At 45.1% G+C, this 144179-nt stretch overlaps 1 protein-coding gene across 1 annotated transcript; it reads right to left on the bottom strand.

Moving 5' to 3' along the window:
• Window positions 1–60589: 60589 nt before the first annotated feature.
• Window positions 60590–129377, bottom strand: KCNK3 (potassium two pore domain channel subfamily K member 3). Its single transcript, XM_044291951.1, has 2 exons — window positions 129025–129377; window positions 60590–61713 (listed from the first exon to the last, which is right to left on the bottom strand). The coding sequence occupies exons 1-2, from the start codon at window positions 129305–129307 to the stop codon at window positions 60860–60862; spliced, it is 1137 nt and encodes a 378-aa protein (XP_044147886.1). The 5' UTR covers window positions 129308–129377; the 3' UTR covers window positions 60590–60859.
• Between the last annotated feature and the right edge of the window lie 14802 nt (window positions 129378–144179).

The raw sequence follows: 144179 nt of genomic DNA, 5'->3' as shown, positions 1-144179 counted from the left end.
CTTCTGCTGCTGCCGCCTCGGCCTATTCTGCTGCTGCCGCCTCGGCCTCTTCCTCCGCCTCTGGAGGAACGTTGGCACCTGCCGCCCAGCAAACAGGGGATGTACCACCAACACCACCACCACCACCTCCGTCACCAAGCGTCTCAACCATGTCACACGCCAGCGTTCAGCTCTCCATCTCACAAACATTTGATAGAAAGCGTAAATTCCCACCTAGCCACCCTCGATCCCTGGCCCTGAATGCCAGCATTTCTAAACTACTGGCCTATGAAATGCTGTCATTTAGGCTGGTGGACACAGACAGCTTCAAACAGCTCATGTCGCTTGCTGTCCCACAGTATGTTGTTCCCAGCCGGCACTACTTCTCCAAGAGAGCCGTGCCTTCCCTGCACAACCAAGTATCCGATAAAATCAAGTGTGCACTGCGCAACGCCATCTGTAGCAAGGTCCACCTAACCACAGATACGTGGACCAGTAAGCACGGCCAGGGACGCTATATCTCCCTAACTGCACACTGGGTAAATGTAGTGGCAGCTGGGCCCCAGGCGGAGAGCTGTTTGGCGCACGTCCTGCCGCCGCCAAGGATCGCAGGGCAACATTCTTTGCCTCCTGTTGCCACCTCCTCCTTCTCGGCTTCCTCCTCCTCTTCTTCCACCTGCTCATCCAGTCAGCCACACACCTTCACCACCAACTTCAGCACAGCCCGGGGTAAACGTCAGCAGGCCATTCTGAAACTCATATGTTTGGGGGACAGGCCCCACACCGCACAGGAGTTGTGGCGGGGTATTGAACAACAGACCGACGAGTGGTTGCTGCCGGTGAGCCTCAAGCCCGGCCTGGTGGTGTGTGATAATGGGCGAAATCTCGTTGCAGCTCTGGGACTAGCCAATTTGACGCACATCCCTTGCTTGGCGCATGTGCTGAATTTGGTGGTGCAGAAGTTCATTCACAACTACCCCGACATGTCAGAGCTGCTGCATAAAGTGCGGGCCGTCTGTTCGCGCTTCCGGCGTTCACATCCTGCCGCTGCTCGCCTGTCTGCGCTACAGCGTAACTTCGGCCTTCCCGCTCACCGCCTCATATGCGACGTGCCCACCAGGTGGAACTCCACCTTGCACATGCTGGACAGACTGTGCGAGCAGCAGCAGGCCATAGTGGAGTTTCAGCTGCAGCACGCACGGGTCAGTCGCACTACAGAACAGCACCACTTCACCACCAATGACTGGGCCTCCATGCGAGACCTGTGTGCCCTGTTGCGCTGTTTCGAGTACTCCACCAACATGGCCAGTGGCGATGACACCGTTATCAGCGTTACAATACCACTTCTATGTCTCCTTGAGAAAACACTTAGGGCGATGATGGAACAGGAGGTGGCCCAGGAGGAGGAGGAGGAGGATGAGGAAGAGGGGTCATTTTTAGCACTTTCAGGCCAGTCTCTTCGAAGTGACTCAGAGGGAGGTTTTTTGCAACAGCAGAGGCCAGGTACAAATGTGGCCAGCCAGGGCCCACTACTGGAGGACGAGGAGGACGAGGATGAGGAGGAGGTGGAGGAGGATGAGGATGAAGCATGGTCACAGCGGGGTGGCACCCAACGCAGCTCGGGTCCATCACTGGTGCGTGGCTGGGGGGAAAGGCAGGACGATGACGATACGCCTCCCACAGAGGACAGCTTGTCCTTACCCCTGGGCAGCCTGGCACACATGAGCGACTACATGCTGCAGTGCCTGCGCAACGACAGCAGAGTTGCCCACATTTTAACCTGTGTGGACTACTGGGTTGCCACCCTGCTGGATCCACGCTACAAAGACAATGTGCCCACCTTACTTCCTGCACTGGAGCGTGATAGGAAGATGCGCGAGTACAAGCGCACGTTGGTAGACGCGCTACTGAGAGCATTCCCAAATGTCACAGGGGAACAAGTGGAAGCCCAAGGCCAAGGCAGAGGAGCAAGAGGTCGCCAAGGCAGCTGTGTCACGGCCAGCTCCTCTGAGGGCAGGGTTAGCATGGCAGAGATGTGGAAAACTTTTGTCAACACGCCACAGCTAACTGCACCACCACCTGATACGCAACGTGTTAGCAGGAGGCAACATTTCACTAACATGGTGGAACAGTACGTGTGCACACCCCTCCACGTACTGACTGATGGTTCGGCCCCATTCAACTTCTGGGTCTCTAAATTGTCCACGTGGCCAGAGCTAGCCTTTTATGCCTTGGAGGTGCTGGCCTGCCCGGCAGCCAGCGTTTTGTCTGAACGTGTATTCAGCACGGCAGGGGGCGTCATTACAGACAAACGCAGCCGCCTGTCTACAGCCAATGTGGACAAGCTGACGTTCATAAAAATGAACCAGGCATGGATCCCACAGGACCTGTCCGTCCCTTGTCCAGATTAGACATTAACTACCTCCCCATAACCATATATTATTGGACTCCAGGGCACTTCCTCATTCAATCCTATTTTTATTTTCATTTTACCATTATATTGCGAGGCTACCCAAAGTTGAATGAACCTCTCCTCTGCCTGTGTGCTAGGCCTAAATATATGCCAATGGACTGTTGCAGTGGTGGCTGACATGAAGCCTGATTCTCTGCTATGACATGCAGACTAATTCTCTGCTGACATGAAGCCAGATTGTCTGTTACGGGACCTCTCTCCTCTGCCTGGGTGCTGGGCCTAAATTTATGACAATGGACTGTTGCAGTGGTGGCTGACGTGAAGCCTCATTCTCTGCTATGACATGCAGACTGATTCTCTGCTGACATGAAGCCAGATTGTCTGTTACGGGACCTCTCTGCTCTGCCTGTGTGCTAGGCCTAAATATATGCCAATGGACTGTTGCAGTGGTGGCTGACGTGAAGCCTCATTCTCTGCTATGACATGCAGACTGATTCTCTGCTGACATGAAGACAGATTCTCTGTTACGGGACCTCCCTCCTCTGCCTGGGTGCTGGGCCTAAATATATGCCAATGGACTGTTGCAGTGGTGGCTGACATGAAGCCTGATTCTCTGCTATGACATGCAGACTAATTCTCTGCTGACATGAAGCCAGATTGTCTGTTACGGGACCTCTCTCCTCTGCCTGGGTGCTGGGCCTAAATTTATGACAATGGACTGTTGCAGTGGTGGCCGACGTGAAGCCTGATTCTCTGCTATGACATGCAGACTGATTCTCTGCTGACATGAAGCCAGATTGTCTGTTACGGGACCTCTCTGCTCTGCCTGTGTGCTAGGCCTAAATATATGCCAATGGACTGTTGCAGTGGTGGGTGACGTGAAGCCTCATTCTCTGCTATGACATGCAGACTGATTCTCTGCTGACATGAAGCCAGATCGTCTGTTACGGGACCTCTCTGCTCTGCCTGTGTGCTAGGCCTAAATATATGCCAATGGACTGTTGCAGTGGTGGGTGACGTGAAGCCTCATTCTCTGCTATGACATGCAGACTGATTCTCTGCTGACATGAAGCCAGATTGTCTGTTACGGGACCTCTCTCCTCTGCCTGGGTGCTGGGCCTAAATTTATGACAATGGACTGTTGCAGTGGTGGCTGACGTGAAGCCTGATTCTCTGCTATGACATGCAGACTGATTCTCTGCTGACATGAAGCCAGATTCTCTGTTACTGGACCTCTCTCCTCTGCCTGTGTGTGTGCTGGGCCTAAATATATGCCAATGGACTGTTGCAGTGGTGGCTGACGTGAAGCCTCATTCTCTGCTATGACATGCAGACTGATTCTCTGCTGACATGAAGCCAGATTGTCTGTTACGGGACCTCTCTCCTCTGCCTGGGTGCTGGGTAGTGTTGAGCGCGAATATTCGAAAAGCAGATTTTTTTCGCGAATATCGCAACTTCGCGATTTCGCGAATATTTCGAATATAGTGCTATATATTCGTAAAAACGAATATTCGTTTTTTGTTTTTCCCCCCCCCCCACAAAATTACAGTACACATATAATTGATTGTTTCCCAAAGGTCCAACAGCTCAGATCTTACTCACATTGCCTAGAAAGTGATTGAGGCGCGAATCTTCGTAAGGCGATTTTATTAGCGCACATGCGAATATCGGCACGTCCCAGAACAGAGGCAAAGGGCTTTGCATTCATACATTAGTGAATTGAGTTGCGAATCTTCGTAAGGCGATTTTATTAGCGCACATGCGAATATCTACACTTGTCCCAGAACAGAGGCAAAGGGCTTTGCATTCATACATTAGTGATTGAATTGAGCTGCGAATCTTCGTAAGGCGATTTTATTAACGCAAATGCAAATATCTACACTTGTCCCCAGAACAGAGAGGCAAAGGCCTGTGCATTCATATAGTATAGCACCATATTCGCGAATACGTAGAACTTCGTAAAATTCGATTTACGAATATTCGTATTTTTTATTTTACTTTCCACCTTACAGATTACATTGATCTGTACTCTGTCAACTACTGTCATCACCCCCCACTGTATCTCGATTGATTCCCAAAAGTCTCACATTCCCTAGAAAGTGATTGAGGTGCGAATCTTCGTAAGGCGATTTTATTAGCGCACATGCGAATATCTACACTTGTCCCAGAACAGAGGCAAAGGGCATTGCATTCATACATTAGTGATTGAATTGAGTTGCGAATCTTCGTAAGGCGATTTCATTAGCGCACATGTGAATTTTGCATAGCATATGTATTATGCGATGCGAAAATTCGAATTATCGCATATGCGAAATAATAACGAATTTGAATAATCGCGAATATTTTACGAATATTCTTTCGAATATTCACAAAATTTCGCGAATTCGAATATGGGACATGCCGCTCAACACTAGTGCTGGGCCTAAATTTATGACAATGGACTGTTGCAGTGGTGGGTGACGTGAAGCCTGATTCTCTGCTATGACATGCAGACTGATTCTCTGCTGACATGAAGCCAGATTCTCTGTTACGGGACCTCTCTCCTCTGCCTGTGTGTGTGCTGGGCCTAAATATATGCCAATGGACTGTTGCAGTGGTGGCTGACGTGAAGCCTCATTCTCTGCTATGACATGCAGACTAATTCTCTGCTGACATGAAGACAGATTCTCTGTTACGGGACCTCCCTCCTCTGCCTGGGTGCTGGGCCTAAATATATGCCAATGGACTGTTGCAGTGGTGGCTGACGTGAAGCCTCATTCTCTGCTATGACATGCAGACTAATTCTCTGCTGACATGAAGACAGATTCTCTGTTACGGGACCTCTCTCCTCTGCCTGGGTGCCGGGGCCTAAATATCTGAGAATGGACTGTTCCAGTGGTGGGTGACGGGAAGCCAGATTCTCTGCTATGGAACCTCTCTCCAATTGATTTTGGTTAATTTTTATTTATTTAATTTTTATTTTAATTCATTTCCCTATCCACATTTGTTTGCAGGGGATTTACCTACATGTTGCTGCCTTTTGCAGCCCTCTAGCTCTTTCCTGGGCTGTTTTACAGCCTTTTTAGTGCCGAAAAGTTCGGGTCCCCATTGACTTCAATGGGGTTCGGGTTCGGGACGAAGTTCGGATCGGGTTCGGATCCCGAACCCGAACATTTCCGGGATGTTCGGCCGAACTTCTCGAACCCGAACATCCAGGTGTTCGCTCAACTCTATTAATCACCCCAAACGGCGCATCAGCAGCGGGAGACCGGGGCTCGCATCTGACGAGCCGCGAGGTGTTAGGACTATGGCCACCGAGATCTCGCGAGAGGGCGGTGTGAGGCCGCCGGAATCTCGCGAGAACTCGGGGCAGACGAAGGAGTTGGCGCAAGGAGAAGAAAGCGCGGAAGATGGCCGCCGAGATCTCGCGAGATTTCGCGGCCACCAGGGAATAAAGGAGTAGTGCCAACAGGGTAAGCGCAGTGGGGAAGAGGGGACCAGAGCGAACTAAAGATAAGAGGGGCCGGCATAGGGGTGGCAGAGGGTAGGGGAAACAATGGAGGAGAAGGAAGCGTCAGAAAATGGGCAGCAAGTGGCCAAATCAGGAAGGGAGGCAAATAAAAACCTCCCCAATACTGAAAATACAGCCAAGCAAGGCAATAGACACCTCAAGAGGTATCAAACAGAGGTGTACATATCTGGTGGCAGCAGCAAAGAAAGAGGAAGGTCCAGAGGAGGTGCTGCCTATTATAGGGCGCTGTCAGGGGTGGGACCTTGTTACCATGGTTGCATGTTTTTCTTAATTTTGTAAAATGTATTCTTTGCTGCTATTGGTGGACAGTAAAAAAAGGGATAGCAATACTCGCCTCCGTGTCTTGATGTAAAACTCAGGATCAGTACAGGATAAGTAATATAATGTACACAGTGACTCCACCAGCAGAACAGTGAGTGCAGCTCTGGAGTATAATACAGGATGTAACTCAGGATCAGTACAGGATAGGTAATGTAATGTATGTACACAGTGACTCCACCAGCAGAACAGTGAGTGTAGCTCTGGGATATAATACAGGATGTAACTCAGGATCAGTACAGGATAGGTAATGTAATGTATGTACACAGTGACTGCACCAGCAGAATAGTGAGTGCAGCTCTGGAGTATAATACAGGATGTAACTCAGGATCAGTACAGGATAAGTAATGTAATGTAATGTATGTGCACAGTGACTCCACCAGCAGAACAGTGAGTGCAGCTCTGGAGTATAATACAGGATGTAACTAAATGATTTTCCTATTTCATGACGTAAAGTCATAGTTTTATTAAAGACACGGAGGCGAGTATTGCTATCTCCTTCTTTACTTTCCACCAATAGCAGCAAAGAAGAAATTTACATAATCATAACAGTAAAGGACCCTCCCCTGATAGATCCTATAATAAGCAGTGTCCTCTTCATCAACTTCCTCTTTCTTGACAACCGCGACACCAACTGCAACCGTAACATGAACCGGAACTGGAACCGGAACTGGAACTGAACCCGAGAACTGCAACCAACGGGATCCACGAACAGCAGAATCAAGCCAACCGGGCTAACACCTCAGGAAACCTGGAACCATGGAACAGACCACACACCGTGGAGAATTCAGCCTGAAACAGAGCAAACAATATAGCCAGTGTAAGAAACGGGTCAGGTAATGAACGAAAAACGACCCTGGAAACAGAAGCACACAGCCAGGTCGGTGAAAAACAGAGGACAATAAATAGTAACATGATATACATCAATATATATAAATATCAACTAAAGACAATGTAAACAGTCCAACAATAACACCCCACAAAAAAGGGCGGGCAGAAGAAATATCCAGGGCGGGCAATACTCGCCTCCGTGTCTTTAATAAAACTATGACTTTACGTCATGAAATAGGAAAATCATTTAGTTTTACATCAAGACACGGAGGCTCATATTGCAAGTTCAAAGTTGACCAATAATGGAGGAGAACACATGAGGAGGCGGCCGGAAATAAAATTCCCGAAATGTGGAGGCCCTAGACCAATCCGCCAAACGCAAGATGTCCTCCAACCGAGCCCCCGAAACCGCCAGGGCAGTGGCAGCCGCGCCCCTGGCCGAATGAGCGGTAAAGACCGTTGTATCAATCCCAGCCAGGGACATGATCCACTTCATCCAACGCGCCAAAGTGGGGCTGGACACAGGGCCAAACGGATGGCGAATAGAGAGGAACGGCCACAGAGCGGTGAGCTCGAGTGCGCAACTCATATTCCCGCAAGCAAGCCACAGGACATAGCGCCGGTGAAGACGGGAAACAGGGATAAGAGACAGACCGAATATTGGTCTTGGTGCGCCGCGTAATGTTAAAGGTGACGCCCTCAGGAGAAAAGGACCGAGCATCATGGTCCAGAGCCCTGACATCAGAAACCCGCTTACAGGAAATGAGGCAAAAGAGGGTCAACAACTTGGCCGAAAGCTGACGGAGGGAAAGAGACGCGTTCTCAGGCCACGCAGTGAGGAAAGAGAGGACCAGAGAAACGTCCCAAGTGGTAGTGAAGCGCGGCCGAGGAGGCCGAGCCAAACGAGACCCACGCAGCAAGCGCGACACCAAAGGGTGCTGACCCGCCGGAACACCATCAAAACCCAGGTGGGTTGAAGAAATTGCAGAACGGAACAGATTAATGGTCCGATACGCCTTTCCCGCCTCAAAAAGAGACGTAAGGAACTGCAATAAATGGGTCACAGGCGCCGAAACGGGATCAAGGTCCCGTTCCACGCACCAGTTAACCCAAGATCGCCAAGCTGCCCGGTAAGATTTTCGGGTGCCGGGAGCCCAAGCGTTATCCAGGAGGCGTCTAGTCGCCTCCGAAACTCCCACGACCTCTCCGGGAGACCCGAGATCCGGCACGCCAGAAGCTGAAGGGATCCGTCGACCAGCAGGGGGTGGGGCACGCCCAGAGGGCCCTGGAGGAGATCCGTCCGACCCGGGAGGAGGAGAGGTACATCCACCAGGAGTTCCAGGAGCATCGGGTACCAGGCCTGAGTCCCCCAGAAGGGGACCACCACTACCAACTCCGCCATCTGACGACGAGTCTGAAGCAGCATCCTCGGGATCATGGCAAAGGGTGGAAACGCATAGTGCAGAGCCGAAGTCCAGTCCTGGAGAAACGCATCCACCGCCTCCGCTTCCGGATCCGGACGCCAGCTGAAGAACCTGGGAAGGTGGGTATTGGGCCGCGACGCAAAGAGGTCTATGGTGCAAGGGCCCCAGATGGCCGAAATCGAGCCGAACGTCTCTGGAGCGAGCCTCCAGTCGCTGCCGTCCGTGAAGTACCGGGAACTCCAATCCGCTCTGTAGTTGTGAAGACCCGGGAGATATTCCGCCTGCACCATGAGGTCCCTGGAGAGACAGTAGGACCAGAATTCCTTCGCGAGGCGAGCCAAAGTAGCCGACTGAGTGCCGCCCAGGTGATTGACATAGCGGACCGCCGACACATTGTCCATGCGCAAACGGATACACGCATGGGCCATGCCATTGGAGAAACTCCGGATTGCGAACGAACCCGCCAGAAGTTCCAACGCGTTGATGTGAAGACGGCTCTCTTCCTCTGACCATCGACCACCCGTGGAAATGCCTTGGCAGTGGGCACCCCAGCCCTTGAGACTCGCGTCCGATTCCACCACGAAATCCGGTTGGAAACCGAAGATCGCTCTGCCGTTCCACGCCTCCAAGTTCTCTATCCACCACCGGAGCTCCTCCCGAGCCTCCTGATCCATGACCACCAGATCCGCAAAGGTGGCACCGGCCCGAAGATGGGCGATCTTCAGTCGCTGTAGAGCCCGATAGTAGAGAGGCGCCGGGAACACCGCTTGGATCGAAGATGCCAACAGGCCAATGATGCGGGCCAGATGGCGCAGCGACAGGGAGGTAGCCGCGAGAGCGTGTCTCAACTCCATGCGGATCGCCCGCAATTTCGCCATCGGGAGGCTGAGGGACTCCGAAACCGAGTCCACTGTAAAGCCCAGGAACTCCATCTGACGAGATGGCGTGAGGATCGACTTCTCGGGGTTCAGCAGGAAACCCAGGTCTGTCAAGAGTTGTGAGGTCCACTGAAGGTGTTGCAGTAGTGTCGACTGACATTGATGCATAACGAGGATGTCGTCCAGATAGACGATTAGACGCACACCCCGACACCGCAGCCAGGCCATGACCGGACGCAACAATTTGGTAAAGCACCAAGGCGCTGACGACAGGCCGAACGTGAGGCACGTGAAACGCCACACTTCGTCCCCCCAACGGAAACGCAGGAGATCCCTGGATGCCGCGGCAATCGGGACCGTCAGGTACGCATCCTTGAGGTCCAATTTTACCATCCAGTCCCCTGGAACTAATAAGTCCCGCAGGAGGTGGATCCCCTCCATTTTGAAATGGCGATATCGCACCACAGAGTTCAGGGCGCGGAGATTTATCACAGGACGCATCTGGCCGCCCTTTTTCTGGACCAGGAATATGCTGCTGAGGACACCCCCGGAGGTAGGGGGAGCCCTCTCTATTGCCCTCCTTTGGAAAAGGGACCGGAGCTCGATGTCTACGAGTTCTCTGTGTGGTTGGGCCAGACCCAATGGCGGGGGAGGAAGGATGAGCCCTGGGGAGTCTGTGAGCTCTATGTGAAACCCCCTCACCGTAGTCAGTACCCATGGGTCTGACGTAACCATGGACCAAACATGGGAAAAAAGACGGAGTCTGCCCCCGACACAAGAATCCAAAGAAATCCCCACTGGGGATAGACTTACCAAAGGATTTGCGAGGGTTCTGGTTTCCTCGAAACGACCTTGATCGCCATTGGCCGCCTCTGGCCGGGAAAAATGGAGGAGGAGGGCTTCTCTGCTCCTGGAAAGGACGTCCTTGCGAATAGGAGCCTCTGCCCGAACTGCGGGCATGGAATGCTGAACGGCCGGACAGACGGCCCCTACCACTGCCGGCCCTGGTGGAGACCCGACCCCGGAACACCCTACGCATGGAGGATTGGGCCTTGTCCAGCGCCGTAAATGCCCCCACATATCTACCGAGGTCCTTGATAAAGGAGTCCCCGAAAAGTAGACCATTAGCGTCCTTTCCTGCCTCGGTAAGAGCCAGATTAGCCAGTTTCGGGTCGATCTTAAAAAGTATGGCTTTGCGCCGTTCAATGGCCAGGGAGTTAGAGCTGCCCGCGATACAGATGGCTCTCTGTATCCACCCGGAAAGCTCCTCCGGGTCTATTGGAGAGCCGTCAATTCTGGCCGATTCGGCCATTTCAAAAATTTTGGCCAGAGGACCAAAGATGTCTAGGAGCTTGTCCTGGCAACTCCTCAGCGCTGAATCTAACCCTTTACGGGGATTCCAGCCGGTTTTGGCCAGGAACTGGGTCATCTTCGGATCCACCGAAGGCGTCTCACAGACCTTGCTTGGTACTAAGGGTCTGGGACATTCGGACCTAAGCTTACTGCGCGCCTCCTTACTGAGAGGACGACGCACCCAGTGCTCCAGATAGGTGCTCACGTGGGCCGTTGGCAGCCATTCTGATGACCTGGGGTGGTGAAGGGCATCAGGGTCAAACAAGGGGTTGCCAGAGGGATCCACCAGGGAAGGAGCCGCACTAGGGGCGGTGGCGGCAGGAGCCGCAGACCCAGAGGTGGAAGGCACAGGGTCAGTAGTGCCAGGGATGTCATAATCCATCTCCTCCCCAGAGTGGCCGCTCGCCTCCGCGTTAGCCTCCGCATCAGAATCCAACTCTGATTCTATATCACTGAGTAGTGCTCTAGCACTTTTCCATGTACGCGCCCTTTCTGCCTGGCGCGGCAAGGCTCTTTTGCGCGATCTATGCGCGCTATCAATGGTGGCTGAGATCACACCGGTCTGTCTCTCCTGTACATGAGGAGTCCCACCAGCGGCAGGCTGCGGATGAGTCACAGGCGTCAGACTAGAGGGGCCAGGGGCATGGGCAGATAAGGCCTGGGCAATTGTTTGGGAAATCATGGATGACATGGATCCCATGGCCTCAATGATTGCGCTGGATACAGAGCGCTGTAATTCTAGGGCCTGCATGCTCGTATCAGACCTTCCAGGGTCCCCAGATGGTGGTGGGGTAGGCCTGGATGGGGATCGGTCAGAAGACATATTAGACGTCTAAGGTGATACTAATAATAATAATAAGGCACCCTGTGAACCTAAGGGGAACTTAATTAGGGCAAGGGGAAAACTTGACCAACCAAAACTACTCGACGAGGGGTTAGTCACCCCAGGAGCCGCAGAGAAGGAAGCACTGCCGTCCGGTGCTGAAGCGAAGCCGAAATCCCGCGAGAGTACGCACAGGGTATCCACAAAATGGCCGCCGAGATCTCGCGAGATCTCGCGGCTGCGGGAAAACAAATCGGGACTTGCGCCGGAGCGACGCGATGCCGTGGAGCGCAGCGAGAGGTAAGGGGGACAATACCAGGGCCTGGGGAACGCTTCCGGACGCAGGACCCGGCCACAGGCAAAGCGGAGCAACAATGGGGGAACTGCCAGTCACAAAATCACAGCCGGAGGAACCGGCACCCCACGATGGGGGAGAAATAAAAGATGGGTAGAAAGGAGGGGGGGGGGACCCCCCAAGGAGGTAAAGAGGGCCCAGAAGAGACCAAAAGGATACAAAGGCCCTAAGACAATAAAATAAGGACAGGGGATAAGAATCCCAATAAGCAAAAACGCATACAATATGGAATCCTGAGCGAACTAAAGCTCAGAAAATCAATCCTATAACCACAGCAAACAAGTAAAAAGCATATAGCAAAATAGAGGTTACTTATCTTGGTGGAGCAGCAAAGAAAGAGGAAGTTGATGAAGAGGACACTGCTTATTATAGGATCTATCAGGGGAGGGTCCTTTACTGTTATGATTATGTAAATTTCTTCTTTGCTGCTATTGGTGGTTCAGTAAAGAAGGAGATAGCAATATGAGCCTCCGTGTCTTGCTGTAAAACTCAGGATCAGTACAGGATAAGTAATGTAATGTATGTACACAGTGACTGCACCAGCAGAATAGTGAGTGCAGCTCTGGAATATAATACAGGATGTAACTCAGGATCAGTACAGGATAAGTAATGTAATGTATGTACACAGTGACTGCACCAGCAGAATAGTGAGTGCAGCTCTGGAGTATAATACAGGATAAGTAAGGTAATGTATCTACACTATCACACTGCTGTTTATATAAAAAAAATCTCCATGAAAAGTGGAGAATAGGGTTCTGGGCTAAACCTTTCCTTTAAGGATTCAATCCATTGACATGGAAGGGACACATTACCCTTAAGCATTAGGACATTAGATGTTAGGTAGAGTAAAGAATGATGATGAAGTTCACTCTCGGATAGTAGTGGAAAACAGAGCGGCTGCTAATCCCTAAATAAACGATATGTCAGGATTTAATTATCAACACTAAGCACACTCTGTCCACATCGGGGCCGCTGCCAGCGTCATGCTCCACCCTCAGAGCTGCGCTCCTCTCTGTTGTGGTTTCTCTGTGCCCCGTGTCTGTGGAGTTCAATGTTTCACAGAGAAGCTTTTTTCCATCATCGTAAATTTGCAGCAGGTTGGAGAGGACAGTGTCATCAGCCGACGAGCTGTCGTGTCAATTAAGTTTTTATGTGAAACATATAAAAAGTGATGTTTCTTTTTTGAAAGATTCCATGTTACAAATAATATTTAAAACATCCTTAATCCGCAATCTTGCACATTTCACACTGACCTCTGAGCCTTACAATAGACCGACACTTCCTGTTCTGTAGAGATCACCTCTCAGCAGTCATCTCATCATCATCATCATCATCACAGGAAGGATTACAATAAATGCAAAGGGCTCAGCTCCTCCTGCGTCCTCCCTCCCGCAGCACAGAGCATGCTCACAACACTCTATTAATGGATCATTTTGTGACTTTAGTTTTATGTCCACGTGACTGTAGTAAAGCAAATCTCTAAACTGCTGTTCACTGCAACATGTACCCGTCTATGAAAATGTATTATTTAGTTTAATTAGTCATTTTTATGCAAATGAGATATTCAGTGCACCTCAGCGTTCCAGTGCTGGCCCCGCCCATCGGTCCACTGAAACCTTCATTTTGCATAAAGGAGAAAAATATTTTCTCTTGGGAACGCCACAACTGATTTTCACAAGACAGTTGTTTCTTTAATCAGCAGGATCAACCCTGCCTGGTTTAATAGGGTTGATCCTTCTCACAGGTAGAATTTTGGGCATCTTGGGAGCTTTTGAAAAAATAGTGCCATATACGTAGTGTTTTCCAGCTGCCGTTTAACACAGCATCATTACCAGGGACGTAATGAAGCCCCCCTCCTCAGGCCTGCCGTAATAGTTTTCCTGCCTCTGCAGTTCTTCCACACATGTGATCTCTCCATCACAGGTTCAAGTCTCCTAGGGAGACTAAAAAAAAAAAAAAGAGATAATAAAACATATGTAAACATATTAAAAGCATAAATAAAAAAAATAACTGTTGAAAAATGAACATAACTGGTATCCCTACTTCCCCCAAATGGCTGAAATATTAACCCCATATGGGCTGGACAATTTTTATTTTTTTTGCTCGAATCCAGGCTTTTTTTTTTTTACTTTTTCATAAGAGGATTTTTATTGTTTTCATGGAGGTCACTGTGTTAAAAGTGACGTGATGATGTAATTTTGCTGGTCGGTACGATTACAGCGATTCCACATTTTATAAAAACAAAAAAAACATTTTCTTTGCCTTGCCATATTCTGACGCCCAAAACGTCATTATATTTCCATCTATAGATCTGTGTGAGGGCTTTTTTTTTTTTTTTGCGTGTGCGATGAGCTATAGTTTTTATTTGTATCCCCTGGATAGATCATCAGATTCTGATCGGCGGGGGTCCGACACCCGGGACCCCCGCCGATCAGCTGTTTCAGAAGGCAGCGGCACTCCAGTAGCACCGCGGCCTTATCACTGTTTACCGCCGGGCCGCCGTCCCACTGACGTCACGACAAGTATTAACTAGCGTAGGCACGGCTAAGCTCCATTCAAGTGAACAGAGCTTAGCCGCGCCCACGCTGGTTGATTCTAGTCGTGAAGCCAGTGGGCCGGCGGCCCGGCGGTAAACAGTGAGAAGGCCGCGGCGCTGCTGGAGCGCCTCTGCCTTCTCAAACAGCTGATCGGCGTGGGTCCCGGGTGTCGGACCCCCGCCGATCAGAATCTGATGATCTATCCAGAGGATAGATCATCAGTTAAATGAAAGTGCAGAACCCCTTTAAGCTTTGTGGCAGGAAGGGCTTAACAGGCAGTTTACTATGGCAGACCTGGGAGCCTTCACAATTCCCCAGGCTGTCACAGTAACTGAGCAGAACCACACAATTTTGTCATGGGTGCCCCCCTCCCTCTGTCTAACCGCTTGAATGCTGCGGGCTCTATTGACTGCAGCATGTGAGGAGTTAAATGACCAGGGTTGGAATCCTCTCCAATTCCGATTTTTGCGGGTGCCAGCTGTATTATACAGTTGGCAATTGCCACGTATAGAGGTCCGCTATGAGATCTTGGTTCATGTCTAACCCTCGGCAGCAGTTCTAACAGCTCAGTAATAATATCAATGGAGCGCAATTACCAGAACTTTGTCTGGGATCCAAAGCGAGGAGATAAAGTACTGAGTGTGCCCTTTAGGCTGGCACCGGATCAGACACAACAGGATAATTTGACATGATAAAGTAACCTATTTCCTATCTAGTGAGGTGGGCTCTACACCATCTGGCCGAGCGGGCAGCTAGCAGGGCTTAGTGGCTGCCGCAGATGCTGCCTTGGAACAGCGAGCATTAAATAAAAAGCCATTCATTGCAAACTAATACAATTACTGCAAAAAAAATAATAACAGGCAGCTGGAGCGGCAAGAAAAATGACGAAAACACTATCCCGGGAGGGGCTTTATTATCTGCTCTCGCCCTCCAGCCAAAATTCTCCATCTCTCTGGGAACAAAAAGCTTCTGCTTTCATCTGTAGAGAACAAATGGCGCTCACGCAGCAACATCTACACCTGCCATGTTCATCAATGTCTGGCGCGGTTTTACAAAAATGCTAAAAGTATTTTTTTGTTTTGTTTTTTCATTTTAATATAAGGGGTGAGGGTAGAGAGCTGATCAGTGATGTGATGACAGCCTTGTAAGGGGCCAATTCTGAACTGCCCTAACCAGATAATACACTGGAAGTGGCCCCATTCCTGTTGATATCACCTTCATCCAAGTGTCGGACTGCTTGCCTAGGGCCCACCAGTAAAAGTAATTCTGGGGGCCCACTGTAAAGCTACATGCATATACTACCTGCCCACACTATCCAGTTTTTATATGGACATAGGCAGTGTACTACATAGCCAGTCTTAGCCAGTCTTAGCCAGTCTACTGTGCCATGTGCCACTTTTGCATGGGGTGGGGGACTAGGGGCCCACCTTGTTCAGGGGCCCACTGGGTGATTCACTTGTTCCCCTGTGGGCCAGTCCGAGCCTGCCTTCACCAGTCCTATCGATATCACATCGACCAGTCTTATCTGTATCACCCCGACCAGTCCTATCGATATCACCTCGACCAGTCCTATCGATATCACCCCGACCAGTCTTATCGATATCACCCCGACCAGTCCTATCGATATCACCCCGACCAGTCTTATCGATATCACCCCAACCAGTCCTATCAATATCACCCTGACCAGTCCTATCAATATCACGACTCGACCAATAATGTGCCAGTAAGTAGTGCTACAAATAAGGTGCCAGTATAAAGTGCCCCCATAAATGCCCCCACAGTGCCCCAATAATGTGTCAGTAAGATGTGCCCACATAGATGCCCCCCAATCATGTGCCAGTAACAAGTGCCCCCATAGATACCCCCCAATTATGTGCCAGTAACAAGTACCCCCGTAGATGCCCCCAATCATGTGCCAGTAACAAGTACCTCATAGATGCCCCCAATCATGTGCCAGTAGCAAGTACCCCCATAGATGCCCCCTAATCATGTGCCAGTAACAAGTGCCCCCATAGATGCCCCCCAATCATGTGCCAGTAACAAGTGCCCCCATAGATGTCCCCCAATCATGTGCCAGTAAGTAGTACCATATAAAAATTAAACACTTATACTTACCTCCATCAGGCTGGCAGCGATGCGATGCAGGCCTCTTCCGGCCTGTGTCCCTCAATGGCGTCATCGCGCCATCTGCACCGGCCTCTGATTAGGCTGTGGGCCTAGTGCCTGCAGCCTATCAGAGTAACGGGGAAGGGACACGCCTCTCCCTCCCCTGCCCCGCCGCAGCACTTCCATCTGTATCGCTGCCCTGAGGACGGTGATACAGATGACTATGCAGATGAGCGCTTCCACATTGGAAGCGCTCATCTCCCTGTGCCCTGCCACTTGTCACCAGGGCCATCGCTTCACTTAGCTTAATTGGCGGTGCAGCCCTGCCAGCGCCCCCTGGAATTTTGCGCCCAGGGAAACGGCCGCATGGCCCCCCTGCGCTACGCCACTGGCCAGCGGGGCTCAAGAGGCAGCTGCCTCGGGCCCCCAGGAGCGACTGCCCCCGGGGAAGCTGCCCCTTTTGCCCCGCAAGGCAGGAGGTGAAGTTATGGCCTTATGTAGCGTGACAAGTCCTGGGGCACATGTCCAGTCTGCAGCGGCTGGTCTCTATAGACACCCCCTAAAGATAATGGCTACTTCCTGGTAACTTGTATCTCTTTGCTCCTTTTTTTGCATTGATTTGCTTTATCTTTCTCCTTTGTGACATGAATTCTGTTTCCAGGAGAAGTTTACACTAATGTCATGTGTTTTTCATCCAGCATCTGTCAGGCGGCTGAACAGAGAGATCTTCTGCTTCTTATCGCAGCTCCTCTGACTTCTCAGCGAGTGTCACCCTGTTCCCTCTGAAATCACAGTGACCTTGGTAAATGGTTAATGTACCAAACTATAGTCAGTCTATGATTAATCCTCACTGCCACACCAGTAGCGGAAAGCGTAAATCTTCTTCTTCTGATTTTAAAACTTTGAACCAATTGTAGCTTATATAAAATCAATGGTTATAGAGCAAATGTAGTCATCATAACTGATGAAAAGTAACAAGTGTAAAGTAGCCTTTATTTTACTCAAGAGCTGCATTCACTATTCTGCTGGTGCAGTCACTGTGTACATACATTACATTACTTATCCTGTACTGATCCTGGGTTACATCCTGCATTATACTCCAGAGCTGCACTCACTATTCTGCTGGTGCAGTCACTGTGTACATACATTACATTACTTATCCTGTACTGATCCTGAGTTACATCCTGTATTATACTCCAGAGCTGCACTCACTATTCTGCTGGTGCAGTCACTGTGTACATACATTACATTACTTATCCTGTACTGATCCTGAGTTACATCCTGCATTATACTCCAGAGCTGCACTCACTATTCTGCTGGTGCAGTCACTGTGTACATATATTACATTACCTATCCTGTACTGATCCTGAGCCACATCTGTATTACACTCCAGAGCTGCACTCACTATTCTGCTGGTGGAGTCACTGTGTACATACATTACATTACCTATCCTGTACTGATCCTGAGTTACATCCTGTATTATACTCCGGAGCTGCACTCACTATTCTGCTGGTGGAGTCACTGTGTACATACATTACTTATCCTGTACTGATCCTGAGTTACATCCTGTATTATACTCCAGAGCTGCACTCACTATTCTGCTGGTGGAGTCACTGTGTACATACATTACATTACTTATCCTGTACTGATCCTGAGTGACATCCTGTATTATACTCCAGAGCTGCACTCACTATTCTGCTGGTGCAGTCACTGTGTACATACATTACATTACTTATCCTGTACTGATCCTGAGTGACATCCTGTATTATACTCCAGAGCTGCACTCACTATTCTGCTGGTGGAGTCACTGTGTACATACATTACATTACTTATCCTGTACTGATCCTGAGTGACATCCTGTATTACACTCCAGAGCTGCACTCACTATTCTGCTGGTGGAGTCACTGTGTACATACATTACATTACTTATCCTGTACTGATCCTGAGTTACTGTCACTACCAGAGCTTTGAGACGTTCTCACAGCTCTGTGTCTCCACCCCTGTGATGATGTCACTTAGAGTTTGGAGGTGTTCTCACTGTTCTGTTTCTCCGCCCCTGTGATGAGGTCTTTACTCCCAGCTGTCTCTCCTGCGTTTGATTTCCCTGCCTTTAAATCACCCCTCCCCCTATTGCAGGGCGTGGATTATATTTCTCTTTTCAGTTGTAGCTCTGCCTTGAGTATCTTCACTTCTTTAGCTACTAGTTCTCTGGACCTGTGTTCTGCTGCTGCAAGCACTCCGGATATTGCCAGCGGCCCTTGGATCCGTCTTCTCTGCGGCTGCAGCTCCATCAGCTAAGTGTGCAGACTTTGTTGTGTACCTGGTGATTTCCTGACTGGATCTGAGGTGGCCACGGTTCCCTCCATATTCTGAGCAGGGCATCGGTGGCCGTGCCCCTTCCACTATTGTAGGGGTTACAGGGCTCATCAGTCTAAGGTACGCGGGCATGCCTCGTTCCACCATTTGGATCCGGGCATGTGCTTTAGCAGCATAGGGAGAGTGTTGAGGGTCTGACAGGGGTCACCCTTTCTCTTCCCTAGTTTGGGTCCGGTCAGTAGCTCTTCTTACTGTGTATACTCTGGTTACCCTTAAACAGCCGTGACATTATAATCCACCAAAACCGTCCTTGTTGACATGAATCCGCTTTCTGGCTTGGTTGACCGCATGCAGGGTCTTTCTTTGGAAGTAGCGGATCTCCGTCAATCTGTGACTCAGCCACAAACATTGGGCTCTGCTCCGGCTCATGGAGTCTGTTGCGAGCCAAAGGTCTCACTTCCGGAAACGTTCTCCGGGGGCAGTGAGAATTTTGTTCGCTTCAGAGAGGCATGTAAACTCCTTTTTTGTTTGTGTCCCCACTCCTCTGGTAATGAGGAACAGAGGGTGAGGATTGTCATCTCCCTGCTCAGGGGTAATGCTCAGACTTGGGCTTTTTCGCTGCCATCAGGGGATCCTTCCCTTCGATCCGTGGAAAGATTTTTTGTGGCCCTGGGGCAGATATATGATGACCCGGATCGTGTTGCTCTGGCAGAATCGAACTTATGTGTTTTATGCCAGAACAAACTGTCTGCGGAGCTTTATTGTTCTGAATTTCGGAGATGGGCAGCTGATTCAGGCTGGAATGATGCTGCACTCCGAAGTCAGTTCTGTCATGGTCTCTCAGAGGGTTTGAAAGATGCCTTTGCTTTCCATGAGAGACCAACGTCCTTAGAGTCTGCCATGTCATTGGCGGTACGCCTTGACAGACGTCTAAGAGAGAGAAACAAGACCTCTCCGTCCAGACATTGTCAGTCTAGGGGCAATGGTGCGGACTCATTCAGTATGCAGGGGTCTCATCCTGTCTCGCTCCCCTCTGAGGAGGAGCCCATGCAGCTAGGCCGACTTGCCCCTGATAAAAGAGGATTTAGTCCTCAGAATATGGTGTGTTTTTGTTGTGGGGGCATAGGTCATTTGGCAAATGTTTGTCCGTCTATTAGATTCCTGAACTGTACTAAGAGCGATAATAAGAGAAAAACCTCAAGAGGTAGATCATCAAGTTCTGCTTCATCTGCTACTTTGGGCAAAGTTGATGTGGGAATTGATGCTATTCCTCTGACCTGCAGTTCCCGTTTTCTCCTGTCTGCCAGGGTGGCGCTAGAGAGCAAAGTCATTCCTTGTGAGATTTTTGTCGATAGTGGAGCGGCCGTCAATCTTATTGACACTCAATTTGTAGCCTTGCATGGTTTTCAGGTTTGTACATTAGAAAAGGATATACCTGTTTTTGCTATCGACTCTGCCCCACTCTCGCAGAGATCTCTGAAAGGCATTGTTCACAATATCCGGCTAGCTGTAGGTGACACTCATGTGGAGGAGATATCTTGTTTTGTCCTTAACGGATTGCCTTCTCCTCTAGTTTTGGGGCTACCCTGGCTCACTAGACATAACCCCACTATTGATTGGCAAGGAAGGCAAATAAATTAGTGGAGTGACTTTTGTAGAGAGAATTGTCTCACAGCGACTTTTGCAGAGGTGTCTACTAAAACTGTGCCATCATTTCTCTCTGATTTCTCGGATGTGTTTTCCGAGAGCGGTGTTCAGGAGCTACCTCCTCACCGGGAGTTTGACTGTCCCATTAACCTCATTCCCGGCGCCAAGCTGCCAAAAGCACGCCTCTACAATCTCTCACAACCGGAAAGACTCGCAATGCGAACCTATATCTCCGAGAGTCTCGAGAAGGGGCATATTCGTCCCTCAAAGTCACCTGTTGCCGCAGGGTTTTTTTTTTGTTAAAAAAAAAGATGGCTCTCTGAGACCTTGTTTAGATTTTAGGGAGCTGAACCGTATAACGATTCGCGATCCCTATCCCCTTCCTCTGATCCCGGACCTCTTCAACCAAATTGTTGGGGCCAAGGTGTTTTCCAAATTGGATCTGAGAGGCGCGTACAACCTGGTCAGGGTCAGAGAGGGGGATGAATGGAAAACGGCCTTTAATACCCCTAACGGGCATTTCGAGAATCTCGTTATGCCTTTCGGCCTGATGAATGCTCCGGCCGTCTTTCAGCATTTTGTTAATAGTATTTTCTATCATTTAATGGGGAAATTTGTATTTGTGTATCTTGATGATATTTTGATTTTTTCCCCTGATGTTCAGACCCATCAGGATCATCTTTTTCAGGTCCTGCAGATACTGCGGGAGAATAAATTGTACGCCAAGCTGGAGAAATGTGTTTTTATTGTATCGGAGATTCAATTTCTGGGTTTTCTCCTCTCTGCTTCTGGTTTTCGCATGGATCCGGAGAAGGTCCGTGCTGTGCTGGAGTGGGAGCTTCCTGAAAATCAGAAGGCATTGATGCGCTTTCTGGGTTTTGCTAACTACTACAGAAAGTTCATTTTGAATTATTCCTCTATTGTCAAACCCCTTACTGACATGACAAAAAAGGGGACGGATTTTTCCTCTTGGTCGGAGGAGGCGCTTGCAGCCTTTTCTAAGATTAAAGAGAGTTTTGCGTCTGCTCCCATCTTGGTGCATCCCGATGTTTCCTTACCTTTTATTGTTGAGGTGGATGCTTCCGAGGTGGGTGTGGGTGCAGTTTTGTCCCAGGGCCCCTCTCCTGCCAAATGGCGACCTTGTGCCTTTTTCTCTAGAAAACTCTCCCCGGCAGAGAGAAACTATGATGTGGGAGATAGGGAGTTGTTGGCCATCAAGTTGGCTTTCGAAGAATGGCGCCATTGGTTGGAGGGGGCCAGGCACCCTATCACCGTTTTTACCGACCATAAGAATCTGGCGTACTTGGAGTCGGCCAGGCGTATGAATCCGAGACAGGCCAGATGGTCTCTGTTCTTCTCCAGATTCAATTTTGTTGTTACTTTCCGCCCTGGGATCAAGAATGTGAAGGCTGATGCTCTCTCTCGCTGTTTTCCGGGAGGAGGAAACTCCGAGGACCCGGGTCCCATTTTGGCGGAGGGGGTAGTTGTTTCTGCTCTATATTCCGATTTGGAGGCCGAGGTCCAGGCTGCCCAGACTGAGGCACCTGCCCGTTGTCCCTCCGGGAAGTTGTTCGTGCCTCCTGAGCTACGTCACAAACTCTTTAAGGAACATCATGATACGGTTCTTGCTGGTCCCCCCAGGAGTAGAGCCACGGTAGATCTCATTGCTCGGAGATTTTGGTGGCCGGCTCTTCGTAAGTCTGTGGAGGGCTTTGTGGCTGCTTGTGAGATGTGCGCTCGCGCTAAGGTCCCTCGTTCACGACCTTCAGGTTCCCTTCTCCCGTTACCCATACCTTCCCGTCCTTGGACACACCTGTCCATGGACTTTATCACGGATCTTCCTCGTTCCTCGGGGAAGTCGGTGATCCTGGTGGTCGTGGACCGTTTTAGCAAGATGGCTCATTTCGTTCCTTTCCCTGGTTTACCCAATACTAAAACGTTGGCGCAAGCTTTTGTCGACCATATTGTTAAATTGCACGGCATTCCCTCTGATATTGTTTCCGATAGAGGCACGCAGTTTGTGTCCAGGTTCTGGAAGGCTTTCTGTTCTCGCCTGGGGGTTCGGCTGTCCTTCTCTTCTGCTTTTCACCCGCAGTCGAATGGTCAGACTGAGCGCCTCAATCAGAATCTGGAGACATATTTGCGCTGTTTTGTGGCGGAGAACCAGGAGGATTGGTGTTCATTTCTCCCTCTTGCTGAGTTTGTCGTCAGGAATCTTCTGATAAGTCACCATTTTTTGGTGCATATGGGTTCCATCCGCAGTTTGGGACATTCTCGGGAGGGGCTCTTTCTGGTTTACCTGAGGAGGAGAGATTTTCCTCGTCTTTGTCTACCATTTGGCAAAAGATTCAGAGTAATCTCAGAAAGATGAGTGAGAAGTATAAGCGTGTGGCTGATAAGAGACGTGTGCCTGGTCCGGACCTGAATGTGGGTGATCTGGTGTGGTTGTCTACAAGAAATATTAAACTGAAGGTTCCCTCCTGGAAATTGGGTCCCAAGTTTATTGGGCCTTATAAAATTTTGTCAGTCATCAATCCTGTTGCCTTCCGTCTTGATCTTCCACGGGTTTGGAAGATACATAATGTATTTCACAGATCTCTCTTAAAACCATATGTCCAGCCCACGGTACCCTCCTCTTTGCCTCCTCCTCCGATTTTGGTTGATGGCAATCTGGAGTTTGAGGTTTCCAGAATTGTGGACTCTCGCATTGTCCGCGGTTCTCTTCAGTACCTCGTTCATTGGAAGGGTTATGGTCCTGAGGAGAGGATGTGGGTTCCGATGTCGGACATCAAAGCCACTCGCCTTATCAGGGCATTTCATAGGGCTCATCCTGGGAAGGTGGGTCCTGGGTGTCCGGAGTCCACCCGTAGAGGGGGGGGGGTACTGTCACTACCAGAGCTTTGAGACGTTCTCACAGCTCTGTGTCTCCACCCCTGTGATGATGTCACTTAGAGTTTGGAGGTGTTCTCACTGTTCTGTTTCTCCGCCCCTGTGATGAGGTCTTTACTCCCAGCTGTCTCTCCTGCGTTTGATTTCCCTGCCTTTAAATCACCCCTCCCCCTATTGCAGGGCGTGGATTATATTTCTCTTTTCAGTTGTAGCTCTGCCTTGAGTATCTTCACTTCTTTAGCTACTAGTTCTCTGGACCTGTTTTCTGCTGCTGCAAGCACTCCGGATATTGCCAGCGGCCCTTGGATCCGTCTTCTCTGCGGCTGCAGCTCCATCAGCTAAGTGTGCAGACTTTGTTGTGTACCTGGTGATTTCCTGACTGGATCTGAGGTGGCCACGGTTCCCTCCATATTCTGAGCAGGGCATCGGTGGCCGTGCCCCTTCCACTATTGTAGGGGTTACAGGGCTCATCAGTCTAAGGTACGCGGACATGCCTCGTTCCACCATTTGGATCCGGGCATGTGCTTTAGCAGCATAGGGAGAGTGTTGAGGGTCTGACAGGGGTCACCCTTTCTCTTCCCTAGTTTGGGTCCGGTCAGTAGCTCTTCTTACTGTGTATGCTCTGGTTACCCTTAAACAGCCGTGACAGTTACATCCTGCATTATACTCCAGAGCTGCACTCACTATTCTGCTGGTGGAGTCACTGTGTACATACATTACATTACCTATCCTGTACTGATCCTGAGTTACATCCTGTATTATACTCCAGAGCTGCACTCACTATTCTGCTGGTGGAGTCACTATGTACATACATTACATTACTTATCCTGTACTGATCCTGAGTTACATCCTGTATTATACTCCAGAGCTGCACTCTCTATTCTGCTGGTGGAGTCACTGTGTACATACATTACTTATCCTGTACTGATCCTGAGTTACATCCTGTATTATACACCAGAGCTGCACTCACTATTCTGCTGGTGGAGTCACTGTGTACATTCATTACATTACTTATCCTGTACTGATCCTGAGTTACATCCTGTATTATACTCCAGAGCTGCACTCACTATTCTGCTGGTGCAGTCACTGTGTACATACATTACATTACTTATCCTGTACTGACCCTCAGTTACATCCTGTATTATACTCCAGAGCTGCACTCACTGTTCTGCTGGTGCAGTCACTGTGTACATACATTACATTACTTATCCTGTACTGATCCTGAGTTACATCCTGTATTATACTCTAGAGCTTCACTCGCTATTCTGCTGGTGGAGTCACTGTGTACATACATTACTTATCCTGTACTGACCCTCAGTTACATCCTGTATTATACTCCAGAGCTGCACTCACTGTTCTGCTGGTGCAGTCACTGTGTACATACATTACATTACTTATCCTGTACTGATCCAGAGTTACATCCTGTATTATACTCTAGAGCTTCACTCACTATTCTGCTGGTGGAGTCACTGTGTACATACATTACTTATCCTTTACTGATCCTGAGTTACATCCTGTATTATACTCTAGAGCTTCACTCGCTATTCTGCTGGTGGAGTCACTGTGTACATACATTACATTACTTATCCTGTACTGATCCTGAGTTACATCCTGTATTATACTCTAGAGCTGCACTCACCAGGGGCGTAACTAGAAGTGACTGGGCCCCACAGCAAATATTTGTAAGGGCCCCTCCAGCGCGCTTCGCACCTCCCTCCTCCTGTGTAAACCCCACTCCTTTGGCACAGTGTAGAGATATACTGTATATTGTGTGGCACAGTGTAGCGGTATACTGTATATTGTGTGGCACAGTGTAGCGGTATACTGTATATTGTGTGGCACAGTGTAGCGGTATACTGTATATTGTGGGGCACAGTGTAGCAGTATACTGTATATTGTGTGGCACAGTGTAGATGTATACTGTATATTGTGTGGCACAGTGTAGGCTATATGTGTATAACATAAACATATTTCACATGAAAACTTACAGTTACTTGGCCCTTGTGGGTCTCGGACGCCACTTCCACACTTGCCTGGGGGCTCGGCGGAGCTGATGTAGTGTTTTATCCTAATGAGAAAGATTTCATAATAAGGATTTGGAGAAGGGGCAGAGGGATATCAGAGCAGGGAGATGCTGGTGCTACTACTAGGGGGTCATACCATGGGGGAGTAATAAAGCCCACCATAATGCCCCCCCCCCAGTAGTAATAATTCTCCTTATAATGTGGCAGTGCAAAAATACCCCCTTGTAATGCCCCCAGTTGAGCTAATGTCCCCATAGTGCCCCCATAATGTGCCAGTATAAAATACCCCTATATAGCGTCCCCAGTAAATTCCCCCATAGTGCTCCTCTCCCCCCTTCCTGCTAGTGCCCCCCATAATGTACCAGTATAAAATGCCCCATATATAGTGCCCCAGTAGATGCCCCTAAGTGTCCGGCCTCTGATAGGCTGCCGTCCTAGTGTCCCCCATAATGCCCCCCCAATAATGTGCCAGTAAGTGTCCCCATAGATGCCCCCCCATTATGTGCCAGTATCAAGTGCCTCTCTCCCCCCCCCACATGTCCCAGTATCATAGTGCCATCTCCCTCCCCATGTGCCAGTATCAAGTGCCTCTCTCCTTCCCACCCCCCATGTGCCAGTATCATAGTGCCAAACCCCCCCATGTGCCAGTATCAAGTGCCAAACCCCCCCATGTCCCAGTATCATAGTGCCAAACCCACCCATGTGCCAGTATCAAGTGCCTCTCTCCCCCCCATGTGCCAGTATCATAGTGCCAAACCCACCCATGTGCCAGTATCAAGTGCCAACCCCCCCCACATGCCAGTATCAAGTGCCTCTCTCCTCCCCCCATGTCCCAGTATCATAGTGCCATCTCCCCCCCCCACAAAAAAAGTGCCAGTATCAAGGGCCTCTCTCTCTCCCCCCTCCCCATGTGCCAGTATCAGGTGCCAACCCCTCTCCCCCCCCACGTGCCAGTATCAGGTGCCAACCCCCCCTCCCCCCCAGGTACCAGTATTAGGTGCCTCTCCCCCCCCCAGGTGCCAGTATCAAGTGCCTCTCTCCCCCCTCCCATGTCCTAGTATCATAGTGCCATCTCCCCCCCCACCAAAAAAGTGCCAGTATCAAGTGCCTCTCTCCCTTCCCCTCCATGTGCCAGTATCAGGTGCCAACCCCTCTCCCGCCCCATGTGCCAGTATCAGGTGCCTCCCCCCCATGTGCCAGTATCAGGTGCCAACCCCCCCCAGGTGCCAGTATCAGGTGCCAACCCCTCTCCCCCACATGTGCCAGTATCAGGTGCCAACCCCTCTCCCCCCATGTGCCAGTATCAGGTGCCAACCCCCCCCCAGGTACCAGTATTAGGTGCCTCTCCCCCCCCCCAGGTGCCAGTATCAAGTGCCTCTCTCCCCCCTCCCATGTCCTAGTATCATAGTGCCATCTTCCCCCCACCAAAAAAGTGCCAGTATCAAGTGCCTCTGTCCCTTCCCCTCCATGTGCCAGTATCAGGTGCCAACCCCTCTCCCGCCCCATGTGCCAGTATCAGGTGCCTCCCCCCCATGTGCCAGTATCAGGTGCCAACCCCCCCCCCCCCAGGTTCCAGTATCAGGTGCCAACCTCTCTCCCCCCCATGTGCCAGTATCAGGTGCCAACCCCTCTCCCCCCCATGTGCCAGTATCAGGTGCCTCTCTCCCCCCCATGTGCCAGTATTAGGTGCCAACCCCCCTCCCCCCATGTGACAGTATCAAGTGCCTCCCGCTCCCCCCATGGCAGTAACAGTCGGGTATAAAAAAATAAAAATAAACACTTCTACTTACCTCCATGTCAGCGATGCGATGCAGCCTCTTCCTGTGTCCCGCCCTGTATGTCCATATATGGAGTCAGTGCTTGTATTTCAGAAAAGTTTCTGCTGGGATTTAAACCCACGACCTCCTGTATTAGAGGCAAAGCACTTAACCACAAAACCATAAGAGCTGCCTTGCTGCTGACTGAAAAAATAGGAGACTTCTACTGTTATAGCTGGCTAAGTGTACATCTATACACATGACAGCTGCTCATATATAGAGATATAGCAGAGCTGAGTGTGCTGGGACAGCTGTCATATAGAGATATAGCAGTGCTGGGTGTGTTGGGGCAGCTGTCATGTGTATAGATGTACACTTAGCCAGCTATAACAGTAGAAGTCTCTCATATTTTTTCAATCAGTTGCAATGCAGCCTTTATGGCTGTGTGGGAAAATGCTTTGCCACTGATACACTGATACATTGGAGGCACTTGATACTGGCACTATGATACTGGGTGGGTTCAAATCCCAGACACACCAGGAAACTTCAGGAGACAGTAAGATTAGATCACATTAGGGAGGGGGCCTGGTCAGCCGCTGCCGCTGTGAAGGTTCACTGAACACGATATTTAACTAACTTGAAAATAAACTGTCACACACGCTGCCGGGGCGCCGGGCCCCCTTGGCAGCCCGGGCCCCGAAGCAGCTGCTTCCCCGGTAGTTACGCCACTGGCACTCACTATTCTGCTGGTGTAGTCACTGTGTACATGACTAAGGCTTCGTTCACATCACCGTTCAGCCTTTCCGTTCTCCTGCTCCGTTTAGGGGCAGGAGAACGGAAAGGACGGATAAGCACATAACTGACACCAAATGGAGCCCTTAGGACCCCATAGACTATAATAGGGTCCGTTAAGTTTCCGCTCAGAAGATGATTTTTAAGCGGAGACAAAAGTCCTGCGTGCACAACTTTTGTCTCCACTTAAAAATCATCTTCTGAGCGGAAACATATCGGACCCCATTATAGTCTATGGCGTCCTCAGGCTCCGTTTGACTCAGTTTGGCGTCAGTTATGTGCTTATCCGTCCTTTCCGTTCTCCTGCCCCTAAACGGAGCAGGAGAACGGAAAGGCTGAACGGTGATGTGAACGAAGCCTTAGCCTGTACTTTTTATGTTTTGTATTCTCCAGAGCTGTATTTCTAAAGAATCAGGATCACTTTTATTTACAAATAGTTGGAAATATGAAACAATGTTTCTTTTTTTGAATACATGTACAGTATGTGATGTCTCCATTGTCTTGATGCTTCATTGGGGTCTTATAAGTAAGACGCATGGTCTCAAGGTCCACAGGATCTAATCCGTTTCTTCCTTGGTCTTTACTGGTTCCTGTGTATTAGGAGACCACTTGTTGTCTGAGAACGTTTCACTGTCCCCATCTTTCCTCCACCATCTGGTTTCTTCTCGTTCCTCCAGCCCGTGCAATGATTGAAATGTGTACAAAAATCACAAAGTGCGTCTTTAATATCGACTGAGTAAGGGATTTGGAGCAGTGACTGGGAGCGCTGGATCTTCTGTGATGGATGCGACATGTCAGCTCTATTCACTTACTGCTCTAATTTGTAATCAAGGGCATTGTACTTTGGGTCTTTTCTTTCCGCATTCGTGTCTAAGTTCAATATCTACAGCGGTGGATCTACATGGAGCGCATGAGAACACTTCTGCCCTCCAGCGCTGTTATATTGTTTCATGAGCTGAGAATTCTTCACGAGTCAGATCTTCCAAAATCACAATCCAGAGGAATAAAGGCTGAAGATCCACCATAAGATCTGCAGTGGACAGGAGCTCCATCTAAGATCAATCCTGTAGACTACAATGGGTTAATCATAGGGCGTAAGTAAAGAGGGGGCAGAGATTGTGATTGTATCCTAGCTCTGGGGCTCATCAATTCTCTGAACATCGGATTCTTATGGCGAATTATTTCACAAATTTCCGAAACAAGAATTGGGCAAAGAAACTCTCCAGTGGTGTCTAGACTGTTTGTTTAGGCTCTGGGTACTAGGGGAAAGCTCCTTAGGATGCCTGGAGCAAATTGGCATCAGCTGCCATCAGAGGCATTTGGCATGCACTGTCTCTTTAAGGGAAGCACTTGCAGGAGAAGAATGACGAGCCCCTAGAGAGGTAAGGTCGTGAGTTGTTGCAGATTATAGCTAAATCTAAGTTCTGAAGGTCTCTCCCCAACTGACCCCTTTTAATCTAGAAAATTTGGACTTCAGAAGAATCGTACCACTTTTTCTGGATCAACACAGCAGAATGATAATTGATTGGACTTGCAACTTTGGCAGTAAATTCAGATGTATCAGTTTTTTATGTGGACACTGCCTCTAGCCTGTGATATTCCTACAACCACTGCCTTTTTTGTCCCCTAGATTTTGTCTTCTGCTTTGCACTTTGGATTTTTGCTTTTCTGTGTATTTTTCCTGGTTTTGACTCCTGGCCACTGACTCTTTTTGTTGAACCCATTCGACCCACTGGTTCTAACCAATGCTTCCATCACTGCTCTGACATCCCACTTGCAGGTGGTGACTACTCTAAAGACCATGAGCTGGGGATCTAACTGGTTAAAGAGGTTTCACCCAAGTATCTTGACCACTGGCACCCCGACCCATTCATGAGAATGGGGGTCCTATGCCCATGTATGAAAGCATTGTCAGGTCGCACATGCGTACGGCCACTCTTCATTCTCTATGGGACTGCTGGAAATAGCCAAGCTCTGTTGACAAATACCAGATCTCTGGCAGCCACTCATTCATTCTGGGCACAGGACCCTCTTGTGATCCCAGGGGTTGGACACCCCTCATGGATCAGATACCTAGCCGATATCCTGGAGCTTTAGAACTTGCCACAATCCTTTTAAGCTTAAACTTCCTTGTGGAGGTCCCTGGCGAAAAACTGAATCCTAACCCTTAGACTTTATCCCTCATTTTCCTTCGTGCCAGACCACTGTCGATGGAAGGTTCTACTGCCAACAATTCTGATTATTATCATGTTTATGGCACAGACATCAACACGTCGGCAATGACTATACCTATAAATTACTGAACCCTTATGCGATCTTTACATAGACCACATGTTCCTTTTCCTTTGATCTATTATATAATTACGTGTTTTATTACCTTTTAAACTTAACATAATAGATCCTGAGCTTCTTCCAGGGAATGACAGCATGTCTGAGAATGAGAATGCAAGGTGTTGTATTATAGGCTGCAATTCTCCTTCTTTGGCTGCATGGAGGTAACATTTCCAACACTAATCAGATTTTTAGGCGAAGTCGTTAGAGGGTTCTTCTCTTTAGAACAGACACTTTTTACATTCAATTACATAAGTTTTAAATCAATCAGTAATAAAGGGCCTACACATCCTTAGGATAGGTAAGATCGATGAGGGTCTGACACCTGGCACCCTTGCCGATCCTCTGAAGGATAGGTCACCAATACCTGTAGTCTACTCTAGAGAACCCCTTTAAAGAGTAGATTCTCTGAACTGATCCTCAACCAGCGGCCCATTGGGCAAATCCACTTGCCTGCTGTTTTTGATGGTTTATAGAGTATACACATGTATAACATAAATAAAGTTTGTAGGTGTGTGACATTACACTGTATTATACTCCGGAGCTGCAATCACAGTTCTGCAAGCTTCGGAGCTGAAATCTCCCAACACTTTCTTCTTGATAAATAGAGATGGCCTTGCAGTTCGCCCGGCGGTCGTTTTGTAGCAAATTTTGCTCGTTTGCGATTCGCCAAACATGCGAACATATGGCGATGTTCGCATGCGCCATATTCTTTTGCATTGCTCCGAACTTTGACCTATGACACATCTATCAGGTGGGACTGGACAGCCAATTGAGACGTTTCAGCACATGGACACACCCCCACCCTATAACAGAACCTGATCTGGCAGCCAATTTACATTCTGTGTTTTGCCAGTGTAGAGAGAGGTTGCTGTGTGGAGCAGGGACAGGCTGTTAGGGACACCAAACACCAGCTAATAGGGCCACAAAAGTCCTTTAAAGGACTGGTATAGGTGTGCTATCGATATGTGTGATATATTAAGGAATGTGATATACTTATACTTTCTAACATAGAAAGTATATTATAGGGCACTTGTATTGTGCAGCAGTTGTGTGCGGGTCTGCTGAGATACTGCAGCTACACAGAGGGACAAGCGTTATTGGAACAAGTATTTGCATGGGGTGTGATATACCTGTTGCACCCCCAAAAAATGATTGAGGCGTGTGATATACCTTCTTCCACAAAATACTGATTAAGGGGTTTGATATACTTGCTTCCACAAAATACAGATTATGGGGTGCGATATACCCGCTTCCACAAAATACTGATTAAGGGATTCTATATACCTGCTTCCACAAAATACAGATTGAGGGGTGCGATATACCCGCCTCCACAAAACACTGATTAAGGGATTCTATATATCTGCTTCCACAAAATACTGATTGAGGGGTGCGATATACCCGCCTCCACAAAACACTGATTAAGGGATTCTATATATCTGCTTCCACAAAATACTGATTGAGGGGTGCAATATACCTGCTTACACCAAATATTGATTAAGGCCTGCAATACACCGTCTTCCACAAAATACTGATTGAGGGGTGCGATATACCTTATTCTACAAAATACTGATTAAGAGGTTCTATATACCTGCTTCCACAAAATACAGATTGAGGGGTGCGATATACCTGCTTCTACAAAATACTGATTGAAGGGTTCTATAAACCTGCTTCCACAAAATACTGATTGAGGGGTGCAATATACCTTTTTCCACAAAATACTGATTGAGGGGTGCGAAATACCTACGTCCACAAAATATAGATTGAGGGCTGTGATATACCTGCTTCAACCAAATATTGATTCAGGTGTTCTATATACCTGTTTCCACAAAATACTGATTGAGGGGTGCGATATACCTGCTTCTAAAAAATACTAATTAAGGGGTTCTATATACCTACTTCCACAAAATACTGATTGAGAGGTGCGATATACCTGCTTCCACCAAATATCTATTCAGGTGTTCTATATACCTGTTTACACAAAATACTGATTGAGAGGTGTGATATACCTGCTTTAATCAAATATTGATTCAGGTGTTCTATATACCTGTTTCCACAAAATACTGATCGAGGGGTGCGATATACCTGCTTCTACAAAATACTGATTAAGGGGTTCTATATACCTGCTTCCACAAAATACAGATTGAGGGGTGCGATATACCTGCTTCTTCAAAATACTGATTAAGGGGTTCTATATACCTGCTTCCACAAAATACTGCTTGAGGGGTTTGATATGCCTGCTTCCACCAAATATCGATTCAGGTGTTCTATATACCTGTTTACACAAAATACTGATTGAGGGATGCACTATACCAGATTCCACCTAATACTGATTGAGGCCTGGGATATACCTGCTTGCACAAATACTGCTCTTCTCTAGGGACTTTGGCACAGGGTCATTTAGAAAATGACAGGCAGAGGAAGAGGCAGGCTGTTCCACATGTGTGGTAGGAGTCGGGCAGGTGCACCAGGCCGGAGCCTAAGTGGGAAGTTGTAGAATGTGCGTGCGATTACGTCAAAGAATCACAAGTACTCAATTGGGTCAGTGGACCGAAAAAAATCCCTGTAGGGGTCCTAAACTAAATAACTTTATTGTTACACATCTAAAATCTAAAGACCTACAGGGATAGGTTGAAACTATCAGGAATGAGAGGGGGTGACGGTTCCTCACTTGCAATTGGTGCCACCTCACACTTTATGGACCATTTGGTTATTTTATGGGTGCAGAGCCTGCACAGAACTGAGGATAGCTAGACTACATTAAGGATCAGGTGCACATGTGTGGTACTGCTGTGCGAGACTGAGAGTTCATTAATAAACAATTAGGTGCAATCTAGGTTGCTACCATTGAATGTTATCTTTCAATCTCCCAGAAACTCGTAGCAATTATTGCCAATGGTAATGGAATTGTTTGATTCGTGCTACTCACATTTGATCGATTAGCATTCAGACCCAGGGTACTAATCAGTTCTGTTGTATAGGTACTGTGGCTCAGTACCAACACACAAAACGTATTTCCTGTCCCTAAAAGCTATATCTCTGTATTATGTATCACAGGCCTAAGATATCTGCCCCTGTACGAACAATGGTGGTCACACACATACAGGTGTCACATTCAACCTTTATTCCTGCCTAAAATGCCGCGCCTAACACTCCTCAACCCGACATGTTTCGCCGCAAAGCGGCTTCATCAGGAGTTTGGAGCAATGCTCCAATGAAGGTTGAATGTGACCCGTGTATGTGTGTGGCCACCATTATTCGTACAGGGGCAGATATCTTAGGCCTGTGATACACAATACAGAGATATAGCTTTTAGGGACAGGAAATGCGTTTTGTGTTGTTGAGGAAGGGTTGAGACGCATGCATATATATACATGCAAACACGTGCATGGATGTATGATATATATGCATGCATTAATCACTTTATAGGAGGATGTGTGCACATCTGCCCTTAGTGGCCCACAGGGGCTTATGGTGGCCCCTGTGGGATATATGTGCTGTGCCCCCCTTATAATGTAGGGGCTGTGCCCCCCTTGTAATGTAGGGGCTGTGCCCCCCTTGTAATGTAGGGGCTGTGCCCCCTTGTAATGTAAGGGCTGTGCCCCCTTATAATATATATGTGCCCCTTTATAATATAAGAGATCCCCCTTATAATAATAAGATACATGCCCCCATATCCATAGGCCCCAATATCTGCAACCAGGTGCATCATATCTGCAACCAAGCATTCACACTGATGCAATCTGGTTGATTGCAGCAGAATGACCGGACAAAGGTCCGGTCATCCTGATGACTACAAAGGACTCAGGTTCAGGTTCCAGCGCCGCTGGAGATAATTATGCACGATAGAAGAAGGGAAGAAGCCTCCCCTCCTTCTATTATGCGCATTCCGGCAGCGAAATTAACATCTCGCTGTCCGGAATGCTAGAGGCTACAGACGGGAGATCAAAGGCATCTCCCGCCTGTTAGCCCATAGCGCGGCCCGCGTGGCTCTCATGGGCGGGCGCGCGCGCCCCCTGGTGGGCGGCGCGGGAGTGCGGGCCGCCGGGGATAAATATCCGGCGGCCCCTGCACTGAAAGGGTCGGGACCGCCCACCCTGATAGGAGAGCGTGATTGGCGCTCAGTACAGCGCGGCCCCCCCTCCGGCTGAAGACCCCTACCGGACCCCCCCTCCTGAAGGAGAGCGCAACCGGCGCTCAGAGAAGGCTGACCGGACCCCCCCCCCCCATCCTGAAGGAGAGCGCTTCTTGCGCTCAGGAGGAAGAGCCGTCCCGCCCCCTCCTCAGAAGGAGCAGACCCCCCTGGACGAACGAGCAGAACCCCTGGACGAACGAGCAATAAACCCTAAGTATCACCCCCTCATTAAACCCCTGATCCCTACCAATATCCCACTAACGTTTTACCCTTTAAATCCCTGACCCCATACTGCCCCTTGTTAACCCTATAACCCTATAACCCATGATTTCCCTGCCTTGTTATATACCCTTGCTGTGCCTACCACCCCCGATTAACCCTTACTTTGTGCCCTGATTTACCCTAGTCCCTGCCTTGTTAGTGTCCCTGATACCCTTGCTGTGACCACCCCTGATTAACCCTTACATTGTGGTATTCCTGATTCACCCTGGTCCCTGATTAACCCTGTTGTGCTTACCCCTGGATACCTCACCCCTATTACCGTATCTGTGTTTGTAGTATACCCTTGTGAGACCATAGTTAACCCTCGTCATACCCCATAGGGATAGTAAATAGTACCAGGTGGGTGGGCTGTTAATACTTGTATGTGTAAACTGTATAGTTAGTTGATGGGTGGAATTTGGGAACGTGTAGTGTAGTTTAGTACTGTATATTTAGTGCTGTATTGTTAGTGTATTGCCTGCGTAGTGTATTGTTGGTAATAAATACTGTTTTATGTACAACTATCTGTGTAACGTGTAGTTATTAGCGATAGTTTAGTAAGGCGCATGCAGCTAGCGTAGTGATTAGTGTAAAGCATAGCGAAAGTATTGTGTTATTGTTATATAAAGGTATAAAAATAGGCGGAGTCATCAATAGACGGTTCCTCCTATTTATGAATATTAATTATCGATATTTGCATAAATATTGGTGATTAATATTCCTCCTTTACATGTGTGTTGGTACTGAGCCACAGTACCTATACAACAGAACTGATTAGTACCCTGGGTCTAAATGCTAATTGATCAAATGTGAGTTGCACGAATCAAATAATTCCATTACCATTGGCAATAATTACTACGAGTTTCTGGGAGACTCTAAGATAACATTCAATGGTAGCAACCTAGATTGCACTTAATTGTTTATTAATGAACTCTCAGTCTCGCACAGCAGTACCACACATGTAAACTGCACCTGATCCTTAATGTAGTCTAGCTATCCTCAGTTCTGTGCAGGCTCTGCGCCCATAAAATAACCAAATGGTCCATAAAGTGTGAGGTGGCACCAATTGCAAGTGAGGAACCGTCACCCCCTCTCATTCCTGATAGTTTTAACCTATCCCTGTAGGTCTTTAGATTTTAGATATGTAACAATAAAGTTATTTAGTTTAGGACCCCTACAGGGATTTTTTTCGGTCCACTGACCGAATTGAGTACTTATGAAATTATTCTGAGGGCCCTAAAATTGGGCATTTTTTGTTTTTCATACGTCAAAGAATGCACTAGAGTTGGTTTAGTGGCTTACTCAGCCTTCCGCTTCTGCACCCTCCTCATCCTCTGTATCTGCACCCTCCTCACTCTCTGCTGTGTGCACCCCCAAAGACACCATAGCCCCTCCACTCGAGTCAGAGGAATTATTTTCCCATCCATTCCCAGACCTTACCGATGTGTAGCCATTCTTGGCATCAGATGAGGAAGAGGAGGTAACAACGGCCGCCACCCAGTGGTCTGACGACAGTACCCAGATCAGCCCAAGGAGGGTGGTCACGATCTCTAATGTCAGTGGTGGTGAAAGTAACGATGATGACGTGTCGATGGATGTCACATGGGTGCTTACAAGAGAGGAAGAGGAGTGGAGTTCAAAGGGAGAGACGGAGCAGCAGATAGGGAGGAGAAGGAGTAGAAGCAGGCAGACCTCACAGTGCACAGGAGGCAATAAGCAGACTGCAAATGTATCTGGAGCGAGCCATCCACCATGCACGGTCACATCTTGTGCTCCCCAGATGTCAGCACATGACTCAGCTGCTGACAATAGTGTTAGACACCATCTGACGCCATCTGCAGCCTGTGCTGTCAACGCATAAGTCGTGATAAGCCCAACACTCATCTAGGGATGATCGCCTTAAGAAGGCACCTGCCCAGTGGGAGCAATGTCGCCAGAACCCACAAAGCCACACTCCCGGTGTTCCACGTCCTGCCTCTTTTCCTTCTCCTCTCTCCTCCCATTTGTCCTCCACTCCACCTTCCACCGTGCCGTCGTTGCATTCATCTAGAAGAAGGCAGGCTTCCATGGCCCAAATGTTCGACCGTAAAAAGTCAATGATGCAGGATAACCCTCTTGCCTAACGGTTGACCGCTGGCTTGTCGGAACTGCCAACTACTACCCTATAAACTGGTGGACTCGGAGGCCTTTAGAAAATTTGTGGCCCTTGGCACACCAAAATGGAAGGTCCCTGGAAGGAAATATTTCTCCAAGAAGGGCATCCCAGAGCTATATGGGCATGTTCAGCAGCAATTGAATATATCTCTGGCACACAGTGTCGGTGCCAAGATACATCTGACCACAGACACGTGGTTTAGCAAACATGGGCAGGGAAGGTACATAACTTTTACTGCCCACTGGGTGAACCTTCTGACGGCCGTCAAGCTTGTAACCTATGGCACCCGTATGTATTTGGTGTTACCGCCACGGATTGCATGCAGGCCTGCCTCTTCTTCTCCTCCTCCTACTATATCCTCCGTCTCCTCCTCGGCTGACTCCTCCTTTTCCACTTCTACTGCCTCTTCCGCTGCGCCCCCAAAGCTCCCCAAAACCTATTCGACGTGCCAGATGAGATGTTGCCATGCCGTGCTGCAGATGTTGTGCCTGGAAGCCAAGACCTACACTGGCCCTGCACTGCTTTCAGCTCTGCGGTCACAGGCCGATCAGTGGCTAACCCCGCTCAATTTGACAGTTGGTAAAGTGGTGTGCGACAACGTTGCCAATCTGCTGAGCGCGCTAAAACAGGGCAAAACGACACATGTGCCGTGCATGGCACACGTCCTGAACTTAGTCATGCAGCGATTTGTTGTCAAATACCCCGGGTCCAAGATGACTTGCGGCAGGCCAGGAAAATCTTTGCCCATTTTAGAAGATCTTACACGGCCATGGCTCGCCTTGCTGACATTCAGCAGCAGCATAACCTGTCCGTCAGACGTCTGATTTGTGACAGCCCGACGCACTGGAACTCCACCTTGTATATGCTTGATAGGCTGCTCCAGCAGAAACGTGCAGTTAACGACTACCTGTACGAACTCTGCAGCTGGACAGGTTCTGGGGAGCTTGGTTTCTTTTCACCGTGCCAGTGGCTGCTCATGCGCGACACATGCAGACTTCTGCCGCCATTTGTTGAGATCCCCAAACTGGTCAGTCGCAGCCAGGGCACCATCAGTGACATCATACCTTACGCCTTCTTTCTGGAGCGTGCATTGTGTCGTGTCATTGATCAAGCCATCAAGGTGCAGGAGCTGGAAGATGAGGAAGTCGCAATGCTGAATGAATTCCCAGGGGGGAAGTCAGAAGGAGTCTGATGAGGAGTCAGAGGAGGATGCTGGCTGGGGGGAGGAGGAGCAAGAAGAGCATCACAGAGGGCTGGCAAAATGTAGCATTTCCAGGTCTTACTGCAAGAGATACTGTATTCTGCTGTTGCGGGCACCGGCAGAGGAATTTTCACCCACAGCGAAACAGGTGCGGGTACCAATCCTACTGCGCCTGCAAAAAGAGGACGGTTTGAAGATGTGTTGGTCACTTCAGATATGAGAACATTCTTGCAGCCAACCCATCGAGAGCTGCCCACCGGATCCAGCCTCAGGGAACGCCTAGACCGACAGGTGTCCGACTACATTGGGTTAACGGCCAATGTGGACACTCTGAGAAGCGAGGAACTACTGGGTATGCAGGCTTGACCTGTGGCCAGAACTGGCACAATGTGCCATGGAACTCTTGGCTTGCACCTTGTCGAGTGTCCTGTCCAAAAGGACGTTCAGCGCAGCAGGGGGAATCGTGACCGATAAGCGCACTCACCTAGATCACGATAGTGTGGACTACCTCACATTTCTAAAAATGAATGAGGCATGGATCTCGGAGGAATTCAACACCTGTGACGACCACATTGAATATACTCATGCCAGCCCACACATATCCGCCACCACACAGAACAAAAAATGGTCCTTGTCTTATGTATATACAGTGACATAAAAGGCCTTTTCTGTCCGGTGAATGCCTTATTTTTGGGGCCTCTACTCCAGTGGCCTACAGTAAATTTGTTATCCAGTGACCACCTAATATACCTCCAGCCACATCATCACAAGTTATTTTCTGTCCAGTGAATGCCTAATGTTTGGGGCCTGTAGTCCACAGACCTACAGAAAAATTGTTATCCACTAACTGTCTAATATACCTCAAGCAACATAATCACTTGTTCTTTTCTGTCATATTAATGCCTAATTTTTGGGGCCCGTACTCCCATGGCCTAAAATAAAATGTTTCTAGGCTCCAGAAGGGCACATTTTTCAGAGTTTCCCTTTAAGACGCATAAAAATGGCCCCTGATTACAATACATATTTTTTGTGGGGATTTTTGCCATTGATCCCCCTCTGGTATGTGACTGTCCATGCTGTGGGACTATTTGTGCACTTCTAGTAAATATTTGGTGGCTGCAAATATGACCTGAAGGTTTTTTAGGTTCGCCTGCCATTTAAGTGAATGGAGCCCGTTGCGAACGCGCGGTTCGCGAACATTTGATTGCTCGTTTGCGAAATGTCACGGCCGATGTTCGTCCATCACCACTTATTCCTCACCCCCATAACAGACCACTCGGGATACAAGTTTTAAAACAGTCTTTATTTCCTTCTCTATTGAAAATCATCGGTAGTATAAATATACTTTGGCATTTGGGAACCTTCACGGCTCCGACTTAGATAATTATTTATTACAACCCCTTGAGTTAAGCAACACGCTCAGCGTTAACAAATCTTACATATATTTCACAGGGTCCTGCAGTTAATCTTTAGAGGCAATATTTAACAAATTCAGATATTTATAGATATGTATAGAGGTCCTCCTATGTACACGAACAGTGAGAGCTATATATATTTATAGGTTATATCTACCATCTATGTACAGTACTTTGAGTCAAGTATCGGAAAAAGTCCTTCAGCTGGTGGATGACGTCTCTGACAATGACTAACACCCTTGACACTCTGGTCACAGATAACCTGATATCCCTCATCAATTATATGGTATATGGGCTGATGAGATAACACCTGACTTTGTGAACCTGAAGACATCTATATTCTATACCATGGAGGCCAATGTAGCACATTTTAAGGGGCTTAGATGTGGACCTTGACTCTAGTCAGAGTTTTCCTCTTCAAACATTCCCAATGGTACCTCATGGGTGGGCACTTTGCTCTATAGTCCATGGAAGATGCAATAAACCCAACTGGTTTGGTATATTCTGTTTACTGTGGAGAGGGACTGTGCATGTATGACCAACGTAATGCTATAAATGGGGGGCACAGAACATAGCAGAAGAAACTAGTTCACCTCTTCAGTCATCCCTGATCGGTGGCACCTCATGGGTGAGCACTCTGCTCTATAGTCCATGGAAGATGCAATGTACCTAACTGGTTTGGTATCTTCTGTTTACTGTAGTGAGTGACTGTGAATGTATGACCAGCTCAATGCCATAAAGGGGGGGCATGGAGCTTATAGCCGAAGATGGAAGAGAGGAACCAGGGCCCACAAGATAAGGCCACCAGTTGTCCCACAAGTGCCCTTCTATACTTAGTGTAACAAACTTTAATGAGCTCAGATGTGGACCTTGACTCCAATCAAGGTTCACCTCTTTAATCATCCAAGATCAGTGGCAACTCTTGGGTGGATACTCTGCTCTATCATATGCATGTAAGATGCAATGAGCCCATCTGGTATGGCATCATCTGTTAAGTGTTTAGAGTGACTGTGCATATAAGACCATCTCAATGCTATAAATGGAGGGCACAGAACATATAGCGGAAGGTGTAAGATAAAAGAGGAACTGTGGCCACAAGTTAAGATCCCAGCTGCCCACCACTGCCCTTCTATAGAGCTGAGTGGAATAAGCATATTTCACAGTCCTGGACTATATTCAGATTGCTGTATGAGCGAGACGAGATGCAGATATTTACCAGACATTGAGATATATGGGACTGTTTTACATCATGTAGGCTGTTAAAAGGAAAGGTCATTATTTTATAGGTATCAGTCAGCCTTGGATAATGCCTTGGATTATGTCGACCAAGAAATAAGGAGAACTTTTTTTTTAACCAACACAATGGATGGAGCCAACGTGGCCCCCAGCATATCCAAATTAACAGTGGTTACCATGGTGTTTCGACACTAACCCAACATTAAGATTTCTGTAGACTGCCGTTGATATCAATGGAGATAAAACTGATCCATCAACTTAGTTGATGATGGCCTTCAACCAGGCATATCTTTGCATATTAGGCGGAATTCCCTTAAAAACAATATATATATTTTTTTTTACAACTTTTGATACAAAAACAATTATTTTATTTTGGGAGGTGTGCTAGTTGAGCTCCTTCATATAAGTCTAAAGCACTTATATCCCTCATATCAGACTTAGCTCTGATGTTTGGACATCTTGGCACCAAGTACTGAAAGGGAAACGCCACCCAAAATATAATTCTTCCACAGGAACTACTCAATAACTATATGTTAAAATAACTTAAGGATTCATAATTATGAATCTCTAATCTCCTCTACTCTCCCAGCATTTGCATAGCATTATCTTATACTATATGTGCACCATAGACCCATGTACAGTAGATCTGGCCATGGCAGTCATCTAGCCCCAGCTGCCCTGCTGAGAATTAAATGATAACATGGTCATTAGCACTTCCAGGAGAGCAGCAGAGGTTACAAAAGGGCACTGGATAGATTGGGGCCTTTGGGATAAAACTGGTGCTCATGGTGGAGGATATGGCTTGACAGATGTAGACCATGGTTACCCAGATCACCATGGGTCCTGTAAGTCCAATGGACCTTGCTATCTTCCAATGTCTGAACATAAGCATGATATCACCTTGCATTATTTAATTTAATGAATTTCTTGTGAATTTCAGTGTCATTTAACAAGGGACCATGCGACAGATCCATGGTAGACCATAAGTAGTCATACATATTGTGCGATGCTATAAAAACGGATTATTTAATAGTCACATTGCCATTCTGACACTTCATCAGCATGCCTCGCAATTACTGGGTGCTGTTCCTATGCCTGCACTCTCTATAGCTACACCAGTGGATGCAGGTCATTTCACAAACATCAAATTTAGATGGCTGCCAGGCTATCTCTTTTACCCATAGGTGATACAAAATTCATCCATAAAAAGGCAACCCTGGAGTACACATGTCTATGATAGTTATACTCCAATTAGGATGGAGGCCATATTTCAATACCTTTTTTACTTCAATTGGAGTGATTTTCAAGGTAGGGGGAGTCATGTGAATTATGATTTGGGGAAAGGTGCATTTTGTGATTGGGGTCATGTGACCTGACTGTAGAACCCTACTGTCACGGACTTTCCTGCGACAGGTGGCAGGAGATCGGTGAGACTGACAACATGTGGTTTGATCTTGATTTATTGCTCTGAGTTTAGGAGGTGGGCTACGGATACGGAGTGGAATGATCCTGCCCTCCGTAGCCAGTTTTGTCAAGGGTTATCAGAGCGGCTGAAAGAAGCCTTGGCCTTTCATGAAACCCCAGCGTCTCTGGAGGCTGTTATGTCTCTGGCTATATGTATGGATAGATGCCTGAGAGAAAGATCTAGGGACCCCCACTCTCAGGACGTACTATTACATGATGTATTGTCATCCTCTGAAACTTTGGGTGAAGCTACTCCTTGGTTTATGTCTGGGGACAAACCCATGCAATTAGGGGGAGCTACTCCCGAATCCGCTTTTAAGCATACTGGTAAAAGGAAGGGAGTGTCTTTTTTCTGCGGACAAAAGGGACATTTTATCAGAGTATGTCCATGCATTCAATGGCAAAAAAGAAAATGGGGACATTTAATTCCCTTCTGACTCTTGGAGGGGTGAGAGGAGAGTCAGAAATTGTGAATTTGTCTTTTACTGGTAGTACCTGATTTCTCCTGGCTGCTGAGGTGTTTATCGACAGTGGGGCTGGGGTGAACCTGATTGATGCTCAGTTCATCCGTATGCACGGGTCGTCACCGAGTGCATTAGAAAAAAAAACATTTCAATTTTTGCTATTTATTCTGCACCTCTAGCTCAGAAGGGTTTATCTCAAGTGGTGCATGATATCAGATTAAGAGTGGGTGACTTTCATCAATCATTTATCTTGTGTTTTGTGTTGGAGGGTCCTCCCTGCACCAGTGGGTCTTGGTTTACCGTGGTTAAGCAGGCACAATCCAACCATCGATTGGTAAGCATTGGTGGCATTGACAATTGTCTGAAAACATATTTTTCTCTTTTAACTACTAAGACATTACCCTCTTTAATATCTGAGTTTTCTGAAAGTGGATGCTAGGATTTACCTCCACGTTGGGAATATAATTGTCCTATCAATCTTATTCCCAGAGCTAAATTGCCAAAATCTAGGTTGTATAACCTTTTTGAACCTGAAAGACTGGCCATGAGAGAGTATATTTCCGAGAGTTTGGCTAAAGGACACATATAACCTTCCAAGTCTCCAGTGGCAGCAGGGTTTTTTTTTGTTAAAAAAAAAAGACGGAGGTCTTCGGCTATGTTTGGATTTCCGTGAACTCAATCAGATTACTGTCCATGATCCTTACCCTTTTCCTGATTCCCGATTTGTTTAACCACATTGTTGGTGCCAAGGTGTTCTCCAAGTTGGACTTAAAGGGGGCATATAATCTGGTCAGGACCAAGGAAGGGGATGAATAGAAGACGGCTTTTAATACTCCTGATAGGCACTTTGAGAATCTAGTTATGCCTCCTGCAGTTTTCCAGCATTTTGTAAATTCAATTTTTCATCACCTTGATATTCTAATTTATTCTCCAGATGTGGAAACAGATCAGGATCACGTTAGACAGGTGTTACAGATCCTAAAGGACAATAAATTGTACGCAAAATTAGAGAAGCTGTGCATGAGGTGCAGTTCTTGGGCCACCTGCTGTCATCTTCAGGTTTTCGAATGGATCCAGAGAAAGTTTTGCTGTATTGGATTAGGATCGACCTGAAAATATGAAGGCTTTCATGCGGTTTTTGGGGTTCACCAACTATTACCAAAAATGTATTCAGATTTATTCGACAATAGTAAAACCTATAACTGACATGACTAAGAAAGGGACAGATGTCTCAGTGTGGTCTGATTCGGCGTTGCTAGCCTTTCCTGTAATTAAGGAATGCTTCTCTTCTGCCCCTATATTGGTGCAGTTAGATGTATCACAACTAGGGATGAGCGAACTCGAACTGTATAGTTCGGGTTCGTACCGAATTTTGGGGTGTCCGTGACACGGACCCGAACCCGGACATTTTCGTAAAAGTCCGGGTTCGGGTTCGGTGTTCGTCGCTTTCTTCGCGCTTTTGTGACGCTTTCTTGGCGCTTTTTGAAAGGCTGCAAAGCAGCCAATCAACAAGCGTCATACTACTTGCCCCAAGAGGCCATCACAGCCATGCCTACTATTGGCATGGCTGTGATTGGCCAGAGCACCATGTGACCCAGCCTCTATTTAAGCTGGAGTCACATAGCGCCGCCCGTCACTCTGCTCTGATTAGCGTAGGGAGAGGTTGCGGCTGCGACAGTAGGGCGAGATTAGGCAGATTAACTCCTCCAAAGGACTTGATTAACTGATCGATCTGCAGCTGTGGACCATTGAGCTGCTGATACTCAATTGCTCACTGTTTTTAGGCTGCACAGACCGTTTGTCAGTCTCATTTTTCTGGGGTGATCGGCGGCCATTTTGTGTCTTGTGGTGCGCCAGCACAAGCTGCGACCAAGTGCATTTAACCCTCAATGGTGTGGTTGTTTTTTGGCTAAAGCCTACATCAGGGTGAAGCTGTCACACCAAGTGCATTTAACCAGCAATAGTCTGTTCATTTTTTGGCCATATCCCAGTCTAATTCTGTCACTAAATCCATACCGGTCACCCAGCGCCTAAATACTAGGCCTCAAATTTATATCCAGCTAAATCTGTCCCTAGTGCTGTAGCTGGGCGAGTTATTTAGTGTCCGTTCAAGCACATTTCTTGTTCTGGGTTGAAATACAATTCCCAATTTAGCAATTTCATAATTTAGTGGTTCCTGCTATATCAGAGCTATTTGAAATCTATCCCAAAAAGGGTATATAATATTGAAGGTGCACATAGGGTCATTCAGAATAACTTCACACACACCCGCTACTGTGTATTTCCAAGTCTAATTCTGTCACTAAACCCATACCTGTCACCCAGCGCCTAAATACTAGGCCTCAAATTTAAATCCCTCTAAATCTCTCGTTACCGTTGTCCTGTTGTAGCTGGGAAAGTTATTTAGTGCCCGTCAAAGCACATTTTTTGTTCTGGGTTGAAGTACAATTCCCAATTTAGCAATTTCATAATTTAGTGGTTCCTGCTATATCAGAGCTATTTGAAATCTATCCCAAAAAGGGTATATAATATTGAAGGTGCACATAGGGTCATTCAGAATAACTTCACACACACCCGCTACTGTGTATTTCCAAGTCTAATTCTGTCACTAAACCCATACCTGTCACCCAGCGCCTAAATACTAGGCCTCAAATTTAAATCCCTCTAAATCTCTCGTTACCGTTGTCCTGTTGTAGCTGGGAAAGTTATTTAGTGCCCGTCAAAGCACATTTTTTGTTCTGGGTTGAAGTACAATTCCCAATTTAGCAATTTCATAATTTAGTGGTTCCTGCTATATCAGAGCTATTTGAAATCTATCCCTAAAAGGGTATATAATATTGAAGGTGCACATAGGGTCATTCAGAATAACTTCACACACACCCGCTACTGTGTATTTCCAAGTCTAATTCTGTCACTAAACCCATACCTGTCACCCAGCGCCTAAATACTAGGCCTCAAATTTAAATCCCTCTAAATCTCTCGTTACCGTTGTCCTGTTGTAGCTGGGAAAGTTATTTAGTGCCCGTCAAAGCACATTTTTTGTTCTGGGTTGAAGTACAATTCCCAATTTAGCAATTTCATAATTTAGTGGTTCCTGCTATATCAGAGCTATTTGAAATCTATCCCAAAAAGGGTATATAATATTGAAGGTGCACATAGGGTCATTCAGAATAACTTCACACACACCCGCTACTGTGTATTTCCAAGTCTAATTCTGTCACTAAACCCATACCTGTCACCCAGCGCCTAAATACTAGGCCTCAAATTTAAATCCCTCTAAATCTCTCGTTACCGTTGTCCTGTTGTAGCTGGGAAAGTTATTTAGTGCCCGTCAAAGCACATTTTTTGTTCTGGGTTGAAGTACAATTCCCAATTTAGCAATTTCATAATTTAGTGGTTCCTGCTATATCAGAGCTATTTGAAATCTATCCCTAAAAGGGTATATAATATTGAAGGTGCACATAGGGTCATTCAGAATAACTTCACACACACCCGCTACTGTGTATTTCCAAGTCTAATTCTGTCACTAAACCCATACCTGTCACCCAGCGCCTAAATACTAGGCCTCAAATTTAAATCCCTCTAAATCTCTCGTTACCGTTGTCCTGTTGTAGCTGGGAAAGTTATTTAGTGCCCGTCAAAGCACATTTTTTGTTCTGGGTTGAAGTACAATTCCCAATTTAGCAATTTCATAATTTAGTGGTTCCTGCTATATCAGAGCTATTTGAAATCTATCCCAAAAAGGGTATATAATATTGAAGGTGCACATAGGGTCATTCAGAATAACTTCACACACACCCGCTACTGTGTATTTCCAAGTCTAATTCTGTCACTAAATCCATACCGGTGACCCAGCGCCTAAATACTAGGCCTCAAATTTAATTCCCTCTAAATCTCTCGTTACCCACCGTTGTACTGTTGTTGCTGGGCAAGATATTTAGTGTCCGTCAAAGCACATTTTTTGTTCTGGGTTGAAGTACAATTCCCAATTTAGCAATTTCATAATTTAGTGGTTTCTGCTATATCAGAGCTATTTGAAATCTATCCCTAAAAGGGTATATAATATTCAAGGTGCACATAGGGTCATTCAGAATAACTTCACACACACCCGCTACTGTGTATTTCCAAGTCTAATTCTGTCACTAAACCCATACCTGTCACCCAGCGCCTAAATACTAGGCCTCAAATTTAAATCCCTCTAAATCTCTCGTTACCGTTGTCCTGTTGTAGCTGGGAAAGTTATTTAGTGCCCGTCAAAGCACATTTTTTGTTCTGGGTTGAAGTACAATTCCCAATTTAGCAATTTCATAATTTAGTGGTTCCTGCTATATCAGAGCTATTTGAAATCTATCCCAAAAAGGGTATATAATATTGAAGGTGCACATAGGGTCATTCAGAATAACTTCACACACACCCGCTACTGTGTATTTCCAAGTCTAATTCTGTCACTAAATCCATACCGGTGACCCAGCGCCTAAATACTAGGCCTCAAATTTAATTCCCTCTAAATCTCTCGTTACCCACCGCTGTACTGTTGTTGCTGGGCAAGATATTTAGTGTCCGTCAAAGCACATTTTTTGTTCTGGGTTGAAGTACAATTCCCAATTTAGCAATTTCATAATTTAGTGGTTTCTGCTATATCAGAGCTATTTGAAATCTATCCCTAAAAGGGTATATAATATTCAAGGTGCACATAGGGTCATTCAGAATAACTTCACACACACCCGCTACTGTGTATTTCCAAGTCTAATTCTGTCACTAAACCCATACCTGTCACCCAGCGCCTAAATACTAGGCCTCAAATTTAAATCCCTCTAAATCTCTCGTTACCGTTGTCCTGTTGTAGCTGGGAAAGTTATTTAGTGCCCGTCAAAGCACATTTTTTGTTCTGGGTTGAAGTACAATTCCCAATTTAGCAATTTCATAATTTAGTGGTTCCTGCTATATCAGAGCTATTTGAAATCTATCCCAAAAAGGGTATATAATATTGAAGGTGCACATAGGGTCATTCAGAATAACTTCACACACACCCGCTACTGTGTATTTCCAAGTCTAATTCTGTCACTAAATCCATACCGGTGACCCAGCGCCTAAATACTAGGCCTCAAATTTAATTCCCTCTAAATCTCTCGTTACCCACCGCTGTACTGTTGTTGCTGGGCAAGATATTTAGTGTCCGTCAAAGCACATTTTTTGTTCTGGGTTGAAGTACAATTCCCAATTTAGCAATTTCATAATTTAGTGGTTTCTGCTATATCAGAGCTATTTGAAATCTATCCCTAAAAGGGTATATAATATTCAAGGTGCACATTGGGTCATTCAGAATAACTTCACACACACCCGCTACTGTGTATTTCCAAGTCTAATTCTGTCACTAAACCCATACCTGTCACCCAGCGCCTAAATACTAGGCCTCAAATTTATATCCCGCTAAATCTGTCCTAGTGCTGTAGCTGGGCGAGTTATTTAGTGTCCGTTCAAGCACATTTCTTGTTCTGGGTTGAAATACAATTCCCAATTTAGCAATTTCATAATTTAGTGGTTTCTGCTATATCAGAGCTATTTGAAATCTATCCCTAAAAGGGTATATAATATTCAAGGTGCACATTGGGTCATTCAGAATAACTTCACACACACACGCTTCTGTGAATTTCCAAGTCTAATTCTGTCACTAAATCCATACCGGTCACCCAGCGCCTAAATACTAGGCCTCAAATTTATATCCCGCTGAATTTGAATACAATACATTGGGCCAAATAATATATTTGTTGTTGTGGTGAACCATAACAATGAGAAAAACATCTAGTAAGGGACGCGGACGTGGACATGGTCGTGGTGGTGTTAGTGGACCCTCTGGTGCTGGGAGAGGACGTGGCCGTTCTGCCACATCCACACGTCCTAGTGTACCAACTACCTCAGGTCCCAGTAGCCGCCAGAATTTACAGCGATATATGGTGGGGCCCAATGCCGTTCTAAGGATGGTAAGGCCTGAGCAGGTACAGGCATTAGTCAATTGGGTGGCCGACAGTGGATCCAGCACGTTCACATTATCTCCCACCCAGTCTTCTGCAGAAAGCGCACAGATGGCGCCTGAAAACCAACCCCATCAGTCTGTCACATCACCCCCATGCATACCAGGGAAACTGTCTCAGCCTCAAGTTATGCAGCAGTCTCTTATGCTGTTTGAAGACTCCGCTGGCAGGGTTTCCCAAGGGCATCCACCTAGCCCTTCCCCAGCGGTGAAAGACATAGAATGCACTGACGCACAACCACTTATGTTTCCTGATGATGAGGACATGGGAATACCACCTCAGCATGTCTCTGATGATGACGAAACACAGGTGCCAACTGCTGCGTCTTTCTGCAGTGTGCAGACTGAACAGGAGGTCAGGGATCAAGACTGGGTGGAAGACGATGCAGGGGACGATGAGGTCCTAGACCCCACATGGAATGAAGGTCGTGCCACTGACTTTCACAGTTCGGAGGAAGAGGCAGTGGTGAGACCGAGCCAACAGCGTAGCAAAAGAGGGAGCAGTGGGCAAAAGCAGAACACCCGCCGCCAAGAGACTCCGCCTGCTACTGACCGCCGCCATCTGGGACCGAGCACCCCAAAGGCAGCTTCAAGGAGTTCCCTGGCATGGCACTTCTTCAAACAATGTGCTGACGACAAGACCCGAGTGGTTTGCACGCTGTGCCATCAGAGCCTGAAGCGAGGCATTAACGTTCTGAACCTGAGCACAACCTGCATGACCAGGCACCTGCATGCAAAGCATGAACTGCAGTGGAGGAAACACCTTAAAACCAAGGAAGTCACTCAGGCTCCCCCTGCTACCTCTTCTGCTGCTGCCGCCTCGGCCTATTCTGCTGCTGCCGCCTCGGCCTCTTCCTCCGCCTCCGGAGGAACGTTGGCACCTGCCGCCCAGCAAACAGGGGATGTACCACCAACACCACCACCACCACCTCCGTCACCAAGCGTCTCAACCATGTCACACGCCAGCGTTCAGCTCTCCATCTCACAAACATTTGATAGAAAGCGTAAATTCCCACCTAGCCACCCTCGATCCCTGGCCCTGAATGCCAGCATTTCTAAACTACTGGCCTATGAAATGCTGTCATTTAGGCTGGTGGACACAGACAGCTTCAAACAGCTCATGTCGCTTGCTGTCCCACAGTATGTTGTTCCCAGCCGCCACTACTTCTCCAAGAGAGCCGTGCCTTCCCTGCACAACCAAGTATCCCATAAAATCAAGTGTGCACTGCGCAACGCCATCTGTAGCAAGGTCCACCTAACCACAGATACGTGGACCAGTAAGCACGGCCAGGGACGCTATATCTCCCTAACTGCACACTGGGTAAATGTAGTGGCAGCTGGGCCCCAGGCGGAGAGCTGTTTGGCGCACGTGCTGCCGCCGCCAAGGATCGCAGGGCAACATTCTTTGCCTCCTGTTGCCACCTCCTCCTTCTCGGCTTCCTCCTCCTCTTCTTCCACCTGCTCATCCAGTCAGCCACACACCTTCACCACCAACTTCAGCACAGCCCGGGGTAAACGTCAGCAGGCCATTCTGAAACTCATATGTTTGGGGGACAGGCCCCACACCGCACAGGAGTTGTGGCGGGGTATTGAACAACAGACCGACGAGTGGTTGCTGCCGGTGAGCCTCAAGCCCGGCCTGGTGGTGTGTGATAATGGGCGAAATCTCGTTGCAGCTCTGGGACTAGCCGGTTTGACGCACATCCCTTGCTTGGCGCATGTGCTGAATTTGGTGGTGCAGAAGTTCATTCACAACTACCCCAACTGCAGCACGCACGGGTCAGTCGCACTACAGAACAGCACCACTTCACCACCAATGACTGGGCCTCCATGCGAGACCTGTGTGCCCTGTTGCGCTGTTTCGAGTACTCCACCAACATGGCCAGTGGCGATGACACCGTTATCAGCGTTACAATACCACTTCTATGTCTCCTTGAGAAAACACTTAGGGCGATGATGGAACAGGAGGTGGCCCAGGAGGAGGAGGAGGAGGATGAGGAAGAGGGGTCATTTTTAGCACTTTCAGGCCAGTCTCTTCGAAGTGACTCAGAGGGAGGTTTTTTGCAACAGCAGAGGCCAGGTACAAATGTGGCCAGCCAGGGCCCACTACTGGAGGACGAGGAGGACGAGGATGAGGAGGAGGTGGAGGAGGATGAGGATGAAGCATGGTCACAGCGGGGTGGCACCCAACGCAGCTCGGGTCCATCACTGGTGCGTGGCTGGGGGGAAAGGCAGGACGATGACGATACGCCTCCCACAGAGGACAGCTTGTCCTTATCCCTGGGCAGCCTGGCACACATGAGCGACTACATGCTGCAGTGCCTGCGCAACGACAGCAGAGTTGCCCACATTTTAACCTGTGCGGACTACTGGGTTGCCACCCTGCTGGATCCACGCTACAAAGACAATGTGCCCACCTTACTTCCTGCACTGGAGCGTGATAGGAAGATGCGCGAGTACAAGCGCACGTTGGTAGACGCGCTACTGAGAGCATTCCCAAATGTCACAGGGGAACAAGTGGAAGCCCAAGGCCAAGGCAGAGGAGGAGCAAGAGGTCGCCAAGGCAGCTGTGTCACGGCCAGCTCCTCTGAGGGCAGGGTTAGCATGGCAGAGATGTGGAAAACTTTTGTCAACACGCCACAGCTAACTGCACCACCACCTGATACGCAACGTGTTAGCAGGAGGCAACATTTCACTAACATGGTGGAACAGTACGTGTGCACACCCCTCCACGTACTGACTGATGGTTCGGCCCCATTCAACTTCTGGGTCTCTAAATTGTCCACGTGGCCAGAGCTAGCCTTTTATGCCTTGGAGGTGCTGGCCTGCCCGGCAGCCAGCGTTTTGTCTGAACGTGTATTCAGCACGGCAGGGGGCGTCATTACAGACAAACGCAGCCGCCTGTCTACAGCCAATGTGGACAAGCTGACGTTCATAAAAATGAACCAGGCATGGATCCCACAGGACCTGTCCGTCCCTTGTCCAGATTAGACATTAACTACCTCCCCATAACCATATATTATTGGACTCCAGGGCACTTCCTCATTCAATCCTATTTTTATTTTCATTTTACCATTATATTGCGATGCTACCCAAAGTTGAATGAACCTCTCCTCTGCCTGTGTGCTAGGCCTAAATATATGCCAATGGACTGTTGCAGTGGTGGCTGACATGAAGCCTGATTCTCTGCTATGACATGCAGACTAATTCTCTGCTGACATGAAGCCAGATTGTCTGTTACGGGACCTTTCTCCTCTGCCTGGGTTCTGGGCCTAAATTTATGAAAATTGACTCTTACAGTGGTGGGTGACGTGAAGCCTGATTCTCTGCTATGATATGAAGACTGATTCTCTGCTGTCATGAAGCCAGATTGTCTGTTACGGGACCTCTCTGCTCTGCCTGTGTGCTAGGCCTAAATATATGCCAATGGACTGTTGCAGTGGTGGGTGACGTGAAGCCTGATTCTCTGCTATGATATGAAGACTGATTCTCTGCTGACATGAAGCCAGATTGTCTGTTACGGGACCTCCCTCCTCTGCCTGGGTGCTGGGCCTAAATATATGCCAATGGACTGTTGCAGTGGTGGCTGACGTGAAGCCTCATTCTCTGCTATGACATGCAGACTAATTCTCTGCTGACATGAAGACAGATTCTCTGTTACGGGACCTCCCTCCTCTGCCTGGGTGCTGGGCCTAAATATATGCCAATGGACTGTTGCAGTGGTGGCTGACGTGAAGCCTCATTCTCTGCTATGATATGAAGACTGATTCTCTGCTGACATGAAGCCAGATTGTCTGTTACGGGACCTTTCTCCTCTGCCTGGGTTCTGGGCCTAAATTTATGAAAATTGACTCTTACAGTGGTGGGTGACGTGAAGCCTGATTCTCTGCTATGATATGAAGACTGATTCTCTGCTGACATGAAGCCAGATTGTCTGTTACGGGACCTTTCTCCTCTGCCTGGGTTCTGGGCCTAAATTTTTGAAAATTGACTCTTACAGTGGTGGGTGACGTGAAGCCTGATTCTCTGCTATGATATGAAGACTGATTCTCTGCTGACATGAAGCCAGATTGTCTGTTACGGGACCTTTCTCCTCTGCCTGGGTTCTGGGCCTAAATTTATGAAAATTGACTCTTACAGTGGTGGGTGACGTGAAGCCTGATTCTCTGCTATGATATGAAGACTGATTCTCTGCTGACATGAAGCCAGATTCTCTGTTACGGGACCTCCCTCCTCTGCCTGGGTGCTGGGCCTAAATATATGCCAATGGACTGTTGCAGTGGTGGCTGACGTGAAGCCTCATTCTCTGCTATGACATGCAGACTAATTCTCTGCTGACATGAAGACAGATTCTCTGTTACGGGACCTCCCTCCTCTGCCTGGGTGCTGGGCCTAAATATATGCCAATGGACTGTTGCAGTGGTGGCTGACGTGAAGCCTCATTCTCTGCTATGACATGCAGACTAATTCTCTGCTGACATGAAGACAGATTCTCTGTTACGGGACCTCCCTCCTCTGCCTGGGTGCTGGGCCTAAATATATGCCAATGGACTGTTGCAGTGGTGGCTGACGTGAAGCCTCATTCTCTGCTATGACATGCAGACTGATTCTCTGCTGTCATGAAGCCAGATTGTCTGTTACGGGACCTCTCTGCTCTGCCTGTGTGCTAGGCCTAAATATATGCCAATGGACTGTTGCAGTGGTGGGTGACGTGAAGCCTGATTCTCTGCTATGATATGAAGACTGATTCTCTGCTGACATGAAGCCAGATTGTCTGTTACGGGACCTTTCTCCTCTGCCTGGGTTCTGGGCCTAAATTTATGAAAATTGACTCTTACAGTGGTGGGTGACGTGAAGCCTGATTCTCTGCTATGATATGAAGACTGATTCTCTGCTGACATGAAGCCAGATTCTCTGTTACGGGACCTCCCTCCTCTGCCTGGGTGCTGGGCCTAAATATATGCCAATGGACTGTTGCAGTGGTGGCTGACGTGAAGCCTCATTCTCTGCTATGACATGCAGACTAATTCTCTGCTGACATGAAGACAGATTCTCTGTTACGGGACCTCCCTCCTCTGCCTGGGTGCTGGGCCTAAATATATGCCAATGGACTGTTGCAGTGGTGGCTGACGTGAAGCCTCATTCTCTGCTATGACATGCAGACTAATTCTCTGCTGACATGAAGACAGATTGTCTGTTACGGGACCTCTCTCCTCTGCCTGGGTGCCGGGGCCTAAATATCTGAGAATGGACTGTTCCAGTGGTGGGTGACGGGAAGCCAGATTCTCTGCTATGGAACCTCTCTCCAATTGATTTTGGTTAATTTTTATTTATTTAATTTTTATTTTAATTCATTTCCCTATCCACATTTGTTTGCAGGGGATTTACCTACATGTTGCTGCCTTTTGCAGCCCTCTAGCTCTTTCCTGGGCTGTTTTACAGCCTTTTTAGTGCCGAAAAGTTCGGGTCCCCATTGACTTCAATGGGGTTCGGGTTCGGGACGAAGTTCGGATCGGGTTCGGATCCCGAACCCGAACATTTCCGGGATGTTCGGCCGAACTTCTCGAACCCGAACATCCAGGTGTTCGCTCAACTCTAATCACAACCTTTAATTGTGGAAGTGGACGCGTCCGAGGTGGGGGTAGAAGCAGTTTTATCGCAGGGCCTGTCACTTGGTAAATGGCGACCATGTGCCTTTTTCTCTAAAAAACTCTCTTCTATTTGTCAGCCTGTAGTACCTGTGCACGTGTTATGGTGACATATACTCGGCCTTCTGGATCTCTACTTCCGTTGCCCATCCCGTCCAGACCATAGACTCGCTTATCCATGGATTTTATCAGTGATCTACCTAATTCTTCCGGAAAGACAGTACAACTGTCCTTTATTCCGGCTTTTCATCCTCAGTTGAATGGACAGACGGAACGCACTAATCAAATCTGTAGACTTACTTGAGATGTTTTGTATCTGAGAACCAGGAGGAGTGGTCTTCGTTTTTGTCTTTGGCCGAGTTTGCCATAAACAATTGTAGACAGGAGTCCACTGGTAAGTCATCATATTTTGGGGCATATGGGTTTCACCCGCAGTTTGGCACATTTGCTGGTTCTGATACTTTTGGTATCCCTGAGGAGGAATGTTTTTCATCATCATTGTCATCTATATGGGGGAAAATTCAAAATAACTTGATGTATAAACGTGTGGCTGACAGGAAACGTATGAATGGTTCGGGCCTGGGAGTGGGTGATTCTGTGTGGCTGTCCACAAGAAACATTAAGTTGAAGGTACCTCCTTGGAAGTTGCCATTATTACTGCTATTATTAATCCTGTAGGTTACCGTCTTGAACTTCCTCAGGCCCTAAAAATTCATAATGTGCTTCAAAAATCTTTGTTGAAGAGATATGTTAAAACTTTGGAGTCGTCTTCCTTGCCACCCGCTCCTGTCATGGACGGGTGGACGGTAGTTTTGAATTTCAGATAGCCCAAATTAATTGACTCTCGAGTTCTTTGTAGATCTCTTCAGTATCTTGTTCAATGGACCAGAGGAGAGGATGTGGGTATTGGCATCTGACGTGAATGCCAGTCTTTTGGTCGTTCTCATGACAGGTGGCAGTAGATCGGTGAGACTGGCAACACGTGGTTTGATCTGACAGGTTTTCCTCATGGATCAATAGGCGTCTGTGTTGTTTCTGGTAATGGCCACACCCTTTGCCTCAGGTGTTGCTTATGTAGTGATTTGACCTTTCTTATTTTTTGTTGCTTCTCCCACAATGCTGTGAGGTTTATAGCTTGAGTTTCTGATGTGGATAGCTGGATATCAGCGGAGTTCCTGGTGCTTCCATTGCTTTTTTTAAGTTAGGTCTTTCCTTTCCCTTTTTGTATTTTGTTTGGGTTCTGTGTGTTGCATTTCCCTATTTTTTGTATTAGGCCTGAAGGAGACTCATGTTCGCCCTTCCTTTTGGAGGAACAGGTAGTCTCATCCATGCCATTAGTACCAGGGTCCTATAGGGCTAGATAGGACTCTAGGTATTCCTTCCTCTGGGGTCTGTTCATACTGGTAGTCAGTCAGGATTTGGGTTAGGGTTTTACTAGGAGGTGTCCATCTTCATTCCATAGTTCTCAGGCGTGATTCCCTGTTCCCCCTTCCCTCTTATGCTCGGTGTGGTGTTTCCCTCCCACACCGAAGTGTGACATCTACATTGCAATTCAGCCTATAACAAGGGACTAGCCAATTCCAAACATGAAAATACCTAAGTAAAAGTATGTGAGAACTATTCACTTTAAAATGTAAAGCATTATGGGTCTGTAGGAAACATATCAGTCATTTCTTACTTGATTGACAAATTATATCCAAGCATACACCATACAGCATTTCCCTAAGGCTACAACTCTACATGGAAGGGTGGAGTTTAGTTCTGGCTTGTCTCGTCCTCCTTATTCATGGGTGGTAAGAACCTTTTTTAAGCTCACCTTGTCCACAGGCCCTCACGAGAGAATCACGCCACCCTTATTTCTGATGCCAGATGAAGGTTCTTGGTATACAAATTAGAAGGAAGACAATTATCTCTCTAGTTCCACCTATAGGTAACTGTCCCCACTGTAGAGCCTTGACTATGGATATTACCAGAGACACCCATCTTTATTCTCATGGATGCCTCTGACTTATAACTTTAGTCATGTTTTCAGGCTCTTTAGTTGACTTATAGGGTAGCCAAATGTAGATGGATCTAGAGGGAGATTTTCTGGAGGAACTAATTTGCATACATTTGCCCAAGGAGCATTGCCTGTAAGTCTCCTTACACCAGCTGGATCTCTAAAAGGAGAACCAGTACCATCCCAGAGAATGGGCATGAACTGGCACCATGAACTAGCTCATCTTCTATGTACTTGCTTTCTACTTAGGTGGGGCATTAATTAAAAGATATAAGATGAATATAACATACTTTTCTTCTATTTGGAGATTGTGTTGGTATTGTATTGGAGTTTTTTTGGGGTTAGAGGAAAAGATACAAACGTTGACTTTTTGGAATCCATGAAATTTCATCAAATAATTTTAGCAAATAAATTGTTGCTTAACAACATTTCACAAGAACATGAGATGATGGTCAAAGACAGTTTGGGGGCAACATCTTTACCCAAGTAGATCCCAATGAAGTCAACTCTCTTGGCCTCAATGTGCCTGGCTCTGAATATTGTTCAGTGCTGAAGGTCTGTGAATTGCAGATCATACTACCGTGCTAATCACATTAGGCAGACTGCACTTGACTTGTCCTCATGGTTACGGGTCTCTGGCTGTTCAAATAATTCTTTAATTTAATTGTTCGAAGAAACAATGGAAGGGCAGCAGGATGCATGACTTGGAGCCCGAGATGCTTAATGAATTCATTGAGGAAAGACATTTGCTAATATAGTTCCTACTCTGTAATATAAATTAATAATTGGAGACTTTCCAGCATTTAGAAGGACAGCCAAAGAAGTACAAAAGTCCTATTATTCTATATGGGGTCAACTGGGTCAAACTGTGAGGTTAAGTATTGCTTCAAACTGTTTCAACCATTTAAGATTGTATATGGGGGTGCAGATCTAGGAGAGGAGCCATCCTGGTGCTGGCCATGGTGACGAAATTACTTATCCTGGACAGGGACAGATAAGATAATGGAGAACTTGGGCAAAATAATATGGTTGGGGGGGGGGGGGGGCAAACCTTATCCTTTGTAGAAGACATGAGTGGGCATGCCCATGGCCCTCTCCATGGGGACTTACAGAGACAATCAAGCTTATGTAGACTTCAAAAGAAATGTACATCCACCTATATACTTTTTGGCTTCATAGAATCACTGAATAGTTATCAGAGGATGTCCATTTTCCTGAGCGGTGGGGTCCCAGACTGCTCATAAAAACTGGTCTAGGAAGAGGCTTTGTGGTGGAAGTCCCTCAGATCCTTAGGTGGTAGAGGCACATTCCCCATAGTCGCTCTCTAATCTAGCCCTGCTTATTGGGAAAGGTAGAATTCTTTTTTACCAGCCCTACCAGTATGAACTTCTCAATTTGTAAAGAGATTGGAGCGAGCTGGCCTTTAATGAAGGGGATGGTTTCCAACTAGGCAGGATCATTGAAAGTATTTAGAGCACTGAGAAGAAAGGGATAAGGAGACTCAGAGGGCACTGGAAACCTTGATAATCAGCACTTTTCTATTCCTTGAACTACAGATAGTGCTCTTGGCAAAATTGAACTCCATTCCAAGTTAGGCTGTGGAGCCCAATGGCCACATCTTCAACCTGTGTAGCTGACCGATGCATCTCAGAATTGAAGACTGTGCAGAATATGGCCACTAGTAGAGACAACAGTGTAAAGTCCCCTCTACAGGAAACAAAGAATGGCAGTCAGTCTCAAAAAGAAGATATATGAATTTAAAAAAATAAGATTGACACTACCAAAATGTTAAGGCCTCCGTTTTGTTAAACAACAGTCAACTTAGTGATGTCACTAGAGGTCGCGGGGATCTGATGAAATCATTAGAGCAAAAATAAGTCCAAAATACTACATTTGTTAGATCAAATCTATCAACAGATACAATACTGAGATGTTAGGGTTGTGGTGTAGGCCTAGGATGAGGTGTAAGGCTATAGTTACAGTATAGGGTTAGGATAAAATACAAGGTTAAGGTTATTGTATGGGGGTTAGGATAATGTAAAGGGTTAAAATCTACAAAGAGTTAAGCATATATGTAATTAGGACTATGTATAGGGTTAGAGTTAAGATACAGTATGTTATTTGGGTTAGGCATATGAGAAAGGTATGGATTAAGCCAGGTATATGGCTAAAGTTAGATAGGTAGATAGTCAGGGTTAAGGTATATATTTAGGGTAAGGTTAGGGTTGAGGGTTAGAGTTAGGCTTGAGATGGAGTTTAGGTATAGGGTTAATAATTATTAAGATACTGCTTATAATTAAGATAAGGTTTATGGTTAGGGTTGTGTGTAGGGTTAGTAATACTCTTCAGGTAAAAGTCTAAAATTTGGTTAGAGTTAGGTTAGGATTACATATAGAATTTTAAAGCTAAACGTTTTGAAAGACAGTTAAATGTTATAAATTCAGATCGAACATCCAAATTATTCAGCTACGTAGTTGAGGTAATTTCTACATGGACAACTTGGAGGTCACAGTATGTTTATGAAATGAGAAGAATACTTCTGGAGCAATTTATCATCATAGAAATGGATTTCCATGGAGATCATCACAGCATCTAAGGGTTAAAAACCTCATATAATTTATCTGAGCAGCCTTAAAAACTTGGAATGCTCATCCAAGATGGAAGCTATGGACTGTGTTTGCAGTCGAAAAACCAAAGCAGAGTCCTGTTATCTTGTTCAAAATCAGATTATTGATGTTTTCAATTCTGGATGCTGGAGATCTTTCTACTTCATTCCCTGAACTTCATATTTTTCTGGGAGCCAACTCGGCATCTCCTGGAAATGGTTACTCAATGCTTAATATAGTATTAATACAGTATTTCCCGCCAACAAGTCAAGGACCAATCATGAGGGAAATATAAGGCTCCAATGAAAACAAGAAATGATTCTTATTAGACCTACTGAAGCAAGAAAGCATCTTTTTATGGAGAAGGGAAAAACGTGACCCCCCCCCCCCCCCACAATGATGAAGCCAAAGAATTTCGAAGAACATAGAGAAGACAAACCTTTCATAGGTGATGGTAATGCTTATCAGTATAGCTAACACCTCCAAAATTTTGATTTGTTTGATTGGAGTTAAGCTCTCCCATTGAGTTTTACAGAATATAACTATCAACTAGGTTACACTATTGGACAGATGTTGTTGAAAATAAATATATTTCTGTAGTTTTTCCATGTTTTTCTAGAATTGCACACAATTCTGTTTCTCCCTGAGCATCTCTTCCTATTCCTTTAGATTGCAGGAATCTATCTTTGGGTTAGTATAATTGTGTGTACAGCCCCACCTAACCTTCATGCTAATATCTATTATATAAATTCAAAAATTTCCAAAAATGTAATGTGAGGTTTTGAGTACAAATAAATGGAATTCGGTATGAATACAGAAGAGCTGTAATACTTATATTATGAGTGAAAATAAATTAGCCCTGGGATTCTTCATCTTGACTAGGGGCCAGAATATTAATTCATTTTGACATAAATCATGAAGTTGAGTCAAGATGGCTGAACGTTAGAGCTATGGGCAGTAAAAATTTGAATTTCATACCACATAGACTTGACCCAAAATGGCCACCTTGGTTTCATTTGTGGTTGACACTGATCTTTTGAAATGGTGGGACCTATGTATGACAGATGCTACAACTGGTCTATTCAACATTTTCTAAACAGCCACGTGAGCAGATCCCTCAACAATACTCAACATAGACATCATAACCACTTAGCAACTAAGCTTGTTCCCACCTGTTGGCATCAACCTGTCATGAAGAACAATGGAAAGCTCATGCATCAACAGTGTCTTTTGGATTTTTTATGGCCATATCTGCATTATGACCATGTTTGAAGATGGTCTGCTTCAACTTGGACAAATGTAAATAGTTGGAAATTGCATGTTTGGTGCCATTTTTAAAAATATTGGCACATAGTATTGGCGGACTGAGCTGTAGAAATATTAGGGGTTACATGGAACAATAGGAAATATGTTATGATTTTTATCTCTTTATTGAACCATCCAGTGCATAAACAAAGCTTTTCCAACATTTTAATCCCATCCCAGGACCTTGTTCTCGGCCAAGAGGAGAGAAAATATATTTGTGTTATAGCGTCCTACTCCTGGATGTAGCTGAGTGATGCCACCTGAGGTTTGCCAAATCACACAAATGTATCTTCTCTCCTCTTGGTCGTGAATAAGGTCCTGGGATGGGATTGAAACGTTGGTCAAGCTTCATGAGATAAAAATCATAACATATTTCTGAGTGCTGTGGTGTCTAATGCTATCTACTAGAGGAATTTCTCTACCCCTTGGTAGAATGCCAACCAGATACCTCTACACCTGGAACCATAACCTGGATTCTTCTTGGGCTAATTTTTCTTCTCACTTTGATACATGATCCCCCAACTCACAATCACCTATAGCCAATCAACATGAGGGGTCAGATGGTATGAAAATAAAGAACACTGTACATTTGTGTGAATACTCTAATTTCAGTAGGCAATTTGTAATAAAAGTCTATACTGTGGATGAATGGGGACTACACAGAACTTCGCCGCTTCATGAGTCCTCGAAACGTAGAGAGACTGTGCAGTCCTGTGGATACAGAGCTGATGGCTGAATGTTGGTTGTTACAGATACATCCATTGGATGGCGTACCCATGCATCGACCAGGGGAGTGGTGGTTCTGTTCTACACAAGTGTCCGAAGTGGACAGGTCTCGGGGGATGATCATAGGAATGGAATATTGTAGTTTTTCCCTACTTTTGTACCATAAACAAGAACACATGGACTGGAAGTGAAGAACTTCAGCATACACATTCCGAAAGCCACCTGTTGAAGAACTTGTGTCGGTGGTATGTAGGCTGGAGGGGCCATTTCTGGTCAGTAATGCCCGATGTTCAGCATCCCGTTTTTCGTCCTCGGCATTCATGGTCATGAATCGAAGAACTACCAAGTTAAGGAAAGCTCCTATGACGGTCAGTCCCATTAAAATGTACACAAAGCTGAAGGCAACATACTGGGGCTTGTTTTGGAGAGCAGCGTCTTTCTGGAGGGCAACATAGTCTCCAAATCCAATGGTGGTAAGGGTTATAAAGCAGTAATAGTAGGCATGGAAAAAGCTCCACTGCTCGTAGTAAGAGAAAGCTGCAGCTCCGATGCACAGGGTGCTAATGCAGGAGAAGAAGCCGATGATGACCATGTTGGCCATAGATACGTCAGGCCGTCTCAATCCAAGGCACTTCTTAATACGGTAGAGTAGATACCTGACTAAGGTGTTAATCCTCTCACCCAGGCTCTGGAACATGACCAAAGTTAGGGGGATTCCCAGGAGGGCGTAGAACATGCAGAAGACTTTACCTCCATCTGTGCTGGGAGCAGCATGTCCATAACCTACAGAACACAAAAACATCACATTAGAGATCGGAGCAATCAAAACTATAATGTCAGCAAATACTCAGTGATGGCCCCTTTATGACTGGAGGCTGAGCAACTGGTCTGCTCTATATCTGGACTGGATAATTGCAACTATCTATCTATCTATCTATCTTAAGTAAAAGAAGGCAGCACTCCAACAGTTCAGTGAAAAAAAGTGGATGGTTTATTAACCCATCTAGCAGCAACGTTTCAGCTCTACTCAATGGAGCCTTTGTCAAGCTGTAGTGACATGTGCAAAGTGTAATACACAGTGGCGGATTATAATAGGGTCGTTCGGGTCGGTAGCCCCGGGCCCGGCATCCCTGGGGGGCCCAACGCAGACCTGAACGCCCACATACTGCGGCGGGGCAAGGTAACGAATAGTTCCCTGCCCCGCCGCCGATCACCACCATCGGCTTCAGGCCTAGTAGGTCTGAGGCCTATGCGGTAGTGAAATCCCGGCGCAGGCGTGCGTGATGACGTCATGGCGTGCATGTGCCGGGAGGGACGCAGGACAATGAAGAATGCGCGCCTGCCTCACCATGTCGGACACAGGTAAGTATTAGCTTTTAATTTTTTGTTTTTGTTTCTGTGTGTGCCAACTTTGGGGGGGGGGGGGGGCGCAGAGGAGGACATGGGGCTGTGTGGTAGCAAATCAGTTCGGGGGGCAGATTATTACTTGGGGGCAAATTACTTAATGGGGTGCAGTGTAGGGGCAAATCACTTCAGGGGGTGCAGTGTGGGGGCAAATTCTTCATGGTGGGCAGTGTGGGGCCAAATTACTTCAGGGGGTGCAGTGTGGGGGCAAATTACTTCAGGGGGTGCAGTTTGGGGGCAAATTCTTCATGGGGCAGTGTGGGGACAAATTTCTTCAGGGGGTGCAGTGTGGGGGCAAATTACTTCATGGGGGCAGTGTGGGGGCAAATTATTTCATGGGAGTGCAGTGTGGGGGCAAATTACTTCATGGGGGCAGTGTGGGGGCAAATTATTTCATGGGAGTGCAGTGTGGGGGCAAATTACTTCATGGGGGCAAATTATTTCATAGGAGTGCAGTGTGGGGGCAAATTATTTCATGGGGCAGTGTGGGGACAAATTACTTCATGGGGCAGTATGGGGGAAATTAATGCATGGGGCAGTGTGGGGGAAATCAATACATGGGGCAGTGTGGGGGAAATTAATACATGGGGCAGTGTGGGGGAAATTAATACATAGGGGCAGTGTGGGGGCGTTTCTATTAGGGGACATTATTTTTGGGGACACTATACAGGCATTATTACCTGGAGCACAATATAGGGTGTTATTATTACTGGGGGCACTCTAGGGGACATTATACCTGCTGTAGACACTATAGGAACCTTTGGGGTAATTTAGCAAACTGGTGTAAAGTAGAACTGGCTTAGTTGCCCATAGTAACCAATTAGATTCCACCTTCCATTTTTCACAGCTTCTTTGGAAAATGAAAGGTGGAATCTGATTGGTTGCTGTGGGCAGCTAAGCCAGTACTTTACACCAGTTTGATAAATTACCCCAATTATGAGAAATCTAACGTATCTGTGTAACAAACTCTGCAGAGACGAGATGCGGCTGAAAGAATTAGTCATGGAGGTCTGGGTCAAACGGAGGAGAAGAGGAAAGAGAAGATCTACATGACAGGAGATGTCACTGGAAGTAAGAGGTATGTGGTGCTGTATTCTCCTATATGTAGAGTGGGCTAAGATTTTAAATTGTAGATGTCACCTGCAGTCCTATGTAACAGCCCAGATAACAGTGATAACTTTCTGTGTGCAGATAATGAAGTAGATAGTAGTTCACTGTGTTATGTGGGGTGTTACATAGGACTGCAGAGAGTTAGGAGATGGTGGGGGTATGATTCCTGGCACCCCCGCCAATCAGCTGTTTGAGGAGACCGCGATGTTCCAGTGAGCGCCGCAGCCTCTTTGCTCCGTACCAAGCACAGCGCTGTCCATGTGTTAGTGGCTGTGCTTGGTATTACAGCTCAGACCCAATCACTCAGATGGGACAGAGCTGCACCTAGGCCACGTGAACGATGAATGTGATATCATATGGCCGAGGAAGAGACTGTGACGCTCACGAAGCACCGCAGCCTCTTCATACAGAAATAAATTAAACTAAAATGGAGGGAGGGCCCGTGTGGGGTAGACAGCCCCGGGCCTCGCATGCACTTAATCCGCCCCTGGTAATACACATATAGTGAACTCAATAAAAAAATGTGATTACATGATTGATCCAAAATTCATGATTATGCAAAAAATCTCCCAATATAAAAGTGTACAATCTCATCTTATCCGCGACATAATTCATCATCTTCATTCCGTGATTTGTAAAAGTGTCTATAATAAAGATATCCACATAAAATCCAGATTGTGTCCGCGATTGGTGAAGGGACGTGATTGCGATACAAAAAGAAAATCAGGTGTACATGATGTGTTCAAGAAAAACTAATAGAAAACCGTTGAGCAGTCCCACACGGTGCCGGTGATACGCAGGTCTGCGCAAGCGTCGCAAGTCCGTCCTCTGGCGAGAGACGGGATATGCATTATAGGCATAGGACACCACAACGAAGATGGCCACGGCTTCGGAGAAGCCCAGAGCGCATGCACCTGCCCAAAACGTGCAGGTACGCCCCCTGGGAGAACCTATAGCCGTGAATACATTATATATAAAGGCCCAGTGGGAGGAAATAAGGTCTACTTATGGGCCGCCATGGTCACCTGTATCCCAGGTTCAGGAAGGAATCGCCATCCACATAGATATGCCAGCGGCGATGCCATCATCACCATGACAACCATAGGCGGCCTCAAGGGAAACGGTCTATATAACCACCAGGGGGTAGAGCGTCCTCTCAGGGATCTTCCCAACAGGAGGGCACAACACCCAATTATGTGGTTTTTCCAGGACTTGGATCTGGGACCAGATTCCATCTCCTAATTGGGTGTTGTGCCCTCCCATTGGGGAGATCCCTGAGAGGACACTCTACCCCCTGGTGGTAATATAGACCGTTTCCCTTGAGGCCACCTATGGTTGTCATGGTGATGATGGCGTCGCCGCTGGCCTATCTATGTGGACATCTCTGGCAGGGATGATAATGACCCCTCAGAACAGGAAAGGTGTCATCATCTCTGGTGACATCTCGCAGCGTCCTGACATTATCTATTATCTCCCTCAGAATAACTGAACTGACAACCGAGAAAGCAGGGAAGGTGACAAGTCCCATACAATGTTCTCTACCGCCGCGGCTGGGAAAGCTGGGTTGGCTCCCCCCCCCCCATATAATCTACAGAATTGTTTAACATAATAACTACCACCATATGTTGGTAAAATAAGACCGCCATACAGATGTGTAACTCCCAGTGCTATACAGGAGGCTGTCAATGCCACACACTGCACCATACAATGTTCAAATAATATCACTACTAGCGGCAATATTCGAATTTGCCATATTTTGTGAATGTTTGGGTGAATATTCATCATTCGAGAATTCGCCATTATTTTCTTGATTGCGAAAATCGGCAATGTAATATTTGCGTAATGCGAGCACAATACGGGCGTGGGTCATTGTTGCTACATTTTCCAAGCTGCTAGAAGTTTCCTGAGACTGGAGAAAATGGTCGGCGTGGCAGAACATTACAATAGCTTTATATGCAGATAGAGTGCTCCAATATATTCACGATTGCGCAAATCGCTAATTAATGACGCGCATATTCTTGCGCAATACGTGCAACTTCACATTGAAGTGGCGATATTCGGGATTAAAATTCGCAATTCGAATATTCGAGCCCAACACTACACTACACAATGCTGAAATAATACAGTGATCAAAATGTATAGTAATACAGTGCTGAAATAATACTGCCATACAGTGATTAAATAATACCGTAATAGAGTCCTTAAAACATACAAGCTCAGATACTGTCATACAGTCCTTAAATCGTAGAATCATACTGCGCTCAAATAATGCTGTCATACAGTAATCAAATAATATCCTAATAATCACACAAATCACGGAATCTGACAGTTCTAAAATATTACTGTCATATAGTGATTGAATAATACTGTAACACTGCTCTCAAATTATACCGTCATACAGTGCTCAAATTATACCATTTACCATTATATGGTGCTGAAATAATGATATCCTACAGTAAGCAAATAGTGCTGCCATAAAATCATCACGTAATATTGTTGTAGTTTCATCATTACCGCTCAATAAAGCCATTATACAGTGATCAAATAATACTGTCATCCAGGGATCAAATAGTAAAGTCACAAATTGAATAGTGCCCTGTGACACAGTGAGGGGTTGTGTCTGGCAAGACAGGTATTTTCCTCCCAGCATGTGCAACTGGGCTGGTTTACAGCCAGATGAGGTCAAATACCGGACTGGAGTTTAAGTGCCAGCCCGGGTTTTTGCAGCACCTGGCTGTCCTTAAATAGGCAGCTGGGCTCAGCAGAGATGCAAGTAATACCACCATCCAGTAATCTGATACTCATGAGCCTCCGTTCCAGGCTGTTTGTGACAGCCCTTTAGCTGCTGTGGCTAATTTGCCACGTGAGGCCACGGCGCTTGCAGACCCCATAATGTTTTACCGACAGCTGAAAACAATATCCCCCCCCCCTCCTTATAAGAGGCACCGCCCCCCATCCACCCAACACTGCAGCATTACCTACAACTCCAGTCAGTATAAATAGTGCTGAATAAGCCTTAGAAAGTCCTGAGACAGAATTCTAGGGGAACTCTCACCTCTCCTGACATCTCTGTTTTACTGAGTAGCTGCATTCCACATTTTCATATGAATCTATATTGTTTCATTCCTCTATTATTCCTACTAATAGGTTCTGAGTAAAGGTCCATGTGGGCGTTACCAGTTGGGAGTGCGTCTCTGCACAGTGTAATTAAGGCAGCACTGATTGGATAGTGTCAGACTGTGCAAGGACACACCCCCTACTGGTAACTCCCTGGCGGGCTTTTACTCGGAAACTACTAGCAGGAATAAAAGAGGCATGGCACAACATAGATTTATACGGAAAATGGTCCAAAATTCTTAATATATGGGGAATGCAAGTACATTATCTGTACTCAGAGTTATCACTGTGTTATCTGTGGGGTTACATAGGACTGCAGGTGACATCTACTACACTATCTGTACTCAGAGAATTATCACTGTGTTATCTGTGGGGTTACATAGGACTGCAGGTGACATCTACTACATTATCTGTACTCAGAGAATTATCACTGTGTTATCTGTGGTGTTACATAGGACTGCAGGTGACATCTACTACAGTATCTGTATTCAGAAAATTATTACTGTGTTATCTGTGGTGTTACATAGGACTGCAGATGACATCTACTACACTATCTGTACTCAGAGAGTTATCACTGTGTTATCTGTGGTGTTACATAGGACTGCAGATGACATCTACTACACTATCTGTACTCAGAGAGTTATCACTGTGTTATCTGTGGTGTTACATAGGACTGCAGGTGACATCTACTACACTATCTGTACTCAGAGAGTTATCACTGTGTTATCTGTGGTGTTACATAGGACTGCAGGTGACATCTACTACACTATCTGTACTCAGAGAGTTATCACTGTGTTATCTGTGGTGTTACATAGGACTGCAGGTGACATCTACTACACTATCTGTACTCAGAGAGTTATCACTGTGTTATCTGTGGTGTTACATAGGACTGCAGGTGACATCTACTACATTATCTGTATTCAGAGACTTATCACTGTGTTATCTATGGGGTTACATAGGACTGCAGGTGACATCTACTACATTATCTGTATTCAGAGTTATCACTGTGTTATCTGTGGTGTTACATAGGACTGCAGGTGACATCTACTACATTATCTGTACTCAGAGAGTTATCACTGTGTTATCTGTGGTGTTACATGGGACTGCAGGTGACATGTACTACATTATCTGTACTCAGAGAGTTAACACTGTGTTATCTGTGGTGTTACATAGGACTGCAGGTGACATCTACTACACTATCTGTACTCAGAGACTTATCACTGTGTTATCTATGGGGTTACATAGGACTGCAGGTGACATCTACTACATTATCTGTATTCAGAGTTATCACTGTGTTATCTGTGGTGTTACATAGGACTGCAGGTGACATCTACTACATTATCTGTACTCAGAGAGTTAACACTGTGTTATCTGTGGTGTTACATAGGACTGCAGGTGACATCTACTACATTATCTGTACTCAGAGAATTATCACTGTGTTATCTGTGGGGTTACATAGGACTGCAGGTGACATCTACTACAGTATCTGTATTCAGAAAATTATTAATGTGTTATCTGTGGTGTTACATAGGACTGCAGGTGACATCTACTACACTATCTGTACTCAGAGAGTTATCACTGTGTTATCTGTGGTGTTACATAGGACTGCAGGTGACATCTACTACACTATCTGTACTCAGAGTTATCACTGTGTTATCTGTGGTGTTACATAGGACTGCAGGTGACATCTACTACACTATCTGTACTCAGAGAGTTATCACTGTGTTATCTGTGGTGTTACATAGGACTGCAGGTGACATCTACTACACTATCTGCATTCAGAGTTATCACTGTGTTATCTGTGGTGTTACATAGGACTGCAGGTGACATCTACTACACTATCTGTACTCAGAGACTTATCACTGTGTTATCTGTGGGGTTACATAGGACTGCAGGTGACATCTACTACATTATCTGTACTCAGAGAGTTATCACTGTGTTATCTGTGGTGTTACATGGGACTGCAGGTGACATGTACTACATTATCTGTACTCAGAGAGTTAACACTGTGTTATCTGTGGTGTTACATAGGACTGCAGGTGACATCTACTACATTATCTGTACTCATAGAATTATCACTGTGTTATCTGTGGGGTTACATAGGACTGCAGGTGACATCTACTACATTATCTGTACTCAGAGAATTATCACTGTGTTATCTGTGGGGTTACATAGGACTGCAGGTGACATCTACTACAGTATCTGTATTCAGAAAATTATTACTGTGTTATCTGTGGTGTTACATAGGACTGCAGGTGACATCTACTACACTATCTGTACTCAGAGTTATCACTGTGTTATCTGTGGTGTTACATAGGACTGCAGGTGACATCTACTACACTATCTGTACTCAGAGAATTATCACTGTGTTATCTGTGGTGTTACATAGGACTGCAGGTGACATCTACTACAGTATCTGTATTCAGAAAATTATTACTGTGTTATCTGTGGTGTTACATAGGACTGCAGGTGACATCTACTACATTATCTGTACTCAGAGAGTTATCACTGTGTTATCTGTGGTGTTACATGGGACTGCAGGTGACATCTACTACATTATCTGTACTCATAGAATTATCACTGTGTTATCTGTGGGGTTACATAGGACTGCAGGTGACATCTACTACAGTATCTGTATTCAGAAAATTATTACTGTGTTATCTGTGGTGTTACATAGGACTGCAGGTGACATCTACTACATTATCTGTACTCAGAGAGTTATCACTGTGTTATCTGTGGTGTTACATGGGACTGCAGGTGACATGTACTACATTATCTGTACTCAGAGAGTTGACACTGTGTTATCTGTGGTGTTACATAGGACTGCAGGTGACATCTACTACATTATCTGTACTCAGAGAATTATCACTGTGTTATCTGTGGGGTTACATAGGACTGCAGGTGACATCTACTACATTATCTGTACTCAGAGAATTATCACTGTGTTATCTGTGGGGTTACATAGGACTGCAGGTGACATCTACTACAGTATCTGTATTCAGAAAATTATTACTGTGTTATCTGTGGTGTTACATAGGACTGCAGGTGACATCTACTACACTATCTGTACTCAGAGAGTTATCACTGTGTTATCTGTGGTGTTACATAGGACTGCAGGTGACATCTACTACACTATCTGTACTCAGAGAGTTATCACTGTGTTATCTGTGGTGTTACATGGGACTGCAGGTGACATGTACTACATTATCTGTACTCAGAGAGTTAACACTGTGTTATCTGTGGTGTTACATAGGACTGCAGGTGACATCTACTACACTATCTGTACTCAGAGAATTATCACTGTGTTATCTGTGGGGTTACATAGGACTGCAGGGGTGACATCTACTACATTATCTGTACTCAGAGAATTATCACTGTGTTATCTGTGGGGTTACATAGGACTGCAGGTGACATTTACTACAGTATCTGTATTCAGAAAATTATTACTGTAATATCTGTGGTGTTACATAGGACTGCAGGTGACATCTACTACACTATCTGTACTCAGAGAATTATCACTGTGTTATCTGTGGGGTTACATAGGACTGCAGGTGACATCTACTACATTATCTGTACTCAGAGAGTTATCACTGTGTTATCTGTGGTGTTACATAGGACTGCAGGTGACATCTACTACACTATCTGTACTCAGAGACTTATCACTGTGTTATCTGTGGGGTTACATAGGACTGCAGGTGACATCTACTACATTATCTGTATTCAGAGTTATCACTGTGTTATCTGTGGTGTTACATAGGACTGCAGGTGACATCTACTACATTATCTGTACTCTGAGAGTTAACACTGTGTTATCTGTGGTGTTACATAGGACTGCAGGTGACATCTACTACATTATCTGTACTCAGAGTTATTACTGTGTTATCTGTGGTGTTACATAGGACTGCAGGAGGCATCTACTACATTATCTGTACTCAGAGAGCTATCCCTGTGTTATCTGTGGTGTTACATAGGACTGCAGGTGACATCTACTACATTATCTGTACTCAGAGAGTTATCTGTGGTGTTACATAGGACTGCAGGTGACATCTACTACATTATCTGTACTCAGAGAGTTAACACTGTGTTATCTGTGGTGTTACATAGGACTGCAGGTGACATCTACTACATTATCTGTACTCAGATATCCCTGAGTTATCTGTGGTGTTACATAGGACTGCAGGTAACATCTACTACATTATCTGTACTCTCTCATTATTAGTAATTAAAATCGAAGCATAGCGTTAGCTGACAATTACGTCTCTGCTACATCTGTTTTCCCAGACGTCCTGCTCTGGAGGACTCGCACCTCCGCTCTGCTCCGCAGTCTTAATAGTTTGGATTGTGTCATGGAAAATTGCAGAAGCCGGAGCACAGAGTTCAGAAGAGCTGGCGCTGTGCTCGCCGCTGGCCGCCCTCCAATCCCTCCTCGTCCTTCTTGCTCGCACTGAATCCTCGCGTCTTCTCCTCCTTGTTTTCTTCTCATTGTCCTGGCTGCATCTACAGAAAGCTTTCTGTAAGAAGTGATAGTGCTGGGATTTTGCGCGCCGTCTGCCTGTCTGCGCGCTGTGAGGTGGTCTGTGCTCTGACATTTCCCAAAAGATGATACTTTAGCAGTCCGTACAGCGTGTAGCAGACACGAGTTTGTCACTGAACACAATTTATGACGTTTTATCCTATTATTTCGGTGGTTTTACATAGGACTGCATGCAAACTGACTGAGTAATGCAGGTCCTCGCTGAAGCATAACTTAGAGCCCCAGGGGCCCAATGCAGAATCTGTACCAGGGCCCCCACCTTCCATGTAGCAGAGGGGATTTTGGGTCCCCCTCTGCACCATGACCTGGCTTTTGCTGCTATCTCTGCACCCCCTATAGCTATACCCATGGGTCCGACAAATGACAGACTCAGCTCTGCTACGTTTTCCTGGATTTCAATAAAAATATGACATAATGTGAGCGAGGAACAGCGCGGGGCGTCTGCGCCCAGTAGATCACGTCCCTGGTCGGGGTGGATGATGGGGGAAGGATGGAACGTTCACACTTTTTGTAATAGACTTTTTGTGTTTCAGTTCTCTGCCATCTTTAAGACCTCTTCTTGCAATCATTGAATGGAAACCTCAGCAGCAGTAAACTCTTACAGATGTAGCAGAGTCATAATGCATTAACCGGATGGGATAACTCAGCAAGTGTGTGTGCTAACCCACATGCTGGGGGTTGTAGTCCCAGGTGTAGTAGTCTGCCCAATCATCTTATAATAGACGGGGAGCTGTAATAGATCTCCGCATCTGCACCGCCATTATCTGGAGATTATATTACTGAATGAGAACACGATTATCCCCGTCCGTAATGTCCCTCAGTGTCATCGTCCCCTGTGGCCGCTATTTACAGCCCGGTATGTGCGCAGACACTACATCTCCGGGACGTATTTATAGCTCTGCTATATTTCAGGACATCAGTAATAAAGTAAGGCAGAGGCCTCCGGTATTCGGCAGAACTCCGCAGCCTTCGTAAATCCTCCCCGGTGAGGGCTTCTTCTCCAGACGTGATCCGAACTTCTCTTCTGCTCTGTCGCTGGGGCAGATATAGACCTTCATTATAGATTCTGACCTTTATAACACCGCCATGTCGTGCCGAATGTACTCACTGCAAACCCATAGTCAAAATTCTGACAGATAAAGAAGTAATTGTGTTAAATAAATACATAGCAGTGCCACACAGTGCTGACATAATACAGCCATATAGTGCTCACATAGTACAACCATATAGTACTGACATAGTACAACCGTATAGTGCTCACATAGTACAACCATATAGTACTGACATATTACAGCCATATAGTGCTCACATAGTACAACCATATAGTGCTCACATAGTACAACCATATAGTGCTCACATAGTACAACCATATAGTACTGACATAATACAACCATATAGTGCTCACATAGTACAACCATATAGTACTGACATATTACAGCCATATAGTGCTGACATAATACAACCATATAGTGCTCACATAATGCAACCATATAGAGCTGACATAGTACAACCATATAGTGCTCACATAATGCAACCATATAGTGCTCACATATTACAGCCATATAGTGCTCACATATTACAGCCATATAGTGCTCACATATTACAGCCATATAGTGCTCACATATTACAACTATATAGTGCTCACATAATACAACCATATAGTACTGACATATTACAGCCATATAGTGCTGACATAATACAACCATATAGTGCTCACATAGTACAACCGTATAGTGCTCACATAGTACAACCATATAGTACTGACATATTACAGCCATATAGTGCTCACATAGTACAACCATATAGTGCTCACATAGTACAACCATATAGTACTGACATAATACAACCATATAGTGCTCACATAGTACAACCATATAGTACTGACATATTACAGCCATATAGTGCTGACATAATACAACCATATAGAGCTGACATAATACAACCATATAGTGCTTACATAATGCAACCATATAGTGCTCACATATTACAGCCATATAGTGCTGACATAATACAACCATATAGTACTGACATATTACAGCCATATAGAGCTGACATAATACAACCATATAGTGCTTACATAATGCAACCATATAGTGCTCACATATTACAGCCATATAGTGCTGACATATTACAACCATATAGTACTGACATATTACAGCCATATAGAGCTGACATAATACAACCATATAGTGCTCACATAATGCAACCATATAGTGCTCACATATTACAGCCATATAGTGCTCACATATTACAGCCATATAGTGCTGACATATTACAACTATATAGAGCTGACATAATACAAACATATAGTGCTGACATAATACAACCATATAGTGCTGACATAATACAACCATATAGTGCTGACATAATACAACCATATAGTGCTGACATAATACAACCATATAGTGCTGACATATTACAGCCATATAGTGCTGACATATTACAGCCATATAGTGCTGACATATTACAGCCATATAGTGCTCACATAATGCAACCATATAGTGCTCACATATTACAGCCATATAGTGCTGACATATTACAGCCATATAGAGCTCACATATTACAGCCATATAGTGCTGACATATTACAGCCATATAGAGCTCACATATTACAGCCATATAGTGCTGACATATTACAGCCATATAGTGCTGACATAATACAACCATATAGTACTGACATATTACAGCCATATAGAGCTGACATAATACAACCATATAGTGCTCACATAATGCAACCATATAGTGCTCACATATTACAGCCATATAGTGCTGACATATTACAACCATATAGTACTGACATATTACAGCCATATAGAGCTGACATAATACAACCATATAGTGCTCACATAATGCAACCATATAGTGCTCACATATTACAGCCATATAGTGCTCACATATTACAGCCATATAGTGCTGACATATTACAACTATATAGAGCTGACATAATACAAACATATAGTGCTGACATAATACAACCATATAGTGCTGACATAATACAACCATATAGTGCTGACATAATACAACCATATAGTGCTGACATAATACAACCATATAGTGCTGACATATTACAGCCATATAGTGCTGACATATTACAGCCATATAGTGCTGACATAATACAACCATATAGTGCTCACATAATGCAACCATATAGTGCTCACATATTACAGCCATATAGTGCTGACATATTACAGCCATATAGAGCTCACATATTACAGCCATATAGTGCTGACATATTACAGCCATATAGAGCTCACATATTACAGCCATATAGTGCTGACATATTACAGCCATATAGTGCTGACATAATACAACCATATAGTACTGACATATTACAGCCATATAGAGCTGACATAATACAACCATATAGTGCTCACATAATGCAACCATATAGTGCTCACATATTACAGCCATATAGTGCTCACATATTACAGCCATATAGTGCTGACATATTACAACTATATAGAGCTGACATAATACAACCATATAGTGCTGACATAATACAACCATATAGTGCTGACATAATACAACCATATAGTACTGACATATTACAGCCATATAGTGCTGACATAATACAACCGTATAGTGCTCACATAGTACAACCATATAGTACTGACATATTACAGCCATATAGTGCTCACATAGTACAACCATATAGTGCTCACATAGTACAACCATATAGTACTGACATAATACAACCATATAGTGCTCACATAGTACAACCATATAGTACTGACATATTACAGCCATATAGTGCTGACATAATACAACCATATAGAGCTGACATAATACAACCATATAGTGCTTACATAATGCAACCATATAGTGCTCACATATTACAGCCATATAGTGCTGACATAATACAACCATATAGTACTGACATATTACAGCCATATAGAGCTGACATAATACAACCATATAGTGCTTACATAATGCAACCATATAGTGCTCACATATTACAGCCATATAGTGCTGACATATTACAACCATATAGTACTGACATATTACAGCCATATAGAGCTGACATAATACAACCATATAGTGCTCACATAATGCAACCATATAGTGCTCACATATTACAGCCATATAGTGCTCACATATTACAGCCATATAGTGCTGACATATTACAACTATATAGAGCTGACATAATACAAACATATAGTGCTGACATAATACAACCATATAGTGCTGACATAATACAACCATATAGTGCTGACATAATACAACCATATAGTGCTGACATAATACAACCATATAGTGCTGACATATTACAGCCATATAGTGCTGACATATTACAGCCATATAGTGCTGACATATTACAGCCATATAGTGCTCACATAATGCAACCATATAGTGCTCACATATTACAGCCATATAGTGCTGACATATTACAGCCATATAGAGCTCACATATTACAGCCATATAGTGCTGACATATTACAGCCATATAGAGCTCACATATTACAGCCATATAGTGCTGACATATTACAGCCATATAGTGCTGACATAATACAACCATATAGTACTGACATATTACAGCCATATAGAGCTGACATAATACAACCATATAGTGCTCACATAATGCAACCATATAGTGCTCACATATTACAGCCATATAGTGCTCACATATTACAGCCATATAGTGCTGACATATTACAACTATATAGAGCTGACATAATACAACCATATAGTGCTGACATAATACAACCATATAGTGCTGACATAATACAACCATATAGTGCTGACATAATACAACCATATAGTGCTGACATAATACAGCCATATAGTGCTGACATATTACAGCCATATAGTGCTGACATATTACAGCCATATAGTGCTGACATAATACAACCATATAGTGCTCACATAATGCAACCATATAGTGCTCACATATTACAGCCATATAGTGCTGACATATTACAGCCATATAGAGCTCACATATTACAGCCATATAGTGCTGACATATTACAGCCATATAGTGCTGACATAATACAACCATATAGTGCTCGCATTATACAACCATATAGAGCTGACATAATACAACCATATAGTGCTGACATAATACATGCAAGTAGTGCTGACATAATACAACCATAAAGTGCTGACATAATACAGCCATATAGTGCTCACATATTACAACCACATAGTGCTGACATATTGCAGCCATATAGTGCTGACATAATACAGCGATATAGTGCTGACATAATACAGCCATATAGTGCTGACATAATACAACCATATAGTGCTGACATAATACAACCATATAGTGCTGACATAATACAACCATATAGTGCTCACATAATACAACCACATAGTGCTGACATATTGCAGCCATATAGTGCTGACATAATACAGCGATATAGTGCTGACATAATACAGCCATATAGTGCTGACATAATACAGCCATATAGTGCTGACATAATACAACCATATAGTGCTCACATATTACAACCACATAGTGCTGACATATTGCAGCCATATAGTGCTGACATAATACAGCCATATAGTGCTGACATAATACAGCCATATAGTGCTGACATAATACAACCATATAGTGCTGACATAATACAGCCATATAGTGCTCACATATTACAACAATATAGTGGCCATATAATACAACCAGATAATTACCAGATAATCTAATTCTATAATAAACTTCCCTGGTCCAATACAGAATCCTAATAACAGTAAAACCTTGGCGATATTCCTGGTGCTGCCCCTGGTCCCAATGCCAAAACATGTGCCCTCCCTTCTGGGCATGCAAACAGTGTGACCGCAGAGGACGCAGCGGCCGTCCTGGCGTCTGAATCTACCTATCAGTTGTATAGCGGTATTATTACACATTGTATGGCGGTGTGCCCTCATGGATATCTGGTCACTGTATTTTCAGAGCGGCGGTATTTTTACCGTGTGGCACTGCGCGGTATATTATTGTGCACAGTCTATATCACTGTTTTTTACGCTGCACTTTTATGCGGTCACCATCCTGTAGGCTCACAATGGAGAGGAGCTCCTTTGCTTCCCGAGCGTCAGCGCTGCCATGGGTGCGATTGATGGCTTTAACCCTTCAATATCCGTCATGGGTTCTGCCACCATGCCGAAAAGATCAGCGGCAGGAGGTCGTCAGATATCCACAACCGGGCACCTGCTGCAGCTTCCAGGATCCCAGCAGTTTAACCATTTAGATACCGCAGCCAATAGTGACTGCGGCATCTAGACCGAAGTAGGGGTTCCCTCTGCCAGCCCATCGCGTTAACCCCTGGAAGGCGGTGCAGAGCACTGATGGGTCGTCAGAGCAAAACCGAAACCCACCGCTCATAAAAACATCCATCCAAAAGAACAAGCCTTCTCACGGAAAAGTTCTGGCTCTCGAAACCAACGGATGGGGGGCAAAATCACCATGTCCTCTGGGCCCTGAAAGGGTTAATGCTGATAAGTGCTCAAAATTAAACCCGCCACGTAGGGCAGTAAAAAATTCCCATCAGACTCATTAATGAAGCCTTTTATTATGACTGCTACCTGACAAATAGAAGATGACGGAGCGGCCGGGGCCCGGGGCGCGCTGAGAGCGGTGAGCGTTCTGTAAATGTTTGCTTTGCCCGGCTTTTAAAGAGCGCGAGAAGCCCATTAATGCCGTCCTAAGTGATAACGTGACAATGGCGGCTGATAAATCGCTGGATCCCGGCAGACAGAAGGAGATTTTGTTTGCTTTAATGACGCTTATACCTCCGTCTAACGCTGATTCATTGGGCTGATAATAACTCAGTGTCACGCAGGGTAACGCGCCGCAACATCATTCCGCCAGATCCCGTTACGGCAAAGGGTTTGGAATTGTTACATTTGATCTTTTTTCCATTCATTTTTGTGAATTGTGAAATTTTCACATTTTCCTTGAATTTTTTTGTTATATTTTATCTTTTTCCCTTGATTTTTAATTTTTTGTTTGAATTGTTAAATTTTTTTCTTTTTTAATTTTTCCTTGTTTTTTTCATTCACATTTTTGTTTCCTTGGATTTTTTTTTTTCATTTTTACACTTTATCTATCTTTCCTTGAATTTTTTGAATTGTTACATTTTATCTTTTTTCTCCCTTGAATGACTTTTTTGAATTGTTACATTTGATCTTTTTTTACTTAAAATTTTTTGAATTGTACATTTTATCTTTTTTCTCCCTTGAATGACGTTTTTGAATTGTTAAATTTTTCTTTTTTTTCCTTGATTTTTACATTTTTCTTTTTTTTTTTCAGAATTATTTTTTCCCTGAAATTTTTTTTAATTTGCATTATATCTTTTTTCCTTACATTTTTTCATTTGTTTCAATTTTTCTTTTTCTTGAAATTTTTGAATTGATATTTTATCTTTTTTCCTTAAATTTTATTTACCTTTTATCTTTTTTCCTTGACTTTTCTGGATTGTCAAATTTTTCCATTTTTTGCCTTGAATTTTTTTATTTATTACATTAAACCTTTTTTCCCTTAATTTTTTGAATTGTTGCATCTTACCTTTTTTTTTACTTTTTTTCTCAACATTTTTCTTTTGCATTATTATTATTTTTTTGGGACATTTTTGAGCGTGATTGAAGTTATGCAAATACTGTAGGTGAACCTGCTGACCTAGTAATGCTCACACAGCTGATGGGATTGTTACAGTGTATCAGTGCAGAGTAGAACCCCGGGGCAGAGATGCTTAGTGGGCACTGCCACAACTGCAGCGGGAGTAAAGGCTGTAATCTGCTGTAGGGAGTGTAGCATGGCATTGTTGGGCGCGGGCTCAGAAATTAGGGAGCGTGGCCTTTTATATCAATGTGTGAGGCTTGGTGCCAGAAGGAAATGCTGTCAGCTCTTGGCAAGAGCCTGGTAAATGTAACAGCATGTGAATGACCCTGGTGTGGCATGGGTCCAGCCTAGGAGTCCTGTGTGCGGGGGCGGTAGACCCAGCACATGGTTGGCCCAGGTACGTAGCATGAATCCTATGTGTGAATGGGTATATGTCCAGTAAGTGACTGGTACACGTGTGAAGAGCTGTCTGTACGTGACTGGTCACATGTTCCTTGTGTAGACCGTGTCAATGGCGTGCATGCAAAGAAATTTTAATAAATAGCTTTCATATACCCTATTTGAGAATTTTTAGGGGGCTCCTACTTTTATGACCCTCACTAGGAGGGTCTCTTTCTTTGGAGGACCCGGGACTTCTGTACATGACATGGATTTCAATGAGTGCCATGTAATGCTTCATTTCTCCTGTGGGGGTGCTGCAGGAATACTGAACACACAGCTATCTCAGCAGTCTGCCCCTCTGTGGTCGAGGTCAGGTCCTGGATACCGCGGCCTCAGCCCCTCATCTGCTTGTGCTTTATGTAAGCAGATTGCTTGCACCGGCCCGGCTCATCCAGGTTGTTCATTTTGATTGAATTCCAGATTAAGGTCACGCATCCTGTTACATCTGGGTGACGCTGAGACGTGAGAAGCCGATTTTAAGGAAATTAATTAAAATGTGAGTAAATTAACCGACGGTCCGGAATTTAGATGAACGAGTCAAAGTCAAGTAAAAGGAAGGAAACTGCAAACCGTTTGCTGTCACAGTACGGTCTCTACAGGGTAACAAGTCACAGCTGCCGTTTTTCCTACCATAAGAGACGTCTCTACTGTGTCGTAAAAGGGCCGGGCCATGAAAACATCTATCACTTATCCACTGCAGAGACCTATCTTAGGGGGGTTACTGGGGAACATGTACCCCGGGATTTGAGTGCCAAGAAGGTGCCGACAAGCCACTTTGCCTTGGCCAGGGTATTTCAATATGGGGTTAGGGCAGAAACTTGAACCTCTGCCATGAATGAACGAAAACCCAGCTACAGCATTGCCCCTTTAGGAGATCACATGGTTGGCCAGTTGTAGTCAATGGTTTTCACACATCCTATTAGGGTATTTTAGGTTTAAAAAAAAGGGGGGGGGGGGTTCCTCAGTTCAGGATCTTTTGGCCAGAGTGGAGACTATGGACAAAGAGTGTCTCTCGCTCTGGATGACCTGTCCTGTCCTGCATTACATGGACAACCCACTTACTTGAATGGACATTGTGCAATACTTAATTTCTCCTGTGGTGGCGCTGCAGGAAAATTTAACACTTACTGCCAGGTTTCCTCACAGATCATAACTGATTGCTGAAGTAGGAGGACACTTTGTGATCATCTTATTGCCAAGGGGTCCTTCTCACAAGTAGGGGTTGTCCAAAGTGGAGAGACCTTACAATTGAGGGATGTTTCGGCACCTACAGTACTAGCATTTTTATCTTTGTTACTGGTCATTGCCAGGAAGGGACATCAAACATGACTTGGCCCCTTAATCATCTCGCTCTGGGGGACCTGTCCTGTCTTGCATTACATGGACAACTCAAGTACTTGAATGGACATCATGCAATACTTAATAGGGGTTGTCCAAAGTGGAGAGCCCCTACAATTGAGGGCTACTGCCGAGAGGAAACATCCAACATTGCCTGGCCCCTGAGTGTAGGATATGAATGAGGGATGAAAACAGACCAGATTTCTGTATCTCGGAGCCCTTCTCACGGGGTCTGAGTTCATCATCTCCTCAATACATGTGTTTGACTTCAGACTTGAGGCGACGCTGTGAGTTCCCATACACAGTAGACAGAAGAGCTCAAATAACACCGTGACCCCTGGCACTCACTGGCGACGGGCCAAAATTCTGCCCACGAAAGTCAATTTACAGAAGTGAATCAGACATATTTGCTTCATGTAGTTTTACGTTGTAAGATTGCAGCTTAACACATAGTAAAATTTGCAAGTCTAACAAACATTCTTGAGGGGCTAGCCTGCCAAAAAAAGAGGCCGCGGAGAGGGAAAGCTGGGTAATGGGACTTAAAGAGCGGGGGCCCCACTGCTGTCCATTATATGGTAGCCAGGAGAAGAGAGCGGGAAGATGAAATGAGTGGACATTACGTTAAAGGGGTATTCCAGTTTTTCTATTTTTTATTTATTTGCTTATATAATAGGAAGTCATACAATTTTCTAATATACATGTATTCAAAATTCTGCTTTAGATACCTTTCTTATATCAGGAGGCCGACTCCTATCTGCACAGTAGAATGGTACAGCCATTGTATCAGTCCTGTGTGATGCATCATCCATGGCCTAACTGAGACATGGCAACAGTCATGTGACTCTTTTCTCATCATATGACCCTTGACATTCAGTAAGCAGTGTTACATGACATGTCAGCACACAGGACACGTTCATGTGATAAGACAATAGGACTAGTGTTGTAATCCTAATTTTTATAGTGGTTTTTAAAATAACTACAACACTGTGTGTACTTATATGAATGCCTGTCTCTAGCTGATTTGTTAAATGGCTGCCTGTCTCTAGGTGACATTGTAAAAATGGCTGCCTGTCTCTAGGTGACATTGTAAAAATGGCTGCCTGTCTCTAGGTGATGTTGTAAAACGGCTGCCTGTCTTTAGGTGACATTGTAAAAATGGCTGCCTGTCTCTAGGTGACATTGTAAAAATGGCTGCCTGTCTCTAGGTGACATTGTAAAAATGGCTGCCTGTCTCTAGGTGACATTGTAAAAATGGCTGCCTGTCTCTAGGTGACATTGTAAAAATGGCTGCCTGTCTCTAGGTGATGTTGTAAAACGGCTGCCTGTCTCTAGGTGACATTGTAAAAATGGCTGCCTGTCTCTAGGTGATGTTGTAAAACGGCTGCCTATCTCTAGTTGATGTTAATAAAGTTGTATAAAATAAAAACACACAACAGATGTTGACAGATATGATGAGATGCTTCTGCAAGTATTAATACTGTAAATACTGTACATGGTCTCATCTGGTAGATACCTTGGCAGTTAATAGAAAGCCAGGTCACATGATACTTTTCAGGGTCATATGACGGCTCACATTACTGACGCCATGTTTAGTCCTACCCAGCTCTCCTATGTATGCATTTTACTAGACCAAAATGGGCCATACCATTTTTTTCGGGGGAATATGCTGCTGTATGGATATAAGAAAGGTCTGCAAGCAAAATTTTAAATAGATGTATATTAGAAAACTGTTCAACATCCTATTCTCTAAATAAAGACATGTATGCATTAAAACCCGAATACCCCTTTAATTCTTGACATCTGATGTACAAGGAAATGCAGTGATGGCAGAGAGGAGATATGGTCGGGATCGGAGATAACTCTGATCTTGGCTATTTAGCCCCATAAAATAATAGATGGGGGTTGCATGCTCAAGTCACCTAGTGGGGAATAAAAATAAATAAATCTCCAAAATTGCTTTCCCCTCTGAAGACTGTCAGTCTAATTAGTATTGTCACGTCAGTAAGGAGTTGATCTAATTGACCACACTATTCATCCCTATGTTAAACACCATAAAAAAAATTCCACCAATGAAAATATCTTATTATCCGCAAAAAGACAAACGATTTCTATACATAACTGCCAGGAAAAATATGACACGTACAAGCCCTCATGTGGCTGCCATGTCAGAGGAACAATAAAAATCTTACGGGGTTTCAAGAATTGCTGTGCCATGAAAACCAAAACTGGCAAGAACAGTAAAGGGATAAATAAGGAACCTCGAGGGTAAGAGATGGCTTAGAAGATGCAATCACAGGTCACCTACCTATCACCTGGCCGCTAATAATTCTGGCCTTATGGAATAGCTGAGCCCGGTGCAGCATCATACTTCCGATAGGAAGTGGAGAGGCCCAGCAGCAGTGAGGACAGAAGTGATGTATAGCTCCAAACCAGGTGGGTAGATGGGATCCTGGTGCAAATCCTCAGGGGCAAAGCCAAACACCTCCTGATCTTAGCTAATATTCTGTCCATGCTCAGAGATATCTACGCGGGGATTAGGACAACAGAGGAAAGGGAAAGAAGGGAGGAAGATATGAGATAGATATGAGATAGATAGATATATATGAGATAAATAGATAGATATCTCAATGGCCGCACCAAGGGAGACTCTCTTGGTAGATATACCCTAAACTCTCATGTAGGCAACAGTGTGGTAGACTATGCCATCACAGATATGGACCCCAAAAATGTTGGGGGCTTCATGGTCACCCCACAGACACACCTGTCAGCCCATAACCAATTGCTCCTATACATTAAATCCACAAGTAAACCACCGGCACAAACATCACAGCAGACCGGCCTCTTTAGCCTACCTCCATCTTTTAAATGGTCCAAGATGTCAGCCCCAAAGTATATGGAGACCATAAACAGTGCAGAGATCCAGGAGATGCTCCACAACTTCCATAGTAAAGTGTTTGAGCTGAAACCAGAAGGAGTAAATCTCGCTGTAACGGACTTTAATAATATACTTTACACCATGGCGGAAATGTCTGACCTCAAAAGATGCAACAAAAGGCCAAAAAAGCAACAACCCAACAATTGGTTCGACCGGGAGTGTAAAGATATAAGGAAGGTGCTAAGAATGGCCTCAAATAGGAAACACCAAGATCCGAACAACCCCAGTCTGAGGGAAGCCTACAACAACATACAAAGGGAATACAAAAATATCCTCAGAAAGAAAAAGCAAGGCAACATCTCAACCAAGCTCCTCCAACTCCAAGACGCTCTCCAGGACAACTGCTTCTGGGAACTATGGAAGCAGATGGACAAAACCAGCAAGAACACCAACCTCCACATCCTAAATGGCAACATCTGGCTCCAGTACTTCAAGGATCTTTACAAAGCCATCTCGAGGGAGGACCAAAGCCCAAAACAAAAATAAATCATGCAAAAGCTGAAGGATATGGAGGAAAAAATCTAAGATTTCCAAAACCCTCTAGACACACTGATCACACTGCAGGAGATAACAGAGAGGATCTCAGTGATAAAGAGTAAAAAAGCCAGTGGCCCAGGGCCAGATGGGATCTTTCCAGAAATGATCAAATACAGCCCGCCGGGCCGCCAGGTATCCAGGTCGTATTAGTAAAACTCTACAATGTTGTGCTGAGTGTCGGCTACTTCCCCCAGAGCTGGAACCAGGGTATCATCACCCCCATACACAAGAGCGGAGACAGGTATGACCCAGCCAACTATAGAGGGATATGTGTCAGCAGCAACCTGGGAAAACTCCTCAGCAGTATCCTGAATAAGAGGATCCTCAGCTTCCTCACCCAGCACAACGTCCTTAGCAGAAGCCAAGCAGGCTTCATGCTAAACCACCGTACCACCGACCACATCTACACCCTGCAAAACCTCATCAAGAGCCATGTCCACAATACAAAGCATGGAAAGATATATGCCTGCTTTGTGGACTTTAAGAAGGCCTTTGACTCAGTGTGGCACCTAGGCCTATTCTTGAAACTTCTTGAAAGCGGAATAGGATGAAAAACATGATGTCATCAAAAGTTCCTACACTGAGAACAGATGCAGCATGAAGGGAAATCGGAGGAGAATGGCTTATTTCCGGCAGAGCCGAGGAGTCAGACAGGGCTGCAGCCTCAGTCCAACCCTGTTTAACATCTACATCAATGAGCTGGCGGCGGCTCTGGAGTCCTCCACAGCACCTGGTCTCACGCTTCATGACACCAAGGTGAAATTTCTCCTTTATGCAGATGATCTTCTGCTACTATCACCAACTGAGAAAGGTCTCCAAGATAACCTGAAAATCCTGGAGAAGTTCAGTAACACATGGGCACTGCCCATCAATCCAAAGAAAACCAAACATCATGGTGTTCCAGAAAAGAAATCGAAAAGCAGCCGGGAATCCTCCCTTCCTGCTAAACAATTGTCCACTTTCAGAAACCGACAGCTACACCTACCTGGGCCTAGAAATCAGCCAATCAGGGAGTTTTAAAAAAAAGCCATGAAAACACTGAAAGACAAGGTGAGCAAAACCTTCTATGCCATCAGAAGGCGTCTATATCATCTTAGGCATCAGTGACCGTCTGGCTTAAAATCCTTGACACCATCCTCCCCCCAATCCTCCTGTATGGCAGTGAAGTCTGGGGCCCAGACATATACCCAGACTGGGCAAAGTGGGACTCTGGGCCAACAGAACTTTTCCACCTAGAATTCTGCAAACACTTTCTCCAGGTCCACAGGAGCACCTCAAACAGCGCTTGTCGAGCAGAACTGGGCAGATTCCCACTCTACTTTGCTGTCCAGAAGAACATCTGCATAGCAGCAGTCCCAGCTACTACCATCACAAAGCCTTGCTACACAAGAAGCCCCAGAAAAACAAAGCACCCTGCAACAAGTCACTCAAACCCAGCCTGCCCAAGCCACCAAACAATACAGCCTGGCAAAAGGGAAAATCCAGAGGACGATACACAAGGGCATAGAGGAGTATATCAGCGTCTGGAGGAACGACATACAAGCATCACAGAAGCTGACAGTATACTAGATACCATACCCTTTACTGCACCTCCACAGTAATAGTGCCTCCTTTACTTTATCTACACAGTGATACCATACCCTTTACTGCACCTCCACAGTAATAGTGCCTCCTTTACTTCACCTACACAGTAATAGTACCCTTTACTGCACCTCCACAGTAATAATGCCCCCTTTACTTCACCTACACAGTAATAGTACCCCCCTTACTGCACCTACACAGTGATACCACACCCTTTACTGCACCTCCACAGTAATAATGCCCCCTTTACTTCACCTACACAGTAATAGTACCCCCTTACTGCACCTACACAGTAATAATGTCCCCTTACTGCACTTACACAGTAATAGTGCCTCATTACTGCACCTACACAGTAATACTACCCCCTTTACTGCACCTACTCAGTAATAATGTAGTGTTCCACTAGGTAAATGTGGGCACTACACAAGGGTCAATTGGGCCACGCTGTTCTCCTACTTCTGAGGAACAGTGGCAGTGTATTTTACAGTCCATTTTAATGTATATTGCTATGCTTTTATGTGTATTTTTCCCTGCTATGTGTGTATCAGGCCTATTAGGGTGTAGTTCCTCCTCCTAGACAGTAGAGGGAGCTAGGGAACCCCTAGTATAAATAGTCAGGTCCTGTGCAGGGAAAGAGAGTTGTGTAGAGTCAGGAGTCTGTGTAGAGACAGAGGAGAGTGTGCACTTTAGCCAGAGAGGAGCTGAAGGCCTCCTCCTGACAAGCAGTTAGACAGCCCAGGCTTCTAGTTGCCACCAGGAGAAGAAGTTGCCTCCTGAGAAAACCTGAAGTTCCTATAACCAGAGCAGAGCAGAGCCAAAGTGTTTCCAGCCAAACTGACGGCTGAAGGGCAGAAGGATTTTACTTAAAGCAAGGAAATATATACCTGAGGAAGTTTACCTTAACCAAGGATAAAGCCAGCTATAGGGCATATGGGCCTTGGGATAAAGACAGACAGGATTCGGAGGAAAAGTGCAGCCTGATCTGTAAGTGTTTAACCCTCTGAGTATCTTGCAAGAACATTGTGCCTGCCATTTGTATAAGCCTGCTTGTGACTGCTACTGACATATGGAACTTTAACCAAAAGACTGTAAATTTTTGGTTTACTTATAATCCCTATAGTGGGATTTCTGCATATATAATCTAAATTATCATTTCGGTTCAGTCGAATTTGTTAAAAACATAATTTTAAAATATGCAAATTACCTTGCTACCAGCAAGTAGAGCGGCTACTTGCTGGTAGCAGCCGCATCCTCCGATCCTAAAGACGCCCCCTCCGCATGTTGATTGACAGGGCCAGGGAACGGGTTCGTTCTCTGCTGGCCCTGTTTGAATTCAAAATATCGCTCGCGAGTGCGCCTGCGCCGATTGAAGACAGGTACAGCGCAGGCGCGATATTTTGAATTCAAACAGGGCCAGCAGAGGACGATCCCATTCCCTGGCCCTGTCAATCAACATGCGGAGGGGGCGTCTTTAGGATCGGAGGATGCGGCTGCTACCAGCAAGTAGCCGCCCTACTTGCTGGTAGCAAGGTAATTTGCATATTTTAAAATTACGTTTTTAACAAATTCTACTGAACCAAAATGATTATTTAGCTTATGTATGCAGAAATCACACTATAGGGATTATAAGTAAACAAAAAAAAAACGGTTTAGTGGGGTGACAGAAGCCCTTTAAACACCTGCAACATCCAGGGCACCTCATCTACCACCAGGCCCGGTCCCTATACACTGAGAGTGCCCCAGAGGTCTCCTGTGCCAGCCTCTCCATCACTGCTGTACGCCTGCCCAGGGTCTTTCAAGAAACTGTGAGTAACCCAGAGAAACCCTTGTTTGCCTAAGTAACCGTGACCTCACCATCGCAATACCCTGCAGGGCTGCATACTGCAATAATGCCCTCTTACTGCACCTACACAGTAATAGTGCCCACTTATTGCACCTACACAGTAATAGTGCCTCATTACTGCACCTACACAGTAGTAGTGCCCCCTTTAATGCACCTCCACAGTAATAGTGCCCCTTTACTGCACCTACACAGTACTAGTGCCTCCTTACTGCACCTACACAGTACTAGTGCCTCCTTACTGCACCTACACAGTACTAGTGCCTCCTTACTGCACCTACACAGTAATAGTGCCTCCTTACTGCACCTACACAGTAATCGTGCCCCTTTACTGCACCTACACAGTAGTAGTGCCCCCTTTAATGCACCTCCACAGTAATAGTGCCCCTTTACTGCACCTACACAGTACTAGTGCCTCCTTACTGCACCTACACAGTAATAGTGCCCCTTTACTGCACCTACACAGTACTAGTGCCTCCTTACTGCACCTACACAGTAATAGTGCCTCCTTACTGCACCTACACAGTAATCGTGCCCCTTTACTGCACCTACACAGTAATAGTGCCTCATTACTGCACCTACACAGTAGTAGTGCCCCCTTTAATGCACCTCCACAGTAATAGTGCCCCTTTACTGCACCTACACAGTACTAGTGCCTCCTTACTGCACCTACACAGTAATAGTGCCCCTTTACTGCACCTACACAGTACTAGTGCCTCCTTACTGCACCTACACAGTAATAGTGCCCCTTTACTGCACCTACACAGTACTAGTGCCTCCTTACTGCACCTACACAGTAATAGTGCCTCCTTACTGCACCTACACAGTAATCGTGCCCCTTTACTGCACCTACACAGTAATAGTGTCTCATTACTGCACCTACACAGTAATCGTGCCCCTTTACTGCACCTACACAGTAATAGTGCCTCATTACTGCACCTACACAGTAGTAGTGCCCCCTTTAATGCACCTCCACAGTAATAGTGCCCCTTTACTGCACCTACACAGTACTAGTGCCTCCTTACTGCACCTACACAGTAATAGTGCCCCTTTACTGCACCTACACAGTACTAGTGCCTCCTTACTGCACCTACACAGTAATAGTGCCTCCTTACTGCACCTACACAGTAATCGTGCCCCTTTACTGCACCTACACAGTAATAGTGCCCCTTTACTGCACCTACACAGCACTAGTGCCTCCTTACTGCACCTACACAGTAATAGTGCCCCTTTACTGCACCTACACAGTACTAGTGCCTCCTTACTGCACCTACACAGTAATAGTGCCTCCTTACTGCACCTACACAGTAATCGTGCCCCTTTACTGCACCTACACAGTAATAGTGCCTCATTACTGCACCTACACAGTAGTAGTGCCCCCTTTAATGCACCTCCACAGTAATAGTGCCCCTTTACTGCACCTACACAGTACTAGTGCCTCCTTATTGCACCTACACAGTAATAGTGCCCCTTTACTGCACCTACACAGTAATAGTGCCTCCTTACTGCACCTACACAGTAATAGTGCCCCTTTACTGCACCTACCCAGTAATAGTGCCTCCTTACTGCACCTACACGGTAGTAGTGCCCCCTTTACTGCACCTACACAGTAATAGTGCCTCATTACTGCACCTACACAGTAGTAGTGCCCCCTTTAATGCACCTCCACAGTAATAGTGCCCCTTTACTGCACCTACACAGTACTAGTGCCTCCTTACTGCACCTACACAGTAATAGTGCCCCTTTACTGCACCTACCCAGTAATAGTGCCTCCTTACTGCACCTACACGGTAGTAGTGCCCCCATTACTGCACCTCAACAGTAATAGTGCCTCATTACTGCACCTACACAGTAGTAGTGCCCCCTTTAATGCACCTCCACAGTAATAGTGCCCCTTTACTGCACCTACACAGTAATAGTGCCTCCTTACTGCACCTACACAGTAATAGTGCCTCCTTACTGCACCTACACAGTAATAGTGCCCACTTATTGCACCTACACAGTAATAGTACCCTTTTACTGCACCTCCACAGTAATAGTGCCTGCTTACTGCACCTCCACAGTAATAGTGCCTGCTTACTGCACCTCCACAGTAATAGTGCCCACTTATTGCACCTACACAGTAATAGTACCCTTTTACTGCACCTCCACAGTAATAGTGCCTGCTTACTGCACCTCCACAGTAATAGTGCCTCCTTACTGCACCTACACGGTAGTAGTGCCCCCTTTACTGCACCTACACAGTAATAGTGCCTCATTACTGCACCTACACAGTAGTAGTGCCCCCTTTAATGCACCTCCACAGTAATAGTGCCCCTTTACTGCACCTACACAGTACTAGTGCCTCCTTACTGCACCTACACAGTAATAGTGCCCCTTTACTGCACCTACACAGTAATAGTGCCTCCTTACTGCACCTACACAGTAATAGTGCCTCCTTACTGCACCTACACAGTAATAGTGCCCACTTATTGCACCTACACAGTAATAGTACCCTTTTACTGCACCTCCACAGTAATAGTGCCTGCTTACTGCACCTCCACAGTAATAGTGCCTGCTTACTGCACCTCCACAGTAATAGTGCCCGCTTACTGCACCTCCACAGTAATAGTGCCCGCTTACTGCACCTCCACAGTAATAGTGCCCGCTTACTGCACCTCCACAGTAATAGTGCCCGCTTACTGCACCTCCACAGTAATGGTGCATCCTTACTGCACCTCCACAGTAATAGTGCCCGCTTACTGCACATCCACAGTAATAGTGTCTCCTTACTGCACCTCCACAGTAATAGTGCCCGCTTACTGCACCTCCACAGTAATGGTGCATCCTTACTGCACCTCCACAGTAATAGTGCCCGCTTACTGCACATCCACAGTAATAGTGTCTCCTTACTGCACCTCCACAGTAATAGTGCCCGCTTACTGCACATCCACAGTAATGGTGAATCCTTACTGCACCTACATAGTAATACCACCCCCTTTACTGCACATCCACAGTAATAGTGCCTCCTTACTGCACCTACACAGTAATACCACCCCTTCTCACAGTACTAGGGGACCCTGCAGCCTATGGGGGTGTCTGGCACAGTGGTGGTGGTCAATACCTTTCTCTGCTCCACTATAGTAATCAAGTGTATCTGCATCCTAAAGGACACAGTTAAATGGAGAGCAAGGGGTGGTTTAACAGGGTAACTGCCCCTTGACATTAATATGGGACTACTCGAAGCTGGATGTAAGTACAGGGCCCCCACTGCCTTAGGACCCCAAAATAACTATTCTACTAAGGTCATTATTAATACATTATAAATATATGCTTAAGGAAAGTACCATAACTGCTACTGCTGGGACCACCAATGTTCAGCTCTAAGAAGTGGAGGAACCTGGAAACAAGTGAACGATTCCCCTGCAGCGCCCCCACAGGGAAGATGAAGTATTACAATGTTGTCATTTACATCAATGAAATATCTGTGTAATGCCTCTATATTTCCTATATGGAGAAACCAGATGAGGGTCCCCAGCATGAGACCCCCTATCGGGAAACTCAGAATTCTATCATATGGCTTTGAAAATTGTCTTTTTCTGATGATTTGAGCAGCACCAACCATCTGATATGTATAGGGGGTGTCCCAACGCTCCCCCAATGGCAAATGTCGAAGGAAAGAAGGACCAGGCTTTCATCATGCCCAATCCTCTGTTCACACAGGAGATAGGCTGCTACTAAAGAGTTCTGGCTTACTGCCCTTAACTCACTGATATAAACATGCATGCTCAGCGGAGTAGACACACTCAGGAAAGAGCATATGACCTTCAGCTATCAACCTCTATGGGGTGACAGGCGAAGGGTAAGGAGGAAAGTAGAAGGTCTTAACATATCCCAGGATGAATGACTCAAGATCACCAGCTTTGAAAAAAATAAAACCATGACTTTGTGATACTCTGCTGGGAGTTGTTTATGCTGTATGTGGCCACCCAGTGGCTGTGATGTGAATTGCAGCCTGTTGACATTTTTTCTAATAACATATTGAGCTTTTAGCCTGAGAAATTGGCGACCTTGATGGAAAGGTAAGGGTGGACCCATCTGTACGGCTAATTTTCACCCCATCCTGTGGTGGCCCCTGTAACGGGTAATCCATGAAGTGTTATCGTTATATTATTTTATTTTTTTCTGGGATTTTCATATTGATGGCTTATCCCCAGTCTTCTTCTTAGGCCAGTGATCTCATATTCATTGGTCACGTGGACTAGGTGCAGCTCAGCCCCATTCAAGTGGATCAGGCTTAGCGCAATACCAAGCACGGCCACTATACAATGTACGGCGCTGCGCTTGGTAAGCTGCAAGAAGGCTGTGGCGCTCACCGGGGCGAGCTTGTATTAATGACCTATCCTGAGGACATTGTGGGGATTCGCTCTGGTAGTTAGGATTAGCGGATGCAGCACAGATGCAAAGTACAAGTTCTTGGTTCAAAACATCAGGGTTTATTGACATGTGAAAGCAAAACAAAAACGCAAGTTGCTTGGTGATCGTTCACACACATGAAAAGTTCATATAAAAAACTGTCACCCTGTTGGAAGTTCTGCCTTGTCAAGTCCACAGGCAGGCGTTAGGCGGCCTGTTCGCCCTCACAAGGGGTCTGAGCCCTCCAGCCCGGCTCAAGCCGCGGATCCCAACACAGACCTCAGATCACAGCTCATGGACCTCCTGAGCTCCACTGTCAGACGGAGGTAATCCTCTCCACCTGGCAGTGCTGGCTGGTTTTTATGCCTCGCAAAACCCGGCCTGGAACATGGGGAGTAGTCATCCACCCAGCACTTCGACTACTCCCAGTAAGAGCCATCCCGGATCAGCTATTACAGCCATACTAAGTATTAAGGTGTCAAACAGCAACTGTAGCTGACACATAAAACAGCTCTTACTCCACCGAGGCCAGGAACCTCTGGGACCTGCACCTATCTAACATTGGAGGCATATCCTAGCGATATACCACCAATGTGTGACATGGGATGCCCCCTTTAATCACCTGGAGAGCTGAATGGCCACATTGCCTTAAACTTTAGACACCCAGGTGCTCCTTGGTTGCAGAGTTCATTGGGGTACCAGGATGAAAGTCCTCTTTGATGCAAATTCAAACATTTCTCCCGACCATCATGGAAATCTATATAGGTGTGCGGAAATTGGCTGAATCATGTAGAAGTCACGAGGGATGGTCACCAAAAGTATGGAAAAGCTTGGTGACCATCCCACTGAGGACTTTAGTAGCAGCAAAGGGAGAATTGGGCCCAGTTAGTGCTACTCACTTTTTTGCTACTAGGTGGTTAGAACCAGTGCATGACTTCCCTGTCCAGAGGACCTGTATGTAAATGTTGAGTACATGGTCCAAGGGTCATCGAAAAGGAGTGGAGAGGCCCCACTGATGTTTGCGATAAGGCCCCCCTCTCTTCTACTTACTATACCAGAAGCAATATAATTAAGAAAAGCCTGACTAGACCTTTTAGACCTTGCCAGATGAGGATGAAACAAGTCTCTGAAGGATGCAGGAGGCCTTAGGTCATATGCAAAGGAGCCACGGGGAGAGCACTAAAGACATGAAGTGTTAAATCCCTTACATTTTCTCCAAGCAATGACGTAAGAGCCAGAGATATTGCTGCTATCCATCGGATGGACGAGGCTGCTTAACATGGAGATACCATGTGGAATACCAATAAGCCCGGAGAGGAGATGTGAGAGTCATAAGTACAGGTCAGTGGGAATGAATCTAATATTTCATCTCCACGTAAAGAGGTTTTACTGAGGAGAGGTCATCAATACATAAACTTAAATAATATATCGGAGGGGCCCTACTACCGGCCGGCAGGCCGATTAGATGTTAAAATGGGGCATAGGCACTTGGGGAGCTGAGCTCTGCAACCTCATCCTTGGCCTGGGACATCACGTCCATTGGTCCTTTCAGTGACTCAGTCCCATTCAAGTCACTGGGATTGAGTTGCAAAACCAAGAATGGACCCTAGACAATAAATGGAGCTGTGCTTGGTACAGAATGAAGAGACTGCAACCCCATCAAACAGATGATCGGCAGGGGTGCCGGGGGGTCTAACACCCACCAGTCAGATATAGATGATCTGTCCTATCCTAGATCTCATCCTTGTGAAATGAGAGTGAGAGGAGACATCTGCTCTATACTCAAGGGTTTGGTTTCATACTGAGGTCAAGAACTGTAGCGGCTTGACAAATCATCAGCTACTTAGGTACCTTCTCTTGGCACCCCCTATACAGTACCAAATTATAAGTGTGGTGGCCAAATAACACTGCCATGGGCCAGTAACACTTACATATATTTTCTTTAAATAACAATGCTGCCATGTCACAGCAAGAATAATATTGTAGTACAGTGCCCTAAGTAGCATAAGCACAAAATTCCCCCATAATGCAACATACCATATGGTGCGCAAATAACAGTGCTGTACATGGCTAAATAAGACTTTCATATAGTTGCCATAAATAATAATGCCACCACCACCATATAGTGCAAAACTTATATCCTGTCTTCAAAATGTGCATCTCCAGAGTTCAGGGAACAGTACAACTCTCAGCATGACTTGAGAGTCTAAAGCTGTTAGACACATTGGGAATTGTAGAGCCACAGGGTGATGAACACTGCTGTATACCTACTAATATGGTAGCCAGTAGGCACATTTGCGGTCAGCTGCCCTTTGGCCAAATCTCAATTAGAACCTCCAGCCAAAAGAAAGTTTCCCAAATATAATGTGATGGATATGATGACTATGGTGGTTAGTAAGAGGCCCACAATCTTTGTCCATGTTCTGTGGTCACCTTCACACTTTACTGTCATACATCTGCCTACATTAGGTCCTTCTTTAGGTTGACTCCCGTCTCCCTCTTCTTCCTCCTCCCGGGCTCCGGTATAACACATCTATTCTCCATAGCATTGCTTGTTTATTTTAATTCCATCTAAATTTAGACTGGCACCAAAGGAGACCTTTCCGATACAGTTCATGGGAGTGTGGCCTTCAGGGGTCAGACAAGGCAAAGAAAGAGGTCCAGAGAGTGGAGTCGGCAACTTCTGTGATATAGTCCCAACTCTCATTTGTATCAATGCCATCGGGATGGACCGGGCTATAGAAACCTAACAGTCTTTTGTGTTATAATAACATGATGGTCCCTAAGGAAGAAGGTTTTCATCAAGATGGGACATGTCATCTAACAACTTCTGTAATCTCCTGCCTTGTATACAAAGAACTCATGGAAGACGTGGTGGACCCTGTTGTGGCCCCATCTTTAACCCCATGGAGGGTATACTAGGACTATTGAGAGATGAGTTTTCTAGGATTCTAATAGGAGATGGGTATTCTGAGACTCTACTGGGGAAGGGTTTTTTAGAACTGTTTTTGAGAGGGGTTCTGTACGACTATTGGGGGAGGGGGTTTCTAGAGCTATTAGGGAAAGGATTATATTTTTTGGGACTCTATTGGAAAAGGGCTTTTCTAGGACTCTACTAAGGAAGGGGTTTTCCAGGACTCTATTGGAGGAGGGTTTTTGGGGATTGTATTGGGGAGATGTTTTCTAGGCTTTTGTTTGTGGAGGGGGTTTCTAGGACTCTATTGGAGGAGAAGTTTTCAAGGACTTTATTGGGGTTTTGTACGACTATTAGGCAAGGATTTTCTCGGATTCTATTGGAGAAGTGCTTTTGTAGGACTCTGGGGGACGGGTTTTCTAGGCTTTTCTTTATGGAGGGGTTTTCTAGGACTATGGAGGAGAGGTTTTCTAGTACTCTTTTTTTTTCTAGAAATCTTTTGGGGAAGAAGTACTAGGAGTCTACTCGGGGAGGTTTTTTTTTTAGGATTTTTATGGTAGAAGGGTTTTCTAGGAGTCTATTGGGAAGGGGTTTTATAGGAGTCCATTAGGGGGTTTCTAAGAGTCTCTTGGTGGAAGGGTTTTTTAGGGGTCTCTTGGTGGAGGAGTTTTCTAGTCTATTAGGGGATTTCTAGAAGTCTGTTGGGCAAGGGGTTTTCAGGACTCTTTTGGGGGAAGGTTTTTCTAGGACTATGGGGGAGGGATTTTCTAAGACTCTAGGTTATAAGATTTTCAATAATTTTCTACTAAGCCTCCTCTGTTCTCAGTCACAGTGCTATATCAGCAGTGACATCAAACATCTTGATTACAGGGCACAGTTCACATGTGTTCACCTGTTTCAGGTAGCTTCCACAACACTATGCTCAGAAGTATTCCACTGCATATACTGAAGCTATGCTCATCCTGGGCTTGCTGATGCATAAAAAAAATACCAGCACTGCAGTAAAAAACAACACATGGATGAGAGCATATTCCATTCAAGGTGTATAGAAAGCTGGGTGTGTAATATAATAAAAGACTACACACTAGAGAACAGCACATGTCGGAAATGATTCCTGTACCTAAATGTTTAATAAAGCTCTTCTTTCCAGTAACAATTAGCTGCAACACATACAATGCACACATTTAATCTGAGCAACGTATCAGTCAACAGACTGATAACACGGAGCCAGCTGCTGGCACCGCGTCCCGGGCAGGTAATTACATCCAATAATCATAGGGTGCCTGGGGCAGTAAGCACTGCATGCATTAGGAATGATGGAGCTGGGGGACGAGGAGAAGGTGGAGCATACGAAGGTGGAAGATGACAAATGTCCATGCATGGCCAGCTTTAGGGGTTTGCACCCTCGTCACACCTGTATAGGACGCAGTTTGCACTCTTGACCCAATGCTTGGTTCCCAACCCATTGACAAACAGCGGCACAGGAAGAACTGGGAAACAGTGAAATAGTGTTATTTGAGTACAGATAATGTAGTAGATGACACCTGCAGTCCTATGTAACACCACAGATAACACAGTGATAACTCTGAGTACAGATAATGTAGTAGATGTTACCTGCAGTCCTATGTAACACCACAGATAACACAGTGATAACTCTCTGAGTACAGATAATGTAGTAGATGTCACCTGCAGTCCTATGTAACACCACAGATAACACAGTGATAACTCTCTGACTACAGATAATGTAGTAGATGTTACCTGCAGTCCTATGTAACACCACAGATAACACAGTGATAACTCTCTGAGTAGAGATAATGCAGTAGATGACACCTGCAGTCCTATGTAACACCACAGACAACACTGATAACTCTCTTAATACAGATAATGTAGTAGAGGTCACTTGCAGTCCTATGTAACACCACAGATAACACTGATAATTCTCTTAGTACAGATAATGTAGTAGATGTTACCTGCAGTCCTATGTAACACCATCAATAACACAGTGATATCGCTCTGAGTACAGATAATGTAGTAGATATCACCAGCAGTCCTATGTAACACCACAGATAACATGTAATAACTCTCTCAGTACAGATAATGTAGTAGAGGTCACCTGCAGTCCTATGTAACACCACAGATAACACAGTGATCATTCTGAGTACAGATAATGTAGTAGATGTCACCAGAAGTCCTATGTAACACCACAGATAACATGTGATAACTCTCTGAGTACAGATAATGTAGTAGATGCCACCTGCAGTCCTATGTAACACCACAGATAACACAGGGATAACTCTCTGAGTACAGATAATGTAGTAGATGTCACCTGCAGTCCTATGTAACACCACAGAAAACACAGTGATCAACCAATGACGCCGTGCGCTCCTGCTCTGAACAGGAATCCAGCCCGGCATACCACGGACCGCTCTAGGCCGTGGAACACGGCCGTGTGCATTCGGCCTAAGTAAATGACAAAATAAAAAGTCTGCTTCAAGGAAAACAGTGACCTTGTGATTCTGATGTTCATTCACACCACGCGTCAAAGAAGAAGTCCTTGGACAAAGCCGAATCCACCTGCTTTCACACCAACCATGTAGCAGGCCTTAATCCAGGCCAAAACTCCCAGGTACAGGGGTGTAGCTAATGGCTCAGGGCCCTGGTGCAAGAGTTCAGCTTGGGGCCCCCCTTCCTTCATGCTGCCCGTGGCAAAAATTTAAACAGCACCCCCTTGAGCCAGAGGTGTAACTTGACCAGTATGCACTTTCTATAATACTGGTGTCTTCTTATGCACCACAAGGGTCTTTTGGCCCCCTCAGGCTCCTGGGCCCGGTAGCGACTGCTACCTCTGCACCCCCTAAGCCTACAGAGACTGACAGAGCTCCACTGTCAGAGAGGACACTGCTGGCTGGGTTTTTTATAGGCCAGTCAAGACCCGGCCTGGAACGTGGGCAGAAGCCACACACCCATCACTTTGGCTACTCCCAGTAAGAGCTGGCCCAGATCAGCTTACAGCCATACTAAAATAGCAACGTGTCAACCAGCACTAGCTGCCGCTGCCACCTGAAAATATCGGCTCTTACTTCACCGAGGCCAGTAACCTCGGTGACACATACCTTCCGTCAACGATGGACCCTTGTGACTTCCTACAATACATACACACACACACACACACACATACAAACATACACACACACACACACACACACACACATACATACTCAAACATACACACTTACACACGCACATACACATACACACACATACAAACATACACACACATACACAAACATACACACATACACACACACATATACACACATACACACACACATATACACATACACATACATAAACACACTTGCTTTACAAACACTCAGTATAATGATGAAGGTTTCTTTTCCTCTCATTAAAAATGGAGTCTACAAACAGAAAGCTAATTCATAAAACATTAACATCCGGGAGACTGTGAGTAATTCTCTCCTTGCCAAATGAGTCACCAGTGATAGGCAGCTACCGTACCTGGAGGACTCTGCAATACAAGGTATACACAACCCCATCCCACCACAGTATCACCTCCAACCCAATCATTTTTTTTATTTCCACCATAACCTTCTATCAACTATCTCTACCCTAGCCTTCTACCATCTATGTCCATCTTAACCTCCTACTGTATCATTTATGTCCACCCCAACCTTCTATAGTCTATTTCCCCCCCAACTTTCTAATATCTATCTCCATCCAAACTTTCTATCATTTATCTCCACCCCAGTCTTCTATCATCTACAGCTTGTCTCCACCATAGCCTACTATCATCTGTCTCCATCATAACCTCCTATTATCTACCTCCCCAAACATTCTAATATCCATGGCATCTATCTCCACCCCAACTTTCTATCATCTACATAGTATCTCAACCATAACCTCCTGTCATCTATCTCATCCTAACCTTCTAATATCTATCTTTACTCCAACCTTCTATCATCTATCCCCAACTTTCTGTCATCTATCTCCACCCCAACCGTCTTTTATCGATCTCCACCCAACCTTCTATTATCTATACCCCCCTAGCATTCTAATATCTATCTGTACCACAACTTTCTATCATCCATCTCCTCCCTAGCCTTCTAATATCTGTCTTTACCCCAGATTTCTATCATCTGTCTCCCCCACCCAACTTTCTATTATTGATCTCAACCCAAATTCTTATCATGTATCTCCCTTTTAGCCTTCTAATATCAATTTCTACCACAACTTCCTTTATTTCCACCTCAGCCTCCTATCATCCATCTCCACCCCAATCTAGCTCCAATCTAGCTCCATCTCAACCTTCTATCATCCACAGTGTACTTCCACCATAATCTCCTATCTTCTTTCTCCCCCTTAACTTTCTAATATATATCTCTACTCTATCCTTCTATCATCTATATCTACCTCAACCTTCTATCACCTGTCTCCCCCTAACCTTCTATTAACAATTTCTACCCCAATCATCTATCATGTCTCCATCCCAACCTTCTATTATTGATCTCCCTCCCTACCTCCTGTCACCTAATCTTTATTTCCTTTCCACCCAAATTAAGATACTATAATGTAAATATTACTTTTACACTCCAAAATGTTTTTTTGTGTTCAAACTCCAGTTCATACCACAACATAAAAACAAGACCCTTATTTAGCAGTAGGCCCATATAACTTATTGTTTCCTATGGGGTTAATAACATAGAGGCCTTGCTGTCACTTTGGATAAATTATAATAGACACGTGGAGAGGGTGAATACTTTTTATATGACACTCTTTAAGTCTGGTCGTCATTGGTCTCCTCATTGGTATAGTGGTGTGCAAGTGAATGAGACCAACTAAACTAATTCTAGCCTCATCCAGGTTATGTTTGTCCACCAGTAAGCTTGGTATCTCCACACCAGTGTCTCTGGTTCCAGTAACGAACATTTTGTCTATATTTCTCTGACATTTCGCAGAACCTTCCACTGATTTATCCTCTCCCTGCAATTATCCATTTGACTTCTGCAGTAATCTCTCTGACTTCTGCAGTAATCAGCTTACTTCTACAGATTTTCAGTTGAAGGACTCGTTACATAATCTACAGTATTCTCAGGTTATGTCACATTCAGCAGCTTACCATTTCTAGGGTAGATGACATAAACCTCCCAAAAGTACTGGAAATTACTTTGTATTCGCTAACATTCTAGGTTATTGAATTAACAAGTTGATAGACCTGGAACCAGGACATCATACCCAACTTTCATGAACTTAACCATTACAATGGGACATCTAAAATGTTGATTCCTGAAGGTCTCTGATTAGAGATGGTTCATGAATTGCAATATCCTATTAGGTTTATGGATGATATGCACTATGTGTTGCTACAGTGTTTCAGTGATGATTATTGTAATGAGACGTAAACCGCTGTCAGTTGGAACTGATCAGGAACAGTAACAAGCAAATTTCTTGAAATTTATTTTGGGTCAAATTCTAACAAATCGGTTAGAAAATCTTGCCCAGTTGTAGTTGGCTGGAAGACAACCAGCAGGAGATGTGCTGCTTGATGCAGATTGGCAACTGATCCGCTGTGTGGCTTCTCTCACCTAGGCTCATCAGTTCTAAGACAGCATGGCAACCCTTCAGTTTATACATATGATAGGAGGGAGAGGTAGAGGGAGTAACGCTCTGCCCTGATGCTTGATGCTGTTGTGGATAGGGGGATTCCATAGAAGAGGACTTGGAGGAGGCAGACAAATGACTGGTGTGGAAACCAGTTTGACACAAATGTGAAGGTGACAATGGGGCTTGGTCTCGTTGCTGTGGAGCTATGCCGCTGCTGCTGCACAAAGCATTGACCCAGTGGGCTGTGAAAGACATGTACTGTTGCTGCGTGCAACAGCTACTGCAGGTGTCTACTGTGGTGTGTACCTTGCTGCACAGCAACAAGTCCAAGTAGTGGCCCACATTCTCCGCCATGTGACAGTACAAGGCAGAGATTTAAAAAAAAAAAATAATTGCGAATAGGTAACTTCCAGGCTGAGTGTATGTCATCAGTTACATAAAGTCAGCAAAATTCACTAAGTGGTATGGCAGCGACTTCACCACCAGCTACTTGATCAGTTGGAATTGAGCTTGGACTTAAGCAGATTTCTATGCACGTATGGTTGTTTTCTGACCACACATTGCCTTATCTTTGGCTGATGACTGAGGAGGAGGACTAGTAGTCTGTGTGGGAGAAGCAGAACCTAATGATGATGATGACAAGGAAACTGTACTACTTGTACTGCCTGGCTGCTAGAAAGAAGACTGGGTGAAGGAGGACATCTTATTCTAACTCCTGAGGAGTTCAGTTTTTTCACTGAATCCGGTGATGCCGCCTCATGTGCTGCAATAGAACCGTGCGGCCTACATTTCTGTTTGAATGGCTGCAGCTTATTGTCATCCTGCAGATCTTGCACACGGCAGTGGTTTTGTGTGCCAGCATGGTGAAGAAAAGCTGCCAGCAGCCGAGCTTGGCTTAGGTCTGGCACATTGTGAGCCTGCACCCATAGTATCAGTGGTAGCAGTGGCATCACTAGTTCCTCTGCTGACCATGATAGGAATGTACATTGCTTCTTCTCCTTATTGCCGCCACAGCCACTACCCTCCTCCTCTGACATCACCTTCTCCTCATCACCTTAATCTGGTTCCCAGATCCTGTCCAACACACAATCATTATAGTCCTCAACCTCTCTGACACTTTTATTAGACTGTGGTATGTCATCATGGGCTCCTTGCACGCCTTTCAAATTTCATCCTCTGTATTTGTCCCCACCCCTACCCTCATGGATACAAGTGCTAATACTACTACCTACACCAACACAGTTATGCATTTCAGTCATCAGGACTAACTGTTGTCACACAACTCAACCATAGGGAGACTATCTTGGATATCTTCCATAGCATATGGGCTGTTGTTGACTCTTCTTAGGAAAAAAGAAGGTGCCCAACTAGGAGGCGTCATTGAAGACAGAGATGATGCAACTGAAAGGCTTCTATGGGGCTGCAAGGAGGAGCAGGAAAAATGCTGTGACCCTGGGTCCAAGGTATGGTGTCAGAATCGGAGGTGACCTCCACATCCCACTGTGACTGCGAGAAAGAGTAAGCCATCCAATCCAGTCTCATCCTCTTTCTCCTCAATAATAATCTGTTGCATAGTGAGGGAGAACCTATAGCCTATTGCTGCTACTGTTCTACTACTAGCCAGATGGGTTGTGCCTACTGTGCTGCTACTGCCATTTGCACTATTACAGCTATCCACATTCTCACTTGTGGATGATGTGACCCAGGTCTTTTGTTTTCCCCTCTTTGGTACACTTGTTATTAAATGAGGAAACTTTGCAACAGGTTTTTGGGGAAAAAAATGGTACAGATGGATGTCCCCCGGCTGCAACTAAACTATAAACTGCTATTGATACACAGAAATAAGATTATTTAAACACTTATTAATGGTAAAAAGTTTTAAACAGGTTTTTGGGAAACAGTAAAAGGCCTAATTGGACATGTGGGGCAAAAATATACGCTATTATGCTGCTGTTGATGCACTAGATATGCTTACTGCACACATATAAAGAGTAGAAGCTTTGCAACAGGTTTCTGGAAAGAAAAAAGTGCAATGGTGGAGCTCAGGTGGTGAAATATATGCTGCTAGTGATTCTGTCCCAGATTCTGTTCCACAATTATGATCTATAGGAGCTTTAAAACAGGTTTTTGAACAAAAAAGGCTGGTTCATGCACAGAAAAAATACTGCCTCTTTAAAAGCTCATGTGACTTGTCCCGTGCAGTGTTCAAGAAGTTATGATCAGCTCCAGCCATGATTGTAAGAAGCACATACACTCTCCTATCCTGTCCCTAGTAATCTACAGTACCTAACCACACTCACCAAGAAGGACAAGCTGTAAGGTTATGCAAATCAAAGAAGTAGCAGGTGTTGGTAAGATCTGCAAAAGCTCCAATGTGTGGCATGTGGGACGGGCAAAAAAAGCCAGATTAAAACAAATTGTTTTAGCCACATGAAATCTCAAAAAATGGATTGTCATGTGGGATGTCTCCTGTTGGTCAACATGCCAGTTATCGGCACTTGTCACAAACTGAGAAGGACAGAATCATTGAACTAGTTTATCACTTGTCAGATCCCTACACTCCTAGGCCGAGATGTCAGCACTGTTCAATGTTGCTCATCCTGGTGGTTAGGAGAACGACGACGACCTGGAATGACAGTGAGAGGTGTAGAGAGGAGAACCTCTGCACGGACAGATCACGTGAATAGAAGAATGGCGTGTGGTGATCCATTCTGTAATGCAAGTGAAAGTTGGAGGTCCCAAGCCTAGGGTGACAAACAGTGTCTACACAAATCATCAGAAGGCATCTGAATGACATTGGGCTATGAGCCAGGTGTCCAGAAACAAGTGTTCCATTGACCTCACTCCACCACTGTCAAAGGCTATCATGGTGCACAGCAATGAAGGCTGGAATAGAGGTCTATCCTCTTCAGTGATGTCCTGCTTTTTTTCATGGATGCAATGATAGCTGGAGATTGGTCTAGAGACCACATGGGCAACATCATGCAAAAGTCTTCACAAGGGAACATCACACACTGGTCCTACTCCCTGGACTATGGTGGGGGGTGGCATAACATATGGTAGCCTGACCCCTCTAGTCTTCACTTCAGGTACACCAACAGCTCTGTGTTAAATTTATTTGGTCGTGGAACCAGTGGTATGGCAGACTATTTCTATCTGTGTCTTAGACTTGGAGTTGATTGGTGGTCTAGAGTAGCACTTGGCTGATTCCATCTGTCCATAGACTTGAAATTAAGTGGTGGTGTAGCACAGCACTCCGCTGTTTCTATCTCTTCTATAGACTTGGAATTGAGTGGCGGTCTAGTGTAGAGCTCGGCTGTCTCTGTCTCTGCTATAGACTAGAATGGAGCAGCAGTATGAATACTTGACCACTACTCCATTCATACACCTCATAGAGTCTTGTAGCTGTGATAGGACTGGATTCACCTTTACCAGTGATCTCATTTACATCCCACTGGTTGGATCACCATTGTCCTAATACTTAAAGGTGGTAAATGTTTTTGGCTAGAATATCCCTTTAATAGAGGATACAGCTGTTTTATGGTCCTTCTTTATGTATCTCCAGGACTCCACGAAAGCCGATATCTGCAGAAATGAACTTTGCATCTTCTTGTTTTGGAACAGCAGATGACATTTTCCTTTATAAAACTTTATTAGTGTGCATGTGATATTGGCAGGCTGGCCCATCGCCCGGCCTTTCAAGCAGCATCTCTACAGAGACCTGCTCCTGTACTGTAAATGTGATGGATGACCCCCAGTTACATTCCATACACTAACAGATGGCGAGGACCAACGTGTAAACATTTATTATGGTTTAACTGACACGTAAAACCTCGGTGCAATAAATATTGAGCAGAACCTGCCAGTCTCAGTTACTTCATTACAGAGGAGACTTCTGGAGGTGAAGCAATATGTTAACTGTGGGAAAGTTTAGAGGAAGAATGATGGGCAGCAGACTATGGCGCAGCTGGCTCATTCATAAAGATGCCCCCCCCCTCAAGAGCCTACAGGTACAACATCACTTAATGACTATGGACTGCTCATCCTGAGTTTTCAAATACATGAATACAATGCAAGAACAATGAAAAAGATAAAATGTTACAAAGGTGGTGTGGCAAAAAGAGGATGTGGGAACATAATTCCACCTAGCAATGGACTTTAATATGGGGTCAATGGAAAGATTGGTGACAACCTTTGGGCACTAGAATGGTGACAAATGAGCCTCCTGGCCCTTTGTAGTTGTTACAGCTGTGGTTATGACCATATTTGAGGGGAATTTCCAGTGTACTCCATTTTGTCAGCCGTAAGGGATAAGACATTAGGGGGGTGGACTTCCTCTGGATGTTTCCTTCTTGTAAGTGGCAGTCAATACTACTAAAACGTTGATCCAGCAATGGATATTATACATCACTGACTATCTGGTCATGATCTTCTGATTGAAGACAATTTCAGTATAGAAGCACCTCTCCAAAAGACCAAGACCATGTCTGTGAGAAGACCACACTACATCAAAATCGTTTTTTTCTTTAAATCTAGCCTCAACTTTGAGAAGACCACCCTATGTCTAAATCAGATTTTTCCTTTAAAACAAGACTCTACTTTGAGAAGACCTCTCCTCCAGAAGGCCAGTTTTCCCTGAGCTTTTGGGTGGTCACTGAGATAGAGAAGATTTTTCACTGATATTAGTTTTGTCTTTGAGAGCTATCTGTCTAGAAATACAGTTTTCCCTGATATTTTGGTTGGTCATTGAGCTAGAACACATGTTTTATTGATATTAGCCTCCTCATTGAGAAGACTGCCCATTTAGAAGATCACTTTTCCTTGTAACTGAGAAGACTAATGTTTCCTGAGATTTATTGTATTCATCTCACTGATGTTTCAAGTTATCATGGTGACAGATACAGTACTCTGCAGCACTACTATTCATTGTCCTCTGGTCAAAAAATTGAGCAAATACTGTAAACGTGGACTAAATACGAAAACGCCATCTGTCCCTTCATTACAACTTCCAATAAACCCAGGAAAGGACCCTTCTTAGTGGTTATATAAGAGCCATTAGGAAGCATGGCCTGCTCTGTGTCTTACTGTCACACTGGCTTATCTTCATTATCACACCAGTCATCAAACCCAAGAAGCAATTACATGATCGCAGTTCACTTCTCCTAACCACATTACAAAGATAAAATGTGATAAAAAGGGAACAGTCAGATTATATTTCCATACAGTGAACTGTAATTCACCCCCAGTTTGTTGGTTCAGGACCTTATCAAGACTTTGATGTGATATCAAACAATGAGAACTTGCAGGATTTGCCGACTGGTTCTTTATGTCAGGCTTAGGATCCTCTCCAAGATGCACAATTAAAGGGGAACTTGTTTCAGTTGTGAGCTGTTGTGAAGCCTAGGGAGAAGAAGGGCCCAAGTTCAGATGGGCTCAAACCACCTTTCGTCTGACCAGACACGGCTCCCCTCTACTTTGGGATTGAGGGGGCTTCATGTCTTAGTAAACAAGTTCTTCACTAGGATGAGTATTATGATGGTGAAGTGCCCTCAATCAATCATGAAACTTCCTCTTTCCCTTTTAAAAAGGTTCTGCAGTAGCTGTGGTGTCATTAATGTTTTTCTTACTTTCTTAACGATTGCTGTCACTCTTGTGGGGTACTCCGGCTGGCTATATGTCTTATGTCTGACACTATTGCTGGCATTGTTATGAGGACACCGAGACTGGCTGTGACTGCCATTGGGGCACTCTGCCTTTTTTTTTTTATGAGGTGACTGCAACTAGGTCTGTTATAGGAGCAGTCTGGCTGGCTTCATTATGAGGGCCCTGTGGCTGGCTCTGTTATGGGGGGCAGTCTGGCTGGATTCATTATGAGGGCATTATAATTGGCTCTGTTATGGGGGCAGTCTGCTGTATTAATTATAAGGGCACTGTAGCTGGCTCTATTATAGTCCGTTTTTGCTAGTTTCATTATGAGGGACTGTATTTAGCTCTGTTATAGGGGCAGTCTGACTGAATTTATTATGAGGGCATTGTACTTGGCTCTGTTATGGGGGCAGTCTGCTGTATTAAATATAAGGGCACTGTGGCTGGCTCTGTTATGGGGGCATTCTGGTTGGCTTCATTATGAGGGCACTGTACCGTAGCTGGCTTCATTATAAGGGCACTGTAGCTGGCTCTTTTATGAGGGCAGTCTATTTGGCTTCATTAGGAGGGCCCTGTGGCTGGCTCTGTTATGGGGGCAGTCTGGCTGGCTTTATTATGAGGGCCCTGTGGCTGGCTGTGTTATGGGGGCGGTCTGGCTGGCTGTGTTATGGGGGCGGTCTGGCTGGCTCTGTTATGGGGGCAGTCTGGCTGGCTTTATTATGAGGGCCCTGTGGCTGGCTGTGTTATGGGGGCAGTCTGGCTGGCTTTATAATGAGGGCCCTGTGGCTGGCTCTGTTATGGGGGCAGTCTGGCTGGCTTTATTATGAGGGCCCTATGGCTGGCTGTGTTATGGGGGCAGTCTGGCTGGCTTCATTATGAGGGCCCTGTGGCTGGCTGTGTTATGAGGGCAGTCTGGCTGGCTTCATTATGAGGGCCCTGTGGCTGGCTGTGTTATGAGGGCATTCTATCTGGCTTCATTATGAGGGCCCTGTGGCTGGCTCTGTTATGGGGGGCAGTCTGGCTGGATTCATTATGAGGGCACTGTATCTGGCTCTGTTATAGGGCAGTCTGAGTGGATTCATTCATTATGACGGCACTGTAGCTGGCTCTATTATGAGGGCACTGTAGCTGGCTCTATTATGAGGGCACTGTAGCTGGCTCTATTATGAGGGCACTGTAGCTGGCTGTACTATATGAGGGCAATGTAGCTGGCTGTACTATATGAGGGCACTGTAGCTGGCTGTACTATATGAGGGCACTGTAGCTGGCTGTACTATATGAGGGCACTGTAGCTGGCTGTGTTTTCGGAAGGAACTTTGGTGTATCTTTTATGGTGGAATGCCTTTTTAATATGGTGTAACTTTCAATGTCTTCATGGGACCATTTTCTGTGATACAGGGAGTGCAGAATTATTAGGCAAATGAGTATTTTGACCACATCATCCTCTTTATGCATGTTGTCTTACTCCAAGCTGTATAGGCTCGAAAGCCTACTACCAATTAAGCATATTAGGTGATGTGCATCTCTGTAATGAGAAGGGGTGTGGTCTAATGACATCAACACCCTATATCAGGTGTGCATAATTATTAGGCAACTTCCTTTCCTTTGGCAAAATGGGTCAAAAGAACGACTTGACAGGCTCAGAAAAGTCCAAAATAGTGAGATATCTTGCAGAGGGATGCAGCACTCTTAAAATTGCAAAGCTTCTGAAGCGTGATCATCGAACAATCAAGCGTTTCATTCAAAATAGTCAACAGGGTCGCAAGAAGCGTGTGGAAAAACCAAGGCGCAAAATAACTGCCCATGAACTGAGAAAAGTCAAGCGTGCAGCTGCCAAGATGCCACTTGCCACCAGTCTGGCCATATTTCAGAGCTGCAACATCACTGGAGTGCCCAAAAGCACAAGGTGTGCAATACTCAGAGACATGGCCAAGGTAAGAAAGGCTGAAAGACGACCACCACTGAACAAGACACACAAGCTGAAACATCAAGACTGGGCCAAGAAATATCTCAAGACTGATTTTTCTAAGGTTTTATGGACTGATGAAATGAGAGTGAGTCTTGATGGGCCAGATGGATGGGCCCGTGGCTGGATTGGTAAAGGGCAGAGAGCTCCAGTCCGACTCAGACGCCAGCAAGGTGGAGGTGGAGTACTGGTTTGGGCTGGTATCATCAAAGATGAGCTTGTGGGGCCTTTTCGGGTTGAGGATGGAGTCAAGCTCAACTCCCAGTCCTACTGCCAGTTTCTGGAAGACACCTTCTTCAAGCAGTGGTACAGGAAGAAGTCTGCATCCTTCAAGAAAAACATGATTTTCATGCAGGACAATGCTCCATCACACGCGTCCAAGTACTCCACAGCGTGGCTGGCAAGAAAGGGTATAAAAGAAGAAAATCTAATGACATGGCCTCCTTGTTCACCTGATCTGAACCCCATTGAGAACCTGTGGTCCATCATCAAATGTGAGATTTACAAGGAGGGAAAACAGTACACCTCTCTGAACAGTGTCTGGGAGGCTGTGGTTGCTGCTGCACGCAATGTTGATGGTGAACAGATCAAAACACTGACAGAATCCATGGATGGCAGGCTTTTGAGTGTCCTTGCAAAGAAAGGTGGCTATATTGGTCACTGATTTGTTTTTGTTTTGTTTTTGAATGTCAGAAATGTATATTTGTGAATGTTGAGATGTTATATTGGTTTCACTGGTAAAAATAAATAATTGAAATGGGTATATATTTGTTTTTTGTTAAGTTGCCTAATAATTATGCACAGTAATAGTCACCTGCACACACAGATATCCCCCTAAAATAGCTAAAACTAAAAAAAAACTAAAAACTACTTCCAAAAATATTCAGCTTTGATATTAATGAGTTTTTTGGGTTCATTGAGAACATGGTTGTTGTTCAATAATAAAATTAATCCTCAAAAATACAACTTGCCTAATAATTCTGCACTCCCTGTATATAACATCTTCATGCCACATGTATTGAACCCTGAAACCCTAAGGGTCGGCAAACATGCAATAAGGTAACATTAACCCTATTGGACAAATCACATTTTTCTGATTTCCTTGTTCTTGCACAAGATTATTGAATAACCAGGAAAGAATCCAAAATCAAAAGAATATCTCACACGAAATGATAAGTCTCAAACCGCATCCTTGTGCCAGACCCTTGTTCCAGGCTAGAATATTGTTTTATAACTTCCTGAGGAGTCTTCAGGGAAATAGTTAGTTCATGTGATTTACTGACATCTGCTCCCTTCTCACAATCATTCTAGTTTTATAGAGCATTGTGTGATCACTATTAGAGGCTCTGACGAGGGTCCGGACGTTCCCCCACCCTCGCCTTCTGACGTTTCTTACTAGGTGATACATTTCATCCCCATTATGTTGAATGGCCACGTCTGTGTATGGATTAACTGTACCCGAGCCGGCGAATCAACTCTCACAGAAGCAAGAAAACCTAACCTAGAACATGCTGATGTTTATCAAGGTTTTGTAGGACCAGGCCCTTCCATGGTGCTCCATGAAATAGTAATGAAAACCATGACAGCTTAATTAGTAAATCTAATTGTTCTTCAGGAGTTTTTTGGAAGGACACATAGCTAGTAGAATTTGTCATTTTTGTTTGTTGAATGAGATATTGAGGAATTGGGCTAGTCTTGGCTTTAAGTGGAACAAGGGGCAGAAAAACAAAAGAGGTGGGTATGGTTCCTCTTGGCTTGTTTGTTTTTGGAAAACATTTTGACTATACTGTATTGAAGTGAGGTTCCACAGTCTGTATGGCACTTTATTAAACAGTATAGCCCTCTTCTCTAGAGGACTTATATCCAGTGTCAGCCTGGGGTTCCTTAGGCCCACCAGAGGAAAATATTTTGGTCTCCAACCCTTATATCATCAATAAAATCTAAGGGTATGGTTACACATTCAGGTTTTCTGATGCAGTTTTGGAAGCCAAAATCAGAATTGAATTTTAAAAAAGAGAAGTTATATCAGTCCTTTATATGTTCCTTCCTTTTATGATCCACTTCTGATTTTTGCAACAAGAACCCCGACTGTGACCCTACTCTCAATGGGTGTGAGTCAAATAAATAAATATTAGTGGCAAGTCATTAGCTCCAATGGCAGCTTTAAAAAAAAAAAAAAAATTCTCTTGGACCTTTGATGTCCACTATGGCTTCAGAGACTGGGCACACTGAAGGATCCTCTGGTACAATGGTGGGCCAGTCCATCTGTGACTCTAACTTATCCTTGCTAACTGTTCAAGATGAACTGAGTAAAATGTATGATGACATTAAAGTCAACTCTACTCTCCATTACCAAGATGAAAGAAGTTAAGCCTGTTCAACAAATATAATGGGCTTTAAATTGAGAGAACCAAATTAAATATAAAACTGGTATATGATCCCAGCTAGAAAAATCACATACTTTCATCATAAATAAAGTGTTGTATGTAACATAGCTGCTCACTGCTGCTTAATATGCTGCTGGGACTTCCTACTGGGAGAGAGGGAGAGGGGTCTGCTTCATTAACAGTCTGGGCACTATTGAACATTGTCCCAAATTCTGGCAAGAAGCTGGGCTAAGGGCCTAGGTCTTCACATGCATTGTTAATTGCTGCTCTTATTATCACCCATATTTCTGGTTACCTAAGAAATATGTAGATTATCAAAGAAAAAAACGAATAAAGTGAGACCTCAGAACTAAAAGTAATCGAACCTGATGATCCCAACTCTCCCTCGACGGCAGATGTCGGAGGGGAAAAGAAGAATATGAGATGTTGGGAGATAAGACCTTACAAGAGGAGACTGGCAACCCCTTGTTCTCCTCTTGTTCTCCTCGGAGGATCCTCTGGCACCTTGGTGTTCCAGCCCAACTGTGACTACATGTAATTCTTGCTGACTGTTCGAGATGACCGATTGACTGAACTGAGCGTCTTTGCATACGAGGAAGTTGGGAGAAATGGCTGTTGGCCCACATGGTCGAAGCATATGGTCACCCTTAGTGCAGAGCCAAAGCAAGGCCTTCTCTAACCCTGGGAAAAGTTTCTGTTTTGTAGCCCAGCTTAGTTTACTTGTCAAAGCAAAATAGTTCGATGGCACCTTCTTAGCAGCCAGCACTGGAGTATTTTCCCCCATAGCCACACACCCCACCAGCTATGTCCCTCTTAGTACTCTGCTCACTATTAATATCCTCTGCTGGCCCTCAGGAGCCTTTTGATCACAGGACCCATTATTGTGTCAAATTAGGGCCAGTTTTGCACAGGGTTGAGAATAATCCACCCAAACATGGGATGTTTTTTTCTGTGGGCAGATTTAATCAGCAGATCTCCGATTTAATATTTTTACATAAACTTCAATAAGTAAAGCCCAAAGAAAGTTGTCAACATTGATCTAAATCAAAATTTGTAAATGTTGTCCCGAGCTCGCTGCATTCTATGACTTTTCTCAGCCTAATAAGAAGCTGCGCCGATATTTACTGAGCCGCAAAATACTCCCCGGTAATGATTCTACTCAAGCAAAATGCCTTTGTTCTGTAGGATCGGCCTCGAGATCTGACAGATTCTTCATTATCCTGCTGTACTCAGTGCGGGGAGTTATTTCCAGCCTGAGCGCTGATCAATGAACGTGCTTGTATAAAAACCGCCATTTACTTCCAACAAATGGAGGAGTCATAGCCTACATTTACCAGAAGGCATAAATCAAACCCTGAAAAATAAAAACAAAAACAACTGAAAAAAAAGGATTCTATTCAGGTCCAATAGCACCATCTTTTTAAGTTTTGCCCAACTGGGAGCAGTCATTTCTTATTATAGTGAGGGACTGTTTTTTGCAGGACAAGTTGTAGTTTTCATTGGCTCCAATATTAAGGTACATAAAACTTTTTCACAAAGTATTATTTACTGTGCTCTAGAAATAGCATTCTCATTATATTCTATGGGTCGTAACAATTGCAAAGATACCAAATACATATTGTTTTATTCATTCTTAAAGAGTACCTATCAGTAGGCTCAACCCTATTAACCACCTCCGGACCGCCTAACGCAGATGTGCGGTCCGGAGGTGGCAGCCCTGCGCACGACGACGCATATACGCGTCATCTCGCGAGGGCCGGAATTTCCTGTGAACGCGCGCACACAGGCGCGCGCACTCACAGGAACGGAAGGTAAGCGAGTGGATCTCCAGCCTGCCAGCGGCGATCGCTCGCTGGCAGGCTGGAGATCCGAATTTTTTAACCCCTAACAGGTATATTAGACGCTGTTTTCATAACAGCGTCTAATATACCTCCTACCTGGTCCTCTGGTGGTCCCTTTTGTTAGGATCGACCACCAGAGGACACAGGTAGGTCAGTAAAGTCGCACCCAACACCACACTACACTACACCCCCCCCCCGTCACTTATTAACCCCTTATAAACCCCTGATCACCCATGATCACCCCATATAAACTCCCTGATCACCCCCCTGTCATTGATCACCCCCCTGTCATTGATCACCGCCCTGTCATTGATCACCCCCCTGTCAGACTCCGTTCAGACGTCCGTATGATTTTTACGGATCCACGGATACATGGATCGGATCCGCAAAAAGCATACGGACGTCTGAATGGAGCCTTACAGGGGGGTGATAAATGACAGGCGGGTGATCACCCATATACACTCCCTGATCACCCCCTGTCATTGATTACCCCCCTGTCATTGATTACCCCCCTGTAAGGCTCCATTCAGACGTCCGCATGATTTTTACGGATCCATGGATCGGATCCGCAAAACACATGCGGACGACTGAATGGAGCCTTACAGGGGGTGATCAATGACAGGCGGGTGATCACCCATATACACTCCCTGATCACCCCCCTGTCATTGATCACCCCCCTGTAAGGCTCCATTCAGACGTCCGCATGTGTTTTGTGGATCCGATCCATGTATCCATGGATCCGTAAAAAGTCATGCGGACGTCTGAATGGAGCCTTACAGGGGGTGATCAATGACAGGCGGGTGATCACCCATATACACTCCCTGATCACCCCCTGTCATTGATCACCCCCCTGTCATTGATCACCCCCCTGTAAGGCTCCATTCAGACATCCGCATGATTTTTACGGATCCATGGATACATGGATCCGCAAAACACATGCGGACGTCTGAATGGAGCCTTACAGGGGGTGATCAATGACAGGCGGGTGATCACCCATATACACTCCCTGATCACCCCCCTGTCATTGATCACCCCCCTGTAAGGCTCCATTCAGACGTCCGCATGTGTTTTGTGGATCCGATCCATGTATCCATGGATCCGTAAAAAATCATGCGGATGTCTGAATGGAGCCTTACAGGGGGGGTGATCAGTGACAGGGGGGTGATCACTCTGATCACCCCCTGTCATTGATAACCCCCCTGTAAGGCTCCATTCAGACGTCCGCATGTGTTTTGTGGATCCGATCCATGTATCCATGGATCCGTAAAAAATCATGCGGACGTCTGAATGGAGCCTTACAGGGGGGGTGATCAGTGACAGGGGGGTGATCACCCTGATCACCCTGATCACCCCCTGTCATTGATAACCCCCCTGTAAGGCTCCATTCAGACGTCCGCATGTGTTTTGCGGATCCGATCCATGGATCCGTAAAAATTATACGGACGTCTGAATGGAGCCTTACAGGGGGGTGATCAATGACAGGGGGGTGATCAGGGAGTCTATATGGGTGATCACCCCCCTGTCATTGATCACCCCCCTGTCATTGATCACCCCCCTGTCATTGATCACCCCCCCCGGTAAGGCTCCATTCAGACATTTTTTTTGGCCCAAGTTAGCGGAAATTTTTTGTTTGTTTTTGTTTTTGTTTTTTCTTACAAAGTCTCATATTCTACTAACTTGTGTCAAAAAATAAAATCTCACATGAACGCACCATACCCCTCACGGAATCCAAATGCGTAAACATTTTTAGACATTTATATTCCAGACTTCTTCTTCTCTTCTTTCCAAAGTGGGGTCACATGTGGGGTATTTATACTGCCCTGGCTTTTTAGGGGCCCGAAAGTGTGAGAAGAAGTCTGGGATCCAAATGTCTAAAAATGCCCTCCTAAAAGGAATTTGGGCCCCTTTGCGCATCTAGGCTGCAAAAAAGTGTCACACATGTGGTATCGCCGTACTCAGGAGAAGTTGGGGAATGTGTTTTGGGGTGTCATTTTACATATACCCATGCTGGGTGAGAAAAATATCTTGGTCAAATGCCAACTTTGTATAAAAAAATGGGAAAAGTTGTCTTTTGCCAAGATATTTCTCTCACCCAGCATGGGTATATGTAAAATGACACCCCAAAACACATTGCCCAACTTCTCCTGAGTACGGTGATACCAGATGTGTGACACTTTATTGCAGCCTAGGTGGGCAAAGGGGCACATATTCCAAAGTGCACCTTTCGGATTTCGCAGGCCATTTTTTACACATTTTGATTGCAAGGTACTTCTTACACATTTGGGCCCCTAAATTGCCAGGGCAGCATAACTACGCCACAAGTGACCCCATTTTGGAAAGAAGACACCCCAAGGTATTCCGTGAGGGGCACGGCGAGTTCCTAGAATTTTTTATTTTTTGTCACAAGTTAGTGGAAAATGATGATTATTCTTTTTTTTTCTTTTTTCCTTACAAAGTCTCATATTCTACTAACTTGCGACAAAAAATAAAAAATTCTAGGAACTCGCCATGCCCCTCACGGAATACCTTGGGGTGTCTTCTTTCCAAAATGGGGTCACTTGTGGGGTAGTTATACTGTCCTGGCAATTTAGGGGCCCAAATGTGTGAGAAGAACTTTGCAATCAAAATGTGTAAAAAATGCCCTGCAAAATCCAAAAGGTGCACTTTGGAATATGTGCCCCTTTGCCCACCTTGGCAGCAAAAAAGTGTGACACATCTGGTATCGCCGTACTCAGGAGAAGTTGGGCAATGTGTTTTGGGGTGTCATTTTACATATACCCATGCTGGGTGAGAAAAATATCTTGGTCAAATGCCAACTTTGTATAAAAAAATGGGAAAAGTTGTCTTTTGCCAAGATATTTCTCTCACCCAGCATGGGTATATGTAAAATAACACCCCAAAACACATTGCCCAACTTCTCCTGAGTACGGCGATACCAGATGTGTCACACTTTTTTGATGCCAAGGTGGGCAAAGGGGCACATATTCCAAAGTGCACCTTTCGGATTTCACCGGTAATTTTTTACAGATTTTGATTGCAAAATACTTCTCACACATTTGGGCCCCTAAATTGCCAGGGCAGTATAACTACGCCACAAGTGACCCCATTTTGGAAAGAAGACACCCCAAGGTATTCCGTGAGGGGCATGGCGAGTTCCTCGAATTTTTTATTTTTTGTCGCAAGTTAGTGGAATATGAGACTTTGTAAGGAAAAAAGAGAATAAAAAAAAATCATCATTTTCCGCTAACTTGTGACAAAAAATAAAAAATTCTAGGAACTCGCAGTGCCCCTCACGGAATACCTTGGGGTGTCTTCTTTCCAAAATGGGGTCACTTGTGGCGTAGTTATACTGCCCTGGCAATTTAGGGGCCCAAATGTGTGAGAAGTATTTTGCAATCAAAATCTGTAAAAAATTACCGGTGAAATCCGAAAGGTGCACTTTGGAATATGTGCCCCTTTGCCCACCTTGGCATCAAAAAAGTGTGACACATCTGGTATCGCCGTACTCAGGAGAAGTTGGGGAATGTGTTTTGGGGTGTCATTTTACATATACCCATGCTGGGGGAGAAAAATATCTTGGTCAAATGCCAACTTTGTATAAAAAAATGGGAAAAGTTGTCTTTTGCCAAGATATTTCTCTCATCCAGCATGGGTATATGTAAAATGACACCCCAAAACACATTCCCCAACTTCTCCTGAGTACGGCGATACCAGATGTGTCACACTTTTTTGATGCCAAGGTGGGCAAAGGGGCACATATTCCAAAGTGCACCTTTCGGATTTCACCGGTCATTTTTTACAGATTTTGATTGCAAAATACTTCTCACACATTTGGGCCCCTAAATTGCCAGGGCAGTATAACTACGCCACAAGTGACCCCATTTTGGAAAGAAGACACCCCAAGGTATTCCGTGAGGGGCATGGCGAGTTCCTAGAATTTTTTTTTTTTTTGTCGCAAGTTAGTGGAATATGAGACTTTGTAAGGAAAAAAGAGAATAAAAAAAAATCATAATTTTCCGCTAACTTGTGACAAAAAATAAAAAATTCTAGGAACTCGCAGTGCCCCTCACGGAATACCTTGGGGTGTCTTCTTTCCAAAATGGGGTCACTTGTGGCGTAGTTATACTGCCCTGGCAATTTAGGGGCCCAAATGTGTGAGAAGTATTTTGCAATCAAAATCTGTAAAAAATGACTGGTGAAATCCGAAAGGTGCACTTTGGAATATGTGCCCCTTTGCCCACCTTGGCATCAAAAAAGTGTGACACATCTGGTATCGCCGTACTCAGGAGAAGTTGGGGAATGTGTTTTGGGGTGTCATTTTACATATACCCATGCTGGATGAGAGAAATATCTTGGCAAAAGACAACTTTTCCCATTTTTTTATACAAAGTTGGCATTTGACCAAGATATTTTTCTCCCCCAGCATGGGTATATGTAAAATGACACCCCAAAACACATTCCCCAACTTCTCCTGAGTACGGCGATACCAGATGTGTGACACTTTTTTGCAGCCAAGGTGGGCAAAGGGGCACATATTCCAAAGTGCACCTTTCGGATTTCACCGGCCATTTTTTACACATTTTGATTGCAAAGTTCTTCTCACACATTTGGGCCCCTAAATTGCCAGGGCAGTATAACTACGCCACAAGTGACCCCATTTTGGAAAGAAGACACCCCAAGGTATTCTGTGAGGGGCATGGTGAGTTCCTAGAATTTTCTATTTTTTGTCGCAAGTTAGTGGAATATGAGACTTTGTAAGAAAAAATAAAAAAAATAAAATCATCATCATTTTCCGCTAACTTGTGACAAAAAATAAAAAGTTCTATGAACTCACTATGCCCATCAGCGAATACCTTAGGGTGTCTACTTTCCGAAATGGGGTCATTTGTGGGGTTTTTCTACTGTCTGGGCATTGTAGAACCTCAGGAATCATGACAGGTGCTCAGAAAGTCAGAGCTGTTTCAAAAAGCGGAAATTCACATTTTTGTACCATAGTTTGTAAATGCTATAACTTTTACCCAAACCATTTTTTTTTGCCCAAAATTTTTTTTTATCAAAGACATGTAGAACAATAAATTTGGTGAAAAATTTATATATGGATGTCGTTTTTTTTGCAAAATTTTACAGCTGAAAGTGAAAAATGTCATTTTTTTGCAAAAAAATCGTTACATTTTGATTAATAACAAAAAAAGTAAAAATGTCAGCAGCAATAAAATACCACCAAATGAAAGCTCTATTAGTGAGAAGAAAAGGAGGTCAAATTCATTTGGGTGGTAAGTTGCATGACCGAGCGATAAACGGTGAAAGGAGTGCAGTGCCGAAGTGTAAAAAGTGCTCTGGTCATGAAGGGGGTTTCACCTAGCGGGGCTGAAGTGGTTAAACCAGATGTCTGGTAGGGCTGATCCTGCTGATTAAAACAACACCTATCTTGTGAAAATCGGTTGTGGTGTTCCAAAGAAAAAATACTTTTATTCTTTGTGCACAATGTGGGCTTCAGTTCACCAAGGGGCGGGGAGTAGCTCCTCAGTGTACCTCCACTCTCCACTGTTGGCCACACCCCTTGGTGTGCTGAAGCAATTACTCTTGTAAAGACTTTAAAAGAAAAATCTCGGGAATGACACAACCGATTTTTACGAGTCAGGTATAATTTTAATCAGCAGGATCAATCCTACCAGGAGGTATACCTGGCTTAATAGGTTTGATCCTGCTGATTGATGCCCTTTAACCACTTCACATTCCCCCATAGGATATAAAAGTCCTATGGGTGGATGTTTATCTCTGAATGGAAGTTCTGGAACGTCCATTCAGAGATGGCAGCTGAACGCAGGGCACCCCAGAGAGAAAGCAGGGACAGTTCCCAGGTGTCCCTGCCTTTTAGATCGCTGTATACACAGCATTCAATAAGCGCTGTGTATACAGATCAGGAGCCCCTACATAAGAAAATCACTCAAAAAATAAAAATAAACTATTGCTCTCAGAACATGGAGACATTAAAACATAATTTTTTTTGTTTAAAAAATGCTATTATTGTGGTAATGTTAAAAAAGTATACATATTAGGTTTCGCCACATCCGTAACAACCATCTCTATAAAAATATCACATGACCTTACCCCTCAGGTGAACACTGCAAAAAAATAAAAACAGTGCCAAAAAAGGCATTTTTTGTCACTTTTTTTAAATTAAATAAATCTTTATTATTATTTCAAAAATTCATTACAATCATCAACAATATTAATTATTATTTTTACATTATAAGACAATATAAATACAATTGATAAATTACCCACCCAATTACCCCAATGCCTGTTGCTCCCCCAAAAAAACTTACTCCTCCTTAACCCACCGCCTCTCCCCATGACCCCCCAGCCATCTCCTAGTTCTTAATCATTTCAACCACTTCTGCCAGTCTAACAAATCTAAATTTTTTCTTTATCGATTTTTTGTCACCTTACATCACAAAAATTTCAACACCAAGCAATCAGAAAGGCGTTTGCCCCCCAAAATAGTACCAATCAAACCGTCACCTCAACCGGCAAAAAATGAGAACCTACCTAAGACAATCAGTCAAAAAAAAAAAAAAAACTATGACTCTCAGACAATGGAGACACTAAAATATGTTTTTTTTTTTGCTTCAAAACTGCTATTATTGTGTTAAAGTGAAATAAATAAAAAAAGTATACATATTAGGTATTGCCACGTCCGTAACAACCAGCTCTATAAAAATATTACGTGACCTAAACCCTTCAGCTGAGCACCGTAAAAAAGAAAAAAAAAAACAGTGCCAAAACAAATCAAGACAATCGGTCAAAAAAAAAAAAAACTATGACTCTTAGGCCTCATGCACACGACCGTTGTTGTGTCCCGTGTCCGTTGTTCCGTTTTCCGTGACTTTCAATGGGTCCGTGGAAAACTCGGCTAATGCACCGTTTTTCATCTACGTCCGTGATCCGTGTTTCCAGTCTGTTAAAAAAAAATATGACCTGTCCTTTTTTTTTCACGGACAACGGTTCGCGGACCCATTCAAGTCAATGGGTCCGTGAAAAAACGGAGGCACACAAGATTGTCATCCGCGTATCCGCGTCCGTTTTTTTCCTATCATTTGCATGGCAAACTTGACTTAGATTTTTTTTTACTTTTCTTCATGTCTGGAGATCCTCCAAAAATAAAGGAATAACGGATCATGGAACAACGGAACCCCTTTTTGCGGACCGCAAAAAAATGCTGTCGTGTGCATGAGGCCTTAGACAATGGAGACATTAAAATATGTTTTCTTTTTGCTTCAAAACTGCTATTAGGGTGCATTCACATCACCGTTTAACTTTTCGTTCTTCTGATCCATCAGAAGAAGGACTCATTCAAACGAACGTGTGCTGCCCGTTGCCATATTGCGGACCGCATTTGCGGATCCACAATACACGGGCACTGTTCCATGTGCATTCCGCATTACGGATGCGGACTCGTTCACTTCAATGGGTCTGCAAATAAGGAGATACGGAATGGTGCTGAATGGAAACACGGAATGGAACACTACGGAAGCACTACGGAGTGCTTTCTGGGGTTCCGTTCCGTGCCTCCGCACCGCAAAAAGATAGAACATGCTTTATCTTTTTGCGGAACGGAGGGATTGCGGACCCATTCAAGTGAATGGGTCCATGATCCCCAAGCGGCTGGGCCATGGTCGGTGCCCGTGCATTGCGGATCGCAATTTGCGGTTCAAAGCACAGGCTTCACACGGTCATGTGAACGAACCGAAAGAGAGAGAGAGAGAGAGAGAGAGAAAAAAACAGGATCCAGTAAAAAAAATGGATCCTGTTGCATCAGTTGTCATCCGTTTGAACCATTTCTGTCTGAGATTTTATTTTTACATGGGAAAAAACTGAATCCAGTACTTTTGTTTCCATCTAAAAAAAACGGATCTCAGACAGAAATGGCTCAAACAGATGACAACTGATGCAACAGGATCTGTTTTTTTACAGAATACGTTCCCCCCCCCCCTCTCTCTCTTCTTCTGACGGATCAGAAGAACAGAAAGCTAAACAGTGATGTGAAAGCACCCTTATTGTCTTAAAGTGAAATAATAAATAAAAATATACATATTTGGTATTGCCGCATCCGTAACAACCAGCTCTATAAAACTATCACATGACCTAACCCCTCAGGTGAACACCATAAAAAAATAAAAATAAAAACAGTGCAAAAAAAGCAATTTTTCGTCACCTAACATCACATAAAGTGCAAAACCAAGCGATCAAAAGGCGTATGCCCCCCAAAATAGTACCAATCAAACCGTCACATCATTTGGGAAAAAATGAGACCCTAATTAAGACAATCGGTCAAAAAAATATATATATATGGCTCTCAGACTATGGAGACACTAAAACATAAATTTTTTTGTTTCAAAAATGCTATTATTGTGTAAAACTTAAATAAATAAAAAAAGTATACATATTAGCTATTGCCACGTTCGTAACGATCTGCTCTATAAAATTGTCACATGATCTAACCCCTTAGGTGAATGCTGTAAAAGTAAATAAATATATACTGTGCTAAAGCAACAATTTTTTGGGTCACCTTGCTGCATAAATTGTAATAATGAATGATCAAAAAAATCATGTACCTAAAAATGGTACCAATAAAAACATCAACTCTTCCTGCAAAAAACAAGCCCCTGCACAAGACAATCAGTAGAAAAAATAATATATGGCGTTCAAAAATGCTTTATTACGTAAAACTGAAACATTTGCATTGCATCCGTAACAACCTGCTCTACAAAAATACCACATGATCTAACCTGTCAGATGAATGTTGTAAAAAATAAAAACTATGCCTGTTACCTTGCCTCACAAAAAACGCAATATAGAGCAATTAAAAATCAAATGTACCCCAAAATAGTACCCATAAAACTGGCCCCTTATCTCCTAATTTCCAAAATAGGGTCACTTTTGGGGAGCTTCTACAGTAAGGGTGCATCAGGGGTTCTTCAAATGGAACATGGCATCTAAAAACCAGTTCAGCAAAATCTGCCTTCCAAAAACCATATGGCGCTCCTTTTCTTTCGCGCCCTGCCGTGTGCCCTTACATCAGTTTACAACCACATGTGGGGTGTTTATGTAAACCACAGAATCTGGGTAATAAATATAGCATTTTTGTTTAGCTGTTAACCCTCGATGTGTTAAAGAAAAAAAATTGAATAAAATGTAAAATCTGCCAAAAAAGTTAAATTTGGAAATGTCATCTCCATTTTCCTTTCATTCTTGTGGAACACCTAAAGGGTTAACAAAGTTTGTAAAATCTGTTTTAAAGTAACTTAAGGGGTGTACCTGAACTAGTCTTTAAAAAGTGGGTTTTGGAAATTTTCTTAAAAATTTTAAGAATTGCTAAGCCTTCTAACGTCCTAAAAAAATAAAATGACATTTACAAAATGATGCCAACATAAAGTAGACATATGGGCAATGTTAGGTAATAAATATTTTATGAGGTATCACTTCCTGTTTTAAAAGCAGAGAAATAGAAATTTTTAAAATTGCACATTTTTCAAACTTTTGGGTAAATTTTGGATTATTTTATAAATAGAGGTGAAATATATCGACTCAAATTTAACACTGTCATGAAGTACAATGTGTCATGAGAAAACAATCTCAGAATGGCGTGGATAAGTAAAAGCGTTCCAAAGATATTACCACATAAAGTGACACTGGTCAGATTTGCAAAATTAAGCCTGGTCAGGAAGGGGGTAAATGGCCCGGATGTGAAGTGGTTAAATAATTTTACATGATACTTTTTTCATAGGTATTCACAGGTTCTCCTTTAAGTACTTTTTTTTTTATAATAAAAAAGATTCAACTGGACTATCATAAAGTTGGTGGCTCACTACTGGTAAAAAAAGGTGGTCAGAATTAGAAAAACATGGCTTTTTTCCAGAAACAGTGCCACCTCTTTCCAAAGATAGTGTCCGGTATTGCAGTTAAGCTTTTATTAAAAGCCTGAGCTGCAGTACCAGACAAGATCTGTAGACATTTGTGCTGCTGTTTCTTCAAGAAAGCAGCCATGTTTTTTTGATTCTGGTGAAGTTGGGGAAGGGGGCGCTGCGAACCTTGATAACTGATTTCCAGCTTTTGCCCAAATTTTATAAACTTTCACTAACTTTCCAGGGAGTTGAACACCTATTACTGTATGAAGACCCGTGGAGGCAGTGACGTGGTACATCACCCAGATCTGATGACCGAAATCCGTGGCGGTAACACCAAATCCACACGGGAGCCATGGGTTACCTGCTTGATGGCCGTCAGAAGGTTCACCCGGTGGGCAGTAAAAGTTATGTGTTTTCCCTGCCCTTGTTTGCTAGACCACGTATCTGTGGTCAGATGTATCTTGGCACTGACACTGTGATGCCCTTCTGGGAGAAATATTTCCTTCTGGGGACTTCCCATTGCAGTGTGCCAATGGCCACAAATTTTCTAAAGGCCTCCGAGTCCACCAGTTTATACAGCAGTAGTTGGCAGGCTAGCAGTTCCGACAAGTCAGCGGTCAGCCATTGGGCAAGAGGGTTATCCGGTGTCAACTTTTTACACTTGAACATTTGGGCCACGGAAGCCTGTCTTCTGCCAGATGAATGCGACGACAGCATGGTGTAAGGTGGAGTGGAGGACAAATGGGAGGAGAGAGGAGAAGGAGAAGAGGCAGGACGTGGAGCACCGGTAGTGTGGCTTTGTGGGTTCTGGACACGTTGCTCCCACTGGGCTCAGTGATGGGAGGCCAGGTGTCTTCTTAAGGTGGTTATCCCTAGGTGAGTGTTGGGCTTCCTGCGACTTATGTGTTGACAGCACAGGCTGCAGATGCAACACTATTGTCAGCAGCTGACACTTTAAAAAAAAAGACCACACTGCGGAGCCATGTGCCGGCATCCTGGGAGCGCAAGATGTGACCGTGCATGGTGGATGGCTTGCTCCAGATACATTTGCAGTCTGCTTTTTGCCTCCCTGTGAGCTCTTCCTGCTTCTTCTCGTTCTTCCCCCTCTCTGCTGCTCCGTCTCTCCCTCTGAACTCCCCTCCTCATCCTCTCTTGTGGGCACCCATGTGACGTCCATCAACACGTCATAATCGTCATAATCGTCACCTTCACCACCACTGACATTTTGTGGTAGCAGTTATGTCGCAGGCCTCAATCTATTTTTGGTGAAAGCAGGTCAATGAATCCCATTAATCTGTATTTTGTGGAAGCAGGTATATCAAACCCCTCAATCAGTATTTTGTGGAAGCAGGTAAATCACAGGCCTCAATCAATATTTGGTGGAAACAAGTATATCAAACCCCTCAATCAGTATTTTGTGGAAGCAGGTATATGAAACCCCTTTATCAGTATTTTGTGGAAGCAGGTATATCGCAGGCCTCAATCAATATTTGGTGGAAACAGGTATATCAAACCACTTAATCAGTATTTTGTGGAAGCAGGTATATCGCAGGCCTCAATCAATATCTGGTGGAAACAAGTGTTGTGGAAATTTTATTATGCAGACATTTTATCTTAGGATGTGTGTGTGTGTTTTATAGATTGTCATCATGTATCTCAGTGGTAATGGTAGATTATTGTATACATGTGTTTGTATGGGGTGTGTCCATTGTCTGCACAGCCACATTGGCTGCCCCTCCCTGTCCTTTGATATGTCATCACTTCCTGTATCCTTGTCTTGGGCCAGCCCCTTGTACACCTTTTGTGGTAGTCAATAAAAGACGGATACTGGGCAAGGAGGGAGGAGAAGTTGCTCAGAATTGAAGCAAGATGGTAGCATTTGTGTGGTTCTCTGGCTGTAGCTGATGGAGGATGGAGTTGCCTTTTCCTTACACTAACTATGATGCGGGCTGATTACAACTATTAATATTTTTACCACAACACAAGTATGTCAAACCCCTTAATCAGTATTTTGTGGAAGCAGGTATATCAAACCTCTTAATCACTATTTTGTGGAAGCAGGTATCTCTCAGGCTTCAATCAATATTTGGTGGAAGCAGGTATATCAATCCCAATAATCAGTATTTTGTGGAAGCAGGTATATAACAGACCTCAATCAGTATTTTGTAGAAGCAGGTATATCAAACCCCTTAATGACTATTTTGTGGAAGCAGGTATCTCGCAGGCCTCAATCAATATTTGGTAGAAGCAAGTATTTCAATCCCATTAATCAGTATTTTGTGGAAGCAGGTATATTGCAGGCCTCAATCAATATTTGGTGGAAGCAGGTATATCCAACCACTTAATCAGTATTTTGTGGAAGCAGGTATATCGCACCCCTTAATCAATATTTGGTGGAAGCAGGTATATCAAACTTTTTAATCAGTATTTTGTGGAAGATACTTTTATAACCCTTTCAGCTTTGTGCAAGTCAACAATTCTTAATCGTAGATCTTCTGAGAGTTCATTTGTGCGAGGTATCATTCACATCAGGCAATGCTTCTTGTGAAAAGCAAACCCAGAACTGGTGTGTGTTTTTTATAGGGCAGGGCAGCTGTAATCAACACCTCCAATCTTATCTCATTGATTGGACTCCAGTTGGCTGACACCTCACTCCAATTAGCTCTTGGAGATGTCATTAGGGGTTCACATACTTTGTCCACCTGCACTGTGAATGTTTACATGGTGTGTTCAATAAAAACATGGTAACATTTAATTATTTGTGTGTTATTAGTTCAGGCAGACTGTGATTGTCTATTGTTGTGACTTAGATGAAGATCAGATCACATTTTATGACCAATTTGTGAAGAAATCCATATCATTGGTTCACATACTTTTTCTTGCAACTGTAGCTGCGGTATTACAGCAGAACTGCACACAACTGCTGCACAATACAAATGCACTATAATATACTTTCTATGTTAGAAACTATATTATAAGTATATCACACCCCTCAGAATATCACACCTATCGATAGCACACCTATACCAGTCCTGATGGATGTGTCATGGGTCAAAGTTCGGCACAATGCACAAGATTATGGCGCCGGCAGACATCGCTATATGTTCGCATGTTTGGCGAATCTCGAACGCGTAAAGTTCGCCGCAAAACGAACGCCGGGTGAACCACAAGTCCATCTCTAATGGCTATGGACCTAACGGTAGTCCTGAACACATTGTGTTAAAAAAGGTATAAAGTGGATGGCTTCCCAATGTCCATTTATAGACATTATCTTCATCAATGTTAAAATGTTGGTCATGAAAAATATTCATTTTTCAAACCAGCACCTGGATCTGAAAACGTTTGGAATTGCATGTAATTAAAATATTAGTATAGCCTGTGAGTTATTCAATAAAATGTGTCTGTATAGCGCCACCTTCTGTTAGTTATTTTCCTTATTTCTTGTCCAACTCACTGAGGAGGTCGCACATGCTCAGTTTAAATCTTCAACGTCATTGTCTGTTAGAAGGTGTAGCAATTACAGTGAAAGAGAAACCTCCCCCCCCCCCCCCCCCGAGAAACGGCACACCTCCTGAACTTCCAACCTGAAATAAATCAGGAAAACAGAACAATTGGAGCAGTGTAGGTGGAGATCTCTGGATCCATGTGGGGTACAGGGCTGGTTCTAGGTTTGTTAGAAAGAGGTTGTCATGTACTGTATGGTGTCTGTTTTTTGCATCAATTATGGCATGAACACTTTAAATCCATCCATCTACCCTACCATTGATTAATCTGCAACCACTCGTGTTGGACACACATACACTGCTCCTGCTCGACCCGTGCCAATAGCACATTGTAGTAGGATGCAGATGTCAGGGATGACCTGGGGTAGTTATCCATGGAAATAAGACATGGCTGATCTGGATGCCTGACGGTGGTGTCCATCTCCCTCACACAATTGACTGTCCATGGATCCTGCTGACAACCGCAGGATCCATCAACAGGAATGTAATATGTATTAATAAAAACATGATTATGAAAAAATGGTGACGAAAAAAGTGTCAGGTCCTGTCAGTGGTGCTCCGGGGTGTGTATAGTGTCAGAGATGAAGAACGTGCGGGGAACTAACCAAGGTTGGGTAATGTATAGTGCTGTACTCTGCTCTGGGTGATAACACAGTGCCCCCATTAACAGTGACACCCACAGTGCCCCCATAACAGTGACATCCACAGCGCCCCCATAACAGTGACATCCACAGTGCCCCCATTAACAGTGACACCCACAGCGCCCCCCTAACAGTGACATCCACAGTGACTTATAACAGTGACATCCACAGTGCCCCATAACAGTGACACTCACAGTGCCCCCATAACAGTGACATCCACAGTGCCCCCATAACAGTGACACTCACAGTGCCCCATAACAGTGACATCCACAGTGCCCCCATAACAGTGACATCCACAGCGCCCCCATAACAGTGACATCCACAGTGCTCCCCATAAAAAGTGACCTCCACAGTGCCCCCATAACAGTGACATCTACAGTGCCCCCATAACAGTGACATCCACAGGGCCCCCATAACAGTGACATCCACAGGGCCCCCATAACAGTGACATCCACAGTGCCCCCATAACAGTGACATCCACAGCGCCCCCATAACAGTGACATCCACAGCGCCCCCATAACAGTGACATCCACAGCGCCCCCATAACAGTGACATCCACAGCGCCCCCATAACACTGACATCCACAGCGCCCCCATAACAGTGACATCCACAGCGCCCCATAACAGTGACATCCACAGTGCCCCCATAACAGTGACATCCACAGCGCCCCCATAACAGTGACATCCACAGTGCTCCCATAACAGTGACATCCACAGCGCCCCCATAACACTGACATCCACAGTGCCCCCATAACAGTGACATCCACAGTGCCCCCATAACAGTGACATCCACAGTGCCTCCATAACAGTGACCTCTAGAGTGCTTCCATAACAGTGACATCCACAGCGCCCCCATAACAGTGACATCCACAGTGCCCCCATAACAGTGACATCCACAGTGCCCCCATAACAGTGACATCCACAGTGCCCCCATAACAGTGACATCCACAGTGCCCCCATAACAGTGACATCCACAGTGCCCCCATAACAGTGACATCCACAGTGCCCCCATAACAGTGACATCCACAGTGCCTCAATATTAGTGACATCCACAGTGCCCCCATAACAGTGACATTTACAGTGCGTCCATAATAGTGACATCCAAATGGCTCCCATAACAGTGACATCCACAGTGCCTCCATAATAGTGACATCCAAATGGCTCCCATAACAGTGACATCCACAGTGCCCTCATAACAGTGACATCCACAGCGCTATCCATATACCTCAGTGATAAATGACAAGTGGACCCCCACTATGATCTGTAGATGTGTTATTCTACTTCTTGCCCTAGCGCTGTTCTCATGATGGAAATCTCTAGATATTGATGTCTCCGTCGGTTCCTGGAGACCTCATCTTCAGAGACAGTGGAGTCAGCTCTGGATGTTTGTAGTGCCCCAGCGACCAAATATGAAAAATCAACCGACAGTCCTAGTGGGGTAAGGGTTAAATGTACTTAAAAGGCCAGTCCATATATTCCTATCTACTCTGCATGCTCCTCACCACGACTAAGGTCCATCATGGTCCCAGATTTCTGGAATCTGAGCAATATTATTGAGATACGTAGGTACCCTTAGGTGCAGTGACTGTTCTGGAGAACTTTGGAAGGGTGTCCACCTCAGGTTCCAATATCCCATGAACTCGGTGAACCTGTGCTGGGCTTCTATAGGACTGTAAAGAGTAGAAGAGTAAAATGGCCTAAGAGTCAGAGTGCCCCTAGAGTGGCAGGTCTGAGGTAGGTCAAGCAACCATCCTAGGATGTTGTGATCTGGTACCTGAGGAGGTCTACGGTGGAGGGGCAAGGGAGTGAACTCTTACAGACGGTGCTACTGGGAAATTGGCTAAGGGTCTTGAATTAAATGACATCATTAGACATTGTGATGTTACCAGCAGGAGTCATAGCTATAGAGGGTTAAGAGGCGGCAGTTGTGGCCCCTCAGGAGGTCAAATGTCCCCTCTACCAGGTAAGAAGTCACCAGTGTTATAGATTGCACATGGTACATTTGGCCCCTGATACAGACTCAAGTTACACCTCTGGTCCTTGGGGCCCCTGGAGCAGCTATGGCACCGGTTGGAGCTGGTGTCTTCTACTTGATGTGCACATCTTGTGTCTCAGAATAGACCTCACACATGGTGTGTAGCAGTCGCCCTGGGGTGTGACAGTTGCATGTTGTCTATTTTTCGCCCTCTCATCGCACCGTCCTCTCAGCTCCTCCCCAGATTTATTAATTGTTACATAGTAGAGAAAGGCGATAGAAACGGGGGCTAAATATAGAGGTCCTAGTATCCTGCTGCACCGGCGGAGGTGTGCCCCCCCAGTATAGGACTCCTGACACCCCCAAACCTCAGGACAACCTGACCACTGGATTCCATGGAGGGGACATACTGGAGCTCAGAGACATGGACACAATGTGTCTGAGATATATTATTATATTATCTATCTAAAAAAAGGAAATTCCATGGCACTTCCCAAAAAAGCATGCCTATTTTATTACACCAGATGCGACGTTTCGGTCCTCTCAATGGACCCTCTATCTATATCTCATATCTATCTATCTATCTATCTAATATCTATCTATCTATCTATCTATCTAATGTATCTATCTATCTCATATCTATCTATCTATCTATCTATCTCTCTCTCTTATATCTATCTCATATCTATCTATCTATCTATCTATCTATCCATCTCACACCACAGTTCTCAGGACATCCACCTGGAGAGATATCTCCAGGACTTCTATCTACACTTCGCCCTCAGAGCTGTAGTTCTCCTCAGCAATCCTTAACCCCCGCAGTGCCGGAGCCCCCTTCGGCCACCCTTTGTCTCCCAGCAGCCCCCACACAGCAGCAGAAGTTTGCCCTTCGGAGCGGCTCTCCTACCTATGGTGGTGATCACAGTGATGGCGAAGTAGAAGGACCCTGCGAAGGTCCACTGCACCCCCGCCTTGTGGGGCTTGAGCTTCAGGACGACCCACTCCAGCTCGGTGTAGTTCTCCTCCGTCAGGTTGTACTTGCCCCGCAGCTCGCTCATCTTGTCCTCCAGCTTCTTCTTCTCCGTGGTCTCCTTGTCCGATTCCAGGACATCGAAGACGGCGGCTCCCACCAGGAGATAGGTGAAGGTGCAGATGATGAGAGCCAAGGTCCGGACGTTTTGCCTCTTCATGGTGCAGCTCGGGGGGTCTCAGGGGCTTCCTGCAGGTAGGTTGCCGCGGTGCCCCAGGTCATGGCTGCAGCAGAGGTCCATGCTCTCCTGGAGAGGAGGCTGCTGCTGCTGCTGCCTGTGGAGCTGTCCTTTCAGCACCACCCTCAGGAGGCTCAGCCACTGCCAGCCCCGGCCATATAAGGCTGTCTGCTCTCAAAGGGGAGGGCAGGAGGACATCTACAGGCATCCTCAGCCACAGACCCTGGAGACCTGCAGCCCAGACACCTCCAGTGAGAGCACTGCCCTGGACATGGGGGCAGCAGCTGTCTCATAGACTGCACCCAATATCCAGCCCCTGCTACCTCCAGGAGGGAGCACTGCTCTGGACATGGGGGCAGCAGCTGTCTAATAGACTGCACCCAATGTCTAACCACTACCAGCTCCAGGAGGGAGCACTCCCCTGGACATGGGGGCAGCAGCTGTCTCATAGACTGCACCCAATATCCAGCCCCTGCCACCTCCATGAGGGAGAACTGCTCTGGACATGGGGGCAGCAGATGTCTCATAGAATGCACCTATGGTCCAGCCCCTGCCACCTCCAGGAGGAAGCACTGCCCTGGACATGGGTGTGGGGGTGTGTGGGGGGGGGGGGGGTGGTAGCAGCTGTCTCGTAGACTGCACCCAATATCCAGCCCCTGCCACCTCCATGAGGGAGAACTGCTCTGGATATGGGGGCAGCAGATGTCTCATAGAATGCACCTATGGTCCAGCCCCTGCTACCTCCAGGAGGAAGCACTGCCCTGGACATGGGGGCAGCAGCTGTCTTATAGACTGCACCCAATATCCAACCCCTGCCAGGTCCAGGAGAGAGCACTGCCCTGGACATGGGGGGTAGCAGCTGTCTCATAGACTGCACCCACTGTCCAACCCCTGCCACTATGGGGATGATTGTACAAATGCACATAATTTGGGAAGGGGAGGCCCCTATGACATGTCTATGGATGGGACCTTGGATAGGAAGTCCAAAGGTGGAGGTGACTGCACAAACATAATGGGGAGGGGGGAGATCAAATGCAGCTTAGATAAGGAGGCCAATGGTGGAGGTGACTGCACAAATACACTGGACTGGAGAGGTGTGTGTCTGGAGAGGGGCTCCATGTCCTGGATCAATCTGGATGGGACCTTGGATCCTGCTCCTTTAAGGGGCTTGTGTCAAAGGTTACACAAGAAAAGGTAGGAGCGGTGTGGTGGGGGTATAAGGGGAGGAGGGTGGTGATCCTGGATATTGGATCCTCTGCACACTGGTGGTGGTCGATCAATAGAGAGAAGATTGCACACAGCAGGAGCCACCCCCTCCCCATTTGTCTCTGCACTGTGTGCTGCATTATGGAATAGCTGCTCTAAAGCCTGTGAGATGCCTCCTTGCTGTTAGTGATAATCCAGTGTAATAGAATTGGACACTCAACTACTACACACTACAAGTCCCAGCATATCTTTCCCTGGACTAGGACAGGACAAGCTGTTCCACTGGAGAACATGGTGATCACCATCATTGTACAGTATATAGTCCTGTAGAGAGACAAGACCTCCCTGTCTCCCCCTAGTGGTGGTACTGGGTGATGACAGTCTTCTCCTCTGCTCTGCAGTGTCTTTCTTCTACAGATTGGGTTTCTTGGAGGGATGCAGGATGGGCATTGGAGTAAAGCAGTTGCAGGGCAGGAGATCGCCAGGATCTTCATCGCCGATGCTTATATTTAAGGTCACATAATGCACTTCCTGGGAATTAACCCCTAGGTGCCTAAGATCAGTTGCATTAAAGGGTAACTACTCAATGAATTGAAACATTGCAATAAACATACACTAATATACTGTATATATTTTTAATCAACATTGCATTTTCCTCTTTGGTTGCGCCCCCTGCTGTTTCTCCTTCAGGTCTACCTTCAGCGGTTGACTAACCTGCACAGTAGCTTCCCTGCTCTCCGGTTGGTGTAGTGATCTCATAGTTAAGAGGTCCGGAGTCCTTTCTTTCTAAGCAGGGGCACCTACCCTATGTATCTCTGGGGGAGGAAGGGTTAACCAAGAGCTATTTGCAATGCATCCAGGAAGGTGCTCGCCCACGGAAAGAGAAGAAAGTTCTCCGGTGGAAAAAAAACAAGTTTTATATTCGTGGAATTCATATAAATATGAATATGCCTTAAAGGGGATGTATAGTTTAATAAAATTGAAATAAATTTGGATTTTTTTTATTTCTAAGGAGGATTCTTCATTCAGGGCCCTCATCTTCTATCTTGAGTGGTAAGTGACTCCAAAGAGCCTCTATCTCTCTGGAGGACCCAACAAATCCATACATTACATGGACTGTCCATTGATTTCAGTGAAAACTGTGTAATACCTCATTTTCCATGTGGTGGCGCGCAATGGATGTACTCCACTGGGTACAGAGTGTCTTTCCTCTGCTTCCTGTGGGAGGGGCTTAAAACATTCCTGTGCAGCACTGAGAGGCAGTCTACTGTACAGCTGATAGAAGATAGGCTGGACACACCCTCAGGGGAGGCGGAAACTTACCTTCTGGAGGACAAGCGCAGTAGGGCAGTTAGTACTGAGTAGATAAGCCTGCCTTTCATATTATGCCCCAAAATATCTCACCTTCCCCCCCATATTGTTGGCTCATAGGCCTCAATCAACCTTGCTCCAACCCTATAGACAGTTACTGAGTAGCCAGACTTTTGTACTGCTCGCTCTAGTGAGGTGACCACCACATCACACCATCACGTAAGCACGGAGACGGTGGTCACGGAGTTATCACATGGGCCGTTGCTATGCAACAGCTTCTACTTACCATAGGTAAATGTTTCTATTAAGATAACGATAATAGAGAACACGGGGTGGAGAAAAATGTGGTGGAAAAATCACTGGTTGGAGCCAGTGGCGTACATAGAGAACTAAGGGCCCCATTGCAAGGATCAAACCATCCCCCCCACCACAGGACAGAGGGGGTTTCTGCCTAGACCCTATTCAATGACCCTTGGGCCATTTTTTCCACGACTTCATTTGCTAAAAGTTATTCCTTTAGAGGGTGGAGTCTTTCTTACCTCCAGTAGAAGAAGAGATAATCCCAACTAAGACTAGGGCCCCTCTTGCCCTGGGCCCCATAGCAGTCGAATGGTCTGCTGCTATGGTAGTTACGCCCCTGGTTGGAGCTCATCTACAGGCTGAAGCCCTTGAAGGTAATTTTGCATCAGGAAAAAACAACTAAACCCTTGAGGAGCAGTTTGGAGACCAAATCTTGGTCATCAAGAGTGTAGCGCCTGCGCAGAACATATCCCTGAGACAATGGCCCACCAAAGGGAATTTAGTGCGCAGGCGCCAGAGGTCACTTGCGCAAGCTTTGGAATGGAAGCGCCTTGACGTCAGGGGGGGGAATATTGGAAAAGGGGGGGGGGGGAGGACATCAAGGAAAGAGGTGGGCTGGGACACATTGAGGAAAGTCCACCAAGCTCGACACTTAGGATCCAATTTGCACATCAATAAATGTTTTTCCTGCTGGCCACTGCAGGTAGTTTTACAAGTGGTAGGTAGGTAACAGGTTCCCTTTAATCGTCCAGCAATAGATAAAGATGGAGAAATGATGTAACAGGCCTCTGAAAGCCGAGCAGCAATTACATTAACCCATCCTGGAGAGCGCAGCGATTGTAGCAGATGGCTGCAGCAATTACCTGCTAATGGCAAAGTAATCAGAATGAATTAGATGAAGGGAAGTCGGCGCCCACAGGTCAGCTCCATGCTATGGGATCTGCAGACAGCGCGCTTCATTACAGCACAAGGAAGAGACGGGAGATGAATGGACTGAAGCAAGGAGGGTGACCTCCTGCTGCTGGATGTCCATAGCGGAACACCTTAATATATTTATAGAGTGGACATAAAGTTACATGAGGAAGTTCTGAATGCTGCAGCCACCACTAGAGGGAGCTCCAGAGATTACTGCCTGCTATATTAGTATACAGTTCTGTGTATAAACAGTATGCTGCAAGCTCCTGAGCTCCCTCTCGTGGTGGCTGTATCTATCTGTATGCAGTAATCTCCTGAGCTCCCTCTAGTGGTGGCTGTATCTATCTGTATGCAGTAATCTTCTAAGCTCCCTTTAGTGGCGGCTGTACATTTCTGTATGTAGTATTCCATTGAGCTTCCTCTAGTGGTGGCTGTCTATATCTGTATGTAGTAATCTCCTGAGCTCTCTCTAGTGGTGGCTGTATATATCTGTATACAGTAATCTCCTGAGTTCCCTCTAGTGGTGGCTGTATATATCTGTATGCAGTAATCTCCTGAGCTCCCTCTAGTGGTGGCTGTATATCTGTATGCAGTAGTCTCCTGAGCTTCCTCTAGTGGTGGCTGTATATATCTGTATGCAGTAATCTCCTGAGCTCCCTCTAGTGGTGGCTGTATATATCTGTATGCAGTCATCTCCTGAGCTCCCTCTAGTTGTGGCTGCATATATCTGTATGCAGTAGTCTCCTGAGCTTCCTCTAGTGGTGGCTGTATATATCTGTATGCAGTAATCTCCTGAGCTTCCTCTAGTGGTGGCTGTATATATCTGTATGTAGTAAACTCCTGAGCTCCCTCTAGTGGTGGCTGTATATATCTGTATGTAGTAATCTCCTGAGCTATCTCTAGTGGTGGCTGTATATATCTGTATGCAGTAATCTCCTGAGCTCTCTCTAGTGGTGACTGTATATATCTGTATGCAGTAATCTCCTGTGGTGGTTGTATATATCTGTATGTAGTAATCTTCTGAGCTCCCTCTAGTGGTGGCTGTATATATCTGTATGCAGTAATCTCCTGAGCTCCCTCTAGTGGTGGCTGTATATATCTGTATGCAGTAATCTCCTGAGCTCTTTCTAGTGGTGGTTGTATATATCTGTATGAAGTAATCTCCTGAGCTCCCTCTAGTGGTGGCTGTATATATCTGTATGCAGTAATCTCCTGAGCTCCCTCTAGTGGTGGCTGTATATATCTGTATGCAGTAATCTCCTGAGCTCTCTCTAGTAATGACTGTATATATCTGTATGCAGTAATCTCCTGAGCTCCCTCTAGTGGTGGCTGTATATATCTGTATGTAGTAATCTCCTGAGCTCCATCTAGTGGTGGCTGTCTATATCTGTATGCAGTAATCTCCTGAGCTCCCCCTAGTGGTGGCTGTCTATATCTGTATGTAGTAATCTCCTGAGCTCCCTCTAGTGGTGGCTGTCTATATCTGTATGCAGTAATCTCCTGAGCTCCCCCTAGTGGTGGCTGTCTATATCTGTATGTAGTAATCTCCTGAGCTCCCTCTAGTGGTGGTTGTATATATCTGTATGTAGTAATCTCCTGAGCTTCCTCTAGTGGTGGCTGTACATATCTGTATGCAGTAATCTCCTGAGCTCCCCCTAGTGGTGGCTGTCTATATCTGTATGTAGTAATCTCCTGAGTTCCCTCTAGTGGTGGGTGTATATATCTGTATGTAGTAATCTCCTGAGCTCCCCCTAGTGGTGGCTGTATGAATCTCTATGCAGTAATCTCCTGAGCTCCCTCTAGTGGTGACTGTATATAGCTACCTGCAGTAATCTCCTGAACTCCCTCTAGTGGAGGCTGTATATATCGGTATGCAGTAATCTTCAGATCTCCCTCTAGTGGTCTCTGTATAAATCTGTATGCAGTAATCTCCTGAGCTCCCCCTAGTGGTGGCTGTCTATATCTGTATGTAGTAATCTCCTTAGTTCCCTCTAGTGGTGGGTGTATATATCTGTATGTACTAATCTCCTGAGCTCCCCCTAGTGGTGGCTGTATAAATCTCTATGCAGTAATCTCCTGAGCTCCCTCTAGTGGTGACTGTGTATAGCTACCTGCAGTAATCTCCTGAACTCCCTCTAGTGGAGGCTGTATATATCGGTATGCAGTAATCTTCAGATCTCCCTCTAGTGGTCGCTGTATATATCTGTATGCAGTAATCTCCTGAGCTCCCTCTAGTGGTCGCTGTATATATCTGTATGCAGTAATCTCCTGAGCTCCCTCTAGCGGTGGCTGTATATATCTGTATCCAGTAACCTCCTGAGCTCTCTCTAGTGGTGGTTGTAAATATGTACATAGTAAGCTCACTCAAGTGGGGGTTTTATATATTTATGAGCTGTAAATGTCTGTATGCAGTAATCTCCTGAGCTTCCTCTAGTGGTGGCTGTATATATCTGTATGTTGTAATCTCCTGAGCTCCCTCTAATGGTAGCTGTATATATCTGTATGCAGTAATCTCCTGAGCTCTCTCTAGTGGTGACTGTATATATCTGTATGCAGTATTCTCCTGAGCTCCCCCTAGTGGTGGCTGTATATATCTGTGTGTAGTAATCTCCTGAACTCCATCTAGTGGTGGATGTATATATTTGTATGTAGTAATCTCCTGAACTCCATCTAGTGGTGGCTGTATATATCTGTATGCGGTAATCTCCTGAGCTCCCTCTAGTGGTGACTGTATATATCTGTATGCAGTAATCTCCTGAGCTCCCTCTAGTGGTGGCTATATATATATCTGTATGCAGTAATCTCCTGAGCTCCCTCTAGTGGTGGCTGTATATCTGTATGTAGTAATCTCCTGAGCTCTCTCTAGTGGTGGCTGTACTGTATATATCTGTATGCAGTAATCTCCTGAACACCCTCTAGTGGTGGCTGTATATATTTGTATGTAGTAATCTCCTGAGCTCCCTCTAGTGGTGACTGTATATATCTGTATGTAGTAATCTCCTGAGCTCCCTTTAGTGGTGGCTGTATATATCTGTATGTAGTAATCTCCTGAGCTTCCTCTAGTGGTGGCTGTATATATCTGTATGCAGTATTCTCCTGAGCTCTTTCTAGTGCTGGCTGTTCATATGTGTATGCAGAAATCCCTGAACTCCCTCTAGTGGTGGGCACATACATCTGTATGCTTTAAACTCCCAAGCTTTCTCTAGTGGTGGCTGTATATATCTCTACGTAGTAATCTCCTGAGCTCCCTCTAGTGGTGGCTGTATATATCTGTATGTAGTAATCTCCTGAGCTCCCTCTAGTGGTGGCTGTATATATCTGTATGTAGTAATCTCCTGAGCTCCCTCTAGTGGTGGTGGTATATATCTGTATGTAGTAATCTCCTGAGCTCTCTCTAGTGGTGGCTGTATATATCTCTACGTAGTGATCTCCTGAGCTCCCTCTAGTGGTGGCTGTATATATCTGTATGCAGTAATCTCCTGAGATCCCTCTAGTTGCAGCTGTATATATCTGTATGTAGTAATCTCCTGAGCTCACTCTAGTGATGGCTGTATATATCTGTATGTAGTAATCTCCTGAGCTCTCTCTAGTGGTGGCTGTATATATCTCTACGTAGTGATCTCCTGAGCTCCCTCTAGTGGTGGCTGTATATATCTGTATGCAGTAATCTCCTGAGATCCCTCTAGTTGCAGCTGTATATATCTGTATGCAGTAATCTCCTGAGCTCCCTCTAGTGGTGGCTGTATATATCTGTATGCAGTAATCTCCTGAGATCCCTCTAGTTGCAGCTGTATATATCTGTATGCAGCAAACTCCTGAAAGGAACAATCAGATCGAATATATAAATTCACTGACGGAGGACAAAAAAGAGGTACAACAAAAAAAAGATACGGGATATTGATGGAAGGAAAGAAAGAACGGATTACAATACTAGCTAAAAAAAAAATGGGAAAAAGAACTTCAGCCTCTCTTTTCCGATGAGAAATGGAAAGATGCCCTTAGAAGTTATCCAACGGTGTTGGATAGGGGTTCACATAAAATATCACAGTTCTTTATAGTACATAGATTACATCGATCTCCTAAGATGCTAAAGAAAATGGGTGTTAGAACTTCGGATAATTGCCCAAAATGTAGGGAAAGGGATGCAGATTTAATACATTGTTTTTGGAGATGTCCCAGACTTTTCAGATATTGGAAGGAGATAGCAGAGATTGTATTTGTATTCCTGGATGTCCAGGTGTTTGAAGATCCAGTAGTCTGTATATTGGGAGCAACTGAACATTTGAAATTAAAGAAGGAAGTACGACTGGTTTTGGGTAAAGAATTATTTCAAGCTAGACTCCTTATACTTAGGAAATGGATAAAAGAAGATCCGCCCACAGTGGGACAGTGGCGTGAAGCAGTAGTTAACCTTATTAAAATTCAACGGGTTTCTGAGTGCTATCCTAAAAATCCAGTAGGACTTGATGAGATTTGGAATAAATGGCCATATTAGGTTGAGCGTACTTTTTTTTTTTTTCTCCCAGTTCCTCTCTTTCCCCTTCTTCCCCAGGGGTGGTGGGTGGGTGTTCGGGTGATAATTAATAATATTTATTATAGTAGTAATATGGAATATGTTACATTATGTTATTGATGTGATGAAAGATTATATGTTTTAAAAAAGAAAGAAAAGAATAAAGTTAATAAAAAAAAAACTCCTGAGCTCCAGTAGTGGTGGCTGTATATATATATGTATGTAGTAAGCTCCTAAGCTCCCGCTAGTGGTGGCTGTATATATCTGTATGCAGTAATCTCCTGAGCTCCCTCTAGTGGTGGCTGTATATATCTGTATGCAGTTATCTCCTGAGCTCCCTCTAGTGGTGGCTGTACATATCTGTATGCAGTTATCTCCTGAGCTCCCTCTAGTGGTGGCTGTACATATCTGTATGCAGTTATCTCCTGAGCTCCCTCTAGTGGTGGCTGTACATATCTGTATGCAGTTATCTCCTGAGCTCCCTCTAGTGGTGGCTGTACATATCTGTATGCAGTTATCTCCTGAGCTCCCTCTAGTGGTGGCTGTATATATGTGTATGTAGTAAGCTCCTAAGCTCCCGCTAGTGGTGGCTGTATATATCTGTATGCAGTAATCTCCTGAGCTCCCCCTAGTGGTGGCTGTATATATCTGTATGCAGTAATCTCCTGAGCTCCCTCTAGTGGTGGCTGTATATATCTGTATGCAGTAATCTCCTGAGCTCCCTCTAGTGGTGGCTGTATATATCTGTATGCAGTAATCTCCTGAGCTCCCTCTAGTGGTGGCTGTACATATCTGTATGCAGTTATCTCCTGAGCTCCCTCTAGTGGTGGCTGTATATATGTGTATGTAGTAAGCTCCTAAGCTCCCGCTAGTGGTGGCTGTATATATCTGTATGCAGTAATCTCCTGAGCTCCCCCTAGTGGTGGCTGTATATATCTGTATGCAGTAATCTCCTGAGCTCCCTCTAGTGGTGGCTGTATATATCTGTATGCAGTAATCTCCTGAGCTCCCTCTAGTGGTGGCTGTATATATCTGTATGCAGTAATCTCCTGAGCTCCCTCTAGTGGTGGCTGTACATATCTGTATGCAGTTATCTCCTGAGCTCCCTCTAGTGGTGGCTGTATATATCTGTATGTAACAATCTCCTGAGCTCCCTCTATTGTTGGCTGTATATATCTGTATGAAGTAATCTCCTGAGCTCCCTCTAGTGGTGGCTGTATATATCTGTATACAGTAATCTCCTGAGCTCCCTCTAGTGGTGGCTGTATATATCTGTATGCAGTAATCTCATGAGCTCCCTCTAGTGGTGGCTGTATATATCTGTATGTAGTAATCTCCTGAGCTCCCTCTAGTGATGGCTGTATATATCTGTATGCAGTAATCTCCTGAGCTCCCTCTAGCGGTGGCTGTATATATCTGTATGTAGTAATCTCCTGAGCTCCCTCTAGTTGCGGCTGTATATATCTGTATGCAGTAAACTCCTGAACTCCATTAGTGGTGGCTGTATATATCTGTATGTAGTAATCTCCTAAGCTCCCGCTAGTGGTGGCTGTATATATCTGTATGCAGTAATCTCCTGAAAACCCTCTAGTGGTGGCTGTATATATTTGTATGTAGTAATCTCCTGAGCTCCCTCTAGTGGTGACTGTATATATCTGTATGTAGTAATCTCCTGAGCTCCCTTTAGTGGTGGCTGTATATATCTGTATGTAGTAATCTCCTGAGCTTCCTCTAGTGGTGGCTGTATATATCTGTATGCAGTATTCTCCTGAGCTCTTTCTAGTGCTGGCTGTTCATATGTGTATGCAGAAATCCCTGAACTCCCTCTAGTGGTGGGCACATACATCTGTATGCTTTAAACTCCCAAGCTTTCTCTAGTGGTGGCTGTATATATCTCTACGTAGTAATCTCCTGAGCTCCCTCTAGTGGTGGCTGTATATATCTGTATGTAGTAATCTCCTGAGCTCCCTCTAGTGGTGGCTGTATATATCTGTATGTAGTAATCTCCTGAGCTCCCTCTAGTGGTGGTGGTATATATCTGTATGTAGTAATCTCCTGAGCTCTCTCTAGTGGTGGCTGTATATATCTCTACGTAGTGATCTCCTGAGCTCCCTCTAGTGGTGGCTGTATATATCTGTATGCAGTAATCTCCTGAGATCCCTCTAGTTGCAGCTGTATATATCTGTATGTAGTAATCTCCTGAGCTCACTCTAGTGATGGCTGTATATATCTGTATGTAGTAATCTCCTGAGCTCTCTCTAGTGGTGGCTGTATATATCTCTACGTAGTGATCTCCTGAGCTCCCTCTAGTGGTGGCTGTATATATCTGTATGCAGTAATCTCCTGAGATCCCTCTAGTTGCAGCTGTATATATCTCTACGTAGTGATCTTCTGAGCTCCCTCTAGTGGTGGCTGTATATATCTGTATGCAGTAATCTCCTGAGCTCCCTCTAGTGGTGGCTGTATATATCTGTATGCAGTAATCTCCTGAGCTCCCTCTAGTGGTGGCTGTATATATCTGTATGCAGTAATCTCCTGAGATCCCTCTAGTTGCAGCTGTATATATCTGTATGCAGCAAACTCCTGAAAGGAACAATCAGATCGAATATATAAATTCACTGACGGAGGACAAAAAAGAGGTACAACAAAAAAAAGATACGGGATATTGATGGAAGGAAAGAAAGAACGGATTACAATACTAGCTAAAAAAAAAATGGGAAAAAGAACTTCAGCCTCTCTTTTCCGATGAGAAATGGAAAGATGCCCTTAGAAGTTATCCAACGGTGTTGGATAGGGGTTCACATAAAATATCACAGTTCTTTATAGTACATAGATTACATCGATCTCCTAAGATGCTAAAGAAAATGGGTGTTAGAACTTCGGATAATTGCCCAAAATGTAGGGAAAGGGATGCAGATTTAATACATTGTTTTTGGAGATGTCCCAGACTTTTCAGATATTGGAAGGAGATAGCAGAGATTGTATTTGTATTCCTGGATGTCCAGGTGTTTGAAGATCCAGTAGTCTGTATATTGGGAGCAACTGAACATTTGAAATTAAAGAAGGAAGTACGACTGGTTTTGGGTAAAGAATTATTTCAAGCTAGACTCCTTATACTTAGGAAATGGATAAAAGAAGATCCGCCCACAGTGGGACAGTGGCGTGAAGCAGTAGTTAACCTTATTAAAATTCAACGGGTTTCTGAGTGCTATCCTAAAAATCCAGTAGGACTTGATGAGATTTGGAATAAATGGCCATATTAGGTTGAGCGTACTTTTTTTTTTTTTCTCCCAGTTCCTCTCTTTCCCCTTCTTCCCCAGGGGTGGTGGGTGGGTGTTCGGGTGATAATTAATAATATTTATTATAGTAGTAATATGGAATATGTTACATTATGTTATTGATGTGATGAAAGATTATATGTTTTAAAAAAGAAAGAAAAGAATAAAGTTAATAAAAAAAAAACTCCTGAGCTCCAGTAGTGGTGGCTGTATATATATATATGTATGTAGTAAGCTCCTAAGCTCCCGCTAGTGGTGGCTGTATATATCTGTATGCAGTAATCTCCTGAGCTCCCTCTAGTGGTGGCTGTATATATCTGTATGCAGTTATCTCCTGAGCTCCCTCTAGTGGTGGCTGTACATATCTGTATGCAGTTATCTCCTGAGCTCCCTCTAGTGGTGGCTGTACATATCTGTATGCAGTTATCTCCTGAGCTCCCTCTAGTGGTGGCTGTACATATCTGTATGCAGTTATCTCCTGAGCTCCCTCTAGTGGTGGCTGTACATATCTGTATGCAGTTATCTCCTGAGCTCCCTCTAGTGGTGGCTGTATATATGTGTATGTAGTAAGCTCCTAAGCTCCCGCTAGTGGTGGCTGTATATATCTGTATGCAGTAATCTCCTGAGCTCCCCCTAGTGGTGGCTGTATATATCTGTATGCAGTAATCTCCTGAGCTCCCTCTAGTGGTGGCTGTATATATCTGTATGCAGTAATCTCCTGAGCTCCCTCTAGTGGTGGCTGTATATATCTGTATGCAGTAATCTCCTGAGCTCCCTCTAGTGGTGGCTGTACATATCTGTATGCAGTTATCTCCTGAGCTCCCTCTAGTGGTGGCTGTATATATGTGTATGTAGTAAGCTCCTAAGCTCCCGCTAGTGGTGGCTGTATATATCTGTATGCAGTAATCTCCTGAGCTCCCCCTAGTGGTGGCTGTATATATCTGTATGCAGTAATCTCCTGAGCTCCCTCTAGTGGTGGCTGTATATATCTGTATGCAGTAATCTCCTGAGCTCCCTCTAGTGGTGGCTGTATATATCTGTATGCAGTAATCTCCTGAGCTCCCTCTAGTGGTGGCTGTACATATCTGTATGCAGTTATCTCCTGAGCTCCCTCTAGTGGTGGCTGTATATATCTGTATGTAACAATCTCCTGAGCTCCCTCTATTGTTGGCTGTATATATCTGTATGAAGTAATCTCCTGAGCTCCCTCTAGTGGTGGCTGTATATATCTGTATACAGTAATCTCCTGAGCTCCCTCTAGTGGTGGCTGTATATATCTGTATGCAGTAATCTCATGAGCTCCCTCTAGTGGTGGCTGTATATATCTGTATGTAGTAATCTCCTGAGCTCCCTCTAGTGATGGCTGTATATATCTGTATGCAGTAATCTCCTGAGCTCCCTCTAGCGGTGGCTGTATATATCTGTATGTAGTAATCTCCTGAGCTCCCTCTAGTTGCGGCTGTATATATCTGTATGCAGTAAACTCCTGAACTCCATTAGTGGTGGCTGTATATATCTGTATGTAGTAATCTCCTAAGCTCCCGCTAGTGGTGGCTGTATATATCTGTATGCAGTAATCTCCTGAGCTCCCTCTAGTGGTGGTTGTTTTATCAGAAACATGAAGGATCTGACCTCTATAAAAATGTATTAAGAAATCGTTCAGGCCTTTGGACAAGGGAAGACATTGGAATGGCATGAATGACAAAACTGGACGCCTATATAGAGTATGCCCACCTAGCGGGGAGGTTTTGTTACAGTTATACCTCCCACAGTCTACTGCGCTTAAAAACCAAAAAGTATTAAAAAGGGGCAGTAGTAACTCGTAAAACTTAACTAAAAGATAAATGAAGCTAGGAAAAAGATACACGATCCGTTTTGAATACTGCAGCCCCCACTTATCAAACCAGAGGTCCCAGTGGACCTCTAATACACCATACCAACATATAACAAATGACCGTAAGTAGGGTGTAAAGGGTGGATTGGTAAAAAGATTGATGGTTCTTACCAGTCCATAGATTCCACAGGATGTGGACGTGGCCTTGGATCAGGGTGGATGTATGGTAGCTCTGTTCCTTTGATGCTTCAACCTTCTTGTTCATCTAGTGTTGCTTTGGTCCATTGATTTAGGAGATGTGGACTTGGCTCAGTAACTGCTTACAGATGTCGTAGCCATTTTACTGCTACTCTTGGTTTTCTGTTAACATCTGACATCACATCTGGTGAATATAGATGGAGAGACCAGATCCTATGCTGATCCTGATGTGCCCTATCAAAGCTATCATTGACCCTAATGACCTCCTAATATGGAGTCCCGTCTGGAAACCTTTCCCTCTCTGGAGACCCTAGACAACCCTACTACTATACAAAACTGTATTGTGAAAATAGTGCCAAAAAAGTGTAATAAAACAAAAAAAAGTGCCAAAACACACACACACAAGAAATAAAAATATATAAAAACAACTCACAAGGGAGTATATAGTGTCCCATGGAGTATATAGTGTCCCAGCGCGTTTCATCAGCTTTTGGGCCCCAGAATCATCAGGGGACACGGGGCTGAGGTGTCCTACACAGCAATGGACAGTGTACTCGACCACATGTCTGAAAATAAATGATGGAAGTCACTGAACTCTAATAAAGATAGAAAATAGGAGTATAAGTGACCCAACACCTCAAAAACGACAGGAGGGATGTGGTCACGATCCTTGCTTTGTACTGAGGGTGGCAGCATCTAGATAGCAGCGCTAGCCTCACCCCAATGCGGGAGTACTAAATGGTTCAAGTTCCCCAACCTGATGTACCCTATGTACGGCACATACCTGTGGGCCGCTTTGGTTGACTGGTTTAAATGCTCCCCGGCATTTCCGCGTTCGCCCGCCACGTTCCCATGTATGCTCGCGCATGCGCGCCGCGGTCAAGGGAGACCAGGAGGGGGAGTGGCCAAAAACACCCTGGTGCACAGATGTTACAAAAGTGGACGCCCTTCCTACTTCTAGTGATTCTTATAACAGGTGTATATTAGTGAATTGTGACCTATACACGTGCCTTCTCTGCCCTTCCCTAGAGATCATCTCATCCAGCAGGCAATATTGCGTCATAGACCAAAACAACTATCCACATCATCCTATCAGACGGGCAGTGATTGTTATTTTCCGTGTAAGGATTAACTGCTTCTTCGGAAACGTATTAAGTTTTGTTATTCTAGCTGAGTTTATTATGATTTTAGAATCTAATTCTCTAAATTGGAAAACCTAGGAAACGGCTCGCGACAAGAGTGGCCATTAGGTGATATAGTGGAGTAATTGGTTTTCTCTCCTTATGAGAACACACTCGG

Source organism: Bufo gargarizans, chromosome 4 (genome assembly GCF_014858855.1).
Source record: "Bufo gargarizans isolate SCDJY-AF-19 chromosome 4, ASM1485885v1, whole genome shotgun sequence".
NCBI classification, from domain to species: Eukaryota; Metazoa; Chordata; class Amphibia; order Anura; family Bufonidae; genus Bufo; species Bufo gargarizans.
This window is presented reverse-complemented; position numbering and strand designations above follow the sequence as displayed.

Excerpts from the sequence above, each read along its gene's own strand:
- KCNK3 (XM_044291951.1), bottom strand. The coding sequence starts at position 129,307 with ATGAAGAGGCAAAACGTCCGGACCTTGGCTCTCATCATCTGCACCTTC. Across the intron at positions 61,714-129,024 it reads CACTGTGATCACCACCATAG|GTTATGGACATGCTGCTCCC; the intron begins GTAGGAGAGCCG and ends TGTGTTCTGTAG.